Here is a 144,179-nt window from a genome sequence, read left to right as displayed (position 1 = left end):
CCTTGGGTTTCATCCCTGCTGGGTTCTCCAGTCTACTCCTCCTATATCACCAGCATCTATCAGTATAAGAAGGGAGATTTTTTTCCTACCGTGTTTATGGACAGAACAGTAAGAAACTCCCTACAACCAAGGTTCTGATAGAAAGCTACACTTAAAGTTCTGTTACTTTGGAATTAGTGACACTATAAATGGTTAGGGAATTACCATGAAAATTGGAGGGGTCATGCTCTTGGATAGGTAGGATCAACATTGTAAAAATGGCAATCTTGCCAAAAGCAATATACAGATTTAACGAAATCCCCATTAAAATCCCAGCACAATTCTTCACAGACCTTGAAAGAACACTTCTCAACTTTATATCGAAAAACAAAGGACCCAGGATAGTCAAAACAACCCTGTTCAACAAGGCAACATCCAGAGACATAACAATTCCTGACTTTAAGCTGTATTACAGAGCTATCATCCTGAAAACAGCTTGATATTGGCACAAAAAGACAGATAGACCAATGGAATCAAATTTAACACCCCCACATTAACCCATACACATATGAACACCTGATATTTGACAAAGAAGCTAAAATTATACAACGGAAAAAAGAAAGCATCTTCAACAGATGGTGCTTTCATAACTGGAGGCTGACATGTAGAAGACTGCAGAAAAATCCATGTCTATTGCCATGCACAAAACTTAAATCCAAATAGATCAAAGACCTCAACATAAATCCAGCCACACTGAACCTGTTAGAAGAGAAGGAGGGAAGTGCCCTTGAATGAATTAGTACAGGAGGCCACTTCCTGAACATAACTCCAGTAGCACAGACACTAAGATCAACAATTAATAAATGAGACCTCCTGAAACTGAGAAGCTTTTGTAAAGGAAAGGACATAGTCAACAAGACAAAAAGGCAACCCACAGATTGGGAAAATATATTCACTAATTCCATATCTGACAGAGGGCTGGTTTCCAAAATTTACAAAGAACTCAAGAAGCAAGTCTCCAAAACACCAAAGGATCCAATCGAAAAATGGGGTATAGAACTAAATAGAGAATTCTCAATAGAGGAGTCTAAAATGGCTGAGAGACACTTGAGAAAGTGCTCAACATCCCTAGCCATCTGGGAAATGCAAATCAAAACAACTCTGAGATACCATCTTACTCCTGTCAGAATGGCTAAAATCAAAAAACCAATGACAGCTTATGCTGGAGAGGATGTGGAGAAACGGGAACACTCTTCCACTAGCTAACTTGTACAGCCACTTTGAAAATTAGTATGGAGATTCCTCAGGAAAATTGGAATCAGTCTACTACAAGATCCAGCAATTCCACTCTTAGCCATATACCCCAAAGATGTGCATTCATACAACAAGGATGCCTGTTCCACTATGTTCAAAGCAGCATTATTTGTAATAGCCAGAACCTGGAAGCAACCTAGATGCCCCTCAACTGAAGATTGGATAGAGAAAATGTGGTACATTTACACATTGAAGTACTACTCAGTGGGAAAAAAAAGTGGAATCTTGAAACTCACAGGCAAATGGATGGCACTAGAAGAAACCATCCTGAGTGAGGTAATGCAGTCCCAAAAAGAGAAACATGGCATGTACTCTCTCATATATGGATTTTAGACATAGATCTGGGGAGTGCCAGCCTACAATCCCACAGCCAGAGAGTCTGGGAAACAGGGAGGACCCTAAGAGAGATATGCATGGTACATCAGAGAAGGGGAATGGGACAGAATCTCCTGAGTGGACTGGGAGCATGGGGGAGGGGACAAGGAGCTAGGGTAAAGTGAGGGGGAGAAGAGAAGGGGCATGTAGGACATGGGGGAGCAGGAAAGTTGAGTCAGGGGAAGAATAGAGGAGAGCAGGATGATAGATATCATAATGGAGGGAGTCATTATAGGTTTGAGGAGAGATCTAGAACTAATGAGATTTCCAGAGATCTACAAGGATGACACCAACTGGCAATCTTAGCCATAGTGGAGAGGCTACCTTAAATGCCCTTCCCTGATAATGAGATTGTCAACTACCTTGTATACCATCCTAGAGTCTTCACCCAGTGACTGATGGAAGCAGAAGCAGACACCCACAGCTAAACACTGAACTAAACTCCTGAAGCCCAGTTAAAGAGAGGGAGAAGTAATGAGTCAAGGGGTCATGACCAGGCAGGTTAAACCCACAGAAACAGCTGATGTGAACAAGGGGGCGCTCATAGACTCCAGACTGATGGCTGAGAGGCCAGCCTGGGACTGATCTAGACCCCCTGAACATGGGTATCAGTGAAGAGGCCTGGAGTACTAGATCATTATTTAGTCCTGGCATCTGAATGGACTTTGGAAGCCCATTCCACCTGGAGGGATGCTCTCTCAGCCTGGACACATGAGGGAGGTCCTAGACCCTGCCCTGGATGATATGACAGGCATTGGAGATCCCCCATGAAGGGCCTCACCCTCCCTAGAGGGAGATCCAGTGGGGACTGGATGGGGGTTGGTGGGGTTAGGGGTGGGGGAGCTGGAATTGACATGTGAAGCAAGCTTGCTTCTAATTTAAATAAAAAAAACACACACAAAAAAAGACAATGTGCTAATCCACACTTGGATCCCCAGGACTGTGAGACTCAAGAAACAGGAGTGGATTGCTGGTATTTACTTTCTGCCAGCCTACAGCCAAATTCAGAGAGAACCTGTCTCAAAGAAATAAAGGAGTGTGGGTGAAATGCATTCCCCTGTTGCCTTCACCTTAAATAGAACTTTCATTTGATGTCATTGTTCCAATGCAAATAACTTACTAAACGTCTTTTCAAAGTTAAAGCCTACATTCTTCATTGTTTTAAATATTCCTCCTAAAAAGTGATGTTTTTAATATGATAATTCTACCATGACAACAGATTTATTTCCATCCAGTTGCATAATGTTGTTTTGGCTTCAAACACATCACCTCATGCAGGGTCAGTATGAAGCATCCCTGGAATTTTAGAATTCAGTCTCCAGAGGCACAGGGATCATTGTGGTATGTCTGTAATTCATGTATATTTTTAGTTATGCAACTTTCATTAGAAATCCACAATCTGTCTTAACCCATTTTTAGACTCCTGTTCTGTCAGAAATGTTCACTTCAGGAGTTTCAATGAACATGTTTTGAAAATAATTGAAAGGAACTACTGGGAGATATGATAGCAATGGTATTTTTCATTTGTTTCTCTTTTGTACAATTAAGAGTCCCTGTATATATTTCATTCTTGTCAAGAAACAATAGCAGACAAGAGGTTCGTTAAAAACAGAGATTATGAGTATGATAGATAAACAACAGCCTCATGAAGCAAAGTGTAAAAATATGTAGAGAAGGAATAACTTACAAAGGACAAGATCTAGTGCTCATTAAGACCCTGGCAGGTCCCAAGGATTTTATCCAATCTTAAATCATAGTACTATTATGTCCAAATGTTGTGTGATATTTACTAATGAGACAACACATACACATGCTCTCTCTCTCTCTCTCTCTCTCTCTCTCTCACACACACACACACACACACACACACACACACACACGCACATACCTAATTAATCCAAGCAGAGGCGTAGGACAGACCAAAGTAATGGATCTACGAACGTCTAGTGTTATGAAATGGAGTTCAGGTGGGGTACTTACAGGAATGTGGGTGAGGAATTAGCCATTGCATCCCCCAAAAGCATATCTCAACTTTGTTTTTTGGGGGGGGTTGTTTGTTTGTTTGTTTTGTTTTTCGAAGCTTTGTATTGCTTTGGAGGTTGTCCTGGAACTTGCTCTGTAGACCAGGCTGGCCTCGAACTCACAGAGATTCCCCCTGCCTCTGCTTCTGGAATGCTGGGATTAAAGGCGTGGGTCAATGTCTGGCCCAACTCATCACTGAGTAATGACTAAGTCTACATCATTGAAGCTCTTTGCATGACTTACAGACAACTCAAGTCTGAGAATCTCCTCCCAGCAGTTTGGCAGGTCTATATCCTTCCCTGGTGACTGTTTATTGCTTCCTCAACCTTGGGGTAGGGCCCTTTGGAATCTTGTTTAAGCTCAGGTTTTCCAGACAGGTGAAGTTTGTTTACTAGCCTCTCTGGAGCCTCCTGACTACTTCCTGGAAAGGATGTGCCAATAGGGAGGAAACTGCTAATGACACTGTTGGAGAGCTGACAGCAGAGAACAAATGGAAAAAACAGGGTAGATGAAACCAAGTTTCTTTTTTGTCTTCTTCTTTTTTTCATTTAATTTTTTTTCATTTCACATGCTAGCTTCAGTTCTCCTCCCTCCACTTCTCCTTCACCCCACCCCAACCCCCAATACCATCCCCATTGACTCCTCAAAGAAGGTAAGACCTCCCTTGGAGATTCAATAAAGTCTAGTATACCAAGTTGAGAAAAGTCCTAGCCCGTCCTCCATGCATCCAGACTGAGCAAGGTATCCCACCACAAGGAATGAGCACCTGAAAGGCCAACACTAGAGGTGAGGGAAACGGTTAGCTTCTTTCCACAGCAGAAGGCCTTATAAAATTATGTGGTAATTGGTGCAGACACAGGAAGAGGTGAAGACTACAATTTATTCCCGTGAGTTAGATCATATTTTCATTCAGGGCATACATGATAGCACACAAGGCAGGAAAAATCATGTATGCCCTGAATGAAGGTATGATCTAACTCATGGTGGTAAATTACAGTCTTCGCCTCCTCCTGTGCCTGTATCATTTACGACAAAATTTCATAAGGCTTCTACTGTGGAATGAGGTTAGGCTTTTCTCTCACCTCTAGTGTTGGCCAGATCACTTGATTTAGCCAGCAGGATTTTGATGAATATAATAGATGCCAAGATTTGAACAACATTCATATGACTGGTGTCAGCCTTTTGCACCTCCACAAAGTGTTATTGCAAAGATACACCAATGCACAGGGGGAAATGAGAGGCATGAATCAAATCCACCCAACCTGGATCAAGTAAACCCAGCTAACTGAGATGCTTGGGTGAATGTAACCAAAACTGCCTGTATTGTGCAGATAGCTATATTATTTGGCCATTCTCGCTCATTCAACACCTCTGAAAAAGCAAAAGTACACTGAGTTTGGAGAGTCACTTCCATGCAAAAATTTAACCAAAATTAATGACTAAATAATAAACTATGAAAATACAAATTCTTCAACCTGTAGAAAAATCACGCTTCATAGAAATTGACTCAAGGGCTAGAAGTAGGGCTCAGGGACAGAGCACTTGCCTGCATGCATGATGCGCTATGTTTAATTGCTGGCATCACACACACACACACACAAACAAAAACTCATTTTAAAAGGTATTTTGACTTGTTTGTATCCTTTATTTCCACAGTTATATCATTTTAAAGATTACTTATCTGTATGAAATAAAGAATAGCAACCAATGAGTAAGAAGATCTGTTTTATGTCTTTCTGCTTGCGCTCAGTTAAATATTTCTCATATTCTTTAGAGTCTGAAGTTCATTGATTGCAGCAATAATAGGTTCCTTATTAGTGTCTATAGATTCCACAGTCATAGGCTTTTTGCAGGGGCCCCGTGGGCTCCATGGTCCAAAGACAGATGATTCACGCAAAGCAGAAAAGCAGTTTCATTCAACAGAACTAACTAAGTAGTATTGGTTTAAACTTCCAGAGTCTGATACCAAGTGGCTTATTTTAGGCATATTGTAAGCACAACACAATTTGGTGAAAACTTATTCTGGTTATAACTAACTTGATTCTGCATTCACGACAATGCTCAATACAGGTCAGACATTGAAATTCTTTGTAAAGACCATAAGAATAGGTTTTATTTATTTACAGAGAAAAACGAATTTATGATATGGGTCTGGGGGACGATCCAGTGTGACCTCTATCTACACAGCGCAAAGGTCACAAGGCTATTAAACACGCATCAGCTCCCAACATTCTGAGTGGATTACGTTATGAATTCCTTTCTTTGAAGGAACAGTCCTATGGATTTAACATTTCAGAATCCCCTAGTGGTTATCTGTAAGCACAAAGACCTCTGCATCCTACAGCCTTTGAACAGATTTACAATACAAGACATACATTCCCTACTGTGGAGTCTGACTCACATTCAATCAGAAAGTGGTTGGCTGCTCCCATAATACCCATTCTACTATCTCACCGGAGGATATATCTTGCCTAACAGTACTGTAGCATTCAGGGTCCACTATTAAGTAACACACTTATTGTCTTTTTCCCCCCAAGCCTTCTGGCACAATAAAAGATAGCCACCCAGGGGGAAGTTTCCCAGTCATTTGGATATTGATTTCTGTATGTCCTGCAACCAAAGTGTGCGGTGTCTTCAGCAATAGGGTCTTAACCACTAGTTATGGGGGAGACAATCAAGAACAATAAAAATAAAAATTTTTAGTACCTCTGGGACCTCTCTAACCAGCAACTCAAAGAAAATATCCCATGCCTGCCATGGGGATTTGTTTAATAACCCGTGGCTTCTGGGACCAGCATTATCCATCTATGCAGGGTTTCTCCATTTACATTTGTTTTGGTTGTTTGTTGTATTCTTTAGTTAGCTTATAAAGAAGTGGGTTCCCACATGACTTTCATAAATCCTTAATTTTTGATATGCCTCCTCTCACTTGTCTTTCTCTCACACGCCCCTCTCATGTCCAGATAAAAATTTCCACTACCAGAAAATGCCCCTTTTCATTTCACATATGTGATATGAATATTGTACCCTTCCCCATCTCAATGCCTCTTCCTCTTCACTCTCTCATGGGCCTTTTCTAATATCTTTAAGTTATCATCACAAATGTATTTCGCCTACTAAGTCGAGTTTATTCTTGGGTTATAATATCTTTTGGGAGATATTTTAAGTGAGTTTTTGTTCTTTGAATTCTATCTTAACATATATATATATATATATGTGTGTGTGTGTGTGTGTGTGTGTGTGTATCTTGGCAAACAATTTGTTGTAGTAATATAGGAAAGACTACTTGTTTTGTATGTTGATTTTGTATTCTTCTACTTTACTGAAAGTGTGTGTCAATTCTAAGACATTAGAATTTTATTTTTCCTGTAGGCTTTAAGATCCTTCAAGTATTGGCTTATTTTGTGTGTAACTTGGGGCAATGTAACTCCTTCCTTCCCTATTTGTATCCTTTTTATTTATTTCTCTTTTCTTAGTTCTCTAAATACAATTGCAGCACTATTGAATAATGGTGAAGATAGCAGACGATCTTGTCTTGGTTCAGATTTAGGAGGAAATGCTCTCATATTTTTCTCATTTAGCAAGTGTAATCTTGACTATAAATTTGTTATATATGCCTGATATCTTCAGTGATCTTCTGCTCATTCAGGAGTGTGTTATTCAATCTCTATAAATTCATTTCTGTAGTATTCCTTGAAGTAGATTCTATCCTATCTTAATTGGGTGCCCAGGGATTATCATTGGACTGGGTCGAAGCTAGAGCCGGAGTCTGCACAGGAAACCATATGTGTGTAATCTATAGGGCCTAGGTTAGCAGATGTTGTCTTTGAGGCTAGGTTTATATGAGACAGTTGAGTCTATCAGAAGTGGGGTGGGCCTGGAACCTGGAACAGGCCAGTAGTCAGTCTGGGATGGCCTGGAGTTTGGTGTCATTCATGGCTCATGTGACACTGGGGTGACCTGCAGACTTGACTCACAAATACTAGTCTAGAACCTGAAGCATGGTTATCAGCCTTGTACTCAATTTCATTGGTGGAAAACTCATGCTGGGGATCCTAGCAGAGTCAGGTGATAAAGTCACTTTTCTTTTTCCAAAAGGAGACTGCCTGCTTCTGTGTCAAGTAGCTGAGGCCTGGGGAAAATTTCACATGGACAATATGAAACTTTCCTTCTTTAATCTTTTCTTTCTTCGGTGACATACCTGAGAACTCTTCACTCTCACATGGATCCTCAGACTATTATTAAGGTGTTTTTCTGCATGGATGGCTTTTAAAATTGGTATTTCTGCAAGGAGATGAGTGCTGGAAATTCTACTGTGCCATCTTGCTGACATCACTTAGGTACATTTTAAAGCTAGACTCTAAATTGTCTTCACTGGAATATAAACTGAGAGGCATCTGGTACGCTGTCCAGTAAAATGGTCTGTGGGCTGACTCAAGTATAGAGGTCTAAAAAGTACATTATTGAAAGAACTACTAAGAGAACATTGGGAGGCTCTCACCTAGGAAATAGAAACTGTTGAGGCTGTCCCCTGCATCTGCAAATCTATCCAGTTATTTCAAGAACTGCCAGTTGGAGGAAAAAGAATTCTCCTAGTATCACTTGTGGATGTACAGCCAAAGATAGGATTTCAAAACCAAAGAAATTATCTCACATTATAGGGTTTTCCAGTAATTTCAGTTAGACCAATCAGCCTGAGTCTCAATGGTAAAGAAATCATTGCTTGCTCAGAATAGGGAGGCACTGCGGGAAGGAAGTAAAATGCTTGTATAGGAACAGGCAAGCCATCCAAGATCCTCTCCCATTTTCATGTTCGGTCCTACATATACACTACCTCAGCCACTAAAGGACTCGTCAGAAAGCTCCAGTCAGGCCTGGTGAGCATCCTGCATGGGGACACAACTGTACGGCAGCAACACAGCCTGTGCAAATGGAGTCAAATGGCCCTGGTGAGAATGGTTAGTTCGGTAGATTAAGTAAACACTGTCTATCTGTCCATATGGTGCTCTGTTAGCACATCATAGAAGTGGCAAGGGAAATATTTAAGTGCCAACTTCAAAACCACAAAACTATCTAAATATTTTATCTTACGAGTGAAATACATTGGCAATTTATACTGTAAATATGGTATACAGACATATTTTAAATATTTTCTCCTTGTATGAGTTTATTTTTATAAGAAAGGGTTTGTAGATGAACTGGACAGTGTTGATATCTTTACTCCAATTTTTTTATTTATCTTAGCATTGCTTTTTGTTATGCAACAATTGTTTTATTCCACCAAAGCATGGAAATATATTCCAAGTGACACAAGTAAGTTCATTAGATTTGACAAAGGGGCTATCCTTATTTATTTAAATTAAAATCAAGTTAATAAAATCCTTATTAATATTAAACATTTAAAGACATATCCACTCATTACAGTGTATGGGCTATACTTGAGTCTTCTTCAAACTTAATCTACACTAGCCTGACACCATTTTAGGCTTACATAAATAGTTTGGACTACATATTCTGAACATGCCATATATTGGCACACAAGAAGAACCTCATACACACACTGTCAGGAATCTAAAGGGTACCACTGCTTTTAAAAACAATCTACTCGCTGACACTCACATTTGGGGGGTCCAGATCAGTCCCATGCTGGCCTCCCATCCAAGAGCTCTCCCCTGTTCAGATCAGCTGTCTCTGCTGGTTTTGCCAGCCCATTCTTTGCCAATTTGCTCATCACTCCTCTCTCTCTGTCACTGGGTTTCTTGGGTTCAGTTCAGTGATTAATTGTGTGTTTACCTCTGCTTCCATCAGTCACAGGATGAAGGCTCCCGGATGGTTATAGACATCAAGTTCATTATCAGGAATGGGCATTCGAGGTGGTCTCTCCACTATTGCTTAGCTTGTCAATTGGTGTTATCCCTTTAGATCACTCGAGGTCGCTCTGGTGCCTGATCTGTATTTGATCCTATGATTCCCTCTTCCCCCTATTCTACCCCCACCCCCTCAACTTCCTTTTCCCCCATGACCAACTCTCTTCCTCTTCACCCCCTCTCTTCTTCCCAGGTCCCACTCCCCCCCACCCCTCGTCAGCGAGAAGACCTGGGCAACCTATGGGGCCCTGAGCTGTGGATCAGTGTCTATCCCTGATATACAAACAGTCTTCGTGTGCCTATAGCACAAAGAGGGATGCTCTCTCAGCCTGGACTCTTAGGGGAGTGCCTGGACCCTACCCAGAGTAAAATGACAGACTCTGATATCCCCTATGTGGAAGGATTTGGCAATAGGGTGGGAGGGTGGGGGGGAAGGGGAGTGCGGGAGGAGGGGAGGGAGAGGGAACTGGGATTGACATGTAAAACAAGCTATTTAAAAAAATGATAAAAAACAACCTAACAGACTTTGTAAAATTAAAGGAATGATCACTGCTTTCATCAGTTAGTTACTGAGTGAAGGTTCTATGATAATAATTAGGGTAGTCTCCAGACTCATTAGAGGAGAAGGCCAGTTCAAGGCATCCTCTCCACTATTGCTGGGAGCCTTAGCTGGGGTCATCCTTGCGGATTCCTGGGAGTTTCCCTGACACCAGATTTCTCCATAGTTCCATAATGGTCCCCTCTGTCAAGATATCTCTTTCTGCAGGCCTAAGTTCAAGGAAGCTCATATGCTTTAGACCCACAGCTAGGGAGCTTGCATGTGAGTGACAGCTATATAACTTGGTCTATTTGTGGAGCCCCTAGCAGTGGGACCAAGATCTGTCACTGGTGCATGAGCTGGCTTTTTGGAACCCATTCCCTAAGGTGGAGATGCCTTTATCAGCTTTGATGAAGTGGGGAGGATCTTGGTCCTGCCTCACCTTGATATGCCATGCATTGTTGGCTTCCATGGAAGGCCTTACCCTTTCTGGGGCATGGGTGGGAGTGTAGAAAGGAGTGGGGGAGAGAACAGGAGGAGAAGAGGGAGGGGAAACTGTGATTGGTATGTAAAATAGATAAATGAATTTAATTGAAATATATAGGGGGGGGGAAGGATGACAACTGTATTCCATCCATAGCTAACTACTCAGGGAAGAAGTGTATGTTCACCACATGTTTACAAAACACTTGTACCTGAATGTTCATAGCAGATAAATACAGTACTAAAAACATCTAAAATGGTCGCCAATAGATAAGTAGACAAAGCAATTATAGGCTCTCCACACAGGAGGAAATGGACAAGGAAATGATCGTTTAAAAAAAAGGACCAATAGAACTAATAGAAGTTATGACCCAATTGGGATAAACAGACATCTATAGAATATTTCACCCAAATAAAAAAGAATATACCTTCTCCTCAGTGCCACATGGAACCTTCTCAAAAATCAACCACATAATTGGCAACATAGCAAACCTCAACACGTACAAAAATTTTGGAATAACTCCAAGTAACTTATCAGACCACCATGCATTAGAAATTAGAATTCAACAACAACACAAATTGCAGAAACCCTACAAACTCATGGAAGTTGAATAATGCACAATTGCATCATTGCTGGGTCAAAGAAGAAATAAAAAAAAGAAATTAAAGACTTCCTAGAATTCAATGAGAATGAGAACACAACATATCCAAACTTATGGGACACTTTGAAAGCAGTTCTACGAGGGAAGTTCATAGCACTAAGTGCCCACATGAAAAAAACTGGAGGATAGTTACACTAGAGAATTAACAGCACAGCTGAAAGCTCTAGAACACAAAGAAGCAAACTCACCCAGGAGGAGTAGACGCCGGGAAATAATCAAATTGAGGGCTGAAATCAATGAAGTGGAAACTAGGAAAACAATACAAAGAATAAATGCAACGAAGAGTTGGTTCTTTGAGAAAATCAACAAGATAGACAAACCTTTATCCAAACTTACCTAATGGCAGGGTGTGAACATGCAAATTAACAAAATCAGAAATGAAAAGGGGGACATAACAACGGGCATTGAAGAAATCCAGAGAATCATCAGGTCATACTTTGAAAACCTGGACTCCACAAAATTTGAAAATCTAAATGAAATGGCCATTTTTCGTATAGATATTACTTACCAAAATTAAATCAAGAACAGATAAGCAATTTAAATAGTCCTATAACCCCTAAGGAAATAGAAGCAGTCATCAAAAGTCCCCCAACCAAAAAGAGCTTCAGGGCCAGATGGCCTCAGTGCAGAATTCTACCAGAAACTCAAAGAACAGCTTATACCAATTCTTCTCAAAGTATTCCAGAAGCAGAAGACTCTTTGCCAAACTCTTTCTACGAGGCTTGAATAACCTTGATACCCAAGCCACACAAAGACACAACTAAGAAAGAGAATTTCAGACCAATATACCTCATGAACATTGATGCAAAAATACTCAATAAAATACTGGCAAATTGGATCCAAGAACACATCAGAAAACTCATCCACCATGATCAAGTAGGCTACATCCCAGGCGTGCAGGGTTGGTTTAACATATGAAAATCCATCAACATAATCCACCATATAAACATGCTGAGAAACAAAAATCACATGATCATCTCACTAGATGATGAAAAAGCCTTTGACAAAATCCAACACCCCTTCATGATAAAGGTCTTGGAGAAATCTGGGATAACAGGAACATACCTAAACATAATAAAAGCTATATACAGCAAACCAACAGCCAACATCAAACTAAACGGAGAGAAACTCAAGGTGATTCCACTAAAATCAGGAACAAGAGGAGGCTGTCCACTCTCTCCATACCTCTTCAATATTGTACTTGAAGTTCTAGCTACAGCAATATGACAACAAAAGAAGATCAAGAGGATACAAATTGGAAAGGAAGAGGTCAAACTTTCATTATTTGCAGATGATATGATAGTTTACATAAGTGACCCCCCAAAAATCTACCAGGGAACTCTTGAAGCTGGTAAATACTTTCAGCAAAAAGGCAGGATATAAGATCACCTCAAGAAAACCATTATCACTACTATATACAGACAATAAAAAGGCTGAGAAAGAAATCACAGAAACATTGCCCTTTAGAATAGCCACAAACAGCATAAAATACCTTTGGGTAACACTAACCAAACAGATGAAAGACCTGTATGTCAAGAACTTTGAGTTTTTAAAGAAAGTAATTAAAGAAGACACCAGAAAATAGAAAGCTCTCCCATGCTCTTGGATAGGTAAGATCAACGTGTTAAAAATGGCAATCTTACGGAAAGCAATATATAAATTTAACATAATCCCCATCAAAATTCCAGCACAATTCTTCACAGACATTGAAAGTACAATAATCAACTTTATATGGAAAAATAAATGATCCAGAATAGCCAAAACCGCCATGTTCTTCAAGGCAACATCTAGAGGTATCACCATCCCTGACTTCAAACTCTCTTATAGAGCTATAGTCCTGAAAACAGCTTGGTATTGGCAATAGATAGATAGACCAATGGAATCGAACTGAATACCCTGATATAAACCCATACACCTATGAACACCTAATCTTTGACAAAGAAGCTAAAAATCATACAATAGAAAAAAGAAAGCATCTTCAACAAACGGTGCTGGCATAACTGGATATTGGCATGTAGAAGACTGCAGATAGAATCATGTCTATCGCCATGCACAAAACTTAAGTGCAAATGGATCAAAAACCTCAACATAAATCCAGTCACACTAAACCTGTTAGAAGAGAAAGTGGGAGATACCATTGAATGAATTGGTACAAGAGGCTGCTTCCTGAATTTACGTATTTATACATGGCCTCATCTTACCAGAGAATGCCCGATATATCCCATCTACCTAGTCTCCACATGGTGTCCCCTCATGGTGCCTCTCTGTCTCTCTTCCCAGCATTCTCCTCATCTCTTAGCCTCACCTATCTTCCTGCATCTATAGACCAAGCATGGTTTTATTCATCAACCAATAAGATAGAAATATATACAGAAGGAAATCCCCTATCAGTCTGAGAACTGGAGAGTCTGAACACTACCGTGATGGTTAGCGGCATCCTGGAGCTTAATGCTGTCCTAAAGTATATACATGTGAGTCGTGTCACTCAGACAGAGAATGTTGCATATACATGTTTATGAACACATGTATTTACATATTTATAAATACACATATATACATTTACACAATGGAGTGCTACTCGGTGTAAAAAACAATTACATCTTGAAATTTGTAGGCAAATGGATGGAACTAGAAGAAACCATCCTGAGTCAGGTAACCCAGACACAGACAGACATGGTATGTACTCACTCATAAGTGGATATTAGACATAAAGGAAGGGATTACTAGCCTATAATCCACAACCTCAGAAAAGCTAGGAAGCAAGGAGGACCCTAAGAGAGATATACATGAACCTCCCAAGAAGGGGAAAGGGACAATATACATATTTAATATTTATTAATACACATATTTAATATTTTTGAATACACACATATATGTATATAGTGTATTCTTAAATATATATGTGTATAGGTTTATATATATATTTAAGAACATATATGTGTGTGTAACAATGAAATATGTAACAATGAAAAAGAAATCATGAATTTTAGTGAGAATCTGTTGGGGGATGCGTGAGAGGAGTTGGGGATAGGAGAGAAAAGAGAGGAATAATATAATTATCATCTTAAAAAATTAAAAATTATAAAATGACAAATAAGAAATAATATACTTTTGGAGTATTAAAGAAGACCATGAAATAAAGTTAATTAGAATCTAGCTATTTAGGAAATTGTTATAATTTTCATTTTTCTGTGAATGGCAACAAATGATTTTTTTACATTTACATGTATAAAGATTTTGTTGATTTCATAGAAAATTAGGGAGGGTAGGAGATGATTGATTTATATTAACTTTGTCATTTATTCATCAGCACAATCCAAATAAGTTTTCTTGACTAATGTCTTTTCAGAGAAAGCACATTTAAGCAGATTAGGAAACCCTACATTCTCAGAACAGCCAATTTTCTGTAATTATTCCCCTTTGGGGGGCCTTCTTCTTGCACATTTTCATCAATTCCTCTTTTCCTTAGACCACACAAACACAAAGCAGGTTTGATTCCTGCGAGGCTCTAGAAGCTTGTTAAACAGCAATTCTCAAAGCTGGTGTGTAGTGAGGAATTCAGTATAATTTCTCAATATTTGTTTATGAAGGAGCCTGAATTCAGCTTTCTTAAAAGTTAGGGTGCCCCTCTGGGTGAACAGTAACTCTTTGCTTTTAATTTCATGTGTCTGCTTCAGATTCCCTGTATCACTGGGGAAAATCAACTAGGGCCCTAGACTACAGAAACATGAAGGGATCCATTTAGCTGGCTTTATGATCAACTCCCATGCCAAGTGACCCCTCTAATTTTCTTTCTTTTCTGTTTATTTTCTTCCTTTTTTAAAATTTAAGTTAGAAACAAGCTTGTTTCACATGTCAATCCCATCTCCTTTTCCCTCCCCTGCTCTCCATCCTTCCCCACCAGGCCCTTCAGTCCCCCACCCAATCTCCAGAGCTGTCATTTCATCCAGGGCAGGGCCTAGGCCCTCCCTCAAAAGTCCAGGCTGAGAGAGCATCCCTCATTGTGGGATGGGCACTCAAAGTCTATTTGTATGCAGGGATAAGCACTACCCAAGGCCCCATAGATTGCCTAGGCCTCCTCACTGACATCCACATTCAGGGGGTCTGGGTCAGTCCCATGCTTTCCACACAGCCATCAATCTGGGGTCTAAGAGCTCCCCCCTTGTCCAGGTCAACTGTTTCTGTGGGTTAACCAGCCCAGTCTTAACTCCTTTGCCCATCAGGTCTTTCTTTCTGTCACTGGATTCCAGGAGTTCAGTTTAGTGTTTGTCTGTGGGTGTCTGCCTCTGCTTCTATCAGTCACTGGATGAAGGTTCTGTTTCCCAGACTCTCTGGCAGTGGGATTGTATGTTGACACTCCCATGATTCATGTCTAAAATCCATAAATGAGTGAGTACATACCATGTTTCTCTTTTTGTGACAAGATACAGGGAGTTATTCCAATTTTTTGCATCTGTTGAGGTTTGCTTTATTGCCAAGTATGTGGTCGAATTTAGAGAAGGTTCCATGTGGTGCTGAGAAGAAGGTATTTTTTTTATTTGGATGAAATTTTCTATAGATACCTGTTAAGCCCAATTGGGTCATAACTTATTTAAGTTCCATTGTTTCTTTGTTAAGTTTCTGTCTGGCGTTCTGTCCAGTAGTGTGACTGGGGTGTTGAAGTCTCCCACTACAAGTGTGTGTGGTATGATATGTGATTTGAGTTTTAGCAATGTTTCTTTTATGAATGTGGATGCCTTTGTATTTGGGGCATAGATGTTCAGAATTGAGACTTCATCCGGATGTATTTTTCCTATGATGAATATGAAATGACCTTCTTCATCTCTTTTGTTTAATTTTAGTTTGAAGTCTATTTTATTAGACATTAGGATCGCTATACCCGCTTGCCTCTTACGTCCATTTGATAGAAAAATCTTGTCCGAACCCTTAATCATGAGGTAACATCTGTCTTTGAAATTGAGGTGTGTTTCTTGTATGCAGCAGAATAATAGATTCTGTCTTCATATCCATTCTGTTAGCCTGTGTCTTTTTTATAGGTGAGGTAAGATCATCCATATTCAGGGATGTTAATAACCATCGATTATTGGTTCTTGTTTGCTTTGATCCAGTTTTGGTGGTGGTATTGTGTGTGAGTTTTTCCCCTATTCCTGATTTCCAGTAAAGTAAGATTATCTATTTCCCATGTTATTTTGAATGTAGTTAACTTCCTTGGGTTGGAGTTTTCCTTCTAGAACTTTGTATAGGGCTGGATTTGTGGATACGTATTGTGTAAATCTGGTTTTGTCATGGAATATCTTGTTTTCTCCATCTATAGTGATTGAGAGTTTTGCTGGACCTAGTAGTCTGGGATGGAATCTGTGGTCTCTTAATGTTTGTAGAACATCTCTCCATGACTTCTTGCTTTCAGAGTTTCCATGGATAAGTCAGATGTAATTCTGATAGGTTTGCCTTTATATGTTACTTGGCCTTTTTCCTTAGCTACTCTTAATATTCTTTCTTTATTCTGTATGTTTGGTGTTTTGACTATTATGTGGCTAGGGGACTTTTTTTTTTTTTTGGTCCAGTCTATTTGGTGTTTAGTAAGCTTCTTGTACTTTCATAGGCATCTCCTTCTTCAGGTTGGGAACGTTTTCTTCTATGATTTTGTTAAATATGTTTTCTGAACCATTGAGCTGGGCTTCTTCACGTTTTCCTATACCTATTATTCTTAGGTTTGGTCTTTTCATGGTGTCCCGTATTTCCTGGATATTTTGTGTTAAGGATTTGTTGGAATTAAGACTTTGTTTTGTCGATGAATCTATTTCCTCTAGTTTATGTTTAGTTCCTGAGATTCTCTCTTTCATCTCTTGTATTCTGTTTGTTATGCTTGCATCTGTAGTTCCTGATTGTGTATTTGGCTTTTCTATTTCCAGCATTGCCTCAGTTTGTGCTTTTTTATTGTTTCCATTTAAGTTTTCAGGTCTTAAACTTTTAAAATTGTCTCCTTTATCTGTTTGATTGTTTTTTCTTGGCTTTCCTTGCTTCCTTTAAGAAAGTTGTTGACTTCTTGCAGTTTTTGGTTTGTTTTTTCTTCCACTTCTTTAAGGGATTTTCTCATATCCTCTTTGAGGGCCTCTTTCGTTTTCGTGAGGTTGTTTTGAAGGTCATTCTTTTCTGTTTCATCTGTGTTGGGATGTTCAGGTCTTGCTGGTGTAAAGTGTCTGGACTCTGGTGGCATCATACTGTTTTTTCTGTTGTTGACTATCTTTTTATATTGTTGTCTTCCCATGTCTTCTTTCAGTGGGAGCTCATGGGATCTCTTCCTCTCGTGGTGGGTTTGGGCCTAAGGATCTCTTCCTGTGCATTCAAGTACATCCAATACTCCTTTGGGTCTCATGATTTGTGCAGGTGGTTCTGAGACACTCTCAAGCACAGGGTGGAGACCTGAGGGGAGTGAAGACTCAAGATTAGGGAGGGTCCCTTAGAGGATTGAAGACTCAAGGACAGGGCAGGGGCCTGAGGGGACTGAAGACTGAGGTGTGGCCAGACTCAGGGTGGTCTTTTCTGGTGGGGTGGGTCCACTCTAGGTGCAGAGCACTCCCAGGGAGATGAAAGCAGGGGGATGTTGGGAGTTGGGGCTCATAGCAGAGCCCCCTCTTACCTTAGGCATAGGGCAGGAGCTGGAGTGGACTAAAGCTCATTGGTTTCTTGTTTGTTTGTTTGTTTGTTTGTTTTGTTTTTGGGCCAGTTGACTGAAGAAGCAAGTATAGGGCCTGCAGGGGTCTCCACCAGGTCCTCTGCCAATTATCACTATAGTTTGGTGTTTTGTGGGAGTGAGTGTATCACTTGACTCTTGTCTGTTCTTAGGTTTCTTCCTCCTATTGGGTTGCCTCATCCAGCCTCTATATCAAAGCTCTGTTATCTCCTTTATTTGTGTTTGGTGGTTATCTCTTGGAAGTTTGCTCTTTTCTGAAGAGAAGATAGAGGGTGGGGGAGTGTATTTGGGGGAGATGGGAGGTGTGTGGGAACTGGGAGGAGTGGAGAGAGGGAAAATTGTGGTCAGGATGTATTGTATGAGAAAATAATCTATTTTTTAATTTTTTAATTTAAATTAGAAACATGAATGCTTCACATGTCAATCCCAGCTCCCTCTCTCACCCCTCCTCCCTAATCCCTCCACCAGCCACCCAACCCCCCCCCATCCCCACATCATTCCCCAGGGAGGGTGAGGCCCTCCTTGGGGGTATCTCCAAAGTCTGTCATTTCATCCAGGGTAGGACCTAGGCCCTTACCCATGTGTCCAGGCTGAGAAAGCATCCCTCTATTTGGAATGGGCCTCCAAAAATCATTCATAAACTATGATAAACACTGATCTACTATCCAAGGCCCCAGTGATTTCTGTGGCCTCCTCACTGAGACTACATTCATGGAGTCTGGATCAGTCTCCTGTTGGCCTTTCATGCATCAGTATGGGATTCAAGAGCTCCCCCTTGTCCAGTCTATTTTTAATAAAAAAAGAAACAGAAAGTGTTTCTTAAATATAAACAGATAATTAAGTAAGTCTTGGTATAGGCACAACATAGCCATTATGATCATTTAAAATGCTAATAATATGCTTGTGAATATTTGTCATCTTGTGAATTATAGGTGCTAAGTTATCAGATTGGAATATGGTTAACTATGCTGGAGTAGAGTTCTGGATCTTTCTGGTAGTATCAGACATAGGCCTCTAGTTGCCCAAATAGGAGGAAGTCCACTTGTAAGAGCCAAGGCAAATTTGCTAGAGGCTAACAGCAAGATGGCACAGCAATTATTTTCAAATACCACAGAACCATTTCAATGTTTTATTAACTGAAATCGTTTACTGTGCCTTCTGGCAGAACATCAGCCTGAATGTGAACTCAAAATGACAGGATACAAAACTGCACATGTAACACTATCCCATTAAATTATATTTATACATCGAAACGTTATTGAAGATGATGTTATGTTTTCTTCTTTATTTTTGCCCACAGGGTATGTTATGTGTTCTTTCAGTAGGAAGCTCACTCACTTAACTCCAGAGACACCACAAAAATTATTTTAAGTATTTCCTATTATATTTCCATCTGCCTTTGAAACTTGTCATTAACTTTCACTGCTGATACCCAGTCTCAGCTCTGATAACTTAGTTTTTGTATCTTTCCATCTTTCTTCTTATAGTTGTATGTTATCTCTTTCTGTTCAATCAGGACAGCTCCTAGCATTCTTAGAATCTATTAATTTTTTTAGATGTATATTTATTTATCTTTTGTGCTCATATTGATATAAACAACCCTTTAAATCTGATACCTCTAATTTTATTTTAATTATTCATTTAAAACTTATGAATTATCTTTTCCATTCTAAATTTATTTCTCTATTTACATTCATATATGTTTCATATTTACTACAAAATGTTTGGACCCTGTTCTGAGGATTTTGATCGTATTTTTGATGATATAGTCTGCCATTTTTATGGCAAGATAGTTGTACTCCCTTAATCCCTATTTTGGGTTGTGAATCTCTATTCCCCTAGAGGGCTAGTGACTTTTCTGACAATATATTTTGAGTTTCATGAGAAGGAAACTGAAGAACTACAGGCAGTAGACCCCATCAGATCCGTAATTTGGATTGTTCCTTGTCTTTTATTTGGGCAACATTTTGCTGTTCTCATTTTTTAAAATTTTGTTTTGAGGAGCAGAAACTTCACCAAGTGTCATTTTCATCATATCTTTTCATTAACTTTATGCTTACAAAGTATTTGCTACCCTTAGATAATTCCTACCATTTTCTGTAACTATAATGAAAACTTTGCCTAGTAGCTGATGGAGATGGATAATTGAAGGTTATTTTTAATTGTTGTTCTGTCAAAGCAGCATCAATTATATTTTATTCTTTAATAGTGCATAATTAGAAAAAACACAAATTTAGTGGTGATAAAGATGCATAATTATTGTTTCTTTAGAACATTAAATGTTCTTCTCTGAAAAAAGAGTAAAACCAACCAACAGCCTTTAGTATTTCATATCTTTGTGCTCTCAGGTTGGCACAATAATGACAAAGGTTTCAGTAAAGAATGCAGTGTGGAGGAGAAAAATGGACATGTGACTGTTAATTAAAATCTTTTAGATAAGTTGCATGTGGCAGCACCGACTGAAAAAGGGTACACACATTTTTTTAAACAATCTTATTTTACATAACAGTTCCCCCTCTCTCCTGTCCTCCCATTCCCCCCACCATCTCTCCTCCCCATCTCCCATTCACTCCTTAGAGAGGGTGAGGCCTCCCATGGGGGATCATCAAAGTCTGTCACCATTTGGGGCAGGACCCAGGCCCGCCTCCCTGGAATCTAGGCTGAGCCAGGTATCCCTCCATAGGGAATGGGCTCCAAAGAGCCAATTAATACACTAGGGATAAGTACTTGTTCCACTGCCAGGGCCCCATAAACTGCTCAAGCCCCTGAACTGTCACTCACATTCAGGGGTCCTAGTTTGGTCTTACAAAAGTTCCCACTTGTTCAAGTCAGCAGTTTCTGTGAGTTTCTCCAACACGGTCTTGAGCACACACAATTTAAGTATTAGATTTACATACAAAGTAAGCAGTAAGTGCAGAATGTCTTCTGTGTACCCAGTGCTATCAACTTCCACATTCATGTAGTTTCTTGGCTGCACTTGGAAAACCAGTAACAATATGGCACTGTTCACTGAAGTACTTAATTTATACGAGTTTATTTCTGTGTTTCAGAACTCTTAAGGAGAGTTTAACTGCCTTAAAGTTCCCCTCCGCTCCATTTACTCATCCATCCCTCCCTTCCTGCTCTCAGTCTGCTAGCAATGTTCCACCATTTTACTGTCTGCATAGCTTTATATTTCCCTCCAATGTTGTATTTGCAATTATGCACTGGTGTAGCCTTTTCAGATAGGTCCATTATGCTTATTAATACGCATTTAAAGATGTTCCATGTCATGGCCTGAGGTCATTTGTCTCTACTGGCAACCAATTTTTTTCCATAGGTAGACATTCTACAATTTATCTATTGCAAACACCCTTCTTACTGACAAAATCTGACAATAGCAAGTAAGAGTGGCATAAACATTTGTGTAAAGGTTTTTTTAACTCAATGTAAGTTTTCTTCCCCTTTGGGTAAAATTGGCAGTCAATATTAGCCATCACAGTGAACTAGGAGTTGTGAAAAATTTATTTTAAAGATGCTCAACACTGAAACATTTGTAATGGCCACAGAATGCTTGTCACTTCAATGCTAATGATATAGTAATTTTCAGAGAGGAAGAAATGGGGCCATTATATGTATTCCTTCATGAAAAATGTGGAAAATATGTTAAGTAAAAAAGGCACAAAACAACATAGTACAGAATAACCAAATTTATGTTAAGAAATTATGGGAATTGGAATGAAACTATCTGTGCTAAAGATTTCAAAAGAAATAATTTTAATAAATGTCTTTAGTACTTAAAAATGATTTCCTTTAAACAAGAACATATACATCATTCAAGTTTGGCATTCAGCATTTGCATATACTGAGGTTGCTAGAGCACCACTTATATATATATATATATAATATTTATATTTATTTATATATACATATATATATAATCAGGAATTTAACAGAACTGTCTCTACACAATGAAGGAATTATGCTTCCTGCCATTGTTATTGATAGGATAAATAAAAAAGTCATATGAATTTTGCTTTTCAGTTTTACATGAAACCACCTGAGTCCTAAGACTTTTCCTCTATTGGTAAATTGGTATGGATGTGTTGATTGACTTGGTTTGGGTCATGAGTTAAAGAGAAACATTCCCTGGGCATATAGATTACATGTGAATGAGACATCAGGAAGAACATTTCTCTTGGGGCTTTTCAGATGCTGCTATAGCATAGCCCCATCAAATGGGAGGATTGAAACAACACATTTTTTTCTGACATAGTTCTGAACAGTTCTAGACTTCTGGCACTTTACCAACTAATATTGGTCCTCTTGGCTTGCAGCCTCACTTAGATGTTCATCTCTGTCATCGTAATGTCTTCCACTTCTGCATCTGTGACTCTTAAAAGGACACCAGCTATGTCATCTGCTAATTCAGTGTGGACTGATGTTAACTCTGCCATACCTACAAGGACTCTGTTTCCAATTGTAATCACAAGAGACAGAACTTAGCATACCTTCCTGAGGAAGCATAATTCAATTCATGACCTTCATTCACTTGAAAGAGGATAAGCAAGTACCCTACACATACTGATAAACTAAGATACTTATGATTTATTGTTCCTGAAGAAAAGGGAGGCTGATAAACCTTGTGTGTGTGCAAAAGTATCAGCTTATAGTTACATTACCTATGTGTCCACATCATTTTTCTCTATGCATGTTTATATCTGTGCATATACCATTTATGCTCCATTATTCAAATTACTTAAGGGAAGGCAGATGGTATATGGAAATGAAGAATAAAGTTTTTATGCAATTTTCATATTACAATTTATTATGATACAACTGTTACATTACTGATAAAAATTTTCAGCTATTAAAGAAAGCAAAAATGTTCACTGAAGAATTATCCATGGACCAAGAGCAAGGAAAGCTTTTTACGTTGTTTTAAAGCATCTTCATTCTAACTTGAATAAAGTGGACAAATTATCTGTCATTTCTGACACCTTATTTTTTTAATCTATATAAGCTGCTTGCTACCTGTTCTCTTTCAGTCATACAGATCACTTTAATCTTAAGAATAATTCAAAGACATGGTTACTGGATTTCAGGGAGTGATGTGAATAACATGATCTTACCCTTGAACTTTGTGTGTGTGTGGAGCTTGCCTGTGTGGGAACGAGTTCTTTAAGTTAGAGTGTAGGTGGGCAAGAAATATCTGACAGGTGACATTTAAGTGCCACCTGAGTTTCTGGTCTCCACCATCCCCTACTATTCTTAAGGCTTCTGATTCCTGGCTTCTTTCTTTTGTCTCCTGCTTCTCTCTCCTTTGCTTTCTTCCTTCTTTGTTTGTTCTTTCTATTTAATGTTGCTCCACTCCATTATATTTAAACTTTCTTTTTTTTCTTTTCTTTTTTTTTAAATTTATTTTTCAGTTTAAATTTAGATAAGAAACAAGGTTGCTTCACAAGTCAGTTCCAGGTCCCTCTCCCTTTCCCTCCCCTCCTCCTGTGCCATCCCCCAACCCCCATTATCCCCTCATTTCCCCATAGTCTGTCATTTCATATAGGGCAGGGCCTAGACCCTCCCCGAGAGTTCAGGGTGAGAGTGCACCTCACATTGTTCTATGGCAGTCCAAAGTCCGTGTGTATACTTGGGATGAATACTGATCTACTGCCCAAGGCTCAATAGATTACCTAGGCCTCCTCACTGACACCCCCACTCAGGGGGTCTTGATCAGTCCCATGTTGGATTCTCAGGCTGATACCTGGGATTCAAGAGTTAACCTTTGTCAGGTCAGCTGTTTCTGGGGGTTAAACAAGCCCAGTCTTAATCCCTTTGGTCATTAGTCCTTCCTCTCTGTTACTGGCTTTCTTGAGTTCAGCTCAGTACTAGGGAGTCTGCCTCTTCTTCCATCAACCACTTAATGAAGTTTCTGTTTCCCAGACTCTCTGGCTATGGGATGGTAGGCTGGCACTCCCCAGATCTACGTCTAAAATCCATATATGAGAGAGTACATGCCATGTTTCTCTTTTTGTGACTGGGTTATCTCACTCAGGATGGTTTCTTCTAGTGTCATCCATTTGCCTGCAAATCTCAGGATTCCATTGTTTTTTTTCCTGCTGAATAGTACTCCATTGTGTAAATGTACCACATTTTCTCTATCCACTCTTCGGGTGAGGGACATCTAGGTTGCTTCCAAGTTCTGGCTATTACAAATAATGCTGCTATGAACATAGTGGAACAGACATCCTTGTTGTATGAATGGGCATCTTTTGGATATATGCCTAAGAGTGGAGTTGCTGGATCTTGTGGTAGGATATTCCCATTTTTTCTGAGGAATCTCCATACTGATTTCCAAAGTGGCTGAACAATTTGGCACTCCCACCAGCAATGGAGGAGTGTTCCCTTTCACCACATCCTCTCCAGCATAAATTGTTGTTGGTGTTTTTGATTTTAGCCATTCTGACAGGAGTGAGATGGTATCTCAGAGTTGTTTTGATTTGCATTTCCCTGATGGCAAAGGATGTGCCTCTCAGTCATTTTAGACTCCTCTATTGAAATTCTCTATTTAGTTCTGCAGCCCACTTTTTAATTGGGTCCTTTGCTGTTTTGGAGACTTGCTTCTTGAGTTCTTTGTAAATTTTGGAGATCAACCCTCTGTCAGATGTGGGATTAGTGAATATTTTTTCCCATTCTGTGGGGTGCCTTTTTGTCTTGCTGACTGTGTCCTTTGCCTTACAGAAGCTTCTCAGTTTCAGGAGATCCCATGTATTATTTGTTGACTTCAGTGTCTGTGCTAGTGGTGTTATGTTCAGGAAGCTGTTTCCTGTACCAATTAGTTCAAGGGTACCTCCTACTTTCTCTTCTAAGAGGTTCAGTGTGGCTGGATTTATATTGAGGTCTTTGATCCTTCTGGACTTAAGTTTTGTGCATGGCGATAAACATGGATCGATCTGCATTCTTCTACATGCCAGCCTCCAGTTATGCCAGCACCATTTGTTGAAGATGCTTTCTTTATTCCATTGTATATTTTTAGCTTCTTTGTCAAAGATCAGATGTTCATACTTGCGTGGGTTAATATCCAGGTTTTCAATTCGATTCCATTGGTCTACCTGTCAATTTTTGTGCCAATACCAAGCTGTTTACAGGACTATAGCGCTATAATAGAGCTTGAGGTCAGGGATGGTGATGCCTCCAGACGTTGCCTTGTTGAACAGGGTTGTTTTGGGTATCCTGGGTCTTTTGTTTTTCCATACAAAATTGATTATTGTTCTTTCAAGGTCTGTGAAGAATTGTGCTGGGATTTTAATGGGGATTGCATTGAATCTGTAGATTGCTTTTGGCAGGATTGCCATTTTTACTACATTGATCCTACCTATCCAAGAGCATGGGAGATCTTTCCATTTTCTGAGGGCTTCTTTAATTTCTTTCTTTAAAGATTCAAAGTTCTTGCAATACAGGTCTTTCACTTGTTTGGTTAGTGTTACCCCAAGGTATTTTATGTTGTTTGTGGCAATTGTAAAGGGTGATGTTTCTCTGATTTCTTTTTCAGCACTTTTATCATCTGTATATAGTAGGGCTACTGATTTTCTTGAGTTGATCTTGTAGCCTGCCACTTTGCTGAAGGTGTTAATCAGCTGTAAGAGTTCCCTGGTAGAGTTCTTTGGGTCATTGATGTAAACTATCATATCATCTGCAAACAGTGTAAGTTTGATCTCTTCCTTCCCAATTTGTATCCCCTTGATCCCCCTTTATTGTGGTATGGCAATGACTAGAACTTCAAGTACCATGTTGAAAAGGTATGGAGAGAGTGGACAGCCTTGTTTTGTTCCTTATTTTAGAGGAATTGCGTTGAGTTTCTGTCCATTTAGTTTGATGTTGGCTGTTGGTTTACTGTATATAGCTTTTATTATGTTTAAGCATGTCCCTGTTATCCCAGATCTCTCCAAGACCTTTATCATGAAGGGGTGTTGGATTTTGTCAAAGGCTTTTTCAGCATCTAGTGAGATGATCATGTGATTTTTGTTTTTCAGCTTGTTTATATGGTGGATTACGTTAATGGATTTTCGTACGTTGAACCATCTCTGCATCCCTAGGATGAAACCTACTTGATCGTGGTGAATGATTGTTTTGATGCGTTCTTGGATCTGATTTGCCAGTATTTTATTGAGTATTTTTGCATCAATGTTCATGAGGGATATTGGTCTGAAGTTCTCTTTCTTAGTTGTGTCTTTGTGTGGCTTGGGGACCAAGGTTATTGAAGCCTCATAGAAAGAGTTTAGCAAAGACCCTTCTGCTTCTATTGTGTGGAATACTTTGAGAAGAATTGGTATAAGCTGTTCTTTGAGTTTCTGGTAGAATTCTGCACTGAGGCCATCTGGAATGCATAATATTTTTAAAAGGTGTTCTCAACATGACAGGGAAGTTACAGTCCATGAGATCTCAACATTATGGTTTCTTAAACAAGACCTGCATAATGATCACAGTAACCAACACAAGCAAGAGTGGATGGGAAAAATTTCACAAGGCCAGCATGAGCAGCAGCTTATGACTTTTGGAAGAACGTGGAGCTGTCTTTCAATTTCCTAGAGATTTTGTGAATTGAGGCATAATGTCTGATGCTCTGTAAAGCCTTTTGTGAAGTCTGCATTAGTTAGTAATATTCTCTTGACATGTGGTGATGTGCCTTTTTAAGCTTCATGGTGGGCCTATGACAATAAAAAATTGTCTTCTAGAATTTACTTACTATTAATATCTTTATACATAAAGCATGAATGCAGTGCTCGGCAACGAGGAATGCTTAGTGAATGGGTCTACTACATTTTGTATTCAGCCAATATTGATATTTATCCTTTTGATTTCTTCTGCCATGGTGAGACCTTCTTTATCTTCATGGACTTGTTGTAAGAGAGTCCTCTAGTCGATTTTAGAATTGTTGATTTTTCCTGCCTCAAGCTAGATTCTTCTATTAGGCAAAGAGTTAACTGTCTAATTGAAAATTCAATTATCTTATTTCCTGTTCTAACATAGTTAAGGATTGCTTTCACTGAGCTGAGAATCTGGAGATGTAGTTAAAATAAGAATTCTTCAGGTAGTGGTGGTACATGCCTTTAATCCCATCACTCAGGAGGCAGAGGCAGATAGATCTCTGTGAGTTCGGGGCCAGCCTGGTGTACAGAGTGAGTTCCAGGACAGGATCCAAAGCTACAGAGAAACCCTGTCTCAAAACAAACACACACACCACACACACACACACACACACACACACACACACACACACACACACACACAAAAGGACTCCTGGTTTTTGTATTATCCAAATGAGGCAAATTCATACAACAAGGGCATCTGCTCCACTATGTTCATAGCAGCATTATTTGTAATAGCCAGAACCTGGAAGCAACCTAGATGCCCCTCAACTGAAGAGTGGGTGGAGAAAATGTGGTACATTTACACAATGGAGTATTACTCAGCAGAAAAAAACAATGGAATCTTAAAATTCGCAGGTAAATGGATAGCACTGGAAGAAACCATCCTGAGTGAGGTAACCCAGTCGCAAAAAGACAAACATGGTATGTACTCACTCATATATGGTTTCTAGAGAGTCTGGGAAACAGGAAAGAACCTAAAAGATATGCATATATGCATAGTACCCAAGAGAAGAGGATTGAGACAAGATTCTCTGAATGGATGGGGAACACGGTGAGGGGTAAGGGGGAGTGGGAGCTGGGAAGAAGAGAGGGGGAGAAGAGAAAGAGAGAGTAGGTCATGGGGGAACAGGAAGTTGAGGGGGTGGGGGTAGAATAGGGGAAGAGGGAATCATAGGTTAGCAGATGGATCAGGCACCAGAGTGACCTCTAGTGATCTAAAGGGATAACACCAATTGGCAAGCTAAGTAATAGTGGAGAGACCACCTTGAATGCCCATTCCTGATAATGAACTTGATGTCTATAACCATCTGGGAGCCTTCATCCAGTGGCTGATGGAAGCAGAGGCAAACACACAGTTATACACTGAACTGAACCCAAGGAACCCAGTGGCAGAGAGAGAGGAGTGATGAGCAAATTGGCAAAGAATGGGCTGGCAAAACCAGCAGAGACAGCTGATCTGAACAGGGGAGAGCTCTTGGACCCCAGACTGACAGTGGGGAGGCTAACATGGGACTGATCTGGACCCCCCCAAATGTGAGTGTCAGTGAGAAGGCCTGGGCAACCTAAGGGGCCTTGAGCAGTGGATCAGTGTCTATCCCTGGAATACAAACAGTCATTGTGTGTCCATAGCACAAAGAGGGATGCTCTCTCAGCCTGGACTCTTAGGGGAATGCCTAGACCCTACCCGGAGTGAAATGACAGACTCTAGATATCCCCTATGTGGAAGGATTTGGCAATAGGGTGGGAGGCTGGGGGGGAAGGGGAGTGCGGGAGGAGGGGAGGGAGAGGGAACTGGGATTGACATGTAAAACAAGCTATTTAAAATTAAAATAAAAAATGATAAAAAAGAGATTTAGATTCATTAGACTTAGAATAAGAACAAAGGATATCCCTAACTTCTTATGCACTTGAATTATTTGTGTTTGGTTTTCACAAGCTTTAATAACGTGGAAGATATTTTCCTCTAAGAGCTATAGCCAGATTTTGGTGTATGCCTATCATATTGTCACCGGTAAATACATTATTACTATTGATTAAGTAATATCTCAGGTCAGAATGTCTGTGTAGAACACATTTTGCTGCTTCTCATGGGTCAAGATCTCTGTGTCAGAGTGCATATAAACTTTATCACTAATTAAAGTGTTGGTTTAGCTTTTTGTTGTGGATAAAAGTAGTGGTTTGCTGGTTTAAATTGTGGTGCTGCCTCAGGGCCTCACCCCCCCTGGGGAAATGAGTAGATATGGGGGTTGGTGGGAGGGCGTGGGAGGAGGTGAGGGAAAGGGAAAGGAACCTGGGATCGACATGTGGAGCAACCTTGTTTCTAATTTAAATTTAAATAAAAAAGACAAGGTTCTGGGGAAGGGACTTGTAGGGAGGAGCAAAAGTCGATAGGGACTGAAGGGAAATAAAAGAGGGTAGGAGGAAAGTATAATCAAAATAAACTACATACATGCGAAAAAAACTGTGGTGCTGCCTCATTACCCTATTGGGGGCCATATGGAAGTATGTAAAGTTCACGTGGCACAGGACTAATTAAGGTTATTTTGGTACAGATGATCTTGCTTCCACCTTTGGAGAAATACTAACTTGTATTATAAATTGCACACTGCTTAACTTGACACATTTGTTGTAGCAGTCTAATTACCTTCATTGTCATTTGATTTTTCCTCTATTCTTTAGTAATCTTAAATTACAGACATTGTGGAGATTTTAAGCAGGAATGAAACTGTTCAACTAATGAGCGGGTGGGAATTTTCTGTGATTCCTGAATCTAAAGCTGAAGGTAGAGTTGGCCAATACAATTAACAATGCTCGCGGATGCAGACATGAAACTTTTTAAAAGCCTATTTTATTGATTTAAATTTGTGTATGATGTAAATGTGAGGGCAGGAGTTGTGGATGTCGAAGGCTTTAGATCACCAGGGCTAGAATTACAGGTGGTTGTGAGATGTTCAATGTGGGAGCCACAACTCTGAACTTCTGAAAGAGCAAGGCGTGCTCTTAACCACTGAGCATCTCTCCAGCTCAGATAAGAAATTTAAAGCAGTAAACCTTTAGAAAAAAAGCATTTGTGGCTTGGGATCTGACTACATTAGCACAAACTGGTGAAGGACAGTGGTTTTCATATGGGTGGGAGGAAATGGATGAGAGATGGATGACTCAGAACAGGCAGCCAGACAGTGCAAGTTTTGGCATAAATCGCTTGCCTTAGTTTTCTTGTTTGGGATTTTATTGAGTCTTTATTCAGGTTCTAAGATTCTATTTTAGTAGATCTTGGGTGGCACTTTGGAAACCTTATACTTAAAAAGATTTCCAAATGATTTTCATTATCACCAGACTGTAGTAGTTTGGGTAACTGTCTCTCAAAGTCCCCATGTTGAAGGCTTGTTCCCTACTTTTGGGTGTGATTGACAGTGGGAAGTTTTAAGAGATGGGCTTGACGGGAAACCTTTAGGTTCTTGGAAGATGCTTCCAAGGAGGGGTGGGGGGACTGTGGCTTTGTCTGTTCCCTTTGTTCTTAGCTATGGAATGAGCACATTTTTATCTTCTTAAATAAAATATATTGCATGTTGTGTACACCATCACTTCATCCTATTCTTGCTTTTAAATCTTGATATATTGCTTTTCACAAGCTCAAATACCATGGACCAGCCAATTATGGACTGCAATCTCAAAGAAAACCAAAATAAAAATTTCTGTTATACATCATTTTAGTTATTTGCTAGAGTGGTGGAAAGACAGATTATTGTATTTACAGGAGGGGATCAGCACTTTACTGAATCAGGACTGGTGAGCATCTTCTGATATTTTAACCTGAGGCTCAGAGAAAGAAGATAAAGCTTAAAATTTTTTTCTGCTTTAACTTCTGACTGCTGTGATTCCCTCTAGGGAGTGAGAATCAAGAAAAATGCATAATAAAATTGACATAAGACAGAGAAAGGTGTTAGTTTGAGGATTCTTGCAGCACTGGTCTTGATTCATGGGATCAGTAGAGCCATTTTACCAGGGATGATTTTTGGTCTTCTACTTCGGAAATGGTTCAAAATTAATTTAAAAATTCCATGATCCCACACATATCAAGACGGAGGATTTTTTAGATCTGACAGGTAGAATGGGCAGACCTGGCTCTCCCAAGCACATCTTTTCCTTCCCCAGAATACACTATATTTTGTGGCTAAGGAGACTGTAGATGTGATTAAAGTTTGGAAAAGTATCCTGGATTCTCTGGATAGGTCTAGTACAACTGCACAGGTTCCGGTGAGACCAAGTAAGAAAAGACAAGTAGACAGATGCAGAGGTTGGATGAAAAAGACCCACAGGGCTCAGGAGAGGGCTCAGCCATTTAAAGTTAGGCTCAAAACCAAAAAAATAATAGACCCATGAGTCAAGAAGTGGGGATGGCTTCTGAATGGTAGCAATGGCAGGGAAAGAGCCCAAGAAAAGACACAAGAAACAGATATAGATGGAGAGGCCTACTCCTTCATATTCAGAATTACCTACAAAACACTAAACTGGAAGCCATCACGCTTGCACAAAGGACCTGTAGGGTAAAAAGAGAAAACGTTTAACAATATATATAAAAAGAAAAGAACCATGACACGACATTCTGAGACTAGGAACCTCCAAAGATGTTATTGAGTTTGTTTCCAGTTGATCATGTTTAGTGGGGCATGCAGTCTACCCTTAAGAGCAGTTTGTTTCTCCAGTGAGACTCTCTCGCAGAAAATTAAGCTTTCAATTGGAGACAGTGTCTTGGTTAGGGATGGAGACATGTGTCCACTCCTCCTTTCAGCTCTAAGACCCAATTTAGTGCAGGCTCTGTGCATGCTGCCTCAGTCTCTGTGAGTTCCTATGCGCATCGATCCTGTTGATTTAGAGCAACAGTGTTCTCTATCCCTTCTGGGTCTTACACACTTTCTGCCTCCCTGTCTACAGGGATCCTTGAGCTCTAAGGGGAGTGATTTGATGCAGACATTCCTTTTATGGCTGAGTGGCCCAGGTCTAACTCTACCCAGTTTACTGGGTGCCTACCAACTTCTCAATAATTACACAAACAGGTGCTGTGATCTACAACTGTGATTATTTCTTGCAGCTGCAAAGCCATTTTTTCCAGATAGAAAATGAATACATATTAAAATATATACTATATTCTGTATAAAATCACAGTGCTTTAGTGACTCTTGTCTGTTATTCTTAGACAGAAAAACCTTATTTTCCTATGATTATGTTCTTTCCAGAAGAATAGTAGTGCATAACAATGGAATTATGTGGTCTGTACAAACTGGCTTAGCAGAAATTGGATATTGGTTCAGGTTGTTAGTTGTGGTTATGCACAGATATGGCATTGCATTCATGTTACGATGGAAAAGCTATGGATTACCTTTTTAACTTGTTACTTTCTAAACTACAAAAAAAAATAATTAGAATAGTTCTATGTAAGATTGATTCACATTTATCAGTTCTCTGTTTCTCTTCATTTTTCATGTGTGTGTTTGTGTGCTTGGAATTACATACACATGGAAACTTTTTGTATTATATTTACATATTTTATATTTTTCTCTGATCCACTTGGGCCTGAGTGTGGAGAGCTGTGCCACACCGCGCCTTAAAGATGGCGCTGGCTTCCGCATTCCACCATCCCGACGGTGAGTGCGCTCGGTAATAAACAACTCCTTATTTGGCCTGCTCCCATCCCGCCGGGGTCACGCCATCATCATCAGATTGCTTATGCATTCTGGTGAGCCTATGGCTTGCGCACACGTGGCTGTTCAGGGTTGGCTGGCCTCGGCTATTTAGGGAGCAGGAGGGGTTTCTCCCGCGGCTGCCTTTTCGACTGTTCATCAAGGTCCTGAATAAACTGTCTGCAAGAAGGGTTCCTGAGTCGTGTCTTCCTTGCTGGTCGAGGTGGTCGTGACACATGAGATAGACATTCTTTTCATTTTTCTTACACATGGTGGCTGCATTGTATTTATCCTAAGGACAGACACTCCATATAGAACTACTTCTGGCTCTCTATTGTTGTATAAGAAGCCAATTTATACTCACTGGATAAGGAATGTGGGTTGAGAACACCAAAGCAGGTTGCCTCTACTTCACGCAATATAGAGAAAGGCAAAAACATCAGAAGGTGTTTCAAGCACTTGGAAACTGAATTTATCTAGAGCCTTCTTCATTCAAATGTTCGATGTCTGGACCAATATCCAGGCTAAATCATGCCTTTTTGTCAAAGCATGTGGCTTTTCCGTGTGTCTTTGCTTTCCTCATAGTATAGCATCCTTAGGGTCATTGGATTTCTACCATGTCTTTCCGGGCACACAGCACAAGTTTTTCTGTGAATAAGCAAAAACTTTAGTCTTTTTAAAATTGACTTCCTCTGAAGTATTAATATAACTTGTCACACGTAACTTCAATATTAGTTTAAGAACAAGGTATTACTGCTAAGAACACAGTTACTTCTAAATTAAGATATCTTTGTATATAAGTATAAGGAGGAAATTTAATCAATAAAAATAATGAGAAAATTCTTCACAGGTTATTTCCCCTCATCTGAGTCGGGGACGTGCATCCCACACACTAAGCCATATGGGTGGGGAGACTGGACCTTGTTGAGGACTTGAAGTGATTGAGATTAACTCATTGAGTCAAGGACAGAGGCTAGGAATAGTCTCATAAAAACTGGTCTTCAGATGGGGGAATAAATGGGCTTGAGGAAGACAGAGAGTTAGATACTGCCAGCTACTGCATATATATTAGATTTTAAGCTCTACCATGCTTGTTAGAAATTGGAATAAAGACTCCACTCCTACATTGCAGTGAAGGAGTTTCAGAGTTCTTTAGAATTCAGTTTGATAAGCAATCAGTAAAAACTATGCATAGTGAATGATTTGGTAATCAAAAAATAAAAAATGGATCTAATTAACTCTGCAATGTGTGCAAAAACAGTATTTCCAAGATTATTTTTTTCTTTAAATTAGAAACAAGCTTCATTTACAGATCAATCCCAGTTCCCTCTCCTCCCCTCCTCTCCTGCCCCCCACTGACCGCCTATCCCATTCCCCTTCTGTTCCCTAGGGAGGGTGAAGCCTTCCATGGGGGATCTTCAAAGTCTGTCATATCATTTGGAGGAGGCCTAGACCCTCCCCCATATGTTGATCCTGAGAGAGTATCCCTCTATGTGGATGGGCTCCATTCGTATACTAGGGATAAATACTGATCCACTACTAGAGGCCCCATAGCTTAACCAGAGCTCCAAATTGACATCCTCGTTCAGGATATAGTCCTATGTTGGTTTCCCAACTATCATTCTGGGGTCCATGAGCTTCCCCTTGTTCAGGTCAGCTATTTTTGTGTGTTTCTTCAGTCTGGTCTTGACCCCTATGCTCATGACTCACTCCTCCCTCTCTGCAGCTGGGTTCCAGGGTTCAGCTCTGTGTTTAGCTGAGTCTGCTTTTACTTCCATCAGCTACTGGATGAAGGCATATATACTGGATGGCATATAAGATAATTAGTGAATATCTTTTCTCATTCTATTGAATGCCGTTTTGTCTTGCTGACTGTGTCCTTTGCCTTACAAAAGAGTCTCAGTTTCAGGAGGTCCCATTTATTAATTGTCGATCTCAATGTCTGTGCAACTGGTGTTATGTTCAGGAAGCAGTTCCCTGTATTAATTTGCTCAAGTGTACTTCCCACTTTCTCTTCTAAGAGGTTCAGTGTGGCTGGATTTATGTTAATGTCTTTAATCCACTTGGACCTAAGTTTTGTGCATGGTGATAGATATGGATCTATCTTCAGTCTACATGCTAGCATCCAGTTATTCCAGCACCATTTGTTGAAGATGCTTTCTTTTTTCCATTATATAGTTTTAGCTTCTTTGTCAAAGATTGGATGTTCATAGGTGTGTGGGTTAATTTCAGAATGTTCAATTCTATTCCATCAATCTACCTGTCTATTTTTGTGTCAATACCAAGCTGTTTTTAGGACTAGAGCTGTATAGTAGAGCTTGAAGTCAGGAATGGTGATGCCTTCTGACATTCCTTTGTTGAGCAGGGTTGTTTTGGCTATCCTGGGTCTTTTGTTTTTCATATAAAGTTGTTTCTTGTTCTTTCAAGGTCTGTTAAGAATTGTGCTGGGATTTTGATGGGGATTGCATTTGAATCTGTAGGTTGCTTTGGGTAAGATTGCCATTTATACTATGTTGATCCTACATATTGAAGAGCATGGGTGATCTTTCAATTTTTTGGTGTCTTCTTTAATTTCTTTCTTTAAAGACTCAAAGGTCTTGTGATACAGGTGTTTCACTTGTTTGGTTAGCATTAGCCCAAGGTATTTTATCTTGTGTGTGGCAATTGTAAAGGGTTATATTTCTCTGATTTCTTTCTCAGTCCTTTTATCATCTATATATAGTAGGGCTACTGATTTTTTTGAGTTTATCTTGTATCCTGATGTCACTACCACCTCGACCAGCAAGGAAGATGCAACTCAGGAATCCTTCTCACAAGCAGTTTATTCAGGACCTTGATGAACAATGTGGAGGCAGCCGTGGGAGAAACCCCTCCTGCTTCCTAAAGAGCTGAGGCCAGCCAACCCTGAGCAGCCACGTGTGCGCAAGCCATAGGCTCACCAGCATGCATAAGCAATCTGATGACGATGGCGTGACCCCGGCGGGATAGGAACACACCAAATAAAGAGCTGTTTGTTACTGAGAGCACTCACTGTTGGGATGGTGGAAGGCGGAAGCCGGTGCCATCTTTAAGGCGTGGCGTGGCGCAGATCTCCACAGTTCCCCCTTTTTGTTTAATATATGAATATGGCGGGTGAAGATAGAGGCCCGATCCCTGGTGTGCAAAACTGGGATAATGTATAGGTGACACCTATAGACTCTACGCCTGCGGTGACCCAAACCCATCCCGTACTTATTTTCCCAGGGGAAGGATCTCGGGTACAACCTTCATGTAATCGGGCTTGTCTTTTGAGGGTAGTTTAACTGCTTACAAGCAAACCCTCGTGCAGTGCTTAGCCTTGCACCCCAACCGGAGAAAATTAGTTTTTAAAGGTAGCCAGCCAGGCTGAGGGGGACTGACCTTCTTTAATGGCAGTGAATGCTTGCATGACCATCATTGTATTACAGTGCTGATTAGACTGAACATTACAGAAGCACCACAGGCATACCAGGGAGGCTATGGCCATCAGGCCAAGTAGGGACCCTATTCCCGCCCATTCCTTTAGGTGATCCATGGCAGAGTTTAACCAGGATGTCAGGCCGTTAGTAAGGGACAGGTTAACTCGAGTGGAATTTACATGCACAATAGCCATCCGGAGTTCTCTCATGGTGTTTTTAAAATCAGACGTCCAATTCTGTAGCAAAAACTGAGACAATCTTTTAGACAGGTTAGTTGTATGAGTGAAATTTTTATATTGTACCGATGTAACACATAGTCCAGCCATTCTCCATTCACATCCCAGTTGGGCTAACTGTTCCTGTACTAAATCTATGCGCTGATTAATGATCAGACAGAAATGATCCACTAAGATTACACTTTCTTTCCAGTGTTAACATCTTTGTAACTAAGAGCCATTGTCCTTTTAGAGGACCCAGGTTCAGTTCCAAGCACTATCTGTAACGGAAAACAGTACCTTGGGGGAAGGATATTTGGCTACAGCCCACACCAGCACTGGCCCTGAGGAATCAGAAAATGAGGATGATGGCTACGATGTGCCTAAGCCACCTGTGCCGGCTGTACTGGCTCGCCGAACTCTGTCCGACATCTCTAATGCCAGCTCCTCCTTTGGCTGGTTATCTCTGGATGGTGATCCTACAACAAACTTCAATGAGAGTTCCCAAGTTCCTGAGCGGCCCCCTAAACCATTCCCTTGGAGAATCAACTTTGAACGAAAAGCAAGTAGCTGTCAGCAAGGTGGAGGTGCCACTGCTAACCCTGCTTCCACGGCCCCCTCACCACAGCTCTCGAGTGAGATTGAGCGTCTCATGAGTCAGGGCTACTCCTACCAGGACATTTAGAAAGCTTTGGTCATTGTCCACAACAACATTGAAATGGCCAAAAACATCCTCTGGGAATTTGTTTCTATTTTTTTCCTGTCCACGTAGCTACCTAGCACATCTCTTCCTGTCGTGACTTCAGAGGACCCATGAGCCAGGCTTCCACTCAAGGAGTACCTAGGAAAGCAGTGGCTTCTTTTGGGACATCTACAGTGAGGTCCCACCTTTTCTGTGGGTATCGATCGACACCCATGGTTCCAAGATTTTAAAGCAGTGGAATGACTATGGAGCAGCTAGTGTGTTTACTGTTGTGTTGGTCTTAAGAGTGTGTTTGTAGTCCTTTAGTTCCCATTAGGAAAGAGTGGATTTTTCCTGAGCAATCAAAAAATTTGAAAACACAATAGCATACAGTATCCAGACTTTTTGTGTATTTTTTATATTGTTTCTGGGTCCCATGTAAAATCAAGATCTCTCCCTAACTTCTAAAAATCTTAAATTCTTAGAATGAAGCAGCTCATTCAGAGCCAAAAAAAATTGGGTGCAACTGAGAAGCGCCCATAGCCAAACTAACAATGTTTTTACTTTCGGTTTGCTGCTAGCCAAACTAACAATGATTCTTTTTAGCTTTTACTTTTGGTTCGCTGCTCCACGAACCGTTTGTTCTGCTCTCTCTTTACCTACAGAGAAGAGCAAACCAACAGCTCTTGTTGTAGTCCTTTTTTTACCCTGCTCTTATTGCGGTCCCTTTTTTACCCCACTGTTGTCGCGGTTCCTTTTTTAGTCTAAGATTCTTTGATCGCAGCAACTTGTTGAGTGCCAGAAAAATTGGGTGGGATGTGGAATTACCCATGCTTTAATAAGATTGATTTTCAGATCGATCTGCCCTAGTACAATCCTTGCAACAAAGAGTGAAAAGAAAACCCAAAAAATAAAATTGAATACCACCCAAAGGGCCTAGAAAAAAAATAATCCATACAACCCTTTGTTTCACTTTTACTCCGTCTGCTTTGACGCGGCTCTACTTTCATTTTTATCCCGTCCTCTTTATGCGGCTCTGCTGCTTTGCTTTCCCGTCTGCTTTGACGCGGCTCTGCTGACCGTTCTCCCCTTCTCTACAGGGGAGAATAATAATCCCGCTCTTTTCGCGGATCCCTGCCTTACCTGGGGACTTACCGGTGCACCCCCTGACCGCTGTGAGTTCTGAATTCCTTTCTTCATATGAGAGAGTTCTTCCCTGTACGGGCCACCAATTGTCACGACCACCTCGACCAGCAAGGAAGACACAACTCAGGAATCCTTCTCACAAGCAGTTTATTCAGGACCTTGATGAACAATGTGGAGGCAGCCTTGGGAGAAACCCCTCCTGCTCCCTAAAGAGCCGAGGCCAGCCAACCCTGAGCAGCCACGTGTGCGCAAGCCATAGGCTCACCAGCATGCATAAGCAATCTGATGACGATGGCGTGACCCCGGAGGGATAGGAACACACCAAATAAGGAGTGGTTTGTTACTGAGAGCACTCACTGTCGGGATGGTGGAAGGCGGAAGTGTGGTTTAAGGCACAGCGTGGCGCAGCTCTCCACATCCTGACACTTTGCTGAAGTTGTTTATCAGCTGTAGGAATTCCCTGGTAGAGTTTTTTGGGTCACTCATGTAAACTATCATATCATCTGCAAATAGTGAAAGTTTGACTTCTTTTCCAATTAGTATCACCTTGATCTTCTTTTGTTGTCTTATTGCTCTAGCTGGTACTTCAAGTACAATACTGGAAAGGTATGGAGAGAGGCGCCTTGCCTTATTCTTGATTTTTACAGGAGTCACTTTGAGTTTCTCTCCATTTAGTTTGATGTTGGCAGTTGGTTTGCTGTATATAGCTTTTATTTTGTTAAGGTATGTTCCTGTTATCCCAGATCTCTGGATCTCTCCAAGACCTTTATCATGAAGGGGTGTTGGATTTTGTCAAAGGCTTTTTCAGCATCAAGTGAGATGATCATGTGATTTTTTTGTTCTCAGTTTGTTTACATAATGAATTACATTGATGGATTTTTGTATGTTGTACCATCCCTGCATCCCTGGGATGAAGCCCACTTTATCATGGTGTATGATTTTTCAGATGGATCTGATTTGGCAGTGTTTTATTGAGTATTTTTGCATCAATGTTCATGAGGGATATTGGTCTGTGGTTCTCTTTCTTTGTTGTGTCTTAGTGCTGTTTGGGTACCACAGTTATTGAAGCCTCATGAAAAGAGTTTGGCAATGACCCTTCTGCTTCTATTGTGTGGAATATTTTGAGGAGAATCAGTATTAGTTGTTCTTTGAAGTTCTGGTAGAATTCTGTATTGAGGCCATTTGGCCCTGGGCTTTCTTTTTGGTTGGGAGACTTTTGATGACTGCTTCTATTTCCTTAGGGGTTAGATGTCTGTTTAAATTGCTTATTGGTTCTTGATTTAATTTTGGTGATATCTATCCAGAAAATTATCCATTCCCTTTAAATTTTCGAATTTTGTGGATTAGAGGTTTTCAAAATATGACCTGAAGATTCTCTGGATTTCTTTAGTGTCCGTTGTTATGTCCCCCTTTTCAGTTCTGATTTTGTTAATTTGGATGTTCACTCTCTGCAGTTTGGCAAGTTTGGTTAAAGGTTTGTCTATCTTGTTGATTTTTTTCAAAGAAGCAACTCTTCGATACATTGATTCTTTGTATTGTTTTCCCAGCTTCTACTTTATTGATTTCAGCCCTCAATTATTTCCTGGCATATACTCCTCCTGGATGAGTTTGCTTCTTTTTGTTCTAGAGCTTTTAGATGTGCTGTTAATTCTCTAGTGTGACTATTTTCCAGTTTCTTTATGTGGCCACTTAGTGCTACGAACTTTCCTTGTAGCACTGTTTTCATAATGTCCCATAAATTTGGGTATCATTCTCCTGAATTCTAGGAAGTCTTTAATTTGTTTTTATTGTTGCTTATTTGACCCAGGCATGGTGTAATTGCACAGTATTCATTTTCCATGAGTTTGTAGATTTTCTGAAATTTGTGTTGTTGTTGAATTCTAACTTTCAAGCATGGTGGTCTGATAAGATAGATGGAGATATTCCAACTTTTTTTTGTACCTGTTGAGGTTTGCTATGTTGCCAAGTGTGTGGTCCTTTTTTGAGAAGGTTCCGTGTGGCACTGAGAAGAAGGTATATTCTTTGTGTCATAAGTTCTATTAGTTCCTTTGTTTCTTTGGTAAGTTTCTCTCTGGTATTCCTGTCTAGCGGTGAGAGTGTATGAGGTTTTATGTGTGAATTGAGTTTTAGTAATGTTTATTTACAAACTGTTTTAGAGAAGGTTCCATGTGGCTCTGAAAAGAAGGTATATTCTTTTCTGTTTGGATGGAATGTTCTATAGATGTCTGTTAAACCCAATTGGCTCATAACTTCTATTAGTTGCTTTGCTTCTTTGTTAAGTTTCTGTCTGGTAGTCCTTCCTGTCTAGAGGTGAGAGTGGGTGTTGACGTTTCCCACTATAAGTGTGTGGGGCTTTATATGTGATTTGAGTTTTAGTAATGTTTCTTTTATGAATGTGGGTGCCTTTGTATTTGGGGCATAGATGTTCAGAATTGAGACTTCATCTTGGTGGATTTCTCCTGTGATGAAGATGAAATGACCTCCTTCATTCATTTTGATTGATTTTAGTCTAAAGTCTAATTTATTAGATATTAGGATTGCTACCCCTGCTTGTTTCTTGGGTCCATTCAATTGGAAAACCTTCTCCCAATCCTTAAGTCTGAGGTAACATCTGTCTTTGAAGCTGAGGTTTGTTTTGTGTATGCAGCACAAAGATGGATTCTGTCTTCAAATATATTCTGTTAGCCTGTGTCTTTTTATGGGGAGTTAAGACCATTAATATTGAGGCATATTAATGACCATTGATCGCTCATGATTGTTTGGTTAGGAATTGGTGGTGGTGGTGAAATTGTGTGTGGATTTCTACCCCTTTTTTTTCTTTTGGCTCTTGGTAAAGTGGGATTATCTATTGCCTCTGTTTTTCTGGTTGTAGTTAACTTCCTTGGATTGGAATTTTTCTTCCAGAATTTTCTGTAGGGCTGGAATAGTGGATATATATAGTTTAAATCTGGTTTTGCCATAGAATATCTTGTTTTCTCATTCTATAGAGATTGAAATCTTTGCTGGCTATAGCAGTCTGGGCTGGCATCCATGGTCTCTTAGTGTTGTAGAATATCTATCCAGGACTCTCTGGCTTTCAGTGTTTCCATGGAGAAGTCAGGTGTAATTCTGATAGGTTTGCCTTAATATGTTGCTTCACCTTTTTCCTTAGCTGCTCTTAATATTCTTTTCTTTTTTCTGAATGTTTTGGGTCTTGATTATTATGTGGTGAGGGTACTTTTTTGTGGTCTTCTCTATTTGGTGTTCTTCTTGTACTTTCTTTGGCATGTCTTTCTTTAGGTTGGGATAGCTTTCTTCTATGATTTTGTTGAATATGTTTTCTGCTCCTTTGAGGGGGGTTTCTTCACCTATTGTTCTTAGGTTTGGTCTTTTCACAGTGTCCCATATTTCCTGGATGTTTTGTGTTATGGATTTGTTTGACTTAAGATTTTCTTTGTTCCATGAAACTATTTCTTCTAGTGTATCTTCAATGCCTGAGATTCTTTCTTTCATCTGTTTCATTCTGTTGGTCATACTTACATCTGTAGTGCCTGACCATTTGCCCAACTTTTCTATTTCCAGCATTCCCTCAGACTGTATGTTTTTTAAATTGTCTGTATTTCAGCTTTCAACCCTTGTACTGTTTGAATTGTTTCTTGCATTTTTTTGCTCTGTCTTTTCCTCCATTTCTTGAATTTTTTGGTTCATTTTTTTCTTCCATTACTTTAAGAGATTTTCTTATATCCTCTTTTAGGGCCTCTAACATTCTCATGAAGTTGTTTTTAAGGTCATTCTCTTCTACTTCATCTGCATTGCAATGTTCTGGTCTTGGTGGTATAGAGTCCATAGACTCTTTATGTGTTATATTGGTTTTTCTCTTTTGAATGTATTTTTATATTGTCTTCCTCCCATCTCTTCTTCCAGTGGGTGCAGAAGTGTCTCTTCCACTCCTAGTGGGTAGGGGACCAGGGTTCCCTTTTGGTGGATGCAAGCAGGTCCAATACTGTAGTGGCTGTGCTCTTCCTGTGGATGGAGGAAGTTCTAGTATTAGGGCCTTGACAGTCTCAGGGTGGGCTGTCTTCTGTTGGGTTGGGATCCACAGTCAGTATTCCTCAGGCCTCAGCTGGTTGTGAGCAGGCCACAGGAAGCCGGGTCAGAAACGATCCCAGGCTTACCTAGTTTCATAGATGGAGAAAGGGTCTAGGATGCTGGCAGTCTCTGGGTGGGTTGGCTCTAGCCAGGATGGGAACTACAGTGGCAGTCCCCAGGCATCAGCTGGTTGCAGGCAGTTCACAGAAAGGCAGGCCAGAAACAGTCCCAGGCTTACCTAGTCCTTTGGACAGAGAAAGAGACTAGAATGCTGGCAGTGTCTGGGTTGGTTGGCTCCTGCCAGGATGGGAACCACAATGACAGTCCCCAGGTCTCAATTTGTTCGATGATAAAAGTCATCATTCTTTTATTCTATTTTGATTTCATTTCCCCATTTTCCCTCAAGTGTGCTAATGATTATACGTAGTGTTAAAGAGTGTTGTTACCTATTTTCAGCAAGGCCCAGAGAAGATAAGTATTCTGGAACATAATTTAGGAAAGGGGAAGAGATTGTCTTTTCATGGTGTCAGACTATTTGATAAACTCGTCCTAAAGTCACATAGGTAGGCCAGGTGAAGATATAACAAACCAGTTTGTTGTTGATCATTGTAACTGTTTTTCTTTGTTGTTGTTTGTTTTGGGTTCTTTTCTTTTACTTATTTCACATACCCACAGAAATGCAGCAGAGGGCTGGGACTTGGTTCACATTAGTGGCCCAGGGAAATGGAATGATGGAACACTTGCCATCTCAATGTGATAAAGGATTGGGGAACTGTGGGTGAATCTTCTTGTAAACTCTGTCCAGAAGCTACATAACAACAACAACAACAACAACAACAACACACACACACACACACACACACACGCGCGCACGTGCGCACACACACGCACATGCACACACACACACACACACACACACACACACACACACACGCCAACCAGAAGAAATAGAGTGAGTTGGTCTTTTATCTTACTATTACTACTTTTGTCTGTGGAAACTGGATTTCAGCTATCTTTATTTAAGATTAAATAGCCACTCAGGAGTTGCTATCAATGTTGGGGTTCAGACTTGAGTTTTGTGTGTATATTTGTATGTGTGTAGCTGTGTATGTTTGGGGACGTGTGCATCTGTGTGAAGGCTGGAGGTGGACAATAGATGTCTCCCTGTATTGCTCCCCTCAGGACGTATCACTGAATCTGGAGCTCACTGATTCAGCCAGACTGGATAGCTCCCAAGTTCCAGGAGTCCTTATGTCTGGATTACAAATGTGGCTTCCACCGTGCTTAGCTGTTTGTTTTAAATTTTATTCATTATTATTATTATTATTATTTTCATTCTAACTACTGTTTCCCCACCCTCCTCTTCACCTAGTTCCTCTTCCACACTGCTCCTCTGTACCTCCCCTGTGTTTCTACTCAGAAAAGGTGGGCCTTCCATGGATATCAACCAAACGTGACACCTGTTAATGCTATGAATCTTAGCTGGGGTTACATTTGTAGATTCCTGGGATATTCTTTTGCACAAGGTTTCTACCTGCTCCCAAAATGTTTAAGTATACCATTTTACTTTAGCTGTTAAGTTCATCCGTAATATCTGCATGATTATAAACCTAACTCTTGTGACCTAGAAAGAATTTAGGATATGCTTAGAAATGAATAATATAAGTAGGCTTGCAAATTTGGTTGAAAACTTTAAAACATCCCTCCTACTAATAAGTCCAGAACAGGAAGGTCTGTACTATCCAAGCTATCAATCTGTATACACAACAGAATTAACTATCTGTTTTCACAAGAAGAAGGCAAAAAATGAGTTTTCATGTCCAGTTAAAAAATGCATGCAATTTGGATAAAATATAGCAAAAAAACTAGATCAGAAAAACAGAGGAAAATAAAACTCACTCTACAGTTTTTAATACAATTTTTTTCCAGTCATTATTCTTCCTACCATTATTTTATTTTATTTTATTTTTGTTGTTTTTGAGAAGAGGTCTTATGGGGTCCATCCAGATTGGTCTCAAACTTACTATATAACTGAGGCTGACATTGAACCTCCAATCCTCCTGTGTTCATCTTCCAAGTGATGGGATTACAGGTATGTAGCACAATGCCTGACTGAGAGCCATTTATATATATCCAGAAAATTCAGTCTTGTTTTTTAAGTTTTTACCATGCTTATTAAAATCATTAAAAAAGTGTCGGTGACCTCATACTTTGTTTTTCATCTGCAGTGACCGTAATTTATTATTGGATATTTAAGGTGTGTCATTGTTTGCTATTATAAATAGTGTTGTGATAAACATCCTTCTATATAAATCTCTGTGAGTATGACTTTCAGTGTACCATCTGTCCCCTGGAGCCCCTTGATTAGTGACATCTACCTTCACTAACTGACAGTGGACATGTGGAGCTAAAACTCTGCAGCCAGAACTTGTCAAGAAGACAAATAGGGAAGCAGTGGCCTGTCTCACATGCATAAATAGACTGGGTACAACTATGATTTTGCAAGGCATTTGTTTCCTTAGAAGTAGGATGCCTAATTGATTCCAATGGCAGTGCATTCCAAAAGAACAAAGGTGACCTTAGGGGACACCAGCCATTTGGAATCCAATTAATGGAGTTGTGGGGCAGATTGGCACCCAAGGCCAATTAGAATCATCACACTCCATCAGCATCTCACTGAGGACAGGGATGAGGTGTAGCTTGTGACTGACCCTTTGGAACCAACAAAGAAGCTCAACCTTCAAAGGTAAGCAGCACTGAGTATTGTGGAAGTCTTTTGTAGAAAGGGGGAAAATCCACTTACGATGTTGTGATCTTTACTAAAGAGTGAAAGAAGAACCCTTCAGTTACACTGAAACATCATGTCACTAGACCACTGGAATTTTAAGATCACATTTCCACAACATCCCGGAACTTTGACAAAATCATACAATCCTTTAAACGGAGGAGTTCAGTTATTTTGTCAGCATGTCAGAATCAACAAAATCAAAATCTATATTTAAAAAACCTTATTTAATTATCAGCCACCCAGGCAATACCAGAGAGATGCTCACAACTCATCTTCATTAGCCTTGGAGGATAAACCTCTTACTTTAGTATAGAATTTATTGATTCTTCTAGGACAGAGTTGGAGATTCCCAATCTAAATTCCAGGTATTTAATATGCTCTGGTGCTGCTGCTCTCAGCTTCGTGATGATAATTTTATTACCCGCTCTTAACACCAATTGTACTAAATTGCTGTATTAATATTAATATCAAAGTGTGAAGAATTCAACTGGCAAATGGTATGCAAATTAGCCTAATGCAGACTTTAATGGGTTAGTGCACCAAAAAGTTCTTTGAGAAGAAAGTAAGTGAAGAGGTAAAAGATCAACTAATCATCATTAAAAGGGAAGATTGTTATAAGGAAAAGAAAAACACTTTCAAGCAAGTGTGACTTGTTTTCAGTTAAGAGAATGTTATTGCTGGCGTGACCTTTGATTATCCTATGAACAGCAAACAGGACACTTTGAAAAGATTTGCCCTATCTTTAACGATCCCTACACATGTTGGAGTCAGCATTTACTGGAAGAAGAGATGGACAGGGTTGTGTGGTGATGGAGGCAGTCATGCATTCTTAAATCCAAAATGTTGGAAGCTAGAGGAGGTAAGGAAAGATGTCAGATTTTCAAAGTGAACTGTTCCTTAAGACATCATACTTTAGAGTGCTAGTCTGTAGAACTGTCAGAGAATAGGTGCTTGTTGGTTCTGCAAACCAGTTTGTAGCCCTTGGTTTTGACAGCTCCCACTTTCACTATCTTCTGTCAAATTTATTCCTGCTCCCACTAATATAAGTCTGGAAAAGATCACATAGATTTCTAATCAGTTTTTGTTTTTCAAAGTTAGTTCGGCTTTGGTCTTCTGTCTCATAGCTGATGTTCATTTTATAATGTAACTTCACTTGCGGTCACTGCCTGCCTCTCCTCTTCTTTGATCAGAACCACAATACTTGGCAACTTTCCAGTCCTTTGTGCCTTGGGACTGAGGTACAGAAGGGTTGTTCCTGTCTTACCCCTAGACACATGACTTCACTATTCTCTCCCTCTTTCTCTGAGTGCTGGGCCGTTCTTCTAAGCATCTTTCAGCACTAGACAGGAAGTGCTCTCAGATCATGGAAGGGGGAGGTGTTTCAAAGTGGACCAGCACCTTCAGGACCCTCTTAGAAACCTCATCACCATCGCAGTTCTGACATTCCATGGCAGGCAGCAAGTCCTTACTATTAGGTCACAGAGAAGTGGCTTCCCAAAGTGGCAGTGCTGATGGCAACGGCTCTGCCCCACCTGAGCTTGGTTTTTCAAGGAAACAGAAACCCAAGTCTGAATCCTCCTGTTGACAACAGCTGTCAGTCAGCACTTGAATGCTTCTGACCACAAGGGCAGCATCTCCACTGTCTGAGTCAAACTCCCCTCCCACATAGCGCTCGCCCCTATATAACCAATGCGTGCATGCAGCCTGCTGCTGTTCTCTACCTTCCAAGGCAGTTGGGCAGTTTTCTTTTTTTTATTAAAACTGTTCTATCCATGAAGAATGGCTGTGTTTGTTGAATTTTTACTGTGCATGGCCATAATTATAATTGTGTCTGTCTCCATGGTGGCTAATGACTCCATGGTGTCTTTGGTTATGTGGCTGCTGCTGCTGGTGGTGGTGGTTGTGGTGGTGGTGGTGGTATTTTTTAGCATCCTTTTCACCCAGGAGGGTGGAGGAAGCTAGAACTCCTACTCTGCACACTGCATGCATATGTCTGCAGGACCATCACTCTCCCCAGCTGGGTACCTTTTCCTTCTGAGATCTGTTTCTTAGGGAAGGGTTAAGGGACTCACAAGAGAGCTGGGTGGAACAGAGTTACATCAGCTTTGAAGAAAGTTTCTTGACTCTTGCTGGTGGCCTCTCTTTGGCATGCAGTCCTGTTTAATGCATCTTACTCTTCAGTTGTCTCAGGAATGCTGAAGGCAGGAGGTGCGTTCAGCCTTCACCACTCTCAATGCCTGAATCGGGTGGGTGGCTTGAATGGAGGAGGGTGAATCCTAGGGAGAAGGCCCACTCAACTCTAATGACACCAGAAACATATATTTTTCTCAGGGTTTTTCCTTCTTCATTTTTCTCAGTTTATATCACAAGGTTTTTAGATGTTGTCAACGTTTTAGATGTTGTCAAATGGAGGAAGGTCTGAATTTAACATGCAAAGTTCTGTATGATTTCTGCCAGGTGCTTGTGGCTCATGGCCTCCATCCCTGAAGCAGGACCCCCCCCCCCCGAGTTTGAGATGTAGGAAAGCAGCATCTACACATCCACTTGTGAGGTGAGTAAGAAGTAAGAGACATCAACTATGAAAACAGGGTCAGCTGTGGTTTTCTTAAAATGTGATCCCCTGATGGTTGCCAACAGTACTACCAAGGACGCGTACCAGTACTTTCTGCATTGTGGAAACTGAGAAATTATTTGGGAAATGAATACACGAAGGTTGGGTGTTTAGAATGTGTATTGTGGAGTCCGAAGCTTTCTGCTTATTCGTGCATTGAAAAACGTTACAGGTTTTGTTGTTTTTAATTGTGAGGACAGCGTTTATCACAGGCCTCAGAGGTCCTTAGAAATCCCAGTGTATTCTGTGCAGTGAAGGATGATTTAGCAGATTGATTTGGATGTTTCAACTCAGAAGTAAGACACAGGACAACAAATGCCAGAATTAGATGGGGGTGATCAAATGGCCAATTGGTGGGAGGGTAATGATATAAAGACCACACAAAAGAATTTTTTTCCAGTCATTTATGGCCATGCCAGTTTTCTCTTCATATAATGCTTTTAAAAATTATTTTTAAGGTTATCATACAAAGTAATGGGTTTTTATCATGGCCTACCTGGACATATGTGTCATTATACTTTGTTTGCATCCGTTCACTTCCTGTCCTTGTGGCCATCCCTGCTTTTGGAGGCATTGCTTTTGAACAGTAAATTCATTTATCATTGTGCTAATCTAAACACCTCCCAGGGTTCAGTATTTCCACCTTCCTGTTTGCACACCTCACGGCTCCCACCGTACAGATGTTTACTGTTTTCCCGTGTGTTGAGGATCCCATTTTGACACAGTAGAGTTGGTTTCCATCCTTGGAACACTGTGGGGGTAACAGGCAGATGCACTTGGAAGTGTGGGCTGCAATGAAAGAGATAGTGTGAGTCATCTCAGACAGTCCATTGTGGCTTGGCTTTACTTAAGCCTTTTCCACTGAGCTCCTTTCTGGCAATGAAGAGAAAGCTGAAGCTAGGGTGACATTCCTAAGGGCCCAACAGCTGCTGGATGGCGAGATGAGAATTTGAGACAGCAGAGTGCCTTCCAAAACTAGTAAGATTCCAGAACTGGTCCATTGCTGACCCCTTCTGTGCCCCATGACCTACATTCAGTCAGGATTTGAGCTGTGTCTCTCACTCACTCTATTAAGCCATTAATACAAGGTTTGTGCGCCAAACACTTTACACACTTTATTGGTTCCTTACAACTCTATGACCATCCTGTACCAGTTCTACAGATGATCAAACTGAACTCAGAGTTTGCCTCTCATCAAACAGTTAGTAAATGGAAGGGGCAAGTATTTTGATGAATGACCCCCATGCTCATCTTATATAACTCAATGTCATATTTACTCATTTCACACTAGAACACTACTTGGTTGTACTTGTGCTCTGTATTTTTAATAAGCAGTTAATTTGGGTAATTCTCCTGTGAGAGTCAGTTTTGGAGGTACCTAATCACTGCATACTTCATACAATCTTGTCTCCATGAAATCATCTTCCCTTCTAATGTGCTCGAATGTGTGTGTGTGTGTGTGTGTGTGTGTGTGTGTGTGTGTGTGTGTGTGTAGATGACAGAGGTTGCCATCAGGGATCTTCCTGGATTGCTTGCTATCTACCTTATCTTACAGAGGCAGAGTGTCTTGTTGAACTTGGAACTTGCCCATTTTAGCTGGTCTGCAGCCAACTGGAGAAGGTAAGGGTAATGGGAAAACCTCCTTCATTGTCAGAGGGATGGAGTTGGAGAAATCCAAGGGATTCTTCCACCTTGCCTAAGAAAACTAGTTCCCTCAGTTCTGGGAAAGCTGGTGTCACCATTCTTTTTTTGTGTGTGTCATTATGACTTACATAAACCAAACCTAAGGGTCACTCCCGCCATGTCTAGCAAGGAATCTGTCAACACTCAGTACTCACACTTATGAAATCCAGGTCGGAAGACTAGTCTCTCTCTCTCTTACAGTGCTTATCACACTGCTTTGCGTTAAAATAAGCCAGGCTTGAATTGTTTAATGTAAGTTCTCCAGGGACTGTGAACAGTCTGAGGAGAACAAAGAGTCCCTTATGTTAAGCCCCCTCAGCAGACTATTCAGGAACTTCCATAGGTGGGATGCTAAATGGGTTTTTGCTGAATGACTTTCTCCTTCTTGTTGGCTGGTTTGTTGGTAGTGGTATTTTTGTAATTCAGAAAGAACATTTAATATCCATAAAAACAGGTCCCCTAAGGGAGCCATTTCTCTTCTAAGTTCTGAAAAGAGAACATCTTGCTTCTTTGAGATTCCACTTTAGACTCTTTAATTTTTTTATGATTTCATTTTAAATAGGGAAGGAAATGAGTAGCAAAGAGCCCAGTGCAATCATGAATATAGTTTAAGCAAAATGGACTTCAATTCACCTTAAAAATACTAGAACTACAACTTGCGGTGAGTGGGTTGGGTATAAAATGCGTCTCTAAATTCTCTTTCTTTGTAAATGCATTTGTTCATACTATTTGATGGTGCTATTCCCCATGTTATTCACTGTGATGCGGACATTGGATCATGAGTTAAAGACTGACTGAGACAGAATTGGCTAAATTCTGATTGCATTTGAGGCCTAATCCACAGGAGGTATTTTATGCCTGGTACTCTTAAGACTGGTTAAAAGTCCATAGCTAGGAAGGTCATAGGATCTAGGAGCTGTGTGTGTGTGTGTGTGTGTGTGTGTGTGTGTGTGTGTGTGTGCGTGTGTGTGTGATGTTAAGTGGACATATTGCCAAACTGCCTTCTAAGTATTTTCGTTTATACCCGTAGATTAGTGCTACTCTCAGTGGTTTCCAAGAAGCCTCTTTTGCCATGGGCAGTCAGTCAATGCGGAGACTAATCGCCGGTTAGTGTGCTGAGAATAAGAAACTGTTGCATTCTCAGCCCTCAATAGGGCATTTATATTGCCCCACCCCACCCAGGAACATCAAAGGGGAGAGGATGGAAAGGGCATGAGAACTGGAGGATGGGAGGAGTACTGTGAAATGCTGCTGTCTGGGAACAATGTGGCCATTGCACTCGTGAACCCAGGGCAGCCGTGGGTAACTGCATAAAACCCGCACGAAGCAAGTCGGTGAAAAGGGAGAGGGGACCACGAGATAAGGAGTTATTGGTGATTGACGCCTCTTGGGGGAAAGGGAATCATTCTTCTTCTTGGGTGTGGCTGTTGCTGGGCTGCCATGTGCAAGCGGATGGGCCCACAGCCGTGCAGAGCCAGTGACTGTACTCAGTGGGCTATGGAGGGTGAGGAGGAGGAGGAGAAGGAGAGATGGAGGCAGGAGGGGGAAGTACTCGGAGCACAGCTAAGGGGACTGGGAGAGGGAAGTTTGACTTGGATATGGTGAAGAGACACTGTACTCATGTACAAAGTTATCAAAAATGAATAGAAATATAAAAAACTGTCTGAGGCTGATCATTTTTTTAAAGAAAAAGATGCTTTGAGTTGCTTGACTATGTACAGAACCAAAATTTTTCTTTTAATTATATAAGCAATTATATTATTATTATTATATATAATAATAGCTTTATTACTCCCAAAATATTCTATTAGTTTCAGCAATACTAACAAAGCATTCAAGCTTTTAATATTTCTTTTAAAAATGAATTTGTGTTAGTAGAGTTGGTGGGTACTAGATGAAGCAGATATTTCGTGAAGGGACTCTAGTAAAGCAGATATCTATGGAGTTGTATTGCAGCAATTATTTTCAACTCACACAGATTTGAAAAGAATGATTTATGGAAAAATAGTAAAACAAAATCTTTCTAAAGGAATAATTCTGCAAAGACCTTTCTCATTGCAAGGAAGAAAGCAAGATAATGATAACATCTCCCTAATCTCACCTTACGCAGTAAAGCCAGAGGCCATCTTAAAAAACATCACTCAGGGATTTTGGGAGAGAATCTCATGCTTTAACCCAGCCTGGTCTAGAAATCACCTTGTTGCCCCGATTGGTCTTGAAACTCATCAAATACTCCTGCATTAGACTTAGGATTGCAGGTTTGAGTTCCCATGCCTGGTTCTCTCTTTATTTCTGATAATAATATCCATGTATTACAATGCTCAGTGACAATGGCTGTGCTTACATATAGAAAGGGTTCTGCATAACATTTGCAGTTCTTTTCTACCACAAAACACTCTTTCTGTGAGGCGTGTCAGATGGTGAAAGTTATCAGCCAAACATCTAAAATATGGATCCTAGAGGCTTTATCTATAAAAGAGTTTATGGTGATTAGCGCTGGTGGTGTATGAAGCAGGCCCATGTTTTCTGTCTCTTATGTGGACTTGCCCTGTTCAGAAGTGGCCCAGAGGATAAAGACTTGGGTATTTTATTCTCCTGAGTGAGGTCTAAACCAGATGACCTGTGCTGTGTGAAGCCAGGTCTTCCCTCCTTTATGGGTACATCTTGTGGCCTGCCAAGGAAGATGATTTTTATTAGTTCTAAACTGATCAGAAAGAGTGTGGACTTGAGTAGGACATTTTCTTCTTCTCTCAGATCTGGGATTCTTCTTTCAGGTCTGGGACCTGAAAACTATGCAAGTTTCAGAGACATTTCTTGAAAATTTGTCATAAGGGCAATCTAGATGCCTGTTTGAGTTCTGTTAAACCCCAATCTCTAACCATTTTTTGTAAATTACATGAAACTGCCCGTTTCAGGGGCAGATGTTATCTTGGAAGTCTCTTCTTTCTCTTAGCTCACACAGGTGATGTCAACAGCAATCCACTTAAGGAGAGCGGTAATGAAATGCCATACCTTAAGGATAAATTGGCAGGTTACAATGGAGTAACAACTTCAAGATTTGATGAGGGTATCAGCAGCTGAGCAGCATGTGTGGTAAAGTGGAACATATTATCATAAGAATATTTCTAGAAAGTAGGTTAATGCATTGTATCAGTTAACATCTTATACTTAAAAAATAATATTTAGGGAGAGAATTTCGGAGGATTTTTGGGGAAGAGGAAGAATATGATAAAAGTATATAGTAAAGAATTGTCAATGTATAAATAAAAACATTAAATATTATTTACCCATAAGTTTCATTTTCTAAGGCACATGTTAAAGAATAATTTTAGATTAACAGAACCCTTTGTGATAAATTTATCTGTCATTGCACTGTTTATAATGCCAACAAATCAGGGAAAAGTTTAATTAAACATTGGATAAATAAATCATGGTTAATATTTGCACAGACTTTTGTGGACATAAAAAATTATGTGACAATAATATCAGGACACAGAAAAAGTTATATTTACATCATGCTATATTAAATGAACACATCAATTTATAACATATCTTACATTCCCACTTTATCTTTTATGTATGTGTATTTCATGTAGGGAAACATCTGGGATGTGTGAGGCACCAGGGACAATTTTGTAATGGATTTGGAGTGTCTTTATAAATAGTGATCCAAATGAGAATGTCAGTACAATATTGGTAGTCCAATTTCAAGCAAATAGTCTTTTCTGAATTATTTATTCCCTAGGCTGTGCTCTGAGAATTAGAAGGAACAGAAATGACACGGTATACATGGGTCATGGAGTTTTTTGTGGAGATCTGGTTGACCTTCTAGGTGAGGTGAAGAAGAGAAGCAGTAGAAGAACAAAGGGGGAAAAACAGTGCAGGAGTCCAGTTGGACCTTGAACTTGGGCTCAGAATGTCTGACTGAATAATGCTGCCAGTCCTGCACAGTCCAAGCCACTAGCAGAGGAATTAAAGAAATTTAAGGAAAACATTTCATCATCTGGTATCCATATTGAAACCTAATCTTATCTAGATAACACAGTTGGCTCAACTGAGTCTACACCAACAGGGAAAAATTAGATAATTCTCATGAAGACTCTTCAACTAGGGTATATCTGGGGCCGCCTGATGCTAGACAGCAGAAACATATTCCTCTTGTTGGAATCTAAGGATAGCATGGGCTACATGAGCATGGGAAGACTGGAAAGATACACACCTGCATTAATAAGGTAGTTATTTTTAATTTGTGGCTAGTTAATATTTTGCCTGTTCCATTTAGATTATTAAAATTTCAATAAAAATAAATTTTGATTAAAGTCAAGTTATTCTAGAAATGTGATGCATAAATGTGGATGAAATATACCATGGCAGCCGGGCGGTGGTGGCGCACACCTTTAATCCCAGCACTCGGGAGGCAGAGGCAGGCGGATCTCTGTGAGTTCGAGGCCGGGCTGGACCGATAGCGTCCAAAACAATACAGAGAAACCCTGCCTCGTAAGAACCAAAAAAAAAAAAAAAAAGGAATATACCATGCCATCTGAGTAGAAATCAATTAAGAACATTTCTAGTATATATTTATGACAACATCTTACCTGAGCATTTTTCCCAGTCATAGCAGGTGTCATATCCACAGGACACTCTCTTTGTGCTATTCAATGCGAGTTGTAGCCTCTCAAGACCCCATTCTAACTGTGAACCTTCTTGGCAAGAACCCGCATGTACAAAATGGAACTGGTTGTTGTTTAAACATTTTTCAGCCAAAAAGTTGCAAGCAGATGAAGTAAAGTGTTGTCCGGATCCCACATCAAATATACAGAGATCTTCTGAGTAATTGCTGTACACAGAAGGAAATCAAGGGTTATATGTGAGGGCAGGAAAAATGTATGATATATAGCCAGTTTCATGACTTGACACTCAAGTTTTCCTCACTAGGGTTTTTTTTATATTTCATTGTCAGTTCTTTTCTTCTAGCCTTGCCCCCCAATTTCATCTTGTATTGTTTCTGAGACTCATCTTTTTTGAATTTCCATCTTAATCTTGGCATCGCTTGCAACTTAATTCATGCTTAAGTATGAACAATTCAGTAACTAAGATTTTCTATGATTAACTCCAACCAACTGTCCTGTTTTATTTTCCCATCCCCAAGTCCCTGATTAATATCTTGCAATTATATCAATCAAATATCTAAACCCTTAAGATTCCTTTTTTGTTGTTTGTTTGTTTTTTTGCTATTACCCATCAGCATTGCGTTCTTTCTGTTTGCTGATATCAAATGTAGTTTTGGCTTACCCTGATCAGTGCAGCCCAGGGTCTGTATCTCCTTGGAACTTTAAATAACTAATCTATTGCTGCTGCACAGTATCTTCATCACATGCTTTAAAATGTGTTTGTGCTGTGCTTCAGAGCATGAGGCTTTAAGTCATTCCTTGGCTCACTCATTTCATCTCCATAGATAAGAAAACACATCCTGCTACTACAATGTAATATGAGATCAGCTTTTCTCTTGGCTGAGAGCACAGATCTGTTTGATTACTTCAAATCTGAGTTCTTCCTGTGGTTATTTCTTCAGAGTTAACAGTCAGTGCACCAGTATGCAAAGCTATTTTCAGAAAGGAGGCCTCATGCCCTAGAGGAAAAGGCTACTTTATCTATTCAGAAGAAATAAGCCATGGGCTAGCCACTCTCAACACCTTCACTCCTTATGAGGAGGAATGCTGGGTAGAGGAAGGGCTGAAAGGTGTAGCACAGTTGTGATGGGCTCTCCAGGGGGAGCATATATGCTTAAGATTTGGTGCTGCACAGACACAGAAGAAGCTTCCTCTGTTAAAAGGACAATGTGAATGCTGCTAGTAGTTTCCAGAGTGCATCTTTTGGTGACAGGACCATTTGTGGAAAAAACTGAGGTGAACAAGGCGAACTGCTTTTGAACTCATTTACATTGTGGGATTTAGAGAAGAAGACCCACTGTGCTCTCCTATAGTGGGACTGAGCATTTCCAAATGTTTGTCCACATTTGCACAGGGAAATCTTGGAACTAATGAGTGTTAAAAGTGACACACTCACACTGGTGCCTAGTCTGTTGACATCTTCTGCAACATGGGTTCTGTTACTTTCTCAGGAACTGAAACTAATTTGACTCTGAGTAAATGAGCAAGATGAAGCAAGAGAAGGGTTTTCCAGGAAAAGATAACTAAACATAACAAGAACGTTTCCACTTGTAGTCTTCCTTGTTGCTCTAGCAAAGTAATCTCAGACCATGAAAAATGTCAAAAGGGAGGAGCCTCTGTCTTCCCTGAACAAACACACCCATGCCTTAGTTATTTTTCTACTGCAGAAATAAAGCACCACGAATAACAACTTATAAATGAAGTTCTTAATTTGGGACTAACTGGTCCAGAGGGCTAGAATCCATGACCACCATGGTGGGGAGCATGGCGTCAGGCAGGCAGACACAGTGCTGGAGCAGTTGCGGAGAGCTTACATCTTGATCCACAAGCAGAGAGACAGATAATTGAGAATGGTATGGGTTTTTGAGTTCACAAAGTCCAAATGCAGTGACAAACGTCCCTCAATAAGACCACATTGTTGCCAGAGATTTGTTTGTATTGTTGCTTCCAGACTGGCAAAGGAGTCAGACCCCGCTTCAAGGCTGGAGGTCTGGAGGGTGAAGTTCACATTCAGCAGGTTATAGTGGACCATAGAGTTTTCTGGCTGACTCAGAGGAAGATAGAGGAACACACAGGAGGAATAAGGAGGGGCCTAAAGAGATGCACAACCTGGTCTATTTGGGAAGGTGGAGAGAGGGCCAGGATTGTTTCTTGGTAGACCTCTTAGGTTTATTCCCTAATATTTAGCTCCTGAATTCGATTTTTTAATAAAACAATAAAAGAAGTTGCAATACCACACCTCCTAACCTTTCCCAAACAGTTCCACAAACTGGAACCAAGTTTTCAAATCTATGAGTCCCTCCATTCAAACCATCACACCCACCATGCTTTCCTCTCTTTCTTTGTGTGTGAAATAGAGAAATAAAGCTTTATCAAGAAAATGATGCTTGGGATTTTTCTTGCATTCAGCTGAGATAGGTCCTTAAAAGTAATAAACATTGTTGGCACCCTTGAATTTGTTCAGTAAAGAAAAGGCAGCAGAGAGAAGACAGTACTCACCTGAGAACATCTAGTTTTTCTTTCTGACCAGCATGAAAGAAATAACCAGCAAGTGTGTAGTGGGGTGTGTGTGTGTATGTGTGTGTGTGTGTGTGTGGTATGTGTGTCTGTGTATGGTATGTGTGGTGTGTGTGTGTATGGTATGTGTGCTGTGGTGTGTGTGCATGTGTGGTGTGTGGTATGTGTGCAGTATGTCTGGTGTGTGGTGTGTATGTGTGTGTGTATGGTATATGTGGTGTGTGTGCAGTATGTCTGGTGTGGTGTGTGTGTGTGTGTGGTATGTGGTGTGTCTGTGTGTGTATGGTGTGTGTGGTGTGTGTGTATGGTATGTGTGCTGTGGTGTGTGTGCCTGTGTGGTGTGTGTGGTATGTGTGCAGTATGTCTGGTGTGGTATGTGCGTGTGTGTATGTGTGTGTGTGTGTGTGTGTGGTATGTGGTGTGTGTGTGTGTGTGTGTGTGTGTGTGTGTGTGGTATAGGGTGTAGTCCATACTCAACACTTTCTTTACTCTAACTTAGTGGAGTTACTACCTTAAACTGTATTCAGTAAGGGAGTGAAGCCTATAACGTAGTAGAGCTTGAGAGTTTTACATGGACAGGAATAATTTTTAACACAAAAGTTAGACCGCTTAAATATATAAAAGCAACACAAACTTCAGGAGCCAGGCTGAGACATAATTTAAAAATCTTGCTCCCAGGAGGCATATTGGAGTTAGGAAAGTGAAGGGGGAAATGGCATAATTATATTTTAACCTAAAAAATAAAAGAACTAATTGAAAAGAGCTTGCTCCCCAATAGGAAAAGATGAATTCAGCTCATATGAGTTTCAGTCATGTGAAAATTAATGTTTTGTATTTGTGTGTCAATGTTGGCTTCTCCATCAGACTGACTGTTAGACTGTTTTCCTCTGTTTGCAGACACACCTCAGGGAGTTTCATACCTGCAGTCTTCTTCTGGAGACATACAAATACACGTGGATCCTGATTGTTTTTGTCCTGGCTGACAAAGGCCCTTTGATTTTGTCAGAGTTTTATCTGAAACAGAAGAGAGGAGGGAGAAGGGTGTCTCGAGGGTTTCAAGTGACAAGCTTACATTCAGGAGAGCTGGCAGGGGGTGAAGGGTTCTCATTTATCTCCCAGGTTAGATCACTAGTCGTGGCTACTCTAAATAACTCACCATGAAATATTCCATCTGAAATGTCCTTTCCAGCTCACCTCCTTTGTTATTTTCCAACCTAAAATTGCTCTTGAGCTCAGAAAAGTAAAACAAAAAAATATAGAAAGGAAGAGAGTTTTGCTCATCTGTCTTTCAGATACTTATGGATCATTTGTGATGCCCTCAGCCCTCTGCTAGGGTCTGAGAACGGACTGAGAAACCTGTGCCTCACATCCTGTACTGTGTGGGGACTGATAGATGGTGATCAAAAAAGCAGCGTTATGCATAGAGAATGGCTAACAATATCAGTGACAGTAAAGAGAAAGCATGCACTTAGAAAAACTGATGTTACCAGGAAGGTTAGGAACTGTGAAGTGTGTGTGTATGTGTGTGTGTGTGTGTGTGTGTGTGTGTGTGTGTGTGTGTGTGTGTGCGCGCGTGTGTCTCGAGGCGAGGATGTGGAGACTCTCAGAAGCAGAAAGAACATCACGCATGAAAATGTTCAAAATGAGACAGTGTGTGACTTTCCTGGAACCGAGAGAATGCCAGTGTGGCTGAGTGCAGAAAAACAAAAGAACAAAATAATATGTTGCCTTTGAAGTGGTACGTGATGGAAATTAAGGTGTCTAATCAGGCCATTCCCCCTTTTATTTTCTAAGCAGCACAACTTTGATGACTTTTAAGCAAGGGAATATGTGACAGCAGCAGGTTTGGATTTTGAAAAAGAGATAGGCTCTGACTTTAGTGGAAAAATAGTTTTGGAGAGGTATAGGTCAAGAGAAGAAGGCTGTGGTACATAATCTATGATGTTATTATAGTGATTCAGGTACAAAAGGGATGGCAATTTAGAACAAGGGTCTGGATGTGAAAAAAAAAAAGAGAAGTAGATGAATTATATGTGTGTATCCAGGCCCAGTCAAAGAGTCTAGTCAAAGAGAAGGAGGAGGGATTATATGAGGGGCAGGGATGTCAAGACCACGATGGGGAAATCTATAGAGACAGCTGAACCAAGCTCAAGGGAACTCACCAACTCTATTTCGACAGCAGTTGTGGAGCTTGCATGGGACCAAGCAGGGCCTTCTGCATGTGGGCAACAGTAGTATGGCTTGCTCTGTTTGGAGGAGGGTTCTGGCAGTGGGACCAGGATCTGTTCCTGGTGCATGAGCTGGCATTTTGGAACCCATTCCCTATGGTAGGATGACACACTCAGCCTTGACACACCAGGGAGAGGCTTGCTGCTGCATCGACTTAATGTGCCAGGTTTTGTTAACTCCCCAGGGAGGCTTTACCCTTTTGGAGGGGTGGATAGGGTTAGGTTGGGAGTAGGTGGGGGGAAGAGCAGGGTGGGAGGGGGGGGGAACTGTGGTTGGTATGTAAGATAAGAAAATAGCCTGGCGGTGGTGGCGCACGCCTTTAATCCCAGCACTCGGGAGGCAGAGGCAAGTGGATCTCTGTGAGTTCGAGGCAGGGCTGGACCAATAGCCTCCAAAACAATACAGAAAAACCCTGTCTCGTTAAAACCAAAAAAAAGAAAGAAAATAAAGTAAAAAATTAAAAACGTGGCAAACTAGAATGAAGTAGGTAAACTCTCTCTCTCTCTCTCTCTCTCTCTCTCTGTATGTGTGTGTTAAAATAAATTCTGTCAATATTGTGGTAAGTTATGATGGCACTCAGGCTTAATTATTAGTGTCTAAGGGCAAAGGAGTTAAAACTGGGCTGCTTTAACCCACAGAAACAGTTGACCTGAACAAGGGGGAGCTCTTGGACCCCAGATTTCTGGCTGTGTTGAAAGCATGGGACTGACCCAGCCTCCCTGAAGGTGGGTGTCAGTGAGGAGGCCTAGGTAAACTATGGGGCCTTGGGTAGTATTTATCCCAGGTGTACAAATAGACTTTGACTGCCCATGCCACAATAAGGGATGCTCTCTCAGCCAGGACTCTTGGGGGAGGTCCTAGGCCTTGCCCTGGATGAAATGACAGTCATTGGAGATCCACCATAGAGGGCCTCACCTTCCTTGGGGATAGGAGTGGAGATTGGGTAGGGAACTGGAGGACCTGGTGGAGAGGGCAGGGAAGGAGGGGAAGGAGAGGGAGCTGGGATTGACATGTGAAACAAGCTTGTTTCTAATTTAAATTAAAAAAGAAAAGAAAAAAAGAGAAGAGGCACTGGGTTTTTTTCTGAAAGGGAAAGTATCAGAGGATGGTTGATTTCAGGCATGGAAAGATGACAAATCCGAACTCTTTCCGCCCATGTTGAGTTTGTAGTACTCTTAGGCTAACCAGATAAATAGACTTAGAGGGGTCTGGTTATCCCTATTCAGAGTTCATAGAAAAATCTGTGTTAAGGATTAAATTTATCAAGTCTGTGAGGAAATTGTTAAGCATGCAGATATGACTAAGATTACCCAGTACAAGAGTCCATCATGAGGTGGTGGACAAACCTTAGTCTAAGAAGACTAATGTTTAATGTTCTTGCAGGAACCTGTGAAAAACAAGGCAACAGCTAGGGAGGTAGGAAACTAATGTGGAGAAAGTCAAGACAGTTGAAACCTGCTGGAAGTCTGAAGAAGGCAAGAATAAACATAACATCTTTGAGATCTAGCATTGTGGGTGTTAACTATGAGAATCTTGCAGTTTGGTGTGTGTGTGTGTGTGTGTGTGTGTGTGTGTGTGTGTGTGTGTATAGGGGTGGGAGTGGGGGGTTAATAACTTGAAAGTCCATTTTTTCATGCAGGATGAATGTAGCTGTTGATTCATTTATATATTCTATGCACTTGGATTCTATGGTTAACTAAAAAGGAAAGAAGGAAGGGAAGGAGGAAAAGAGTGAGGGGAAGTTGGAAGGAGTAGAGATATCAATGAAGATAGAGGAAGGAAACAACAGTGGTTTGGTTCTTTGATTAATTTAGAGGGAAGTTTGTTAGCAATTCAGGAGAAAGGTGACAGTAATTGGACCAAGGTACCAGACACAGAACTGGAGAGAATTAGATATGTAGACTTTTTATCTCATGTGCATAAAGTAGTCTAACAGTGAATTTGTAAATGAAAGTAGGGGTAATTCTTTAAAAAGGCAACATGGATTTAGGAGACTGTGTACTGATCTTGGCTGGGAAGCGTAAGGAAAGATTCCAAAAGAAACATGCTTGAACTAGGATGAAGAATTGAATAGAGTCTACATGGAGGAAGGGACCTAAAGTGGGCAGTTGATACTTGGGGTATATTCTCTGTAAGGAAAATCCTTGGTTAGTGTTGTTCCAGAGGGATGTCTAGAATAGCTACATTAGACCTAAAGCTGACAACCCAACCGTGTCGGATGAGCCAAACTTTCCTGAACTGGGTCTGATTCATCTGCATCCACAGGACCAGAATGCCTTTGTGAACAAGTTAACTGTTGAGAGAGTAAGTAAGCAGCCACATGCAGATATATTCTTTAAATTACATAGCAGAACATGGGATCTGGCTCACAGTTTCTTACTCAGCCTATTGTGCACAAGATTTGATGAAATGAGGTTTTTGTTAGAGACCCATCTGAGTACTGAAAACAACCATGGGATTTTCCCAGATAATTCTACTTTCTAATATTATCTTCTTTTGGAGCCTTCACTCCATCTGGTAAAATGTGGCCAAGAACCTAGACAACCTTGGAGAAATGTGATTAGTAGCATGGATGTCAGAAGAGATGAGTGAGGTGGGCTGCAGCTATGCAGATTTGCACTGACATGGATAAGTTACCACTGTTTCTTATAGAATTGCTCTTCTATGCCCTTGTCACACAGGTGGCAGGGAGGTCCAAGCCTCCATTGCTTGCAGTGAGAAGTCAACTTTCAAGTCATGTGGAACACCATCTTATCACTGTCAGTCTGAAGTGCTCAGTGATCACACACGAGCTTTTCATCATCTCTGATTTCTGATTTTTCAGGAGGAAGCTGTTGCTGGAATAGACTAAGTCAGAGGCCACACTCAGTAACATAAAGGGGATACTTCATCATGCTGAGAGATGAAGGACATTCTGAGCTGTTGTCTAAAAGGTTGGTCCTCAAAGGGAGGAAGAAAACAACTATGGAGGAAAGTAGTGGCCATCACCTTGTTTCTTCATGGTGAAAACACCCTTTTACATGGAAAGAGCCAAGAGTCAGTTTTGGCCAAGCAACAGCCTGAAAGTGTCTTCACTTTTACTATTCCATATATTTTCCTTTCTTTGACTATGGTCTTTCTGTTACTGTCATGGTAGACAAAATATATAGGATATTTTATTTCCTTTATCTAGATGTGAGACATCTCATCTCTTTGTCTCCTTGTAATTTAAATTTCCAAAGACAGAGTTGGGTGTGTACATAAGTATGTATGCATACACATCTGCATCTTAGCTTTGGAATCCTGAAATGTCCAAGCCTATCTCTTCTTCTGATGCTCATACTGCTTATCAATAATATGCTCAAGAGCCTGTGATGACACAACATTCCCCTGAAGTTCTAACCAGTTCCCACAGCATCTCTCAAACCTCAGGTTAGTTGAAAGGTTAACTTTCTCCTCTTCCCTCAAATACTGTGAAAGCCCAGAAGAGTACAAAGGAACAGGACAGAAGGCATACAGGGAGTTAGGAGAGCTGATGAATAAGCTTAGTCTAATGTTCCCTCTGTGTGTTTCTGTTCTTTTCAAAAGCAAAATTAGCTTAATATCTTATCTCAGATGCATCCTCAAGAATTCTGATTAAAAGTGAGACATGACTCAAAGGCACAGATACCACATGATTTCTCTCATAAGAAGAGATCTAAGAGGAAGGGTGTGGGTACAAAGGAGGGTAATGGCCAGATGAAAAACAAATAATAATGTGGTTTCTCTCATGTTTAGATTCACCTACGTCTATGAATATGTATTACATATGTGACATGGAAGCAGACTGAGCAATATAAGGGAAGAGGAAGGTGACCACAAGAAGTAGAGAGGAGAGAGAGCATGGAGGTAGGGAAATGGGGAAAAATAAGAGCCAGAAACAACAATGCACATAAATGAAAAGATCATAATGAAAGCCATTATTTTGGAAATAAATAGAATAAGTCACTTTAAGGAAAGCTTACAAGCTTAAGGCTAGGGGCATGCTCAGTTGGTAGAGAGCTTGCCGCACAAACTTGAGGACCTGAGTTTGGATCCCCGGCATGCCTATAAAGAGCTGAATGTGGCAGGGTCTTCTGAATTCACTGGGGAAGTGGAGATGGGCAGAGTCCTGGAACTCTCTGGCCAGTGAGCCTAACCAAGTAGATGGGCTACAGGTTTAATGAGAGCCCCTTTTAGAAGAAAACAAAGTGGAATGTGACCGAGGAAATCATCCATATCAACCTCTGACTTACACATATGTTAGCACACATGTGCATATATACCCACTCACAAACATGCATGCATGTACTCTCTCTCTCTCTCTCTCTCTCTCTCTCTCTCTCTCTCTCTCTCTCCAAAAAGTAGATGTTTGAAAAAAACCAGGTATCCTTGTTATTATATAAGTTGATTCAACATGCAAACTGTCAAAATAATTAAAAGTAGACTTATTTTTAAGACAAAGTCTTTAAATAGTTAAACAATAGTGGCTTTCAAAACCCATTTTTAAATAAGTTATGGATGAGACCATTAGAAAGATTTAGGGAAATCTGAAGATTCAGTTGTGTTCTCTTGTAAGTTGTTTCAAATATATTTCTATATTTTTTTTCTCTTCAAAACAATTGTTCTCAGCTCCAGGGATACAGGATTTGACAGGGAGGATTATTAAAATTTTATATTGACTAAATAAATCCTTTTTTTTTTTTGGTTTTTCAAGACAGGGTTTCTCTGTATTGTTTTGGAGGCTGTCCTGGAACTCGCTCTGTAGACCAGGCTGGCCTCGAACTCACAGAGATTAGCCTGCCTCTGTCTCCCGAGCGCAGGGATTAAAGGCATGTGCCACCAACACCTGGCTTGACTAAAAACTTTTAAAATTGATATATAAAGTGTGTTTCTATTCTTGGTGTTTCATCTGACATTTTAGTACATGCAAAAATTACTGTTCTATTCAAAGTTAACAGATCTGTTTCTTCATAGTAAAAATATTCAAAATCCTCTCTAGCTGGGAGCATTTTAAACAAACACCAGACACTGATTTCTTTCTGTTTCAGTAACATCAATATCAGGAAGATGGGTCTTGGGTAGTTAATTATAAAAAAATGTCACCAATCACTGAAAGACATTGTTGAGAGAAGGTGACAGAGATAAGAGATACAGATGATGAACTAAAAGCCACTAGGAAATTTCAGATATAGGTAATTAATACAATGCCTAATTATGTGTTACCCACTTTTTATTGTCTCTGTGTGAACAAAACCTTTCAGTTGTTATCAATTAATTCAGATCTTGTTAGATGACAGAACTTACACTCCTTGGACTGTCTGTAAATGACAAAAGTTTTTTATTGGAAAGGGAAATTGAGCTCACTCTCTAAAACGTAAAGACATTTACTTGGCTAGTAAGGTGTTATCTCATCTTCAACACGGGGTGAAATGCATGTCCCCTTTCATCCTAAAATCCACTTGAGAAGCATCAATGCTGTGGATGCTGAATTTCTCATCCTGAGGAGCCAAAGCTTATGAGAATCCCAAGTCACGAGTTGCTGCTCACCTTTTTCACAGGTCAGTGAATCTGAGATGGGAGGTGTCCAGGAGTCTCCCTCGCATGTGTACCTTGATGGCCCAGAAACAACAGAGCCTTTGGGGCACGTCAGCTGAATGGATTCACCAATCTTATACACTCTCTGAAATGGGGAGATTGTCAGGACATCCTGAACAACTGGCTTGAGGCACTCCGTCCCTGCAGGGAGAGAAATATCTTAAATGTGTTTAGTGGAGCAGAAGAGTCCACAAGTGTAGGCAGATGATTCGTGACCAAAGAGGCAGTGCTGGTGAGTTTTCCTGTGTTTGTTCAGCTGTGGCACCTCCTTTTAATCACTGAACGTTGGATCCCCCAACTTCTCAGAAACACCACTAAAAAACCCTTTTTCTGACAGCTGAGCTCTATTTGTTGATGAATTATCCCCAGGCACACCTGATTTCTATTACAGCTTTTTAATATTTTTCTTTCAAGAAATAATTTATTTTACTTTTATACTTCTTGTGTTTTCCTTTCTTTTTATAGATGTATTTTATGTTATGTAGATGTGTTTGCATGCTTGTGTGTGCCTAGGGAGTCAGAAGAGGGTGCCAGATCTCCTGGATCTATATACACAGGTGATTGTGAGCTGCTATGGGGTTCTTGGAATCAAACCTGGGTCTTCTGCATGACTAGCAAGTGTTCTTATCTTCCAAACCATCCCACTACCTTCTTTTTGTGTTTTTCTTAAGGCGAGTTGCAACACTGTTGAGGGACAGGTGCAGGACACTGATCTCTGTGTAATGGTTCCATAAGGTGTTTGAGGTCCTGGTTTGAGTCTTGTTTGAATCTCAGTTTTTACCTTCCTACAGCATGGGTAGCCACAAGAAACACCAGTTTATTTGGCCTTTTCCTGTAAAAGGATGTGATTGTACACCCCCTCCCCTCCAAAGAATAGCAGTTTGGACATAAATGGCAACTTGTTCAAAATCCCGAATTGAGTACTACCTTTCTGGGATATATCCATTTGTTTTTACATTACCCAAGGCAGATTCCTGTGGTTAGATAAGTTTTCTGGTTCCATGCATTTCTTTTTTAGAGGCATACTTCATAGTGCTATGTGCACGAGGCTAATATGCAGGGGCAGGAGCGCTGAAATCTAGTATTTTGAAACATGGCTGTAGCAAAGGAGCCCCATTTATTGCTTCACTAAGTCTTTTCAGCACAGTTGCTAGAAAGTATTAAAATGAACTGAACTGTTTTTGCTCTACTTGTATTGGGCACTTTCACTCTGCAGGGGAGTCATGCAAATGCTTGCCCCGCTCTTACGTTGGCATTCAACATCTCCTTGCCTCCAGGTTCTGTCTGGCAAGCATCTGAAGTACTGGTACCCAATAGCTTTGAATCCAGTAAGACATGAAATTTCAACTTCCTCCCCAATGGAGTACAGTTTCTTTGCATTCTAGAATTAAAACCGAAAGCAGAAATCATGAGTGTAATCAATTATTGTTTCTGAAAATCTTAGGGTCTTTCTGGATTCTGCCCATTGCACACTCTTGGTATCTATGCACTCACATTGTCTTCTTAAGAGTCTACTCATACACACAGCCCAAACATTGTTTTTTTCTATTCCTCCTCCTCAACCTCTTTGTTCATAGAAATCCATTTAGCTGTTCATTCTCTGAATTAATTTTTCTGCTGTAAACACATTATAATTTTTGTACTCTAAAAAACCCTGCTCCTTTTGGGCATGATGGTACATGCCTTTAATCCTAGCGCTTGACAGGTAGAGGTAGTAGATCTCTGAAAGTTTAAGTCCAGTCAGGACTCCACAATGGGGCTGGTGTGCAGGCTTTATAGGCTATAGCTGGGTTGCACTTTGAGCCCAAGCTTGAAGATGTGAGCAAGTCTCCTCAGGCTCCTGTCACCATTGACAAAAACAAAAAGAGATGAAAAATATTGCTCTGTGGGGCTTAGTCTGGAAGGTGTTTGCTGTGTAAACATATGGACCTGAGTCTGGATCTTCAGCACCAGTGTAAAATCCAGATGTGGTGACCCAAATCTGTAACTCTAGCATTGGTGGTAGGTAGAGACAGGAGGGTCTCTGGGGCTTGCTGGCCACAAAGTCTAGCCAACTGATGAGCTCCTGGTTGAGTGAGAGATTTTGTCTCAGAAATAATAAAGCAGAAAGCAACAGAGGAAGCTGTTTAAAGTTTACCTCTCATCTCCATGCACATTCATGTACACACGTGCACAAACATGCACACAGACATACAACACACACACTCAACCAAATGAAACTGCATATGTGATGCCTTCTGCTATGGTTTGAACATGCAATATTCCCTGCAGGCTCTTATGTTTGAACACTTGGGCCCCAGAATATGGTACTGTAATGGGAGGTTTGGAACCTTAAAGAAGTAGAGTCTATTGCTGAATAGTACTCCATTGTGTAAATGTACCACATTTTCCCTATCCACTCTTCGGTTGAGGGGCACCTAGGTTGCTTCCAAGTTCTGGCTATTACAAATAATGCTGCTATGAACATAGTGGAACAGACATCCTTGTTGTATGAACGTGCATCTTTTGGGTATATGCCTAAGAGTGGAGTTGCTGGGGTCTTGTGGTAGGTTTATTCCCATTTTTCTGAGGAATCTCCATACTGATTTCCAAAGTGGCTGAACAAGTTGGCACTCCCATCAGCAATGGAGGAGTGTTCCCCTTTTACCACATCCTCTCCAGCATAAATTGTTGTTGGTGTTTTTGATTTTAGCCATTCTGACAGGAGTAAGATGATCTCTCAGAGTTGTTTTGCTTTGCATTTCCCAGATGGCTAAGGATGTTAAGCACTTTCTCAAGTGCCTCTCAGCCATTTTAGTCTCCTCTATTGAAAATTCTCTATTTAGTACTATTCACCAGAAAAAACAATGGAATCCTGAGATTTGCAGGCAAATGGGTGGCACTACAAGAAACCATCCTGAGTGAGGTAACACAGTCACAAAAAGAGAAACATGGCATGTACTCTCTCATATATGGATTTTAGACATAGATCTTGGAAGTGCCAGCCTACAATCCCATGGCCAGAGAGTCTGGGAAACAGAGTGGCTGATGGAAGAAGAGGCAGACTCCCATGGCTAAGCACTGAGCTGAACTCAAGAAAGCCAGTAAGAGAGAGGGAGGACTGATGACCAAAGGGGTAAAGACTGGGCTGGTTTAACCTCCAGAAACAGCTGACCTGACAAGGGTTAGCTTTTGAATCCCAGACTGATGCCTGGGAATCCAGCATGGGACTGATCAAGACCCCCTGAATGTGGGTGTCAGTGAGGAGGCCTAGGTAATGTATTGAGCCTTGGGTAGTAGATCAGTATTTATCCCAGGTATACAAATGGGCTTTGGACTCCCATCCAACAATGAGAGATGCACTCTCACCCTGGACTCTTGGGGGAGGGTCTAGGCCCTGCCCTGGATGAAATGACAGACTATGGATACCCCCATGGAGGGCCTCACCCTCCATGGGGAAATGAGGGGATATTGGGGGGGTTGGGAGAGGGCACGGGAGGAGGGGAGGGAAATGGAGAGTGACCTGGAACTAACTTGTGAAGCAACTTTGTTTCTAATTTAAATTTAAAAATAAATAATTCAAAAAAGAAAAAAAGAAGTAGAGTTAGGGGAAGGAAGTGTGTTCTTGGGGTTCAGGCCTCTAGATTATAGCCAGTTCACACTTTCTCCCTGGGCTGTGTGTGCTCCCTGTGTGCTTCCTAGTCCCTGGAGAGGTGAGCAAGTAGCCTCATCATCTTTTCACCATGGTTGGGAGCCGCTCATGCTGTTGCCTTTTCACTCACAACTTTCCCATCTGAATCCTGAGCAAAAGTACATCCTTCCTCCCCTGAGTTACTTCTGTCAAGTAATCTTTCAAAGATTTATTCATTTTCATTTTTGTCCATATGTATGCTTTCCTGAACATGCGTCACTGCATTGAGAAAAGTCACAAAAATACTTAGTGTTGCGGGAATAGAAAAGGTTTCCGCTTTCAACGTTATGGCTTTACATTGCATGATCATCCTACACTTATAAACATGTGCCATTGTTATTGAGATGAATGGACTGCAAATCAGTTAAAAACTGTTCATTTCCTAGTGACTGATTAGTCATTATATATTTTCCTAGATAATGGATAAAGCATTGCCTTACACAGGCTCAATATAACTTTCTAGATAAAATCAGGTCTTGCACTTCTTACATTAAATTGTTAAACTAACCCATGCAACTGTCCTCACCTCCTGGCATTTCTTTTCACAAAACTTGTGTTCTAAAGAAACAAAACCACCTACCCTTCTTTTATCCTCACAGTCTCTTGTGTTGTCCATGCCCTCATGACATCTTCCATTGGCTGTTCCATCAGTCCTGCCCACCTTCTGTCCGCCTTTCCCTCATGACCCAGCTCATGCAGAACACCTTCTATGCAAACTTCAGCTTCTGAACGTGCACTGAACTGTCAGCTCGGCAGCATCTTGAACAAGGCTTTCTCTAGCTTTTATCACATTTATCTGCTCTGATGCTGAAACAAGTGGCAACTTCACAACATTCCCTCTCATACACACCACATACATACACACACATAGGCATGCACTTATGCACATGCATGTATGCACATACAGGCATGCTCACACATAGTCACACACACACTTGTATGCAATACAAATAAACATGCAGTCACACACACATGCACACACAGGCATGCATATGTGTGCACGTGTGCACACACACAGGTATGTTCACACACATGCACACACATAGACATGCACACTCACACACACACACACACACACACCCTCATAGAAACCTTAGTAGCCTTTGAAACCACGCAAACCATCATCTTCCCTAGGGGAGTGGTAAAGGAACACTCTATTCCTTTTCCAGGATGGAGAATACTAAAGTTGAGAATATGACAGAAGGTGAAAGCTCAGCAATCATCTCTTCTCATGACTTGCTCACACTACATTTTAGGAGAATCTAAATGTCTTTGTTTCCAAGAGCAGTGAATTGTTAAAAATAATGATGATTTGGATTTTGTTATTGACTGCACACTTTAAAAATTATTTGACTAATTACTGGTGTGTGTGTGTGTGTGTGTGTGTGTGTGTGTGTATGCTCGAGCATGTGCTCATGTGATATGCGTATGCATGAGCATGCCACAGCTGCCATGTAGAAGTCGATGAACCACTCTTAGGAGTTGGTTCCCTTCCCCTACCATGGGTTTCATGGACTTTACTTGGCCAGACTTGTACAGTAAGCACTTTTACCCACGGAGCCATCTCACCAGTTAATGGTTGCATTCTTTTTATTCATGCATTCCTCCTGAAATTAGTTATTGCTTTGAACTTCTGTCTCCATTTGTCTAATAAAGCAGCAACAACTTATATGTTGTAATCACTGAACTTACTGCCCAAACTCCACAACTGTCTGCTAAATAACTGTTTTGTACTTGTTTGCTTGGTTTTGTTTTTTGAGACAGGATCTCACTCTATAACCTTGACTGGTCTGTAACTCACTATGTACACCAAGATGGCTTTGAACTTATATAAATATACTTGCCTGTGCCTCCTGAATTGTGGAAATAAAGATGAGCGTCACCACACCAGGTTTAAATAACTCATTTTCTAGTACATATGTTGCTCTAGTGTGTGGGACTTAGTTACAGCAGCAGGGAATAGTAAGAGACATAATCTAATTTTATAAAAGAATCCACAAGCACAATGAATTCCTCTTTAAAGCCTCAGTGGGTTTTTAAAATTAAATAACAAGAACTTTTTAATAGTCCTTGAATGCAGCTGGCATAAATATGTTAAACATTATTTAGGCAGCTAGATCTGACAATACATAATTTTAACATCCGTGTTCTAAAGCAGGAACCAGAAAATATTTTTTCTATAAAGGACCTGTATTAGTTAGTCGCTGGTCATAGGTCCTCTGTTACAGTTATTCATGTTCTAGTACTGCTGGAAGCAGTCAAAGGTAATATGTGAATAAATGAATGTGACTGTTGTAAAATTTAATTTTTTGAAAAATAATAAACTCGAGCCTCCAGGCTGTAGTTGCTCACACCTGTTCTGAAGCATTGGTCTCTACTCCATGATTCCCAACCCAGAAGTATTAGCATTGTATGGGAGCTTGTGGACAGTGCATTTGGGAACCTGTGGTAGTTTGAAAGCAAATGGCCCCCCTAGGCTCACAGGGAGTGGCACTGTCAGGAGGAGTGGCCTTGCTGGAATTGATGTGGCTTTGTTGGAGGAAGTGTGTCACTAGGAACGTGGGCTCTGAGGCCTCAGAAGCTCAAGCTAGGCATAGTGGCTCACTGTCCCTTCCTGCTGCCTACCAATCAAGATGTAGAACTCTGAGCTCCTTCTCCAGCACCATGTCTGCCTGCGTTCCACCATGCTTCCAGCCATGACGACAATGAAACTGTGAGCCAGCCCAACATTAATGTTTTCCTTTATAAGAGTTGAGACCTCTGCTCTGGAATAAGACTGGTTGAAATTATCTCCTTCCAAAATGCCTCCACTTAAGATCACTTAAGATCATTAGATCACTTAATATCATTAGAATATACAATATGAACTATCCACCATGGATATTTGTGAGAGTTGGTTTAGAGATTTGTGTTACTGACTTTTAATAATAAATATACTGCTGGAAAAAGATTAGCGCAAAGGTTTTATTCAGTTTTAAAATGCAAAATGGATGAGAGCATGCCTTGTATGATTAATTTTAACATTTTATATAAATATGCACACACACACACACATATATATATATAATGAAAGTTTCATATCTAAAGCCACAGACCTGTGTGACAGTGAGTGCCCAATTCTTATTAAAGGCATAGAAACATATTATGGTTTAATGAAAAACATGAAATTAAAAAGATATTAATTAGGCCAGGTAGGGGAGGTACACTCCTTTAGTCACCAGAACTTGGAAAGCACAGGTAGGTGGATCCACATGAGTTTGAGGCCATGAGTTCCAGAACAGCCAGGGCAACATAAAGAAACCTGACTTGGAAACCACCCCCAACACACACACACACACACACACACACACACACACACACACACACACAGAGAGAGAGAGACAGAGACAGAGACAGAGACAGAGACAGAGACAGAGAGAGAGAGAGAGAGAGAGAGAGAGAGAGAGAGAGAGAGACTTGTATTGGCTCTCAAGGGAGATGATGGGCACTAGTTTTCTCAGACTCAGGAGTAAACAACCAGGTCTCAGCTGCAGACTCTTCTGATCATTCAAACCAACCCTGTGCTGAAGCTCCAGTCTCTACTCACATAGTCTGCTGCCTTCCATGACCTGAGTGGTACAAAGGAAAACAAGCAGGTATGAAGATATCCCCAGGGAATTCCCGATAAAAGGGCGTTCCAGTGTTTCTGGATATTCTTTTGTGCTTTTGAGACAGCATGTTATTAAAGTAGGAAAATAATTCCATTTCAAGTTCTCTTTTTTAACTTAGTCAAAAGCTACAGTCAGGATATGTACCCAGATAAATCCATTTTCCGGGAGAGCAGGCTGAGGACATCCTGAATCTGCTTCTCTCTCCTCAATGTCTACCTCTTTCATTTCTTCATTGTCACTGATGCATGGTTGTCCACTAAAAGGGAAACATAAGTTTGTGTGTGTGTGTGTGCACACAGAGACATGCATATATTAAAGCAACATGCCCACTCTGCATCTTTATAACATACAGATAGTGATTAATAGACAGAACCCACTGCTTAGTGAGCTAAGGGCAGCTGCAGATTTAGTACTTCATAGTACATTGTGTAGATACATCTAAAATTCTAAGTGTTTTTTAAATTAATAACAACAGATGCTAACCAGTGATCCTTGGTTCCCTGGCACCCGACCTTACTCATTTTCCATTATTGAGAATGTACAGTCTTCCTCTTGCCGCTGCTGGCCCTCACAGCGTCGCCCTCCTCTCTGGGGGGCAGGGTTGTTACACTCCCGAGTTCTTGATCTCCTATAAGCGGCATTGCACTGGCTCCAGGAAGACCAGCAGCTCCAGTTCCCATCCACTGCGTCTGGAACAGAGGAAGACCCATTGCCCTCCTGCTACAAAAAACATTGGGGCTTTGAAACTAGCACAACCTGATTTTCTCACATTTGCTCTGTGACTTGCTTTGTGGGATGTTAACAGTTTTCCAGTGAGGGCTGCAAGAAGTTACGTATGCAAGAAGTTACATATGCAAGAACTCTTCCTGTTCTCAAATTCATAAATAAAATTCAACAACTATGAATCACCTGAATCAATAAATATATCATTAATGTATGCACATGCATGCAAAACACATGCATATGCATATATACCCATATATGTACAAATACTAAAATTTTCTGAACAAAATTGTGGTGGTTTGAATAAGAATGGCCTCCACAGGCTCATATATTTGAATGTTTGGTGATCAGGGAGTGGCACTGCCTAAGAGGGACTAGGGAGTGGACTTGTTGGAGTCAGTGTGACTTTATTGGAGGGAGTACGTCACTGGGGAATGGTCATTGAGGTTTCCAAAGCCCAAGCCAGTTCCCCTGTATTTCCCTGCTGTCTTCAGATTCAGATGTAGAACTCCCAGCTAAGCTGTTTGCCTGTGTGCCATCATGCTTCCTGCCACATTGCTGATGGACTAAACATCGGAAACTGTAAACAAGCCCCAATTACATGCTTCCATCCTAAGAGCTGCAACGGTAGCACCATGGATCTTCACAGCAACAGAACATTGAAGAAGACAGAAGCATATATCCAATTGCAGTTGTATAAGTATTAGAACATATCCTCACTCCTAGGCCTCTTCCCTCCTCTAAAGAAAATCTGAGTTAATGTATTTAACCATGTATGGAAACTTTTCTTGTGGCTTAATTTATCCCTCAATGAGCATCTTGTTTATACATTATAATACACATAATAGTATAAATCTCCAGTAGCAGCATGTGGTGTTTTGAATGATAAATGTGCCCCATAGTTTCTGACATTTGAATATTTGATCCCTAGTTGCTACCCCTGTTTTGGGGAGGCTTAGGAATTGTGGTCTTGCTGGAGGAAGTGTGTTGCTGGGGTTGAACTTTGAAGTTTGAAAAGCTGTGTGCTGTTTTTCAGTGTTTTCTCTCTGCTTCCTGTTTGTGGTTCTAGATGTAAGGTCTCAGGTGCTGCTCTAGCCACCCGCCACCAGATCCTCCACTGCTCCACAGACTCTAACCTTGCGGAGTTGTAAGCCTCAATAAACCCCTTCTTCTGTCAGTTGACGTGTTCATGGTGTTTTGTCACAACAGTAAAAGAGTAACTAAGACATAATATCGTGTAATAATTTTATGATGTCTAATTTATAGTAACTATACTATGAATCCTTTATATGTGTCTTAAAAATGTTTAAACACACACACACTTTAACCCTCAAGTAATAATAGAATTATCCTCATCTTATGGACAAGAAGATTGTAGTTTGGGGAGATTAAATTGCTTTTCCAGTGTCATGCAGTTCATAGGTTACAGCAGAGCCATGCATCGTTTGTCTTTGGAATCTAATTTTTGGAGGCTCTTTTACAAGGTGGAGGTTGCTAGTGAATTTTATTTCGCTTAAATTCATCAGCCTATAATATATTTCTGAGTAGGAGAGGCACCGACCTCACCACCAATCGCTGACACTTACCAGACTTGTAGTCCGGAGACCGCCTCTCACAGTTCTCACCGTAGGTGCCGCTCTGGCACACACACACACATTCGGTGCCCGAGAGTCTGGGACGGCCATTGTTAGGACATGGAGCACACTGACAAGGGTCAAACTTGGCTGCGTATTCTTGAAATGCTTTCCTGAGGTTGTTCCGTTTTGTCACTGCACACGGGATGTTTCTCACCAAGTCGGTGATTGGGGCAAGCTAAGAGCAGGAGACAGAGAGAGCTCTATCACTCCACGTAGGCATTATTTTGCCACCACTTTGAATCGGTGCTTACCAGAGAAACGTCATACTTCCAAGGAATTTTTAGAGAATTTAGTATAGTTATCTGGTTGTTGAGCCAGGAGAGGAAGCCCAGTGCCCGAGGGCAGGTGCAAACTGTGGAGAATTAACTATCAGGGCAGGTACGAAGGGTTGGAAACCCTTATTTGGGCTTGTGTCCTGTTATTTATTAAGTATCAAACATAAGCAGCTAAAGTGCTGACGTAGGTCACCAAGAGTTACTAGTGCTCATTAGTTAGTGCATTAGGTTCTGTTGGAACCTCATTAACTTGGAGTCAGGCAGGGAGATACAGAAAGGACCAGGTGAGGTTTCATTGCTTTCTGTCTAAGGATGTACATTGGCTTTTGTTTGAGCCAGTGCAGACAATGCACCAAAGGAGGAGACAGGTGATGTCCCCATTCATGTGAATGGGAGGATTGTACTAAGAAATAACACAGGTAATGGCAGCAACACGGCTTTCTCTGTCACCTTTTTTAAAAGCCCAAAGAAACCATCTACTGTAGTCTTGGCTTTGTTCCTACCATAATTTGTGGCGCTCTTGTGTTTTTCTGCTTCATGTAAATGATCCCATGTTTATAACGATTCAACTGTTCTATCTCTACTTAAATGAAGAAATGTAATAGTTTTGGGGAGCCTTTAAATATAGTTGTGCCATAGGCAAGCTGACTCTATGTAACATAATATTACACAAAGTATGCCATGAACAGCAAAACTCACTTTTCCGTCTACTTACATCAAACACAAAACTGTAAGATCAAAGACTTTCTTAATGTGCTCACAAAGTGGAGTTGCACAAAATTGAATGCTACTACTCTATTGGGAGATGAAGAGTGCTACTCCCAGGCAAGTGCAAGTAATCTTATTCACTAAATTCCCCTACTCAGTATTTCACACATGCCAACAATTCTAAATAACGTACTAGAATGCTCGTTTGAAATTTAAAAGCAATAGATGTGCATTTTTAACATCTTTTTAAAGAGGCGAATCCTGCCCACATTTAGGGGGAAGAGGGAATCATAGGATCGAATACAGATCAGGCACCAGAGTGACCTTGAGTGATCTAAAGGGATAACACCAATTGGCAAGCTAAGCAATAGTGGAGAGACCACCTCGAATGCCCATTCCTGATAATGAACTTGATGTCTATAACCATCCGGGAGCCTTCATCCTGTGACTGATGGAAGCAGAGGCAAACACACAATTAATCACTGAACTGAACCCAAGGAACCCAGTGACAGAGAGAGAGGAGTGATGAGCAAATTGGCAAAGAATGGGCTGGCAAAACCAGCAGAGACAGCTGATCTGAACAGGGGAGAGCTCTTGGACCCCAGACTGACAGTGGGGAGGCCAGTATGGGACTGATCTGGACCCCCCCAAATGTGAGTGTCAGCGAGAAGGCCTGGGCAACCTATGGGGCCCTGAGCTGTGGATCAGTGTCTATCCCTGGTATACAAACAGTCTTCGTGCGCCTATAGCACAAAGAGGGATGCTCTCTCAGCCTGGACTCTTAGGGGAGTGCCTGGACCCTACCCAGAGTAAAATGACAGACTCTAGATATCCCCTATTTGGAAGGATTTGGCAATAGGGTGGGAGGGAGGGGGGGGGAAGGGGAATGCGGGAGGAGGGGAGGGAGAGGGAACTGGGATTGACATGTAAAACAAGCTATTTAAAATTAAAATAAAAATGATAAAAAAAACAGGCAATTCACTTATTGTCTGAAAAGGAGATGGAAAGAGAATTGTATGACAAACTGCTGTACCCCTCCTACCCTCAATACTCCAGACTCACCTCAAAATCAATCACAGCTGGGTTTTCCTTTACTGATTCTACCCACTCAGAAAAGACTTCCTTCTCTGGGCCAGAGGTCCCCTTCTCCCATGCCAAGGCTGTTGCTTGCTGACTCCTTCCACCCTGGACCAAGGATATGGCTTTCTCTGATCCCTGCAAGAAGGAACCTGCAAGAGAATCAAAAAATAATCTGTTTAAATTTTATTGAAAATTCATACTTTAGAGGCAAGTTAATTTTCTCAGAGAGCAGTGGAGACAGCACTGTCAGGTAGTACCAGAGAGTAAAAGAACACCCCTTATACCTATAGGGGGATAACGATACAGGCTGCAGTGACAGTGTCGATGATGCCATTTAGTCCTCACAGAGCACGTGCCAGACTCATCATATTATCTTACATAATTCTCTCAACAATCTTAAGTAGATATTAGTGTCACTGCAGATACTGAAGCCGAAAGCAGGGGGATGGAAATGCACTCTATTGCTGAGTACTTTGCTCAACTATTTGAAGCCAACTTTCCAACTCTGGATTTATATTCCCCTAAGTTTGGGATCCGTGGAATGACACAAACTATATACTTGCAGAAAGTAAAAACAAGAACGAAATAAAACAAAAACCAACAAAAAACAACCCCTGATGGAATATTTTTAAACTTACAACTTTAAGCATGAGTATGAGGCGAGCAGAGAGAAACAGAGCTGAACGAAATGATAGCCAGTGATAGGGGAAGAATTAGCATCATCACTCTGGTACTTACTCTAGACTGTCAGTAAGGGTTAGCCGTGCCATTACTGTTCAGAAATTCTCAAATGAGATGGTGTAGAATAGGAGAGCTACTCTCAAATGAATAAAGTAGTCCTATCATTTTCAAAGGGAGGACATAATAAAAAATTAGATGCTTTTATGTTTATTTTTGTAGAACAGCATGGTGTGTGTGTGTGTGTGTGTGAGGGGATAAATTAGTACCCTAAATTATGTTGATGTTATCGTACTGATTGACAGGACAGTGATTTGTCATGTAGCTAATATTCGGATTAGTATCATATATTTCTTAAGCAGGTTTATCTCAATAAAAGTTATATATGCTGGGCAAGGGTTCTTAAGGAGTGAAAAATCATTAATAGAGTACTATTAATTAGTTGTAACTAATTTATAATTTAATTTCCACATACCCAGGACCCTCCTTGCTAGGCAAACATTCTACCATGAAGTCATATCCATAGCAACCTTTTACTATATGACACATGGTTATCTACACAGTCAAACTGGCCAATGCAAATTCACTGTTAAATATAAGGCAGATTTTGTTTTTCTCACTTAATGGGGTTCTCAAGATACACACATGAAGTAAGTACTAGCATTTTCATTTCCTGTGTGAGAAATCCTACACAGGGAACGATGAAGCTCTTTGCTGTCAACGATGGAGACCAAGTTTAAATTCAGGCAGTGGGCCCTGCAAGGGTGATATCTATTCAATGTGTTCAGGATATCACAACTAGAAAAATACCCTTTTGACTTTCCTAATTTGACTTTTTAACTTTCCAACCCTTCTGTTTTCCTGCAGAATGCACTGTCCAATTCGAAGTCTATAAATTTCTTGATAATATTTTTTTTCTTTGTTTATTTGGAGTGGGGGAAGCACTGAATACCATGTCAGCTTGCTGGGAATGTCACAGTCTATTTATAGATTTAAGAACTCAGAAAAAAATATCTGTAACTTTGTCACAATTTTCAAGTCTAAAGATAGAATGTGCTTACCCCATCACCTATAAACATCATCCTATTGTAAGTGGGATGTGCGAGTTTTTAGTAGGATTGAATCCAAAACATTTTAGCTGGACATGCAAATACTGTTTAATTCCGAGAAAACCTGTTTTCAAAAGGTAGCTTTATTTTACAAAGTTATGCTTAAGTCAAATTAACATACTGATTGTAAGTTTGTGTATATTCATTCTCTGTCTCTGTGCTTTCATTTCCTGATCTACAAACTGGCTGTTGTAATAGCTGTCTCACAGGGCTGCCAAGGGGATTAAACAATCGAAAAGAGTTCACCCATACAATGAAATAGTACCTGGGATACAGTAAGGACTTGAACGATGCTGGCTTTTCCCTACCTCTCTCTCCCATCCTTTCCCTCCCTCAATTCTCTCTTCCTTTCTGTCCTTCATGTGTTTACTGAAGTACTCTATTAAGCCTTTAGAGTATAGAGAACATAGAGACTATAACAACATCCTAGATTTTCTTAAAAGTTGGTAAAAAAAATTAGAAGGAGGACCAAGCAACCAGAAGCCTGCAGAGAGAGCTGGGTTACTTCTGCCCACACTCAGGGGAGAGGTCAGAGGTGAGCACCATGTCCCCACCTTAGACCTGATTTCCACCCACTGGCCCTCTCTCGGATCCCCTGGCTTGGGGACAGCAGCCAGGTTGAATTCCTCTGAAGGACAACCAAGTGACCAGGAGCCTGCAGAGAGAGCTGCTCCACTTCCACCCAAAACCAGGGCAGAGGGCAGAGGGAAGAGGGCAGAGGGCAGAGGGCAGAGGGCAGAGGGCAGAGGGCAGAGACAGAGAGTATTGGATCTGCTTGCACCCACTTAAAGGGAACCCTGGTCTCCTACCCACCAGGAGAGGAAGAGACTCTTTCTACACCCACTGGAAGAAGTGATGGGGAAAAGGCAATATAAGAACACACTCAGCAACAGAAAAGCAAATATGACACCACCAGAATCTAATTTAGAGATTTTACACCAGTAAGACCTGAACACCCCAATGCAGACGAAAAAGAAGAGAATGACCTTAAAAACAACTTCATGAAAATGATAGAGGCCCTCAAACAGGATGTGAGAAAATCCCTTAAAGAAATGGAAGAAAAAACAACCCCAAAATGCAAGAAATAGAAGAACAAACAAACCAAAAATTCCAAAAAATGGAAGAAAGGGATGAAAACATGAAGCAAAAATGACAAGAAACAATTCAAACAATGCAAGGATTGAAAGCTGACATGGAGACAATAAAAACACAGTCTGAAGGAATTCTGGAAATTGAAAAACTAGGGAAATGGACAGGCACTACAGACGCAAGCATAACCAACAGAATACAAGAGATGAAGAGAGAATCTCAGGTGTTGAAGACACACAAGGAAAAATAGATTCATCAGTCAAAGAAAATCTGAAGTCCAAGAAATCCCTAATACAAAATATCCAGGAAATATGGGACACCATGAAAAGACCAAACCTAAGAATAATAGGTACAGAAGAAGGAGAAGAAACCCACCTCAAAGGGGCAGAAAACGTATTCAACAAAATCATAGAAGAAAACTTTCCCAACCTAAAGAAAGACATGCCAATGAAGGTACAAGAAGCTTACAGGACACCAAATAGAGTGGATCACAAAAAAGTCCCCTCGCCATATAATAATCAAGATCCCAAATATACAGAATAAAGAAAGAATATTAAGAGCAGCTAAGGAAAAAGGTCAAGTAACATATAAAGGCAGACCTATCAGAATTACACCTGACTTCTCCATGGAAACTCTGAAAGCCAGAAGGTCCTGGATAGATATTCTACCAACACTAAGAGACCATGGATGCCAGCACAGGCTACTATACCTGGCAAAGCTCTCAATCACAATAGATGGAGAAAACAAGATATTCCATGACAAAACAGATTTATGTAATACGTATCCACTAACCCAGCCCTACAGAAAGTTCTAGAAGGAAAATTCCAGTCCAAAGACATTAACTACAACCAGAAAAACACAGGAAATAGATAATCCCACTTTACCAATACCCAAAAGAGAAAAGGGGTGGAAATCCACATACAATTCCCCAAGAACAACCATTCCAAAACAAACAGAACCAGCAATCAAAGGTCACTAATATCCTTCAATATTAATGGTCTTAATTCGCCCATAAAAAGGCACAGGCTGACAGAATGGATTCAAAGACAGAACCCATCCTTCTGCTGCATACAAGAAACACACCTCAGCCTCAGAGACAGACATTACCTCACAGTTAAGGGTTGGGAAAAGATTTTCAAATCAAATGGCCCCAAGAAACAAGTAAGGGTAGCAATCCTAATATCTAACAAACTAGACTTTAAACTGAAATCAATCAAAAGAGATAAAGGATGTCATTTCATATTCATCACAGGAAAAATCCACCAAGATGAAGTCTCAATTCTGATCATCTATGCCCCAAATACAAAGGCATCCACATTTGTAAAAGAAACATTACTAAAACTCAAACCACACATAAAACCTCACACACTAATAGTGGGAGATTTCAACACCCCAATGTCACAACTAGACAGGACTACAGGACAGAAACTTAACAATGAAACACAGGAACTAATAGAGGTTATGAGCCAATTGGGTTTGACAGACATCTATAGAACATTCCATCCAAACACAAAAGAATATACCTTCTTCTCAGCACCACATGGATCCTTCTCAAAAATTGACCACATACTTGGCAACATAGCAAACCTCAACAGGTACAAAAAAGTTGGAATAACTCTATGTATTTTATCAGACCACCATGCTTTAAAGTTAGAGTTCAACAACAGCACAAATTGCAGAAACCTACAAACTCATGGAAATTGAATAATGTACAATTGCACCATGCCTGGGTCAAAGAAGAAATAAAAAAAGAAATTAAAGACTTCCTAGAATTCAATGAGAATGAAGACACAACATATCCAAACTTATAGGACACTTTGAAAGCAGTGCTAAGAGGAAAGCTCATAGCTTTAAGTGCCCACATGAAGAAACTGCAGAATAGTTACACTAGAGAACTAACAGCGCAACTGAAAGCTCTAGAACACAATGAAGCAAACTCACCCACGAGGAGTAGACACCAGGAAATAATCAAATTGAGGGCTGAAATCAATAAAGCAGAAACTAGGAAAACAATACAAAGAATCAGTGTAACAAAGAGTTGGTTTTTTGAGAAAATCAACAAGATAGACAAACCTTTATCCAAACTCACCAAATGGCAGAATGTGAACATGCAAATTAAGAAAACCAGAAATGAAAAGGGGGACATAACAACAGACACTGAGGAAATCCAGAGAATCATCAGGTCATACTTGGAAAACCTGTACTCCACAAAATTTGAAAATTTAAAGGAAATGGATGACTTCCTGGAATGACATCACCTGCCAAAATTAAACCAAGAACAGATAAGCAATTTAAATAGACCTATAACACCTAAGGAAATAGAAGCAGTCATCCAAAGTCTTCCAACCAAAAAAAGCCCAGGGCCAGATGGCTTCAGTGCAGAGTTATACCAGAAATTCAAAGAACAGCTTATACAATTCTCCTCAAAGTATTCCATGCAATAGATGTAGAAGGGCCTTTTCCAAACTCTTTTTACGAGGCCTCAATAGCATTGATACCAAAGCCACACAAAGACACAACTAAGAAAGAGAACTTCAGACACATTTCCCTCATGAACATTGGTGCAAAAATACTCAATAAAATACTGGCAAATCAGATCAAAGAACACATCAGAAAACTCATCCACCATGATCAAGTAGGCTTCATTCCAGGGATGCAGGCATGGTTGAACATACAAAAATTCATCAATGTAATCCACCATGTAAATAAACTGAGAAACAAAAATCACATGATCATCTCATTAGATGCTGAAAAAGCCTTTGACAAAATCCAACACCCCTTCATGTTAAAGGTCTGGGAGAGATCTGGGATAACAGGAACGCACCTAGACATGATAAAAGCTATATACAGCAAGCCAACAGCCAACATCAAACTAAATGGACAGAAACTCAAGGCGATTCCACGAAAATCAGAAACAAGCTAAGGCTGTCCCCTCTCCCTATAACTCTTCAATATTGTACTCAAAGTTCTAGCTAGAGCAATAAGACAACAAAAGGAGATGAAGGGGATACAAATTGGCAAGGAAGAGGTCAAATTTTCACTATTTGCCCATGATATGATAGTTTACATAAGTGACCCAAAGAACTCTACCAGGAAACTCTTACAACTGATTAACACCTTCAGCAAAGTCATAGGATACAAGATCAACTCAAGAAAATCAGTAGCCCTACTTTATACAGATGATAAAAGGGCTGAGAAAGAAATCATAGAAACATCACCCTTTACAATTGAGGCACACACATGATAAAATACCCTGGGATAACGCTAACCAAACAAGTGAAAGACCTGTATCACAAGACCTTTGAGTCTTTAAAGAAATTAAAAAAGACACCAGAAAATGGAAAAATCTCCCATGCTCTTGGATAGGTAGGATGAATGTAGTAAAAATGGCAATCCTGCCAAAAGCAATCTACAGACTTAATGTAATCCCCATCAAAATCCCAGCACAATTCTTCACAGACCTTGAAAGAACAATTCTCAACTTTATATGGCAAAACAAAAGACCCAGGATAGCCAAGACAACCTTGCTCAACAAAGGAACATCTGGAGGCATCACCACTCCTGATTTCAAGCTCTATTATAGAGCTGTAGTACTGAAAACAGATAGTATTGGCACAAAAATAGACAGGTAGACCAGTGGAATCAAATTGAACACTCTGAGATTAATCCACAAACCTATGAACAGCTGATTTTTGACAAAGAAGCTAAAATTATACAATGGAAAAAATGTAGCATCTTCAACAAATGGTGTTGGAATAACTGGATATTGGCATGTAGAAGACTGCAGATAAATCCATGTCTATCGCCACGTACAAAACTTAAGTCTAAATGGATCAATGACATCAACATAAATCCAGCCACACTGAATCTGTTAGAAGAGAAAATGGGAAGTTCCCTTGAATGAATTGGTACAGGAGACCGCTTCCTGAACATAACACCAGTAACACAAACACTGAGATCGACAATTAATAAATGGGACCTCCTGAAACTGAGAAGCTTCTCTAAGGCAAAGGACACAGTCAACAAGACAAAAAGACATCCCACGGATTGGGAAATGATATTCACTAACCCCACATCTGACAGAGGGCTGATCTCCAAAATTTACAAAGAACTCAAGAAGCTATTCTCCAAAACACCAAAGGACCCAATAAAAAAGTGGGGCATTGAACTAAATAGAGATTTCTCAATAGAGGAGTCTAAAATGGCTGAGAGACACTTGTGAAAGTGCTCAACATCCTTAGCCATCTGGGAAATGAAAATCAAAACAACCCTGAGATATCACCTTACTCCTGTCAGAATGTCTAAAATAAAAAACACCAATGACAGCTTACGCTGGAGAGGATGTGGAGAAAGGGGACAACTCGTCCATTGCTGATGGGAGTGCAAACTTGTACAGCCACTTTGGAAATCAGTATGGAGATTCTTCAGGAAAATGGGAATCAATCTACCATGCGACTCAGCAATTCCACTCTTAGGCATGTACTCAAAAGATGCCCATTCATACAACAAGGATGTCTGTTCCACTATGTTGATAGCAGCATTATTTGTAATAGCTAGATCCTGGAAGTAACCTAGATGTTCCTCAACTGAAGAGTAGATAAAGAAAATGTGGTACATTTACACAATGGAGTACTACTCAGCGGAAAAACACAACGGAATCTTGAAAGTAGCAGTCAAATGAATGGCACTAGAAGAAACTATTCTGAGTGAGGTAACCCAGTCACAAAATACAAACATGGTATGTACTCTCTCATATATGGATTTTAGACATGGATCAGGGGAGTGTCAGCCTACAATCCCAGTGCCAGTGAGTCTGGGATACAGGGAGGTTCCCAAGAGATACTCGTTATACCCCAGAAAACTTGAAAGAGGCAAGATCTCCTGAGCAGATAGGGAACATGGTGGGAGAGGAGAGGGAACCAGGAAAAAGAGAGGGGGATAAGAGGAGGGTAGAAGAAGACATGGGAGAGCAGGAAGGCTGAGTCAGGGTAAGAATAGAGGAGACCAGGATGAGAGATACCATAATAGTTGGAGTCATTGTAGCTTTGAGGAGAGAGCTGACCCTAGAGAGATTCCCAGTGATGTACAAGGATAACACCAACTGTAAAACTAAGTAATACGGAGAGACTACATTAATAGCCCCTACCTGATAAGGTTGGTGACTACCTTATGTGACATCTTAGAACCTTCATCCTGTGACTGGTGGCAGCAGAGACAGATACTCACAACTAAACACTGAACTGACCCCCTGGATCCCAGTAACAGAGTTGGAGGAGTGATGAGCAAGGTGGTCAAGACCCTGCTGGTGAAACCCACAAAGACAGCTGACTGGACAAGGAGGAGCTTTTGAACCCCAGAGTGATGACTAAGAGGCCAAGAGGGGACTGATCCAGACTCCATGAATGTAGTGTCAGTAAGGAGGCCTTAGAAATCTCTGGGGCTTTAGGTAGTAGACTAGTGTTCACCATGGCATACAAATGAATTTTGGGAGCCCATTCTACATGGAGGGATGCTCTGTCAGCATGGACACATGGGGAAGGGCCTAGGTCCTGCCCTGGATGAAATGACAGACTCTGGAGATCCCCCCAAGGAGGGCCTTACCCTCCCTGGTGAATGATGTGGGGATTGGCCTGGGGGTGGCGGGTAGGGGTGGGGCTGGTGGAGGGAGAAGTGGGGAGCCGGGATTGACATTTGAAGCATGCATGTTTCTAATTTAAATAAAAACATACAAAAAAAGAAAGTTAGAAGGAAACACAATGTAGTAAGACGAATGCTATGATATCATGAATAGTTTGCTGTATGAACCAATAGGAAGGCATCTGATCCTAATTAAATGGATGGAGGTGGGAGTTGGGAAAGGCATCCTAGACCACTTTTCAAAAATTGCCATTTCAGGATTTGGTGGCCTCAAAGTACAAACCACATTGTTAGCATAGTAAACATTTAAATTCAGAAATACTACCCCTTCTTTTTATTCAGTACTTTTACATACTAAATGATCTTGTTCTCATAGTTTCATTGGATCCACTGTCTTCCCTTTTTAGTGCTATACTTGCTTGGTGGGTTAAACTCTTGATATTAATAATTTTGCTTGTGTTCCTAAATTCCATTTTCCCCATTCCTGTCCCCATTAAATCTACATTATGTGCTTTATACACAAACAGCCATGGGTCAGAAAAGAGAGGAAAAAGAGGTAAGATTTGCTTTTTAAACTCTTGAGTCCTTTTAAACTCTGAAGTCCACTTTTGAAAATCTGGTGCAGATCATAGATTGGAAGGTCATAATTTTTACTGTGTAGGACTGGTCTCCTGAGAGAAAAAATTAATTGCCCAGCTCTTAGTATTTGAACTTAAATATCAAAAGCCAAACCCCTATGACTCAGAAGAGGAAATTAAAATATTAATTATAGAATGATAAAAATACAAAATGACTTGGGCCATTTTCCTTTTCAAAAGGAGAAAAAGGTTTTGAGCAGTAGGATGAATGGGCATTTAGATTTGATAAATATCACAGTGGAGAATGAGGATTCTATTATTCTAAGTTGAGTTTTGGAGGGCTTGCTGGTATCAGAGAAATCTGATAGAAACAAATTTGTACCTTATTTGTCTCTAGTACTAGTATGTGAATTAATAGGTTTATCTAACATAACACACAACTTAGTGCTGATTAAAAAACATCAATACTTTTCTTACTTTTCCTTACTTGAACAAAAATTGGTTGAGTGTTCTATACATTTACATAGTAAGTTTTAGTTGTTTTACCTCCCATTGCTCTCCTTCACAACCCTTCTCTGGACCACTGGTTTCCTTCTTCTCAATGTGTTGACCTCTTACTTTAATGTCTTATTTTTGTGTGTGGCACACTAACTTCATTAGAGTCAGTTTCTGAGCATGGCTGGGAAGGTGTTCAGTAGAACCAATTGAGGAAAACAATTCCCAGGCTTGCCTACAGGCCAATCTGGTAGGAATTTTTTTTTGTTTTTTGTTTTTATGAGACAGGGTTTCTCTGTATTGTTTTGGAGGCTGTCGGTCCAGCCTGGCCTCGAACTCACAGAGATCTGCCTGCCTCTGCTTCCCAAGTGCTGGGATTAAAGACGTGTACCACCACCGCCAGGCCGAGAGTTTTCTCATTTGTGGTTTCCTATTTTATGTGACTCTAGCTTGTGGCAAGTTGACATGACAGTATCCTGTTTTAAAATTTATTTTATGAAATTACTTGTCTGCTTTCCACACTATTTTTTCTCCTTCAGTTTTTTTAAGGGGGGTGTGGACTGTGATATAAATGTAGTTGCCAAGTTTATTATTCTCAGTTTTGTTTATGCTTAACACACACATATACCATTGATATGTCCAAATACTATATTTAAAATTGTCTATTAATTATTACAATAAAAATACTTGTATTTATTTCTCATCTGTATTACTCATGAGACTGCAAATTTTAGATTTGGGAGTTTCTGTGATTGTTTGGAGCAGAATGAACAGCAATCAATCAAGGAAGAGAAGAAAAATTTCATAAAAAGTACAAGTTATTTATAGTTCCAAGGCATATGAGAGAGCATGAGTTGTTTAGATGATTGGAAAAGTTTTAGCTCTGCAGAGAAAGAGGTAAGGTCTTTGCCTCAAGTCCAAGTGGGACCATGACTTGCTTGCTTTTAGTTTCAAATGTTTTCAGGCCTATTTTGTTCTCTTTCTTTTGGGTTAAGGCCTTTATGGCCTCTTAAGGGTCCATTTCTTTTCAGCTGGTTCAGTTTGATTTATTTAAGAGCTATGACTGTTGAGATGTGGCATAGGCTTTATTCCTTGTGACAGCCTCTTGGGAGAATGTTCTGAAAAATTGGTCTAACTGATCTTATGCCTTTCTGGAAAAGAAAAAGCAGCCATTTGCTTTCTCCCCCAGTTCTACAGAGAGCAAATGCCCTTTGTATCTCAAACTTAAATTAAAGTTGATATGAAAAGAATTATGGCTTCCGCTGTATTTTCTGTCCCTCTACCTTTGTCCTCATACAATATGGCTCACCATCGAAGGTCACTGGAGTCTCTGTTATCTTGAACACTCTTATTAAAATGTAAGATTCTGTATAACTATCATACTTTTGTGAGACAAAGGAACTAGTATGTAAGAGCCTTTAAAAATCAGTAACCATAAAGCCTGCCAGTCCTACAGCAACAACAACAAAACTCTATAGTTTATATCCAACAAAGCCCCTCTAAATAGTTACCTTGATATCCGCAGAGAAACTTGGCCCTCATTCCACACTAAAGAAGCTTCCTTTTGCAACAGATGGAGGCTATTATATACATCTACAATTGTATAAATGGAAGAGACTAAGTGGTGCTGGGGTGTCCAGCAAGTACATCTAATGCAATCCTATGCTAGGGCCGAGGGAATACAGGGGAGGAAGGGCCAGAAAGGTTGTAAAATGTTCTGTATAACACCTCCTAGATATGTCTGAGAAGCTGAACCCATAAAATTTCAGTATGGTGGCTGACATAAGACCTCGTAATGACAACATGCCAGGTGGGTGGGGCAACTTCACAAGGCTCCATCACTAGATGAAGAACTAATCAGTGACTGTTGAGAGGGGAGAAAGTTTTCTTTAGGGATGAGTGTCTTCCTATGTTATACAGTCCCAAGTAGTTAGCACTAAAGACATGTCCATATGAGCAACACTATAAGGACTCAATAGGCTTTATGTATACACAGACATACACACACACTCACACACAAATAAACATATATGTGTGCAAATGTGTACTAATATTTATAGAAGAAGAGAGATCTTAAATTTGAGAGTGTGGAAGAAGGACATGAAAGGAGTTGGAGAGGGTAAAGAAAGAATAGAAATATTGTAAATAAAATACTCATGTATGAAATTCTAAAAAACCCAAATAATTAAGGCAAAATATAACTTTATAGTTTAAGTATATGAACAGGTGATTTAATTTGTTTCATTATGTCATGAATATAATTTGGATATCCCAACATGAAATCAGATCAAACAAACCAGGTCATATCTCACCTTGGTAATGAGAGAAAATCAAGGTCAGACCCTTGATGATAAAATCAATAATGACTTCAGGAAAAATTATTCAGAGATAAGATTAGAAATTGCCAGAATCAAAATAAGTACACACTGTTCATGCTTATGTAGCTCTCCCACTGAGGAAGTTGAAACAGGAGGATAAGTAGTTATAAGACAGCCTGAGCTTCACAATGACACCCTTTCTCAAAGCCAAAACTGAGAATGGAGTGTTGGTTCCATTTTTCAACAAAGAACTAAGGCTAAGGGTTTTTGGAAACAGTTTTCACACAAGACACTAGCTGAATGCCTTCTAACCTTGGCTCCTATTTGTATTCTGTTTATAATATTTGTTTCAGATATAGAGTTGTTTCAAAAGTGTTCACACTAAGTGTGTGTGTGAGTGTGTGTGTGCGTGTGCGTGTGTACTCCCATGTGCAAAACTATGCTGGAGAATTGCCTCACTGGTAAGGAGCTATGGGGACAATCAGACAGTTTTCACAGTGTCAGAATGCCATCCATTATACATTATGGATTTTATAAATATGAGATAATGGGAGTTAGTGAGGGACAACACCACAAGTGGCACTTTAATATTCTGTGTTATAAAGATGCTTCTGTAAAATGGAATATTATAAAAAGGAATCAGCACACATTTGTTAATGATTGGTGTGTTCTGAGTTAAGCTCCCTATCCTACCTTTCAGTCCAGAGACCCCCGCCTGATTCAGACAAACACTAAACTCTGTGTTCCAAGAGGTGCCTGAGTACAGACAGTCAGGGAATAAGGGAATAGTGCAAAGTAACAGCAGACATCCACTACACGTCTCAGAAATATGGATGACCATCTGACCAGAGGGGTGGGACTGAACTCTGGCATGATTGACAGCTTTTGTACTTGCCGTATCCATTTCCCTCATTCTTACAAACTTTTCAGGTCGGAGACCTAGGACAGTTTTCAAAAACATGCTGATCTTTTTGCCTTTTCTGATCTCAGGTCTGAATAAAGCAAAACTTAAAGATTCAATTCCTGTCTCTGCACCATGTGCCTTTGGGGTTACAGGTGGCATGAATTCCAGCACTCTGATTATAAGTCTATGTTTTTTAGTGGGATGTTTGGTTTTTACTCATGTTTAGTTTTCAATTCCTGACAAGGAGTCTGATAAAGAGTTCTATTAATACACTGTTCATTGAATCGAGCGTCCTATGAGTAAGGAAAAGAACACCTTAGCCATTTCTGTTTTTTGTTTTTGTTTTCAAGATAGGGTTTCTCAATGTGTAGTCCTGGATATCCTGGAACTCACTCTGTAGACCACACTGGTCTGGAACTCACAGAGATCCACATGCTTTTGCCTCCAGAGTGCTGGGATTATAGGTGTGTGCCCCCACCACCACTTGGCTTCCATTTCTATATTTTTTATAAATACATTTTATTTATTGAAAAAATTTTAGGTTTACAGAAAAACTAAGCGGAATACCCAGAAGTTTACCATATACTCCTCAGGTCCACTCACACATGGCCTCCCCATTAGCAGAAGGATCTCAGATAACCTCTCCTACAACCAGAATGGCACAATGGTTGAAGAACCTATATCTATCTACACATATGGATGGCGGACACTTTACCCATTTAGACAACTGATGACATATATCCACCATTATAGTATCATATAGAATAGGTTCATTGCTTAAAATTCCTGTGTTTTGCCATGCATTTCCATAATATTGTTTTTTTATTTTAGAAACACTATTATTTACACATCCATGTCCCGATTCCCTCACCCTCCCATCCTCCCATGCTTCCCACCGCCCCTCCAACCTACCTCTACCCACTCTCCAGGGATAGTGAGCCCCCCCACGGGGGATCATCAAAGTCCATCCCATCATTTGGTGGAGGGCCCAGGCCCTCCTTTCCATATCTGGGCTGCAATAGTATCCCTCCCCATTTCCATTCTTTAAGTAGTGCTAATGATATTTTATGTATACCTTCCCTCACAGCACGTGGCATTTCAAGGCAGTCAATGAAGACGTGCAGTCATGTGCAATATGATTAAATGGTAGGTAGCCTCAGGACACACTGGACAAACTGCCAAGAGAGTGCTGTTACCTTCATATTTTTCAGACAGCTTATTCGTGGTGCACCGGTCTTCTGTGCTTTTGTGTATTGTAAAACCGAACAAACGTTTCTTTGTTTCATACCGAACACAGTTTCGGGTTTCTTCTTCTGTTAAACCTGGATAATGAAACACAAGCAAACTGCTCTGAGAATGCACCATTGAAAATTCAGAAAGTGGACACGTGACTCTGGCCACTGTTGGGACTGGATATTGCCATCAGCTTCTATCCCGTTCAGCTCTCATAGACAGTTTTGCCTTGAGATTCAGCCTCACACAGGCCCCGAGGAAATCCCAAATGGAAGAGGTTCTGTGAGTTCCCCCCTCTTCACTCTTGATTCTGGTCCCGGGAAGCACTTGTGAGGCCACTGTAGACCATTTCATGGGGCTCTGGTCTCTCCCAGCCACCGTTGTTGCAACAGTACACAGCAGACCAAAAGGACTGTGTTTTCTGCTGCGCGATGCTTCAGGGTAATCCTGCACATTATGTCCGTTTCTCAGCGTGACCCACATTGTGGACTCATAGCTGTTTTTGTGAGGTGTGGGTCACTTCACTGTGCACCATCTCAAGGATGAATCTTTGCCTGCTGTCCATCACTCATTGTTCATTTTCACATTTGTTTGGGCTTCCTTCCTATGACTTGGTTACTCATTCTATCCATCCTCCTCAACCCCCTCTTTTTAAATAATTTTTAAAAAATTTAAATGAGAAACAAGCTTGTTTTACATGTCAATCCCAGTTCCCTTTCCCTTCCCTCCTCCACTGACCCCCCCTACTCATCCCCTTTAAGCTCCCCAGGGAGGGTGAGGCCTTCCATGGGGGATCTCTAAAGTCTGTCATAAAATTTGGAGCAGGGCCTAGACCCTCCCACCATGTATCTAGGCTGAAAGAGCATCCCTCTATGTGGAGTGGGCTCCCAAGTCCATTCGTGTATTAGGGATAAATACTGATCTACTACCATAGGCTTCATAAATTAGCTAGACCTGTAAACTGACATCCTCGTTCAGGGGGTATGAAATAGTCCTATGCTGGTTTCCCAGCTATCAGTCTGGAGTCCATGAACTTCCCCTTGTTCAGGTCAGCTGTTTCTGTGGGTTTCTCCAGCCTGGTCTTGACCCCTTTGCTCATCACTCCTCCCTCTCTACAACTGGATTCCAGTGTTCAGCTTAGGCATTTGTTCAACCACGTTCATAGCAGCATTATTTGTAATAGTCAGAACCTGGAAGCAACCTAGATGCCCTTCAACTGAAGAATAGATGGAGAAAATGTGGTACATTTACACAATGGAGTACCATTCAGCAGAAAAAAACCCCAATAGAATCTTGAAATTCCCAGGAAAGTGGATGGAACTAGAAGAAACCATCCTGATCGAAGTAGCACAGTCAGAAAAAGACAAACATGGTATGTACTCACTCATATATGGATGTTAGACACAGAGCAAAAGAGTACCAGCCTGAAATCCACACTGCCAAAGAAGCTAGGAAACAAGGAAGATCATAAGAAAGACATGCATGGTTCCCTGGAGAAGGGGAAAGGGATAAGATCTCCTGAGTTAATTGGGAGCATGGGGTGATGGCAGAGGGAGTTAGAAGAAATAGAAGGGGAGAAGAGGAGGAGAGAGGGGGACAGGAGAGACAGGAAGATCGAGTCAGTGGTAGAATAGAGTATAGCAAGAAATGAGATACCATAATAGAGGGAGCCATTGTAGGTTTAAAGAGAAATCTGGCACTAGGAAAAGATCTAGAGATCTACAATGTTGACTCCAACTAACAATCTAAACCATAGTTGAGAGGCTACCTTAAATGCCCTTCTCCGATAATGATATTGATGACTACCTTATATGGCATCCTAGAACCTTCATCCAGTAGCTAATGGAAGCAGAAGCAGACACCCACACCTAAACACTGAGCTGAACTCTGGAATCCAGTAGCAAACCCCTTTATTATTAGAATGGAAATTCTGAAGTCTTGACTGGTGAACTCTTCAGGTTCTTTCTTGGCTCTTTTGTCTCTTTATCTAAATTCAAATCTATATCGGATGCCATTTTTTTGTTGTCTAAAGGGGGACAGTCTACCTAATTTCTGTACCTTCAGATTTAGAGTTGGTATTAATATCTTTCCATATTGGCTCCATATTGTCTTATATATCATGTAAAATCTCTGATGCTTGGAGGCTGAAGTCATTCCATTAGAAGACCTTAACCGATACCCACCCTTTGCCAATGTCTTAAGATTGATTGTTAAAGCTTTTGACTCTTGAATAACAGAGTTGCTTCCACCACAATGCCTACAATCATGCTCATTGACATGAGAGTCTATCTGTGAGGCCAGAATAGCACACAAAGACAGATCTAGCATCCATAAAAGTAGAGGTGGCACTGCTTATCTGGGATAACATGAAGGCAACTGATACTTCCTATTTTTCCCCGATGTTCCAAGACATCTGACTGTGCATGGGAGATAGGCTGTAACACCAGTTCTTAACCACTTTAAAGCAAATACTCTTTCAGATTCTGGCACTTATGGTTACAGGTTACAATGCACAGTGACAAGTATTGTGAAAGCTCAAGGCATACATCACATCAGTTCTGATGCCAAAGTAAAGACAGGAAAGCATGGATTTTTGAGAGATGGAAGTAGATGTGAATTAGGTTGTCCTTCAATTTTCCTTTACTTTTAGGTTTTAAGTCTGAGTCATTTGAAAGTACATGTTATTTGTCAGGAGTAGGAAAAGAATAGTTTAAACTCTCTGTATTTGCACTCTCTAACACAAAAGATGGCTATTTCATTAAATCTTAAGTAACTATGTATATCTGGTAACACTTTTTTTAAGTCAAAATTTGAAGAAAGGGTGTCAATTTCCTACATCTACAGTTTACAGTTCTTTTTATTATCCTTTCATTTGCTTTTTAAAGTTTATAAATTAGAATTCAATTTTATGTGACTAATCAATAGCACAACAATTTACCTAAGGGCAAAGTTTGTTTCATACACTTGAGGACCATCTATGAATCCTTAAAGAAATGAGAAGTGACTCTGTTTCATGGTGTTGACAATACAGTGACTAAAGAATCAAGGTTTCACTGGAGACTTTCTGTGCATGCCTTTTGGTCCTCATGAGTGCTATATTGCATGGTCTCTATACATATGAACTTGGGGAGTCTCCCTGGTGTTGTGGTACCTGATCTGTCACACATAACTGTCTCCATGCTGTGGCAAAGGGATAAGTGTTTCTGTAGCAATTCAGTTTTTCTAAATGAGCAAGTCAGCAACAGGAGTCAAAACACTATGCTCAAATATTTGTTTTATTAATATACAGTAAAGGCTTTGAAATAATTTAAGAAACAAGCTGAGAAATACTGAGGTGATTATTTTTTCACTTCAAATTCAGAGCAGAAGATGATTTCCTTACAAAAGGACTTAAAATTATCCCCTTGTTTAGAAAATCTCTGCTATTCACAAAATTTACAAGAAGTCAACAAATCTCTTAAAGAAAGCCAAGAAAAAACAAACAAACAGTTCAAGACCTGAGAACTGAAATAGAGACAATAAAAAAACAAACTGAGGGAATGCTGGAAATAGAAAATCTGGGTAAATGATCAGGAACTCAAGCATAACCAGCAGAATACAATAGATGGAAGAGAAAAATCTTAGGCGTTGAAGATATAATAGGAAAAATAGATTTATTGACCAAAGAAAATATTAATTCCAACAAATCCCTAACACAAAATATCCAGGAAATATGGGACACCATGAAAAGACCAAACCTAAGAATAATAAGTATAGAAGAAGGTAAAGAAAACCACCTCAAAGGTGCAGAAAACATATTCGACAAAATCATAGAATAAAGCTTTCCCAACCTAAAGAAAAATATGCTAATGAAAGTACAAGAAGCTTACAGAACACCAAATAGAGTGAACCACAAAAAGTACCCTGGTCATATAATAATCAAAACCCTAAACATACAGAATAAAGAAAGAATATTAAGAACAGATAAGGAAAAAGGCCAAGTAACATATAAAGGCAAACCTATCACAATTACACCTGACTTCTGCAAGGAAAGTTTGAAAGCCAGATATCCTTGCTAGATACTCTACCAACACTAAGAGATCACAGATGACAGCCCAGACTACTATACCCAGCAAAGATTTCTATTACTATAGATTAAGAAAACAGGATATTCCATGACAACCAGATTTAAACAATACATATCTGACAATTCAGCCCTATAGAAAGTTCTGGAAGGAAACCTGCAATCCAAGGAAGTTAAATACAACAAGAAAAACATAGGCAGTAGATAATTCTTCTTTACCAACAGCCAAAAGAAAAATGGTTAGAAATCCACACACAATTTCATCACCACCAACAAATCCAAGGCAAACAAGAATGAAAAATTGATGGTCATCAATATCCTTTAATACGAATGGTCTTAACTCGCCTATAAAAAGACACAGGCTATCAGAACAGATACAAAGACAGAATCTATCTTTCTGCTGCATACAAGAAACACACCTCAACTTCAAAGAAAGATGATACCTTAGAATTAAGTCTTGGGAAAAGATTATCTAATCAAATGGACCTAAGAAACAAGCGGGGGTAGCAATTCTAAGATACAACAAATTAGACTTCAAAATAAAATCAATCAAAAGAGATGAAGGAGGTCACTACATATTCATCACAGGAGAAATCCATCAAGATTTCTGAACATCTATGCCCCAAATAGAAATGCATACACATTTTTGAAAGAAACATTGCTAAAACTGAAATCACACATAAAACCTCACACACTTATAGTGGGAGATTTCAACATCCCACTTTCAAAAGTAGACAGGACCACCAGACAGAAACTTAAAGAAACAAATGAACTAATAGAAGTTATGACCCAACTGGGTTTAACAGACATCTATAGAACATTCCATCCAAACACAAAAGAATATGCCTTCTTTACAGTGCCACATGGAACCTTCCCTAAAATCGAACACATACTTGGCAATATAACAAACCTCAATAGGTACCAAAAAATTGGAATAACTCACTTGTATCTTATCAGACCACCATGCATTAAAGTTAGATTTCAACAACACAAGTTGCAGAAAACCTACAAACTCATGTAAATTGAATAATGCATAATTGCACCACTCCTGGTCAAGGAAGAAATAAAAAAGTAATTAAAGACTTCCTAGAACTCAATAACAATGAAGACGCAATATATCCAAACTTATGTAACACTTTGAAAGTAGTGCTAAGAGGAAAGTTCATAGCACTATGTGCCCACATGAAGAAATGGGAGAACAGTCACACTAGAGAATTAACAGAACACCTGAAAGCTATAGAACAAAGAGAAGCAAATGCACAGAGGAGGAATAGATTCCAGGAAATAATCAAATTGAGGGCTGAAATCAATAAAGAAGAAACTAGCAAAACAGTACAAAGACTCAATGTAACGAAGAGTTGGTTCTTTGAGAAAATCAACAAGATAGACAAACCCTTATCCAAACTTACCAAAAAGCAGAGAATGAACATGCAAATTAACAAAATCAGGAATGAAAAGGGGGACATAACAATGGACACTGAGGAAATTGAGAGAATCTTCAGGTCATACTTTGAAAACCTGTACTCCACAAAATTGGAGAATTTACAGGAAATGGGCAATTTTATGGATAGATATCACTTACCAAAATTAAATCAAGAACAGGTAAGCAATTTAAATAGACCTGTAACCCCTAATGAAATAGAAGCAGCCATCAGAAGTCTCTCAATCAATAAAAGCCTGGGGCCACATGGCTTCAGTTCAGTATTCTACCAGAAATTCAAAGAACAGCTAATACCAATTCTCCTCAAAGTATTCCATGCAATAGAAGCAGAAGGGTCATTGCCAAACTCTTTTATGAGGCTTCAAAAACCTTGGTACCTAAGCCTTACAAAGACACAACTGAGAATGAACTTCAGACCAATATCCCTCATGAACATTAATGCAAAAATACTCAATAAAATACTGGCAAATCAAATCCATTAACACATCAGAAAACTCATCCACCATGATCAAGTAGGCTTCATCCCAGGGATGCAGGCATGTTTGAACATACGAAAATCTATCAATGTAATCCACCATATAAACAAACTGAGAAAGAAAAATCACATGATCATCTCATTAGATACTGAAAAAGCCTTTGGCAAGATCTAGCACCACTTCATGATAAAGGTCTTGGAGAGATCAGGGATAATAGAAACTACATAAACATAATAAAAGTAATATACAGAAAACCAACAGCCAACATCAAACTAAAATTAGGAATAAGGCAAGGCTGTCTACTTTCTCCATACCTCTTCAGTATTTTACTTGAAGTTCTAGCTAGAGCAATGAGAAAACAAAAGGAGATCAAGGGGGTAAAAATTGGAAAAGAAGAAGTCAAATTTTCAGTATTTGAAGATGATTTGATTGTCTACATACGTGACCCAAAAAACTCTACCATGGAATACCTACAGGTGACGAACCTTCAGCAAAATGGCGGATACAAGATTCACTCACAAAATCAGTATCCCTACTGTATACAGAAGATAAAAAGGCTGAGAAAGAAATCAGAGAAAGATCACCCTTTATAATTGCCACAAATAACATGAAATGCCTTGGAGTAATGCAAGCAACAAGTGATAGACTGGTATAGCAATAACTTTGAGTCTTTAAAAAAGAAACTAAATAAGATACCAGAAAATTGAAAGATCTCCCATGTTATTGGATAGGTAGAATCAACATAGTAAAAATGGGAATCTTGCCAAAAGCAATCCACAGATTCAATGCAATCCCCATCAAAATCTCAGCACAATTCTTCACAGACCTTGAAAAAATAATAACCAACTTTATATAGAAAAACAAAGGACCCAGCATAGCCAAAACAACCCTGTACAGTAAAGGGACATGCCCAGGCAGCACCATTCCCAACTTCATGCTCTATTATAGAATTATAGTCCTGAAAATAGCTTGGTACTGGCACAAAAATAGACAGGTCGACCAATGGAATAGAATTGAAAACCCTGGTATGGACCCACATACCTACAAACGCTTGATTTTTGACAAAGAAGCTAAAATTATACAATGGAAAAAAGAAAGCATTTTCAACAAATGGTGCTGGCAAACTGGATGCTGGCATGTGGAAGACTACAGATAGATCCATGTCTATTGCCATGCACAAAACTTAAGTCTAGATGGATCAAAGGCTTCAACTACACTGAATGTCTTAGAAGAGAAAGTGGGAGTTTCTCTTGAACAAATTAATACAATAGACCACGTCCCAAACATAGCACCAGTAGCCCAGAAACTGAGATCTACAATTAACAAATGGGACCTACAATCCATACCACCAGAGAAGATAGCAAACATAAGAAGGACCATAAGAGAGAAATACATGGTCCCCCGGAGAAGGTAAAAGGAGCAAGATCTCCTGAGCTTATTGGGAGCATGGGGGAGGGGAAAGGGAATTAGGAAAAAGAGAAAGGGAGAAGAGTAGGGGAGAGGAGGACATGAGAGAGCAGGAAGATAGAGTCAGGGAAAGAGTAGAGGAGAGCAAGATAAGAGATACCATAATGGACGGAGCCATTATAGCTTTAAAGAGAAATCTGGCATTAGGGAAATGTCCAGAGATCTACAATGTTGACCCCAATTAACAATCTAAGCAATAGTTGAGAGGCTGCCTTAAATTCCCTTCTCAGATAATGAGATTGATGACTACCTTATATACCATCCTAGTGCCTTCATCTAGTAGCTGATGGAAGCCAACACCCACAGCTAAACACTGAGCTGAACTCTGGAATCCAGTTGCAGAGTGGGAGGAGTGATGAGCAAAGGGGTCAAGACTAGACTGGAGAAACCCACAGAAATTTCTTACCTGAACAAGTGGGAGCTCATGGTCTCCAGACCGATAGCTTGGAAACTATTCCAGAAGACCTGAACGAGGATGTTAGTTTGGAGGTCTGTTTAATCTATGGGACTTCTGGTAGTGGATCAGTATTTATCCCTAATACATGAATGGACTTTGGGAGCCCACTCCACATAGAGGGATACTCTCCCAGCCTAGACACACAGTGGAGTGTCTAGGCCCTGATCCAAATTTTATGACATACTTGAAGGCACTCCCTGGGGAGCATAAAGAGAATGGGCTAGGGAGTCAGTGGGGAGTAGGGGAGGAGTGGTGGGAGAGGGAACTGGGCTTGACATGTAAAACAAACTTGTTTTTAATTTAAATAAAAAATCATAGAAACAAAAAATTACAAAAATAAGCAATTCTTAAACCTAAAAAAATCCCAGCTCAATTTAATTGTATTTTCGTGGGTGAAAATACTATGGAATACCCAAGCTATTGAGAATAGTTATGATTCTTAGTACAGAAAGCCTAACAATAAAGAGAGAAAAAGACTTCTCTTTTCATTCAGAGGGGAATGTAGGAAAGCCCACCTTTTGGAGAACTACATTCCATTAGGATTTGTTCTGTCCCAGTGTGCTTCATTTTCATCATAATTAAGATTGCACAGCAATATTACTTTAGCTCAGAAGGTTTCTGAACATAAAAATATTCAAATGATTAGAATATTGAACACAGTGTTATTAGATTTATGGGATATAGCCACACGCATATATATGTAAATACTACATATGTATATGTATATATAATGTCTGTGTTATCTAGTGTATATGTATATGAATATGTATGAGGGCTTATTTTTAGCTTCCTCTCACATCTTAACCCTTGTTTTACCCCATGTGCCTTTGTCAATTTCAACCTCTGTTTATAGAGAAAGAAACTGAAAGTGAGAATGTTTTAGTAGAAAAGCAGAGCCTGTCACTCCTTTGTTTTGGTTACAGGCCTTCAACTACTGAAATATTGGGTGGTTGGTTAAGATTCATACAGTTTTTTGACCTGGTATCTAAGAATTAAGAAGCTTTTCTGTATAAAAACAGACAGGTTGACCAATGCAATCGACTTGAAGACCCTGGCCTTAATCTTTACACCCACGAACACCTGAATTTTTTTTTTACAGTGGGGTCCCAGACACACTGAAATATTAGGCTATTGTCATTGTTTTTGGTGACTATTCAGAAATGAAAGGCAAATACCTATGGCTGAAGATACTGCATATTTCAGACATAGAGTGAAAGGGAATTGATGCTGGCATTGACTTGGAAATTAATACTTATTATCTAAATCTAATACTACTTGAGTTTGGGATACCTGCTACTGGAAGACAATATCAATCTTCATTTTAACCATGCTGTGAACCTGTAATCCACAATAATGACTATCCTGGCAAGATAGGGTACTGGTGCAACCACATCTAAATAAAATTGACTTTATAAGATAACAAGGTGATTTTTTGTACACACACATGCACACACACACACATATATGACACACATATTTGCCAAGCATAAAAGAATTTGTCACAATTGAAATCAAGCAGGAAGGAAAGTGTTTTCCTTCAGGAAGGTCTGCTTACCCCTGCCTCCCCTGCTTTCTGGTACAAACTCAGGTGAGAACATTCTCCTCACTATTGGACAGGATATACTTTTAATTCCCCCATCGAACACCTGATTTTTGACAAAGAAGCCAAACATGTACAATGGAGAAGAGAAAGCATCTTCATGTAGAAGATTGTAAATATATCCATATCTATCACTATGCACAAAACTCAAGTCCAAGTGGATCAAAGACCTCAACATAAATCTAGTTACACTGACTTGACAGGAGAGAAAGTGGGAAGTAGCCTTGAACACATAGTCACAGTAGACCACTTTCTAAATATGACACTAGTAACACAGACACTGAGAGCAACAATCAATAAATGGGTCATCCTGAAATTGAAAAGCTTCTGTAAGGCAAAGGACACAGTAAATAAGACAAGACAGCAGCCTAAGGAACGAGAAAAAATCTTCACCAACCCCACATCTGACAGAGGGTTGATCTCCAAAGTATATAAAGAACTCAAGAAACTAGACACCAAAATACCAAATAATTTTTGACTAATTGGGGGAGATTCATGAGTTATTTTCTGGTGACCATTATTTCTCAGTTTTTATCTCAAGGGACACATGAGAGATCATAACAAGGGCAATTTTTAATTTAACACAAGTGTTTGAAAACAAATCAATCCAATGATTTTATATGTATGATACTAATTATAGCGATAATTAGTATTTGAAATTTTAGATAAAACTCAAGAAACCAAGATGCTTGGTATATATTGCAATGTTCCATATAAACTAAAACATCTGCTCTGTTCCTCAGGATATAACATTTAAAGCTTTCTTAAAATAAAGTACTTTGTGCTTGCAAATTTCAACAGTAATGAATATTTGTCCTACATTAACGTAGCCTCTTGTCAAGTCCCTAATTATTCTTTTGTCTTACACCTTTCACCTTTACTTAAAATAATTAAAAGAGAAGAACTGCTATTGAATTTGTTGTAAATTGTGGGATGATATGTTATTTGTTATAAAGTGTTATAAGTAAATTATATAAAAGCTTGAGGAAGAATTTCATGTTATTGAGATACTGATCATCATCTCCCTTAAGTGACCATGACTGATATTGGGCCACAGAGTTTAAACATACTTATTTCTTCTTCTTCTTCTTCTTCTTCTTCTTCTTCTTCTTCTTCTTCTTCTTCTTCTTCTTCTTCTTCTTCTTCTTCTTCTTCTTCTTCTCTTTTTTGATCCTTATTTACTATTTTTATTTTATTTTGTTCATTTCAGTGTGTTTACTTTTGGTTATTCTTCATCTCAATTTTAGCAACAACAGCAACAACAACAACAACAAAACCTAAATAAAATCAAAGTAGAGTCACTATAAAGAAGGAGTAGGAGAAAAGATGTGTCCCATGCTATTGTCAAGTGAAACCAAAGCCCACACACCTGAGTTCTGAAGCTCCTGAGTGCTGAATTGGTAGAGAAGGTCATACTTGCCCCCCAGAGAGCCTGAGGTGAAGTAGTGTGTCCCGAAGTCATCAAATATCCGGCTGTACAAAGCTGAGTTGTACTCTAAAGGCAGATGGTGAAGGGCTTTGTGAAAGACATTTGACAGCTGCAGGTCTGTCGTTTTCATGGTGAAATTGAAGACTTTTATCACTTTATGGATCCGAACAAAGCTGGAATCCTAAGTAAAAGGGGCAAAAACCATCAGAAAAAAATAAAACTAAGAAATTGGAGATAGATATAATGAAAATATGAGGAATACATTCTTCAAAAGTCATCATCTCCTCATCAACCCATTCCAACCACAGGATGAAAATAATCCCATTCTATTGCATCTGTTCACACACTAGCTGTAGTCTTCATGCGGCACTCCAGTATCTTTTCCTGCAATGTTCAAAGTGCTAAACAGATGAGACTATCTCAATAATGTAAACCATGTGGCTTAGGCATGCATTCTCTCCCAAGCAAGAGATCAATGTTCAGAAATGTTAGTCATTGTCACTGTTGATGCATAACTGTACCACCAGTGAGTTTTTATTTGAATGCCCCTAATGCAAATAGTTAAAAATAAAAAAAATATTACACAAAGATTCAACTTGAAGTGTTGTGGATGATATTCACTAACAAGAAGTATTAAATTCCGTAGACTTTAGCTGTCTATTACCAGATGAAGAAAATACACACCAGATGACATTTCACACTCTCAGTGCCAAAGAACACCACATTTTCTGCCACTATGTAATGAAATTGAACTAATTCTTCCTTTATATTCTATCTCTGCCTCCCATATGCAAAAGTGTGAAGGTGCTTTTTTTAATTGTCATTTTGCAAACACATTTGCTTATTTCTTATTATGTAGGTTAATTTGAGGTTAAACAGTTGATACTGTGTTGTGGTCTCATTCTTTTACATTCTCCCATATAACTACTGACATTTAAGAGTATATTCAGGTACCTGTATTTACAAATCATGCATTTTATCTGATCTCTTAATGCCAACAAATCATGTTTTCTAAGCAATGGTAACAGAATAACGACCATGTTTTAGCAAAAAGATTTTATTGTAACTGTTAATTATAAAACAGCTATTTTCCTGTATGCTATTATTATGACATCAAAAACTGCTAATGCAAAAAACCAGAAACATTGCAAGGATGAAAAGGAGCTATCATTTACTCTTTCTTCCTACTCTTCACTCTCTTCCCTTCATATCTTCTTGCCTTCAATTTAATTTTTTTCAGTTATGTCAGATGCACTTGCTATATAAGTGAGCAAAGCAGAGAAAGATTGCTCCTTTGTTGAGTTCATGTTTCAGTGTGTGCCCGTTGACTCTGTTTATGAACCTTCACACTTGAATTTTGTCAAGCAACCCCCAAACTTGGAGCATCTCTGAGGTTTTGTTAAGAGACAAGTATCCTTAATGTAAGCTTTTGAAAGTTGAATATTTATAGTTTTCTTTACAGAATAAATCATGGGAAACACCTGCTCAACTTTGATAGCTCAACATAGCAGAAGCACAGTCCTGATGCACCATAACTGTATGTGTACTGGAACTGTCTAGTTTAGACCAAGAAATTACATTATACCAGGGTATTAAGGATTATAAACACATTTCATCAATTTGTGAGATCTTCCTGTGCTTGGATTGTATTTTGTGGTTTCAGTTTTGTAAGGTAAATGAGATAATTAAGTAAAGATGAAAGTTTCTGTCTCACTAGGTCCCATTGCCCCTTTGCCCCAAATAAGCATACAGATGCTATATTAAAAACTGTTGTCTGATAGTTTGGGCTTCTTATTGGCCAGCTCTTGATGGCCTCACCCTGACTTCCTTTCCCTAATTTCTCCTGGTCTGGTACCATTGCCTGTGCGGTCTGCCTGGCTATTGGCCAGTTTTATTCATCAACCAATAAGAGAAACATATACAGAAGGACATCCCCCATAAACCAAGCCTTACAGAATTGATTATAGTTTGACTCTGAAGCAATTCTCGGCCCATTGAGTAAGTTTAGTCAGATCTGGGATGGACAAAACAAAACAATAGCACACACTGGGTTGAAAGGAAGAACCTGGAACAATTAACAAGTTTCTGGTATATCTCAGTGTTTGCAGACTAAGAAAGGTCACAGTAGCATTTTCTCCTTAGGTAGACTAGAATAAGGACATGTTTTATTAAGATGGACTCCATCTTCTGTGTCCATCATGATAGTGGGTTGAGGTATGTGAGGGTGATAATTTTAAGGCAGAATGGCTGAAAAGTGACAAATTAATATGCTTTAGCCTATAAATAGGCCCAGATGTTTTTACTTTTGGGAAGACTATTAAGATAAAAGGTAGCTCTTTACCCCAGGAAAGGGGTTTTAATGTGTGCTGTCTAGCATGTTTAAAACATATATATCCAACTATGTGAAGTCTGTCTTAAAGTCTGGACACTACCTACAGGTCACCTGCATTTCTTCAGTTTCCTCATGTCCTCCCCTCTCAGTGATACCCTTTTAGATAATTATGTATAGCTATGGATGCTTTGTCAGGGTGATGTGAGGACTTGAGTGATGTGAGGACTTGATCAAAGACCTGATCCCTAGGCAGTATGAATTAATAGATTAAAAGAAGGGAGTGTATGTGTCCTTAGAAAGCCCAAAACAGATTGCATATAAAAGATAAAGTTATGATTTATAAGAAACATATTCAATTAGTTAAGGCAAGCCTGATGGCCTGAATCTGACCCCTGAGACTCAAGTGATAGGAAGAGAGAATAAACTCCAACAAGTTATGCTCTGATCTCCACACACATACTGCGGGGTGTGTGCATTCACATATGAACACACACACACACACACACACACACACACACATACATACACATACACACATACCATAAATGAATGCATAATATTTTTAAAAGGTATTCTCAACATGACAGGGGAGTTACAGTCCATGAGATCTCAACATTATGGTTTCTTAAACAAGACCTGCATAATGATCACAGTAACCAACACACATAAGAGTGGATGGGATAAATTTCACAAGGCCCTATCCCCTAGATTAAGATCTATAAGTAATCAAGGGCTGCAGAGAGCTCGAGAACCAATTTTCTTCAGGGATGAATTGTCTAATAGTTATAAAAATCTCAAGGTCTTCGCAGACTTTGAAAGAACAATAATCAGCTTTATATGGAAAAACAAAAGACCAAGGATAGCCAAAACAACCCTGTACAATAAAGGAACTTCAGGAGGCATCACCATCCCTGACTTCAAGCTCTATTACAGAGCTGTAGTCCTAAAAACAGCTTGGTATTGGCACAAAAATAGACAGGTCGATCAATGGAATAGATTTGAAAACCCTGATTTTAACCCACACACCTATGAACACTTGATTTTTGACAAATAAGCTAAAATTATACAATGGAATAAAGAAAGCATCTTCAACAAAAGGTGCTGGCATAGCTGCATATTGGCATGCAGAAGACTGCAGATAGATCCATGTCTATCTCCTTGCACAAAACTTAAGTCCAAATGGATCAAAGACCTCAACATAAATCCAGACACACTGAAACACTTTGAAGAGAAAGTGGGAGGTACCCTTGAACGAATTGGTACAGGAGACTGCTTCCTGAACATAACATCAGTAGCACAGACACTGAGATCGACAATTAACAAATGGGACCTCCTGAAACTAAGAAGCTTCTGTAAGGCAAAGGACACATTCAACAAGACAAAAAGGCAGTCCACAGAATGGGAAAACATATTCACTAACCCCTTAAATGACAGAGGGTTGATCTCCAAAATTTACAAAGAACTCAAGAAACAAGTCTCCAAAACACCAAAGGATCCAATAAAAAGGGGGCTACAGAACTAAATAGAGAATTCTAAATAGTGGAGTCTAAAATGGCTGAGAGACACTTGAGAAAATGCTCAACATCCTTAGCCATCAGGGAAATACAAATCAAAACAACTCTGAGATACCATCTTACTCCTGTCAGAATGACAAAAATAAAAAACACCAACGACAATTTATTCTGGAGTGGATGTGGAGAGAGGGGAACACTCCTCCACTGCTGGTGGGAGTGCCAACGCGTACACCCACTTTGGAAATCATCATAGAGATTCCTCAGGAAAATGAGAATCAATCTACCACAAGACCCATCAATTGCACTCTTAGACATATATCCAAAAGATGCACATTTATACAACAAGGACATCTGTTCTACTGTGTTCATAGCTGCATTATTTGTAATAGCCAGAACCTAGAAACAACCTAGATGCTCCTCAACTGAAGAGTGGATAGAGAAAATGTGGTACATTTACACAATGGAGTACTACTCAGCAGAAAAAAACAAAGGAATATTGAAATTTCCAGGCAAGTGGATGGTACTAGAAGAAACCATCCTGAATGATGTTACCCAGTCAAAAAAAAGACAAACATGATATGTACTTACTCATATATCATTTTAGACATTGATCAGGGGAGTGCCAGTCTGCAATTCCACTGACAGAGTCTGGGAAACAGGAAAGAACCTAAGAGCAATATGCATTCTACCCCAGAGAAGAGGAATGAAGCAAGATCTCCTGAACAGATTCGGAACATGGCGGGGGGTGGGGGAGAGTGGGAGCTGGGAAGAAGAGAGAGGGAGACAAGGAGGAGAGAGTAGGTCATGGGGGAACAGGAAGGTTGAGTAGGGGATAGAATAGGGGGGAGAACAGCATGAGAAATACAATAATAGAAGGAGTCATAGGTTTGAAGAGAGATCTGGCACCAGTGAGACCTCTAGCAATCTACACAGATGACACCAACTGGCAAGCTAAGCAATAGTGGAGCGACTACCCTAAACGCCCATTCGTGATAATGAACTTGACGATTACCTTATTTGTCATCCTAGAACCTTCATCCAGTGACTGATGGAAGCAGAGGCAAACACCCACAGCAAAACACTGAACTGAACGCATGGAACCCAGTGACAGAGAAAGTGGAGTGATGAGCAAATGGGCAAAGAATGGGCTGGAGAAGCCATCAGGGACGGCTGACCTGTACAAGGGGGAGTTCTTGGACCCTGGACTGACAGCTGGGAGGCCAGCATGGGACTGATTCGGACCCCCTGAGTGTGAGAGTCAGTGGGGAGGCCTGGGCAACCTGTGGGGCCCTGGGCAGTGGATCAGTGTTTGTTCCTGGCATACAGATGGACTTCGTGTGTCCATGGCATGGGGCGGGATCCTCTCTCAGCCTGGACTCTTGAGGGAGGGCCTGGACCCTGCCCTGAGCGAGGTGACCGACTCTGGATATACCCTGTTGTGGAGAAAGGTGGGTATGGGGTGGGATGGTGAGGAGTGCGGGAGTAGGGGAGGGATAGGGAGCTGGGATTCACATGTTAAGCAATTTCTTTTATAAAAAAATGTAATTAAAAAAGTTGTTTGCTATTAAAAAATATCAAGGTATCAGCTCTGAACACATGAACATGTGAGCAACATTAAATGAACTCAGTAGGTTAAAGACTGTGTGTGTGTGTGTGTGTGTGTGTGTGTGTGTGTGTAAAACGATAATAACTAAGGAAGATAATGTCTTGAATTTGAGAAGGAGTGGAACAGCAGGGAGGAGTTATAGGGGGAAAGAAGGTTGGAAATGATATAAATATAATACTCATACATAAAAGTCTCAAAAGACTTTTAAAAATGAAGAAAATACATTAAAATCACAGGCCCTCTAATAAATAGCCCCAATCACTGACCACATCATCAAGAAACTAAATCTTTTACTTTATATAATTTACAGATGTTTAAAAAAATAGCCCTCTCAGGGGGTAGAGAAATGTCTCAGCAGTTAAGAGAACTGGCTGGTTTTTCAGAGAACCTGAGTTTGGTTCCAGAACCCACATCCAGTAGCTCACAATTGTTTGTAACTCCTGTTCAAGGGGTTCCCACACCCCCTTCAGACCACTGTGGGTATTTACATACATGTGGCAAAAACTCATTCACACATACATACTTGTAAATAAAAATTAAATAAAAGATCCTTAAACTTTATTGACAATAATCCATATTGACCACAACATGGAACAGAAAACTGAAAATAAAACAAACACAACTCCCATAGCCTAGGTCATAGATGGGAAGATTCCTATTGCAGCACACTTTTAAGTTCTAAAGTGAGAGTTAAAAAAAGCGAATCTACCACAGCCAAGTACTGGATTGAGTTCCTAGAGTTCAGTTGAAGAGAGGGAGGAGGGATGATATATGAACAAGGGTGGGGGTCAAGATCATGATGGGAAAAACCACAGAGACATCTGACCAAAGCTCGTGGCAGTTTACGAACTGTGGACTGACAGCTGGGGAACCTGCATGGGAACAAACTAGACCCTCTGAATGTGGGTGACAGTTATGTGATTTGATCTGTTTGGAGGGGGTGCCAGTGGCACCAGGACCTATCCCAGTTACATCAATTGATTTTTTGGAGCCCATTCCCCATTCCCTTGCTGAGCCTTGATACATGGGGTAGGGGCTTGGTCCTGACTCAATTTGGTATGCTAGACTTTGGACTCCCCAAGGAAGGCCTTGTCCCCTTTGAGGGTGAATGGGGATGAGAAGGGAGAGAAGTAGATGTGTGAGAGAAGGGGGTAGAGGGACAACTGGGGTTGATACTTAAAATGAAAAATACATTTTTAAAAATAAATAAACACAAAAAACAAGTCTATTTAAGAATCTCTTAGGAATCCCAAGCATACAGCAATGTTCAGCTTCTTGTTGCTTTAATAGGCATTAATTCTGAAGAAAGAATAAATGATGGGGAACTATTTTCCTTACCTTTTTGTGGGAGGCTTTAACTGCTTCCTTGATGGCTGAGTTACGTTGGGATTCTCTACTTGACTTTGAGGCATAAAATATTGACAAATCAAAAGACTGTTTCTGATCACCCGACAACAAAGCAGCTTCATTTTTATTATTTCCAAGATTAATTAAATCTTTGTAGAAATCTGTTTTGAAGTCATCTTCTACAGTTTGTACCTGTCCAAAAGAATTTATTATATATAATAAAACACTAGTTAGAAAGAGAATCAAGTGTTGTAGATGCAATACTAATAGGATTCCATAGATAAACATAGATCTGGAGAGGCAATATTTTGCGTAACTTGATTAAGAAAAGAACACAGAACTTAGACAAGAAGACAATAAGCTTTGAGATATATAATTATTTTTGTTGAGTATTTGTAAGTTTTACAACATGAACCCTGGATCACACTTTGTTTTCCAGTCCTCTAAGTTCCACTCCTCCACCTTCGTTGACCAAGAATAAGAATGAGAATGAGAATGATGATGATGATGATGAGGATGATGATGATGATGAGCAGCAGCAGCAAACAAGAGTCCAATTTGTAATGTCCACATTCTCACTAGAGTGTGGTCAAATTCCTGGTGGCCAGGCCTTTAAAGAAAACTGAGTCCTTCTCCAACCACACAGCCTGTCCAGAAGCCATCAGTTGTGGAGAGCTACACTACAGTACCCATATCATGATTTTAAGAGTTCTCTTCTATGTCTTCCTGTCTAGGCTGTTACTTTGATGGGGATAGGTGTAAGGGTTGTCACAGAAGCCTTCTATGTTCCCTTTTCTCGACTGCAGTCATCTATACCACTCCAACAGTAGCTTCCTTGTCCTTTACAGTTAGCAGAAGCACGGATCATGGGCTTCTACATGGTGTCTGGTGACAGCACAGACCACAGACATCCTCATGATCTCTGGCAGCAGCATGTGCCATGGACCTCTACATTTTATAACTTTATGTATATGAGTGTTTTGCTTGTTTGTACGTCTCTGCAGTACTTGCATATCTGGTGCCTGCAGAAACTGGTCTTGAGCTATCAAGTAGTGCTGGGAACCAAACTCGACATCCCTGCAAGAGCAGCTAGTGCTCTTAACCACTGAGCCATCTCTTCAGCCCCTGAAGCGGTTATTTTTGCATGCCTTAATTATGTAAAGTGTTTCATTATGATATTGCCAATGATGAGTCTGATTTTTTAAGACTGATTGTGATTTTAGTGTTGTATGGGATTTAATTTAAAGTATACTTCAGAGATCTACTATTGAGACAAAAGAGGGTGGGAGAGATTCTGTATGACCCTGTCTCCACTCTCGTTTGCCTGCAGCCATGTCAGAGGAACAGCAGGTGGCAACTGAGCTTCAGGAGTTTGACTCATGACAATGCAAGACACTAATCTTGCATGGGCAAGGCCCTGAGGACTATGGCTCCAGAATGTCTCTTGTTAGTACTGTGCTTTTACATGTTTGCCACTGCCATTTTTCCTTGGTATCTGGCATGGGATGAATGGATGTGGGGACATCCCCACTACTTTTAATGCAGTGCGATTATCTCATGGAAATGTCCCTTTTCTACTGGGTATTTTTACTTGTGGATTATTATGAAGATGATTTCCTCTTGGGCTGTACTGCCTCACCACAGTAATGATTTAATGCAATAACAGCGTTAGTTCAAGTAGAATTTTGATGATTAAGGATTTTTAACTAATATAGTAAGGAATTATTATAGAGGTTAGTTTAGTGAGAAAACTAATATAGGTAAAGACAGGATATGGTGCTGTGTCAGCATCTGATAAAGCAAGGACTGCAGAATAGAAAATAGAAGCTAGAAAATGCCATGCAGTTAGGATTTGTTAGTTTCTATTGAGGAGTTGTATAGACAACTCTTGAGGAGTGGTTTAGGTTAATGATTAGGGAAAACAATTGAGTCCTAGGAGCTCAAGTTCTTTTTGATACTGGGAAATGTGTTCACGGGTTTTGGTGTGCATCGTAGCTAAAACAAAGCTTTAAGCAGTTGACTTCTTGTAACTAGGAAACAAAGAATTGGATAGTTAGTTAAGATACTTCAACAGGACGCTAAAATATGAAAAGTGAAATAAGTAACCTGTTTTTCTGGCAGTTGGAAAAACTATTGCCTATGTAAACAATTATGGCTAAAAGATTCCTGACCTACAAGAAGCCTAAAAGGTAACTGTTTAACTGCATGTGGGTTCTTGGGGATAATTTGTTTTCTACATGTAATATGCAAAATCTCCTCTAAGAACTTAGCTTATAACCATAATCAGTGTTGGAGCGGATACCACACTACACCGCCATACCTCGAAGTTGACAGTTTCCAGATTGGCTGGAACACGGTATGGATTACTTGCTCGACTGCTTTTGACAGTTTTACATATTCCTCCAGTGAAAGAGTTATCAAGGACATCCCCTCTGGGCTCCCCTGCCAGAAAATGAAACCTGGAAACAAAGCAATTTTCAAGAATTCAATAGATGTAGAGCACTCTTCAAAATTTACCTTACTTATATGAAAGAAATTCTTTTTCCTAGACATTCTTGACTTCTGACAAATGACTCCAAGGGAAGGTTCCCTTATTCTTCTCTATGATGAGCCATCCATAAAAAGTGAATGTCCCCTACTCAGCCCTATTAACTCAGAAAGGGCTGGGATTTCAATATGAAATAATTTGAGCTTATAATTTTTACCATTTGTAAAGTTGACACAGACATTGGAAGCATATTATGATAAGGTAAAATTATTGGTAGAAAGTAAATTATGAAATAGTAATATGAAAATTTAATAGTGTTGTAATAATAGTTCTATATTGTGGTACAATTAAACTTAAAATGTCTTTTATTCATCAAATGCTTATATATAATTTATTAACCTCCTATAAACTAAGCAATAGTAAGTGCTTTATAAACATTAAGCAGTTTAACATTTATACATTATAGATAAAGTTTTATATTTTATAGATAGAATTATATTTTATAGGTAGCCTTATTTATACTTATTTTACAAATAAAGAAATTTCAGCACATAGAGATTAGTTGAGTTAAAATCATGTGTTCAAAAATTATTAGCAGCTTGAGGAAATTTTTTCATTCATCTCATAGTCTTTCAGTTTCTTAGAGACTGTAATACATATTCTCTGAGAAGAGTGGTTTTTGATCAAAAGTTTGGCAATGTTCCATTATATAAATGATAATTTTCTTTATAAAATCATGCTAGAGTCTTTAAAAATACAAATGGTCAGTCTCTATTGTGCTTGATCAGGTAGCCTTGTGTTCCATAGGATACAAAATATGGTTCTAGAGACTAACATTGGGAAATTCAATGTAGTAGAGGAAGTGCTCTCTACCCTGTCTCACTAGGGATAGATACACATGTGCACTTTTCAGTTCTGATAGTGGCGTGTGCTCAAGTGGACACTGCATCCTCCAGAAGGTAATGCACCACAAACAATGAGTAAATGGCTTCACCTTTCTCAGAGGCTGCATTACTGACTTCCTGCTTATGCAAGAAAAGACAAATAGATTCATTTATTTGGGAAGGCATCAAGAAACAGTTCAACATGTGGATTTGGGTCCTCTGTTGTAATGCATTTGGATTTAGATTATATAATTAATTATTCAGACATTTAATTCTAACCAGTTGGCACAATGTCCTCAGAGCAAGGTGAGTGATGGAAGGTGGAACAAAGAGGGTAAACTGGGTAGGATGAGGGTTGAGGAGGTGAATATTAGCACAGCACAATACAGCCATATGAAAATGCCACTACAAGAATGCCTGAGAAAGGTAAGAGAGGAACATGCAAAATGAAGTTAGAACATTACAAACAAAATATTGGCTAATACAAAAAAGTTGTGATGTTTCTACCACGCATTTCAAAGCATCTGCAATTTTTTTCTTCCTTTAAAAAATGGAGGTAGCAATTGCTACCTCCAGGTAGTTTGGGGAGTTAACAATGGTTGACACATGATTGCTAGCCTGCCCTACATGCATAATAGTATATTTTAGTTTCCCTAGTTTTCCAGCGGAGAAAATGGACTTTAATATCATTAAATGAGTTGCACATTGACTTCAAGAGTGATTGCTTGAAGTATTTAACACCAACAGACAAAAGTCAACCGTGCATATAATGCAAACCAGAACTATAATAAGAAATTATCTTACTTTAGTTAAAATGCCAATTACTCAAAAGATAAACAATAAGAGATATAGGTAGAGAAACAACAAAACAAAAAGGGGGACAGAGGGTGTATTAACCAGTACAGTCACTATGGAATACAGTATAGAGAATCGCGAAATACACTAGAAATGTCCCACAATACAGCATCCCTACTATTGATATGTATTCAAAGGAGTAGTCATTGTATATATCAAAGAAACATCTTTACTCACTTTACTGCAACACTATAATAGTCAAGATATGAAATTAACCTAGATGTACAGTGAAAGATGAGTACTCAATGAAGTGTCTGGATAACAGATGTGTCCATTTCCCTGATCTGATAGTTAGACACTGTACATATGTATTCAAAAGCTACATTGTACCTCATAGATAATCATGACTACAACATGCTGGTTAAAATGTATTTAAAATGTTGACTATTACAAATAAAATTCATTTGTACTCAAGAACAACATTTCCATTTATAATGGAATTTAAAAGAAATGTCTTGCTGTCTTCCAGAGCCTGGGGATTGCTACAGAGCCTCTCCTCCTGGCAGGAGTCACATACCCCAGATACCTGGTCTTCTCTTCCACCAATGGGACCAGGGGACCAGGTAAACCAGGCCCTGTATCTGGGCCTGCCTTCCAGTGCCTGGGAATTTCTGGGGACTGCTATAGAGCAGCCTTCTCGTCTACCAACAGGACCAGGGGATCAGTGCCTACAGACCACCAGTGGGAGCCTACCCACCCCAGATTCCCTGTCTTCTTCTCCACCCACAGGACCAGGACTAGGCACCAAGAAGAGGAGAACTACCAGAGTATTGGACTTGCTTTCACCCACCAAAAGGTAACTCTGGTCCCCTAACCACCAGACCAGTAAGGGGCTCTTTCTACACCCACCATAAGAAGAGATGGGAAAGAGACAATACAAAAACACACTCAGCAACAGAAAAACAAATATGACGCTGCCAGATTCTAGAGACTCCACAACAGCAAGACTCCAACATTCCAATGCAAATGAATCAGAAGAGAATGACCTTAAAACCACCTTTATGAAAATGATAGAGGTCCTAAAAGAGGATATAGGAAAATCCCTCAAAGAAATGGAAGAAAAAACAAACCAAAAATGCAAGAAATGGAAGAAGAAACAAACCAAAAAATGCAAGAAAAGGAAGAAAAAACAAACCAAAAAAGGCAGGAAATGGAAGAAAAAGAAAACCAAAAAATGCAAGAAATTGAAGAAAGAACAAACCAAAAAATTCATAAAATGTGACAAATGGACATAAAGATGACCCGAAAATTACAAGAAACAATGAAAACAGTGAAAGGGTTGAAAACTGAAATAGAGATAATAAAAAAACATAATCTGAAGAAAGGCTGGAAATAGAAAAGCTGGGCAAATGGTCAGGTACTACCGATAGAAGAATTACCAACAGAATACAAGAGATGGAAGAGAGAATCTCAGGTGTTGAAGATACACTAGGAGAAATGGATTCATCAACCAAAGAAAATCTAAGTCCAACAAATCCTTACCACAAAACATCCAGGAAATATGGGGCACCATGAAAACACCAAACCTAAGAATAATAGGTATAGAAGAAGGTGAAGAAAACCACATCAAAGGGGCAGAAAACATATTCAACAAAATCATAGAAGAAAACTTACCCAACCTAAAGGAAGACATGCCAATGAAGGTACAAGAAGGTTACAGAACACCAAATAGAGTGGATCACAAAAATGTCCCCTCACCACATAATAATCAAGACCCCAAATATACAGCAAAAAGAAAGAATACTAAGAGCAGCTAAGTAAAAAGGCCAAGTAACATATAAACACAAACCTATCAGAATTACATCTGACTTCTCCATGGAAACTCTGAAAGCCAGAAGGTCCTGGATATTCTACCAACACTAAGAGACCATGGATGCCAGCTCAGACTACTATACCTAGTGAAGCTTTCAATCACTGTAGATGGAGAAAACAAGATATTCCATGACAAAACTAGATTCAAGCAATACATATCCACTAGCCCAGCCCTACAGAAAGTTTTGGAAGGAAAACTCCAACCCAAGGAATTCAATTACAACTAGAAAAACATAGGCATTAGATAATCCCACCTTACCAACAGCCAAAAGAAAAAAAGGGTGGAATTCCACACATAATTACACCACCAACAACCATTCCAAATTAAAGAAGAATGAGCAATAAGTTTGTCATTAATATCACTCAGTATTAATGGTATTAAGTTGCCCATAAAAAGACACAGGCTAACAGAATTGACTCAAAGACAGAATCCATTCTTCTGCTGCATACAAGAAAAACACATCAGCCTCAAAGACAGACATTACCCCTGAGTTAAAGGTTGGGAAAGGATTTTCCAATCAAATGGACCCAAGAAACAAGCAGGGGTAGCAATGTTAATATCTAACAAATTAGACTTTAAAATAAATCAATCAAAAGACATGAAGAAGGTCATCATATACTCATCACAGGAGAAATCCACCAAGATGAAGTTTCAATTCTGAACATCTATGCCCCAAATACAAAGGCACCCATGTTCATAAAAGAAACATTACTAAAACTCAAATCACACATAAAGCCCCACACACTTATAGTGGGAGAGTTCAGCACCCCACTCTCACCACTAGTCAGGAATACCAGACAGAAACTCAACAAAGAGGCAAAGGGTCTAATAGAAGTAATGACCCAACTGGGATTAACAGACATCTATAGAACATTCAATCCAAACACAAAAGAATACACCTTCTTCTCAGCACCACATGGAACCTCCTCAGAAATTGACCACATACATGGCAGCATATCAAACCTCAACAGGTACAAAAAAATTGGATTAACTCCACGCATCTTATCAGACCACCATGTGTTGAAATTAGAATTCAACAACAACACAAATTACATAAACCTATAAACTCATGGAAATTGAATAATGCACAATTGCACCATTCCTGCGTCAAAGGAGAAATAAAAAAAGAAACTAAAGACTTCCTAGAATTTAATGGGAATGAAGATACAACATGCCCAAACCTATGGGACACTTTGAAAGCAGTTCTACGAGCGAAGTTCACAGCACTAAGTGCCCACATGAAGAAACTGGAGAATAGTTACACTAGATTATTAACAGCACAGCTGAAAGTTCTAGAACACAAAGAAACAAACTCCCCCAGGAGGAGTAGATGCCAGGAAATAATCAAACTGAGGGCTGAAATCAATAAAGTAGAAACTAGGAAAACAATACAACGAAGAGTTGGTTCTTTGATAAAATCAACAAGATAGACCAACCATTGTCCACACTTACCAAACAGCAGAGTGTAACAAGCAAATTAACAAAATCAGAAACGAAAAGGGGGACATAACAATGGACTCAGGAAATTCAGAGAATCATCAGGTCATACTTTGAAAACCTGTACTCCACAAAATTAGAAAATTTAAAGGAAATGGACAATTTTCTGGATAGCTATCACTCGCCAAATCAAGAACAGAAAAGCAATTTAAACAGACTTATAAACCTTAGGGATATAGAAGCAGTCATCAAAAGTCTCCCAACCAAAAAAAAAGCCCAGGTCCAGATGGCCTTAGTGCAGAATTATACCAGAAATTCAAAGAACAGCTTATACCAATTCTTCTCAAAGTATTTCCTGCAATAGAAGCAGAGTCTTTGCTAAACTCTATGAGTCTTCAATGACCTTGATCCCCAAGCCTCACAAAGACACAACTAAGAAAGAGAACTTCAGACCAATATCCCTCATGAACATTGATGTAAAAATACTCAATAAAATACTGGCAAATCTGATCCAAGAACACATCAAAACAATCATTCACCATGATCAAGTAGGTTTCATCCCAGGGATGCAGGGATGACTCAACATATGAAAATCCATCAATGTAATCCACCATATAAACAAGCTGAGAAACAAAAATCACATGATCATCTCACTAGATACAGAAAAAGCCTCTGACAAAATCCAACACCCCTTCATGATAAAGGTCTTGGAGTGATCTGGGATAACAGGAACATACCTAAACATAATAAGAGTTATATACAGCAAACCAAAAGCCAACATCAAAGTAAATGGACAGAAACTCAAGGTGATTCCACTAAAATCAGGAACAAGACAAGGCTGTCCACGCTCTCCATATCTTTTCAATATTGTACTTGAATTTCTAGCTAGAGCAATATGACAACAAAAGGAGATCATGGGGATACAAATTGGAAAGGAAGAGGTCAAACTTTCACTGTTTGCAGATGTTATGATAGTTTGCATAAGTGATCCAAAAAACTACCAGGGAACTTCTACATCTGATAAATACGTTCAGCAAAGTGGCAGGATACAAGATCAACTTAAGAAAATTAGTAGTCCTAATATATACAGACAATAAAAGGCCTGAGAAAAAAATCAGAGAAACATCACCCTGTACAATTGCCAGAAACATCATAAAATACCTTGGGGTAATGCTAACCAAACAAGCAAAAGACCTGTATCGCAAGAACTTTGAGTCTTTAAAGACAGAAATTAAAGAAGACATCAGAAAATGGAAAGATCTCCCATGCATTTAGATAGGTAGGATCAATGTAGTAAAAATGGCAATCCTGCTAAAAGTAATCTACAGATTCAATGCAATCCCCATTAATATACCAGCAAAATTCTTCACAGACCTTGAAAGAACTATAATCAATTTTTTGTGGAAAAACAGAAGACCAAGGATAGCCAAAACAACCTTACTCAACAAAGCAACATCTGGATGCATCACCATCCCTGACTTCAAGCTCTATTATAGAGCTGTAGTCCTGAAAACAGCTTGGTATTGGCACAAAAATAGACATGTAGACCAATGGAATTGAACCGAACACCCTGATATTAACCCATACATGTATGAACATCTCTCATTTTCGACAAGAAGCTAAAAATACACAATGGAAAAAGAAAGTAACTTCAACAAATGGTGGTGGCATTACTGGATGCTGGCATGTAGAAGAATGTGGATAGATCCATGTCTATTGCCATACACAAGTCTTAAGTCCAAATGGATCAAAGACCTCAACATAAATCAAGCTACACTGAACCTCTTAGAAGAGAAAGTTGGTGGTACCTTTGAACAAATTGGTTCAGGAGACTGCTTCCTGAACGTAACACCAATAGCACAGATACTGAGGTCAACAATTAATGCATGGGACCTCCTGAAGCTGAGAAGTTTCTGTAAGGCAAAGGACACAGTCAGCAAGACAAAAAGGCAGTCCACAGATTGGGAAAAGATATTCACTAACCCCATATCTGACAGAGGGCTGATCTCCAAAATTTACAAAGAACTCATGAAGCAATTCTCCCATACACCAAAGAATCCGAATAAAAAGCTACAGAACTAGAGAATTCTCAATAGTGGAGCCTAAAATAGCTGAGAGAGAGCTCAACATCCCTAGCCATCAGGGAAATGCAAATGAAAACAACTCTGAGATACCATCCTACTCCTGTCAGCGTGACTAAATCAAAAACACCAATGACAGTTTATGCTGTAGAGTTTGTGGAGAAAGGGGAACACTCCTCCACTGCTGGAGGGAGTGCCAGCTTGTACTGCCACTTTTGAAATCATTATGGAGATTCCTCAGAAAAATGGGAATAAACCTACCACAAGACCCAGCAATTCCACTCTTAGTCCTATATCCAAAAGATGCACATATATAAAACAAGGATATCTGTTCCACTATATTCATAGAAGCATTATTTGTAATAGCCAGAACTTGGAAGCAACCTAGATGCCCCTCAACTGAAGAGTGGATAGAGAAAATGTGGTACATTTACACAATGGCATACTACTCAGCAGAAAAAACAATGGAATATTGAAATTTGCAGGCAATTGGTTGGCACTAGAAGAATCCATCCTGAGTGAGGTAACCCTCTCACAAAAAGAGAACCATGATGTGTACTCTCTCATATATGGATTTTAGATAAAGATCTGGGGAGTGCCAGCCTACAATCCTACTGCCAGAGAGTCTGGAAAACAGAACTTTCATTCAATGCCTGATGGAAGCAGATGCAGACTCCTACAGCTAAACACTGAGCTAAACTTAAGGAACCCTGTGACAGAGAGGGAGGACTGATGAACAAAAGGGTTAAGACTGGGCTGGTTTAACCCCCAGAAACAGCTGATCTGACAAGGGTTAGCTCTCGAACCCCTGACTGATGGCTGGGAACTCGTCATGAGACTGATCAAGAACCCCTGCATGTGGGCATCAGTGAGGAGACCTAGGCAATCTATTGGGCCTTGGGTAGTAGATCAGTATTTATCCTTTCCATACAAATGGACTTTGAGTGCCCATCCCACAGTGAGTGATACACTCTCACCCTGGCCTTTTGGGTGATGGTCTAGGCTTGCCCTGGATGAAATGACAGACTGTGGACATCCCATGTTGGGCCTCACCCTTCTGGGGAAATGAGGGGGTGCTGGGGGGTTGGTGGGAGGGCGTGGGAGGAGGGAAGGAAAAGGGAGAGGGACCTGGGATTGACATGTGAAGCAACATTGTGTCTAATTTAAATTTAAAATTAAAAAAGAAATGTCTCAGATATATACTGAAAAAATAAAAGAGTTCCTAACACCTAAAAAGTATAAAAATTGTTGGAGCAGTCAACAAGGGCTCAATAAGTAGAAAGATACCCCACATTTATGAACTGGAAGAACTTTTATTATCAACATGTCAGTGCTTCCCAAATTGATATCTGAATGTGGACAGCCCAATCTAGATCTGTTACAGTCTGCATGAGAAGTGTCCTCCTAGAAGGCTCATGTGTACCTAGTTGTAGCACTGCTTTTAGAGGTTCCCTAAGGGGAAAGAGACTAGCAGGATGAAGGTTAGTTGAGCTTGTTCTTGTAGCTGAGTCTTTTCAGTGTTCCTCAGTCTCTCTCTATCTCCCAGCTATGAGTTGAGTGGCTTCTTTCATATGCCCAGAACAATATGATGATCTGTCTCATCATTGGCTTGGGATAAACAGTCAAAGACTCTAGACTGAATTTTCTGAGACTATGGGAAAGATCTGAAAACAAATCTTCCTTTAGTTGTTTCTATAAGATATTTTGTTACAACAATGAAAAGTGCAATATAAAATCTAAGCTGACTTTTCATCATAAAAATTGGAAAACTGATTTGAAAATAGTCAAAAGAATCTTGAGAAACAGGAACAACATCAGAAGAATCACATTTTCTATTATAAATTATACTTAAAGAATCCAAGTGATGAAGATGGTGTGAAACTAGGAAAGACAGACGCATAGATCAATGGGATAGAAACAACCTCAATGATCTCTTGTTTCTTCCAGTTTCAAGTTCAGGGTGTAATATTCATCACCTATAAGGTGACCCCATAAATTAGCAACTGCTCTGTTTGCTGAACACGGAAGCTATGAAACACAGGAAATTGAAGTTTAATTGGGAAAAAACTAAATGATAGAAAAAACTTTAATACAATAACCAGTTTTTAATTTACTAATGACTAGTATTTATTAATGATAATTTATAAATATTTACTAAGTGAATAACCTAATAAACTGTGTAACAAAAGAGATATTGTCAATGAAGTAAAAAAGAATACATAAATAAATTCATATATCTGTGGTCAGTTGATTTTTGGTTAGAATGTCAAGACAATCCCACAAGGGGAAATTAAAGGTTTTTTTTTTACATTTTTAACCAATGGTTATTTTTGTGATAATTTGATAGTCATGTGAAAGTGTGTGAATTCTGAACAATTTTTCATATGATAAAAAAATTAGCTCAAAGTGGATCACATATTAAAATTCAAAAGCTAAAATTCTACAGAAATTCAAAGGAAAACTGTAAAACTAAATCTTTGTGATTTTATATATAGGCAAAGTCTTCTTAGATGATATGCTAAAATCATACACAACAGAATAAGTAGATATATTAGAGTTTATCAGAATGAAAAATTTATACTTCAGGGCAGGAGACATAGCTTATTCTTTAAGATTGTCTGCACTTCCACTGACAGAGAGTCTGGGAAACAGGAAAGAACCTAAGAGAGATATGCATTGTACCCCAGAGAAGAGGAATGAGGCACAATCTCCTGAACAGATTGGGAACATGGAGAGAGGTGGGGGGAGGAGTGGGAGCTGGGAAGAAGAGAAGGGGAGAAGAGGAAGAGAGAGTAGGTCATGGGGGAACAGGAAGTTTGAATGGGGAGTAGAATAGGGGGAGAACAGGATGAGAAACACCATAATAGAGGGAATCATAGGTTAGAAGACAGATCAGGCACCAGAGTGACCTCGAGTGATCTAAAGGGATGACACCAACTGGCAAGCTGAGCAATAGTGGAGAGATCACCTCGAATGCCCATTCCTGATAATGAACTTGATGTCTATAACCATCCTGGAGCCTTCATCCAGTGACTGATAGAAGCAGAGGCAAACACCTACAGTTAAACACTGAACTGAACACATGGAACCCAGCGATAGAGAGAGAGGAGCGATGAGCAAATTGGCAAAGAATGGGCTGGCAAAACAAGCAGAGACAGCTGATCTGAACAAGGGGAGAGCTCTTGGACCCCAGACTGACAGCTGGGAGGCCAGCATGGGACTGATTCAGACCCCCTGAATGTGAGAGTCAGTGAGGAGGCCTGGGCAACCTATGGGGCCCTGAGCTGTGGATCAGTGTTTATCCCTGGCATACAAATGGACTTCGTGTGTCCATAACAAAAAGAGGGATGCTCTCTCAGCCTGGACTCTTAGGGGAGTGCCTGGACCCTGCCCTGAGTGAAGTGACAGACTCTAGATATCCCCTATGTGGAAGGAAGTGGGGATAGGGTGGGAGGCTAGGGTAGATGGTGGGAGGGAGAGGGAACTAGGGAACTAGGGAACTGGGATTGACATGTGAAGCAAGCTATTTAAAATTAAAGTAATAAAAAAGTTAAAGAAAAAGATTGCTTTGTGTTTTTGCAGAGGACCTAGATTTGATTCCCAGTATTTACACATGGCATCTTACAATCACCCATAAACTCCAGTCCTACGAAATGTAATACCCTTTTATGGCCTCCATCAGCTTCCACATATATGTGATGCACATAAACTCATGCACACACACTACTGGCTTTTAAAAAGTTTATATTTAAAATGATACCATCAAAATATCAAAACGGCCCAATTGGAGAAAATATTTACAAATAAATTTTCTATCTGCTGAAGAACCTATACCCAGAATATACAAAGAATGCTTATAACCTAATGGTATAAAGAACATATTAGTTCATGGTGTGCAAGGGATAAAAACACCTGAATTGGTAGTTCTTTAGAGAACAGTTGGAAGCAGCTAACAAACACAGGAAAAGATGTTCAACATTATGAACCACTCAGGAAATAAAAATCAAAACCACAATGAGCTGTCATTTCACACCCACCAGGATAAACAGCTTTAATGAAAGGGGGCATTAAAACAGGGAGATGGCTCAGTGGGTAAAAGTGCTTGCTGAGCAAGCCAGAAGACCTGGGGACCCGACTTTGATCCCTGTAATTCATGTCAAAAGTCATATGAGGTGGTGGACATCTGTAATCCCAGTGTTCTGAAAGTGAGATAGGAAATAAGGATAGGAGAGTTAGCATGAAGCTCGTGGTCCATATAGCCTGCTTGGAGTCTGTGGTGCAGCAGCAGAAGCAATAAGCAAGACACTGCTTCCAAAAAAGGTAAAGCAAGAGAACTAGCTCCAAGAAGGAGCTAGTGGCCTGTGGTTCATGGATGTCCATATTCTCTCTCTCTCTCTCTCCCTGTCTCTCACGCATGCACGCACACACTCACCCACACACACACTCCACACACCCTGACTGAACAAAGAAACCAGGGTAGAAGGATTAGGAAGAGCCATTTTGATTCCCTAGTTCAGCTAAGTTTCTGTTTACTGTAAAACTTAAGTTTCTGGTTCTCAGGATTAGACTGTGCACCACCCCGTGACCACAGAATGTCCTATAATAGATGTTCCAGTACAATTTCCTTAACTGCCTGGTCTGACTTCTGTAACCATGCTTACTTGCAAAATCCCCCACCCACTCTATGATTTTGCCATATAAAAGAGGTAGGAGAAATTGGCTTGGGGGCTGTTCTCTTGAACCCCATTTTAGGCGGAGCCTGAGCTGCTGGCCTGGCTCAGGCATGCACCACATAAAGCTTGCTTTGATTTTACCATTAAAAAAAGAAATGAAGCTGAGTGATCTGGAGGGAGCAAGGCATCAAGCAGCAGCCCTGTTCTGTGATGTCTGCTTCAGTTCCTGCTGTCAGGCTCTTGCCTGTACCTCCCATCCTGGATTCCCTTGGTGATGGACTATGACGTATAAACTAGATTAAACACTTCCTTCTCAAAGTTGCTTTTTGGTCAGAGTTAATCAACCATGCAGAGGGTTCTAGCTCCTATATTTCAGTCTCTTCTGAGATGCTTATATTGACTCCTTACCTTTGTGTTTTAAATACACACCAACAATAACTTTAGTTTTCCCTAAGTGTTGTTTTATCTCATTTGCTTTATAGTTCATTGTTTTTCTGGGCTGGAGGAATTGGAGTCTCACACATGTTGGGAAAGGGGCCTTGCACTAGTTAAAAACACAGAAACTAAAAGATATGCAATGCATATATATATATACATATATATACATATGGTCAAACATATTTGTATGAATGCCTTGGCTGAGCCTGATAAGAAAATGAGCCACATGTTTTTATTGTTTGATTCTTGCTTTGGGTATGAGACTTAGTAATTAATGTTGTGGATATAAATAATGCTAATTTTTTTCTCAGAAGACATAATTTTTAAAAACAGCCAGGCACCTAAGAAGATATCTTTTGTGGGTAGAAAAATATTGGAAGGCAAAGAGAGAGGAGGCTGAGATGCTGGAACCAGCTGATTAGAAATTACAGTAAATTTCAAGACTCTCTCCCTGGGGAGAAAAAGAGAGGACTGGATGTCCTTGAGTATGCAGGCTTTGCTCGTTTCTAAGAATCCTTGGGACAACAATCCTTGGTTGTCAGAAGGTCACACAGTCTGCCTGCCAAAGTACACACAGCATGTAGTTTTTCTCATCTGTAGCTCTGGAGACTGGACCCACAGAATGGGAGATGAGTTGTACTATGACCTTCATCAGTCGGAATGTTACAAACACTTGAAAACCAGAGCATTAGAAACACTGTGGTCATCAGCGGGCATTCGGGCTGTGATTTTTCTTGCAGGAAAAGGATAACAGAGAAGCTATTTCTGCATGCTGATTAAAAAATAAAATGTCAAAGCACTCTTATGGGAGTGAGAAGCAATTAGAAAGTCTAAGGGTAGAAGGACAGATCAGTTTGTAGTCATGCAGGATACACATGGGGAAACCAAAGCCCATGATATTAAATAACTTGTCTGTGATAGCTAATACAGAAATGTGTGTGGAACCCAACCCCCCTTACTTCAGACTAATCTCTTCTGTACTTTACAAGTGCTATTGAGTCTGGTCCAATGGTTACTGGTTTTTATTATAAGCCAAATGAGGCTGTGTTTGAGTTGTTTTTCAGACTTCAAGATTCCATATTATGCAACTGTGACAAAAAAAATCACGCCGAAAACATCAGTGAAGAATCCATTTTTTAAAAATTAAATTTAAAAATTCAAAACTTCATTTTGCATTCACATGTGTGTGTGTGGGTGGGGTGGGGTAGTGGGCACATGAATGTCACAAGTGCATGCTATGTCACACATGTTGGGGTCAGAGGACAATATTTAAGTGTTCATTCTGGCCTTACACTTTGTTTTTGAGGCAGGATATCTCTTGTTTCTGGATTCTGCACTGCAGACCCCGAAGTATCAAGCGTGTGAGCCTCCAACAGTCTCCTGTCCCTGTCTCCACCACTGTAACACAGACTGACAGATATGTACTACCACTCCTGGCTTCTTATGTGGATTCTGGGAAATCAAGCCCAGTGGACCATGCTTGTGGAACAATTGCATCTTCCCACTGAGCCATCTCTCTTGCCCAAAAATCAAATGTTTTAAGATCCCATTGTGAAGTAACAGAACCTGGCAACCAGTTGACTTCCTTCTGACCCCAAGTTAAAGGGAGGGCTTTTCATCATGGGAATGGAGGACATAGGAGAGTATTATATTTTTATCAATTTTTGCTTATGTTACAAACTGAAATTTAGTTCCATTTTTGCTGACTTCTTTTATATTCTCTAAACATTTTGAAAATACAGGCACAACCTAATGAATTTAGACTCCCTTGATAAACTGCTAGTGCCCTCCTCAAATAGCAACATTAGGACTTTTGAGTCTTACCCAACAAGGGCTGCATGGTCTCTAGACTTGTTCAGTGTTTTCTCTAAGAGGTTGCTGCAGTGGAGTTATAGAAACAAATTTGGCTTTGAAATCTGGCCTTGAATTCTGGTTCCACCATTCATGGCTTGACAGACCTAAATAAATCTTCTGAAGTTCAGTTTCTCATTATTAAGGTGAGAGCAGGTGATAACACAAGGCTGGCCGCCTATAAGCCACTGACCAACCCATAAATCACATTTTCTATTGGAGAGGATCCCTAGCCACACTGACATGCATATTATTCTATTTTTTCACTTGGTTGTAATCACTCTGCATTTTTTATGGCTACTTAACTACTTCTCCTTTCTTTTCCCATCTCTTCCTTATTTACTCTTGTTTTTGTTTTGAATACTTTATTATCAGAATTAAATAAACAAACAAAACAATAAGGAGAGGAGGAGGAGGAGATTTTTCTGCCTTAAGACACACAAAAATGAAAGAAGGAAAAAGCCACGAGAGAGAGAGAGAGACAGACAGAGACAGAGACAGAGAGACAGAGACAGAGACAAAGACAGAAACAGAGACAGAGACAAAGACAGAGACAAAGACAGAGACAGAGACAGAGACAAAGACAGAGACAAAGACAGAGACAGAGACAGAGACAGAGACAGAGACAGAGACAGAGGATGCCAGGTGGGAGAGGGCCAGTCAAAGCTGCTAGGAAAACTACAGAGGGCACAGGCTTCCCAGTGGGAGCTCTAACTCTTTGCCACATGGTCAAGCTAGGCCTGGGCATTGATGAAGTTAACGATGAAGTGACAATGGGACAGCCCAGTGATGATCCTGAGTAGATTCTCTCTCTTGAAGGTGATGACTCTCTCTCTCTCTCTCTCTCTCTCTCTCTCTCTCTCTCTCTCTCTCTCTCTCTCTCTCTCTCTCTCCACTCTTTACTGTGTCTTACCCTCTCACACAAAAAGATTGTTTTTCTTGCTGAGATTTTGACTCACAGCATAGCCATTAGTAATATTCTCTTTTTTCCTGATCAATGTATTCAGCCACTCAAACATTACTCAACAGTGTGCTGCTTCTTTTCCATGAGTTTGCGCGGTGTCTGTTGCTCTTGTACCTCTCATTACTTCAGGAACACCTTCTTGTCCCCAAGTGGAAAAAGGATGTTACATACCCAGTGCCCATCAGCTGCACGTTAGGGATGGGATAGTATTTCTGTGGACATACTGCCTTTGTTCTCCCACAATGCCTTTCATCTGAATTGTCTCCGCAGTCGTTTTCTCCATTGCATTCTAACTTGTGGGGAATGCAGCGCCCTGGTCAAGAAAGCACACCACAGAATCACCAGCATGTTATCAGTTAGGAAGGCATTTATTAAGGTGAGGCACAAATGTTTTAAAAATAAAGAGAAACTTGAGGGTAAGGTATAGGAGTGTACGAAATGAAGTGATAAATTGATGTTACCTCTAGGGCTTGAGAGTCTAAGGGTCACCATAGGACAATGTAGTTGCTATTGGGCTATTTTTAAGAATATAATTTTCTTCTCTTCCTTTTTTTGTTTGAGGAATATAATTTTAAAATTACATTATAGTGAGCTTTCAATAGAGATATTGGTCTGAGAAGAGTCGGTAGTAGGTTCAGAACTTTGTTTCGATTTCTATGGCAGAGTCTAGATTATTTTTTGTTTAAAAATCCAAAACTATATACACACAAGCAATCTACTTTTGCAAACAATACATTTCCAAATATCTAACAGTTTATGTTGAGTGGGAAAAGCCAGACACTTAACAGTCAACTCATATACTTCTTATTCAAGATTACAAGCTTGACAACTTTAAGTTGTGACTAGTGTCTCACTTAGAGCCAAGTGTCACTAATTTGACTAAATAAATGCTTGAAGGGGAAACTTGAGTATCTGCTAAATTAAAATTTTTATTGCTACAAAAGACTCTTGAAAAACACTTAATTTCACATCTTTTGGTTAATCACTTTCATTTAGAATGTAGAGTGTATTAAAATGATTCTTTAGATTATTCAAAATATTGTCTTATGTTCAGATATCTATTATTATCATGACTAGCATCATAATCAAACAAAACTAAAAGATGGGGGTGTATTTCTCTTAATTTTAAGATATAATTTAGAAGATGTTACTTTTAGGAAACTGTCTCTCTGGGGTTTTTGTTTTTTGTGTATTTCTAATCTTGTTTTAGGTTATTTAACTTGAAACAAAGAGTTATTTTGACTCATGATATAGTTTTTAAATTCTGTTCTTGGTCCTAATAGATTGAAGAAAAATCCAATTTTCGGATGTAATATGCAAGTCTGGCTTACTCTCAGTCATCCCACCATTTTTTTTATTATCTTCTTGCTTACATTACTTTGTGTTGTGACCTCATCACTGGGGTACATGGTATACCTCCATAGACAACACCTACACTATTTTCTGGGTCAGCATTTAGCATCTATATTTAGAAAAAGCTGGCAAACATGAAGGTTGGAAACAGTGTGTAAGGAAGAGAGAACTTTACTTTTAGGTCTTAAATCAATAATCTATGAAATTTAAAATTAGCTAGTTACTTTTCTGTATACCCAGAGTGTACAGGAGCAATGCGGGGTTCATTCATCTGAAATTTCTTTCTGTTTTCTAAATGCAAGTTGGATATTCACATGGGAGTTCAATGAACTATGTATGGTTCATATACTAAAATTGACCCCCTGTATTCATTTTTGTAAATACAGGTTTCCTGGAACACATCCATGCTCATATGTTCATATAAGGGGTTTGATGATACAGGCCAGTTGAGTGATACCAAGATAAATCACATAGACAATAAAGCTGATATTGGACATTTGGATGTTCACTAAAGCATTTGTTGAAATTGGATCTGAACTGTGCAAAGTGGTAGTAGCTAATGAGCTAGTAATTAACAGATGAGTATCTATAAATAAAGTATTCAAGATTTTACTATATTCTAATATAACTTAAACATCTGTTCTTAGAAATCTCAACACATTATATTTGAATGTTGCTAACATTTAAACCAATATGATATCTTATTATTGTGGGATAGAGATAGCCTTTGGAGCCAATCATGAAAATTTATATTATTTAGGATTCACCTGACATAATATCTCAGTAGTCTTTTCCTGACAATTAAAAATGTATCTTAATCTGTCACTTCTTTTTTAACTTGGTTTCTATATTTATGTATTTGATGTGTGTGTGTGTGTCTGTGTGCGTGCATGCACAAGTACATGTATACTTATGTATTTGATGTGTGTGTGTGTGTGTCTGTGTGCGTGCATGCACAAGTACATGTATATTTATGTATTTGATGTGTGTGTGTGTGTCTGTGTGCGTGCATGCACAAGTACATGTATATTTATGTATTTGATGTGTGTGTGTGTGTCTGTGTGCGTGTATGCACAAGTACATGTATATTTATGTATTTGATGTGTGTGTGTGTCTGTGTGCGTGCATGCACAAGTACATGTATATTTATGTATTTGATGTGTGTGTGTGTCTGTGTGCGTGCATGCACAAGTACATGTATATTTATGTATTTGATGTGTGTGTGTGTGTCTGTGTGCGTGCATGCACAAGTACATGTATATTTATGTATTTGATGTGTGTGTGTGCGTGCATGCACAAGTACATGTATATTTATGTATTTGATGTGTGTGTGTGTGTCTGTGTGCGTGCATGCACAAGTACATGTATATTTATGTATTTGATGTGTGTGTGTGTGTGTCTGTGTGCGTGCATGCACAAGTACATGTATATTTATGTATTTGATGTGTGTGTGTGTGTGTCTGTGTGCGTGCATGCACAAGTACATGTATATTTATGTATTTGATGTGTGTGTGTGTGTCTGTGTGCGTGCATGCACAAGTACATGTATATTTATGTATTTGATGTGTGTGTGTGTGTGTCTGTGTGCGTGCATGCACAAGGACATGTATATTTATGTATTTGATGTGTGTGTGTGTGTGTGTGCGTGCATGCACAAGGACATGTATATTTATGTATTTGATGTGTGTGTGTGTGTGTCTGTGTGCGTGCATGCACAAGTACATGTATATTTATGTATTTGATGTGTGTGTGTGTGTGTCTGTGTGCGTGCATGCACAAGTACATGTATATTTATGTATTTGATGTGTGTGTGTGTGTCTGTGTGCGTGCATGCACAAGGACATGTATATTTATGTATTTGATGTGTGTGTGTGTGTGTGTGTGCGTGCATGCACAAGGACATGTATATTTATGTATTTGATGTGTGTGTGTGTGTCTGTGTGCGTGCATACACAAGTACATGTATATTTATGTATTTGATGTGTGTGTGTGTGTCTGTGTGCGTGCATGCACAAGTACATGTATATTTATGTATTTGATGTGTGTGTGTTTGTGCGTGCATGCACAAGGACATGTATATTTATGTATTTGATGTGTGTGTGTGTGTGTCTGTGTGCGTGCATGCACAAGTACATGTATATTTATGTATTTGATGTGTGTGTATGTCTGTGTGCGTGCATGCACAAGTACATGTATATTTATGTATTTGATGTGTGTGTGTGTGTCTGTGTGCTTGCATGCACAAGTACATGTATATTTATGTATTTGATGTGTGTGTGTGTGTGTCTGTGTGCGTGCATGCACAAGTACATGTATATTTATGTATTTGATGTGTGTGTGTGTGTGTCTGTGTGCGTGCATGCACAAGTACATGTATATTTATGTATTTGATGTGTGTGTGTGTGTGTCTGTGTGCGTGCATGCACAAGTACATGTATATTTATGTATTTGATGTGTGTGTGTGTGTCTGTGTGCGTGCATGCACAAGTACATGTATATTTATGTATTTGATGTGTGTGTGTGTGTCTGTGTGCGTGCATGCACAAGTACATGTATATTTATGTATTTGATGTGTGTGTGTGTGTCTGTGTGCGTGCATGCACAAGTACATGTATATTTATGTATTTGATGTGTGTGTGTGTGTGTCTGTGTGCGTGCATGCACAAGTACATGTATATTTATGTATTTGATGTGTGTGTGTGTGTGTCTGTGTGCGTGCATGCACAAGTACATGTATATTTATGTATTTGATGTGTGTGTGTGTGTGTCTGTGTGCGTGCATGCACAAGTACATGTATATTTATGTATTTGATGTGTGTGTGTGTGTGCTGTGTGCGTGCATGCACAAGTACATGTATATTTATGTATTTGATGTGTGTGTGTGTGCTGTGTGCGTGCATGCACAAGTACATGTATATTTATGTATTTGATGTGTGTGTGTGTGTCTGTGTGCGTGCATGCACAAGTACATGTATATTTATGTATTTGATGTGTGTGTGTGTCTGTGTGCGTGCATGCACAAGTACATGTATATTTATGTATTTGATGTGTGTGTGTGTGTCTGTGTGCGTGCATGCACAAGTACATGTATATTTATGTATTTGATGTGTGTGTGTGTGTGCGTGCATGCACAAGTACATGTATATTTATGTATTTGATGTGTGTGTGTGTGTCTGTGTGCGTGCATGCACAAGTACATGTATATTTATGTATTTGATGTGTGTGTGTGTGCTGTGTGCGTGCATGCACAAGTACATGTATATTTATGTATTTGATGTGTGTGTGTGTCTGTGTGCGTGCATGCACAAGTACATGTATATTTATGTATTTGATGTGTGTGTGTGTGTGTCTGTGTGCGTGCATGCACAAGTACATGTATATTTATGTATTTGATGTGTGTGTGTGTGTGTCTGTGTGCGTGCATGCACAAGTACATGTATATTTATGTATTTGATGTGTGTGTGTGTGTGTCTGTGTGCGTGCATGCACAAGTACATGTATATTTATGTATTTGATGTGTGTGTGTGTGTCTGTGTGCGTGCATGCACAAGTACATGTATATTTATGTATTTGATGTGTGTGTGTGTGTCTGTGTGCGTGCATGCACAAGTACATGTATATTTATGTATTTGATGTGTGTGTGTGTGTCTGTGTGCGTGCATGCACAAGTACATGTATATTTATGTATTTGATGTGTGTGTGTGTCTGTGTGCGTGCATGCACAAGTACATGTATATTTATGTATTTGATGTGTGTGTGTGTGTGTGTGCGTGCATGCACAAGTACATGTATATTTATGTATTTGATGTGTGTGTGTGTGTGTCTGTGTGCGTGCATGCACAAGTACATGTATATTTATGTATTTGATGTGTGTGTGTGTGTCTGTGTGCGTGCATGCACAAGTACATGTATATTTATATATTTGATGTGTGTGTGTGTGTGTCTGTGTGCGTGCATGCACAAGTACATGTATATTTATGTATTTGATGTGTGTGTGTGTGTCTGTGTGCGTGCATGCACAAGTACATGTATATTTATGTATTTGATGTGTGTGTGTGTGTGTGTCTGTGTGCGTGCATGCACAAGTACATGTATATTTATGTATTTGATGTGTGTGTGTGTGTCTGTGTGCGTGCATGCACAAGTACATGTATATTTATGTATTTGATGTGTGTGTGTGTGTGTGCGTGCATGCACAAGTACATGTATATTTATGTATTTGATGTGTGTGTGTGTGTCTGTGTGCGTGCATGCACAAGTACATGTATATTTATGTATTTGATGTGTGTGTGTGTGTGCGTGCATGCACAAGGACATGTATGTTTATGTATTTGATGTGTGTGTGTGTGTCTGTGTGCGTGCATGCACAAGGACATGTATGTTTATGTATTTGATGTGTGTGTGTGTCTGTGTGCGTGCATGCACAAGTACATGTATATTTATGTATTTGATGTGTGTGTGTGTGTGCGTGCATGCACAAGGACATGTATATTTATGTATTTGATGTGTGTGTGTGTGCGTGCATGCACAAGTACATGTATATTTATGTATTTGATGTGTGTGTGTGTGTCTGTGTGCGTGCATGCACAAGTACATGTATATTTATGTATTTGATGTGTGTGTGTGTCTGTGTGCGTGCATGCACAAGTACATGTATGTTTATGTATTTGATGTGTGTGTGTGTCTGTGTGCGTGCATGCACAAGGACATGTATATTTATGTATTTGATGTGTGTGTGTTTGTGCGTGCATGCACAAGGACATGTATATTTATGTATTTGATGTGTGTGTGTGTGTGTGCGTGCATGCACAAGGACATGTATGCGTGCACGCCATATGCACATGCAGAGGCCAGAGCAACTGACAGCAGTCAGTTTTCTCTATTTTAGGGATTCTAGGAATTGAACTCATGTTGTCAGTCCTGGTGAGAAGCACATTTATTCCTGAGACATCCTTATGGTCCTAATCTGTCATTTGTTTTCAGTTATCCTCATAATAGAGTTGTGCTTATTAATACCCATTCATTAAAATACCTGCTTATGTTTTTCCTTTGTCCTCCTCTTTCTCTCTCTACCCCTATAATAAAGTAGGGCTCTGAACACTATTACTTGAGCAAATGAGTCAGGTAACTGGTCAAGATGACTATGTCTGGGAAGCTGTAATGTCACACCTGAATGCCTTGGTAATGTATAGCATAACAATAGTCCCTGTGGTGCTCACAGTGGGGAGGGACATTTTTTTCATAGCTTTTGCTGGCACTCAGTATATTTAGTGGAGACTGAATAGCTTAGCAGAGTATATTACCACTGTCACAGAGGAATTTATTCTTGCAATCAGCCTCTTCAATTTTGCAGAGCTTAGATGGGACACATGGTTGAAAGGTCACCAGAGGTTCTGTGCATGGTTGTCCCCCAAACTGACTGGGGCGCAGGATAGATCTAACTTTAACCTAAAAGAAAAGTAGAGGAGCATGAATAATTTCAAAGCCAGGTCAAGGTAAAAGTGAAAGTTCATTCAAGAATGATTTTTCCAGTCACTGTTATAATCATCCCCATGGTAACAGTTCCTGAATTGTCCTAACACTTTCCCCCAGTTTTATTATAATGCATATATTTGGTAAGTCACCATTTGGCATGCCTTAATTTCCCAACTTGAAAAATGAAAAACTAGGCTAAAAAGCTTCCAAAGCTTTTCCTCACTCTGAAATTACAGGAATCTAAATTACACCAACAGCAAATGAAAAATGTTTGCTGAGACTCCCCTATGTGCAGGCAATAAAGTAGCCCTTTTATATCCCAGACAGTGTGAAGTGATAAATAGGAAAGTATTTTGAGATCCCTTTGCTTAAGAAAGTCACGGTGGAAAGTGGGTTGACATGTTCTTCACACTTTGAAACATTTTGGTGAGGAGTAAGGTGGAGAGAGAGACTAGAAATATGACAGGATTAACCAGTTCAGACTTAAGTTGTAGAAAACCTTGACTTCAAAATACAGTTTCATTATTAATTAGTGGTACATTCTTGTTCAAAATCCTTAGCCCCTAAGAAACTGGAGCAGGCACATCTGTAAACTTATAGACGGACACTGAGTTGTGAAGTTTGTATGGTTTACAGAAGGGACTCAGTGCAGCTCTCAGAGTTTGTTCTCTACAAATGAGTTTCTTTTTCCTCTCTCATGTGTGAATGAGTTTCTTTTTCCTCTCCAGTGTGCGGCTATTGGGAACACAGGACTCTGCCTGAAGTTGACATGAGTCATGTGATGTGGCCCTTACAGGAAAGAGTATGAGATGGGCAAATATTGCAGCTGGGAAAATAAACAAGTTGTGGACCTTTCCCAGGGGTAGACAGAGTTTACCAGAAAAGCAAAGAGCAAGGAGTTTGATTTATTTCCCTTATTTCTGTTTAGTTTTAAGCACTGGATGAAAGCTGAATTTCTTAGCATTTACTTTTGCTTTTAGAAGTCTCAGGAGGCATAGGAAGTGGAATTCAGATACGGCTAAGTATGATATGGTCAGAGGTGGACTTTCCTTTTGGTGTTCATATAGCAAAAGGTCATGTAAAATGAATCCTACCACCACCACCATCACCACCATCACCACCATTATCATACCACTACCACGCCTACACACAGCTAAATGAAAACTAAGGCAGTTTATTCTCAGAAATTAAAGAAGTTCGGCATGTCTGATGTCAAATCTGCTATGGGGTACTGGAACTCAAGTGTGATTCACACTCTGTGGGCATGCTTGTTGTTCCCATACCTGTTTTTCAATACAAGGGTCACAGTCTGACCATGGTCCGTAGTCTCCAAGGACACAGTTGATGGGGCATGTCTGTATATTGCACTCTCTAGTCTCCTGCTTGGTACAAAGCTGGTCACATGAGTTATACAGGTAGTAATCATCCACTTCTATTTGTCTGTAATGGTGAGAAAAGCTACTCGGAATTTGTGTTTTCACAGTGCCTTCAAGTTGACAACAAAATTGGTTTAATAACAAATTGATCATATAGCATTACCTACCAAGAGTAGAAGAAAAGAATGTTTTCATAGAGAAACCAGGAAGGTTGGTTTATATATAAGAGTGCACAACTTAACAGAGATCAGGACCATGATAAAAATTGGAGTCCAAAGGAGAGAATTTTGAGAGAGTGATGACAGATCATTAAACCATGCAGGAAGCCCTTCCAAGTGAACAGGTCTGTGTGACTGTACAGGTTGTACATGAGTTATCCCGTGTTTGAAAGATATTAACACATAAATACAATGATTGAATTGAGTTAGGATGTTGACATAAGGGAGACAAATTCACAAAATTCATATAAACTTCCTAAGTAGAAAAAGGAAGGACATAAGGAGGGACAGTAAAAATTAGAGGTTAAAAAGATCTTGAGTATTAGGGGAAAAGCTTGACTGTGCATGCTGTCTTTGGTAGGCAGCTGAGAACTTCAGAAGAACTCTTGAACAGTGGAGTCTCTTCTCATATTAATGGACAGGTAAATTTAGTGAGATCCACACAAATACTCTTCTAAAGTAATTATCTAAAAGAGCTATCATAGTAAAAAATGTGAAATACACTTTTTTTGCTTAAGTCACATGAGCACTTCCACTGTACAGAACATTCATAGATGCATGTAAGGTAAGCGAGTACTCTGCATTGTGAGAAGACTGGATTATTAAATACTAGCAAGTAAGCATGTAGGCAAGTAAGTTTCCTTTCCAGCTTGATAATGCTAACAATGAAGCAAATGTCTAGCACTGCTGTTCAGCTGAGGTCCTGACAGGCTCTGTTTAATGACTATAAAGTTATCTATAATTAACTCACGAACTATAGAGAAGCAGAGTTATGTACTAACTGAAAAAGAAGCTGAATTAAGTTTCTCTGAAAATCTTTAATTTTGCAAAAAGAGCAAAAGCAGACTTTATTTTAACTTTATGTGGGACAGAACTGAAATTCTGTCTAAAGTCAGTTATCACTTGAGATACAGTGGTCCTTCATTGTGTAGTGAGATCTATTTGATGATCTATTTGAGGTCCTGCAGAACACAAAGAACTCATATCTCATACCCACCTCTGTCTGCTCTGGGTTCCAGAATTGCAGGATTTAGAACAGCTGGACCAGTGAGTCCATGGGTAATGGTTACAAAAACAAGCTTCACTCTTGTCAATCAATATGATTAGTAAAAGCAAGCACAAGGTAAGATGACTGGTCATGCTTCAACAATTCCCAGGCCCTGAAATCAAATGACATTATAGATATCCAGTGATTTTATGGGATAAAACTTTATAAGTAATGCTGAGTTACAGATTCATGTGATGATAGAAAACACTTCCCTTCCTCTACCTTTCATGGGGCAAGTTAATACACGAATTCATATGTTAATTCATATAAGTGTTACTTTTAAAGATTTTAGTATAAAGATTAACAGAATTATAGTCTATTAACTAGTGATAATACACAAGACAAATTATGTTTATTATATATTTATCACAATAACCATTCATTTTATGTTATGTTGTGGCATCGTTGTTTCACACTTTCTGGGGACTGAGGGAAAAGTCTAGGTTATTGGGGAATTTAAAGAGAGTTCACTGCCTCACTCCTCTCAGATGGTTCATAGAAAGTTAGAGATGGAACAGATCTTAGATTCCTCTAGGTCAGGTAATAGAATAGATGGCTATAGATTGGTGTGGAGGGGAGACAGGAATTAAGGTCAAAAAGAGAGGAGAACAGAAGAGGGTGAGGGAGGGATTCTAAGGAGGGAATACTAAGGGCCATTTGAGGGATTGTATAAATATATGTGAGAGGGCCAAAGAGCCAGACCAGAGTCATGACAAGTTTCTAATGGCCCCTGTCAGGAACCAGTCCTTAGTTTCAGTTTATTGGAACTGGCTGGAGCTTAGCAAGCAAGCCTTGGGAAAGTTGCGACTCAGGGGCAGCCAATCAGAGGGTGCAAGCTTAAGAGATCTAAAGATAGCTTCTCTCACCCTGTAGCTGAAAAGCCCTTAACCATTGAGCTATGAAACATTCCTATAGCAATCCATAAACTGTTTTATTTAAAGCCACCAGTCAGCCCCCAGACAAATCTCTCCTCCCTGGAAAGCCCCTAACACAGTTTAAAAAGAGTCTGTGGACTTCTCTTGGGGATGTCATACGCTACCCCAACATGTTGGAATTAATGAAGCACTCTTGTTCATTGCATACTTGACTGTTGATCTTTTATTGGGGGCTTCTCCCAGACACTAACATATGAAGGTGAACTAAATTATATCACCAAATAAAGTGGGAGATGGAGCTCCAGCTGTACATTCCTTGTCACCAAATGAAACTCTAGTACCAGTAATGGAGCCCCCAAACAACCTAGGCCTTTGCCAAGGCTATTGGCGGCTCTCTATAAACTGACAGTAAAGCCCTATTGCTGAAGACAATACCTACACACTCAATAAACATGTAGAAGTAGAGTTAGTACCTTCCTAGAGCCTTCACCTCCATGGACTAGCATTCATGGCACCAGAAGGTACTCTGCAGGCTACCACAGGAGAAATATAAACATGACCCAGCTGCGAACCCTGTGTTCTACAAGATTGACCAGCCTGAAAGATACATTGGTGCAATAGTGGCACTAAACGTTTGGGAGGAACAAAGCAATATCTGATTGAGTTATGGGCCACTCCATGCGATAGAACACATGCCCAACTCGTTTGAGTGGTCAAGAACCTAAAACTAAATAAGACAGAGATCGAAGGGTGAAACTGAATACTAATGTCTACTAAAGCAATGTAACAGTAAAATGAGTCCTATTATAGTTCTGCTCAGCCATCATCTGAGGAAGCTTCCTTCTGTAACAGATGGGAGCAAATATACAGAGCTAAGCCAGTCAATATTCAGAGAGTGAGAAACCTTGGAATACTAAACCCTAAATGGGGTACCATCAAATTCCTCCCCTTAGAGTTCAGAGAATTCTGTAGAACTCAGGGACTGAGGCAGCATGTGCAGGGCATATTTGGAGTTTATAGGTCTTATAATGTTAAGTGAAAGAATTTTTTTCCTTTCTAAGCTATAGGTCCTTTGCATATACACTATGACTTCCAGTTTGGGGTTTTTATGGGATTTCTGACTGTGTGAACATGTGTGTGTGTGTGTGTGTGTGTGTGTGTGTGTGTGTGTGTGTGTGTGTTGTGCTTTTTTTTTTTGGCTCTTTTCCTTTTTTGGTTATTTTCGTCATATTCTGAACTGGTTGTTTTTTATCTACTCTGTTCTATTTGATTTTATTCTGTAGATGGCTATTTGTTTTCTGAGGAGAGACAGAAATGGTGTGGATCTGAATAAGAGAGGGAGTAGGGAGAACTGGGATGAGTGGAGGAAGAGGAGACCATAATCAGGATATATTTTATGAAAACAATCTACTTTAAATTAAAGAAAAAAATAGAAAAGATGAGGAAGAAACCTCCAGGCCATCCATGTCCGCATCATTGGCAGTGAAGTTCCAGGAGGTAAAATGGATTCGGCATGATAAGAACTCCATAGAGACTCTTGATTCTTGGATGAGGAGCATCCTTTAGCCGACATTCTAACAACACCGATTACCAACTCTCTGTTAAGTCATTTTTTAAAGATATAACTTTTAATCTTGCCCAATTATCCTCTTGAATTATAGTTCTTCTAACTGTCTCAGAGGGTTAGTTTCTGATTATATTTTAATGTAATAAGCTTGTATTTCTTAGTGGTGATAAAAGGATATGTCAAGAACGATATGACAAGACTGCTTATTTAACAAATCTTATTTTAAGCCAGTAAAGAGGGGTGAATAGCAGAATTGTTTCTTCAGAAATGAGGACTTCCTGTTCAGAAGTTGCTAAACACTTTTATCTTCCAGATCAGAGGAAAGGGCGGTAGTCAGCAACCAGATCCACTGGGCATGCTGAAGATGTCCTTCAACATAAATGCTAATCTACCCTACCTGCATTTGGGTATCCAATGCTTCTAGGCAGTGAGCATGATACAAATTAATAGAAGCCATTGTCACTGTCTGCAGAGGGTAGGCAGATGTTGAAGTTCCTACTCATACTTTTGCCCAGACTCCATTAATCCAACCCATAAACTTTAGACTTAGCTTATTTCAATAATAAAAATAGGTCTCCCTTATAGACCCCTCTTCTTGCCTACTCATAATTCTGGCTCCCCTGCCACCACTTCCTAGCATTATGAGAGCACAGGATGACAGGTAACAGAAAGAATCTGGGTGGTTATCAGAGTAAATGCTGCAAGCTAAAATAGTCAGTCATTCTAAAATTTCCCTATATATAAAAAAGAAAACAAATTCTTTCTTCTCAATATATTATTTTATTTAAATTAGAAACATGCTTGCTTCTCATGTCGATCCCAGCTCCTTCCCCCACCCCTCCTCCCTTGTCCCTCTACCAGTCCCTCCAACCCCCTGCCCTATCCCCATACCATTCCCCATGGAGCCTGAGGTCCTCCATGGGGGATCTCCAGAGTCTTTCACTTCATCTGGGGCAGGGGTTAGGCCCTTCCTCATGTTCCTAGGCTCAGAGAGACCCCCTCCATATGGAATGGGCTCCCAAATTTCATTCATACTCCATGGTAAACACTGATCTACTACCCAAGGCCCCAGATATTGCTGATGCCCTGGATCAGTCCCATGCTGGCCTCTCAGCCATCAGTCTTGGGTCCAAGAGTATACTCCACAAAATTCAAAAATTTAAAGGAAATTAACAATTTTCTGGATAGATATCATTTATCAAAATTAAATCAAGAAAAGATAGGCAATTTAAAAAGTCTTATAATACCTAAGGAAATAGAAGCAGTCATCAAAAGTCTCCCAACCAATAAAAGCCCAGGTCCAGATGGCCTCAGTGCAGAATTATATCAGAAATTCAAAAAACAGTTCATACCAATTCTTCCCAAAGTATTCCACGCAATAGAAGCAAACTCTTTGCCAAAGTCTTTTTACGAGGCTTCAATAACCTTGATACCCAAGCCTCACAAAGACACAACTAAGAAAGAGAACTTCAGGTCAATATCTCTCATAAACAATGACACAAAAATACTCAATAAAATACTGGCAAATTGGATCGAAGAACACATGAGAAAAATCATCCACCATGATCAAGTAGGTTCCATCCCAGGGATGCAGGGATGGTTCAACATGTGAAAATCCATCAATATAATCCACCATATAAATAAGCTGAGAAACAAAAATCACATGATAATGTCACTAGATGCTGAAAAAGTCTTTGACAAAATCCAACACCCCTTCATGATAAAGGTCTTAGAGATAACAGGAACACATCTAAACATAATAAAAGCTATATACAGCAAACCCACAGCCAGCATCAAACTGAATGGAGAGAAACTCAAGGCATTTCCTCTAAATTGAAGAACAAGGCAAGGCTGTCCCCTCTCCCCATATCTCTTCCATATTGTACTCAAAGTTCTAGCTAGAGCAATAAGACAACAAAAGGAGATCAAGAGGATACAAATTGGAAAGGAAGAGGTAAAACTTTCATTATTTGCAGATGATATGATAGTTTACATAAGTGACCCAAAAAAACTCTATCAGGGAACTCTTACAGCTGATAAAAACCTTCAGCAAAGTGGCAGGATACCAGATTAACTCAAGAAAATCATTAGCCCTACCATATGCAGACGATAAAAGGGCTGAGAAAGAAATCAGAGAAACATCACCTTTTACAATTGCCACAAACAACATAAAATACCTTGGGGTAATGCTAGTCAAATAAATGAAAGACCTGTATTGCAAGAACTTTGACTCATTAAAGAAAGAAATTAAATAAGACACCAGAAAATGAAAAGATCTCTCATGCTCTTGGATAGGTAAGATCAATGTACTAAAAGTGGCAATCCTGCCAAAAACAATCTACAGATTCAAAACAATCACCATAAAAATTCTAGCAAAATGCTTCACAGACCTTGAAAGAACAATTCTCAAATTTATATGGAAAAACAAAAGAACCAGGATAGCCAAGACAACACTCTTCTACAAAGCAACATCCAAAGGCATCACTATCCCTGACTTCAAGCTCTATTATTTGGCTCAAAAATAGGCAGGTAGACCAATGGAATCCGATTGAACACCCTGATATTAACCCACACACCTACTAACACCTGATTTTGAAGCTAAAATTATACAATGGAAAAAAGATAGCATCTTCAACAAATGGTGCTGGCATAACTAGATGCTGGCATGTAGAAAACTGCAGATAGATCCATGTCTATTGCCATGAAAAAACTTAAGTCCAAATGGATCAAAGACCTCAACATAAATCCATCCACACTGAACCTCTTAGAAGAGAAAGTAGGAGGTACCCTTGAACTAATTGGTACAGGAGCCTGCTTCCTGAGCATAACACCAGTAGCACAGACACTGAGATCCACAATTAATAAATGGGACTTCCTGAAACTGAGTAGCTTCTGTAAGGCAAAAGACACAGTCAACAAGACAAAAAGGCAGCCCACAGAATAGGAAAAGATATTCACTACTCCCACATCTGTCAGAGAGCTGATCTCCAAAATTTACAAAGAACTCAAGAAGTAAGTCTCCAAAACACCAAAGTATCCAATTAAAAAGTGGGCTACAGAACTAAATAGAAAATTCTCAATAGAGGACTCTAAGATGACTGAGAGACACTTAAGAAAGTGCTCAACATCCTTAGCCATTAGGGAAATGCAAATCAAAACAACTCTGAGATACCATCTTACTCCTGTCAGAATGGCTAAAATAAAAAACACCAATGACAGCTTTTGCTGGAGAGGATGTGGAGAAAGGGGAACACTCCTCCACTGCTGGTGGGAGTGCTATCTGGTACAGCCACTATGGAAGTCAGTATGGAGATTCCTCAGGAAAATGGGAATGAGTCTACCACAAGACCCAGCAATTCCATTCTTAGGCATATACCCAAAAGATGCACATTCATACATACTCCACAAAATTCGAAAACAAATTCTTAAATCTTTTATATAATTAGCACACAAATGATTGAGATAAGGGAACTGCACAGCATTCTCAGATCTGCTCTCAGCAAAATGTTATCTGCTTTAATTTATAAGTTTGAAATCATAGGTGGGTTTTGCTCTCAATTATCATCAAAACTTCTAGGACAGTGTTCACATAAAACATTCTGAGTTGTTATTTGGTTATAATTTTTCTCGGGGAAATTTGGACAGCAATGAAAAAAGATTGGAGATACAAAAACCTTTTTAATGAGATGGTATTAACATAGCTGGCTGGAAAGAAATTATTTTGATGAAAAATTATTTGGTTTAGGGTGTCAATCAAAGGCACAGCTTTTGACTACTTGCCTGGCATGCATGTGCAAGACCCTGGGTGTGCCCCTCAAGCACTAAAGTAGATAAGTTAGAAATAAAGGTGATTTTATATTAAAAGGACAATTCTTATTCTAATATAGAGAACTATTTCTTAAACTTATTGTTATCATAGCTGAATATATATCATTTCATATTTGTTGATTCTCCATTTCTTTAATACTTTACAGATAGCTAATAATCAATGCAAATATTTGATTCACTGACACATATTGTTATTGAAATATCAAACTGCCAAATGCTCAGTAGGACTAGGAGGGAGGGAGAGACAGAACGAGGGAGGGAGACAGAGACAGAGAGAATTGTTGAGACTAGTTGGGAAACTTCCTCCACTCTAGGGTCATGGAAGAAGAGCAGCTGCTCTATAGGTTCTGGCAATTGCTAGCCCCTCTTGACCTCTCCAAAAGCCAACAATCTGGCTGAGCCTTTGTAGATGGCTTTATAAGCCTTAGAAAATCCTGGTTAAGAAGGGAGTTCATCATACCCTGCCACCTTTGCACACACTTTACTCACGTGAACAACGTATCTGGAGGGCAGTGCCATGAATCTGACCTTGCAAATCACAACAGATGCTATAGTTTAACCTCAGCTGTGCTTCCTTTCCTTTTCATTTGCTTGCAAAGTTCTTGAACCTCTCATTTCTTGCATTTTTTCCCTGACTGTGCCCCAGAGGCTCAAAAAGAGACACGTACACTGCTCATTGTTGGCTGGGAGACCAGACACATAGCTGACCTTTGCTGAAGAGTGTATTTTCTCTACTTTTAACTGTGGTTTAACTCACAGAGCGACTTAATCTCAAATGTCCCCTAAAAGGACATTTCTTCAAAGTATATGAACCTTTGGTTCTTTTGAGATTTAAGCAAAGTAGTTATGTCTTTGTTTAAAAGAAAGACACAGAAATTGTGATAATCTGAAGGATATACACTCACCCGTGGCCTGGGGAGTTTCTTGGAAACCTGATCTATAATTTGAAGTATTAAAATTGAAATAGAAGTGAATATTAGGTCACTTACCTTTAAATGGATTTTTCCTGTTCAGGACTTAAGCTGTTAATGGCTGCAGAAGCAAAAGGAGCACACGATGAGAAGGGGTGTGTGTGATGGTTCAGAAAGGCATTCTTTATATTGCTGGGCAACACCAGACAGTGCAGGCCTGGAGTCCTAACAGTGACTTAGACCGTTGTCAAAATAAACATTGTGTCGAAACTCTAACTTTGGAAATAATTGCTCCCATATGCAAAAGCCCTAAAACTCTAAGCATAGCAGATTATACAAGGTCCTGGATTTGTCAGTGATTTCCACATTCAGGGTTGTTGCAATAGCTATTTTGCTGCAGAGAAATCATTGGAAAGTAGGCATGGTCCTACTTATCCTGTGGAGTGAGTGACTATTATAGGGATGGGGATCAAATGCTTGTCTGAAGGTATGTGTAGGTTTTCTGGGTGTACAATGAATATATATATATATATATATATATATATATATATATATATATATATATACTCTGAAAGGCATATTTGGATATTTGATATGGAAGAAACAAACCTACCAGGGAGCTTACTTTCTGAGCTGCTTCAACCAGCTATGGGGTTTCAAGTGTTGACAGGATCCAAAGAACCTAATCAGATAAAATACCATGTATTTTCATAAAGTGAAAAGTTGTTACATCTAATTAGTAAGACAACTTGTAAAATTAAAGGAAGAAAATGGTAGTGAAGGAGGTTATCGGTTAAGATGAGATAGCCACCCTTTCTATTTCCAGGAGAATATGTTCAGTTTCAAACCATTACTTCACTCTTAATGACAATAGACTCAGAGCTAAAGGATACTTTATGTCAAGAAAACCCCAAATATAAGGCAAGGGACAGTGGAAAGTCTGAGTCTACCTACCAGGATTTTCACCTGTTGTGTTTCCATGTGCCAACTGCTCATTATTGCAGACAAATCCTGCAGGCTCACTCTAAAGAAAATGCTAACCACTACTTCATAAGGCCAGTGAATGTACTTTGCTGGTCAATATGGGAAGTGACAAACTGAACTATTTTGCTTTAGGGAACCACAGGTCAAAACTCTCATACACGGAGGAAATAGAAGTGCCTGGACTGTCATGTGCTTTTTGGGCGTTACTTTAAAATGACCAGAAATAGAGTTTAAATTAATTGCGCTTAGTGTCACCACCTAGCACTTGTACACTTTGCTCTAGGTTATTGACACAATTAGCCTGCATGGCGTTCTGTCAGCGGCTTCCACAAACTTTAAATGATTGGCCAAAGCACACCTTTCCTAATCCACTGTGTTTCCTAGATGTGACACAGCATCTGCATTTCTTTGAACAGTTGAGAAACTACCTTTACCCCCCCATGTGATTCCTTTCCTTAACTACCTGTGCTTTTATCTTCGCCCCACATCCTCCTTCCTTCCTCCTCTCTTTTTATTTCTTTTTGAGATTTCACCCATTTCTTAGATGTATAAATCATGTTTTTTGCTGTTGCACCCTAATTACCAATCTCAGTATTCTAGGGCCCACTTCCAATATCGAAAGGAGACAGCACAACACGTGGCAGCCATTGCTCCCTCTCTAGCCCACCTCTTCTTTCACACGCTGGCTTCTGCAGTCCCTCTTTGGGAGGCTCTGCACTTTTCCCATCTTTTCTAATTCACCTCTACATCTGTGGCTGGATCTTCACCTTCAGTTCCTGTGGACTCACACTTTGGAGTTCACATAATAGCTTACCAATTCTCCACATCTTAAGACTCCTCCTTTAATTCCTTAAGTCTGCCAGACTGCTCATTTTATAACTCATCTAAAACTAGTGCAGCCCTTTGCAAAATTTCACTGCGCGTCTTCTAAGGAAGGTACACAGTAGTAAGAGACTCATCGTGAGTGATGAGCACTTTGTTCTACATCACCTCTTTATTTTCTCTCCTTCATTTGAACACTCTTCCTCCAGCCAAGTTCAACAGCTTCTTTGTTATCATTGCTACAGTTTTTCTTGTAATTGCGTCTCTTCCTTGAATATTTTTATTCCCCAATCCTGTAGTTTAAAACACTAATGTATGATGAATCAATTATTTTAAAATATTTTTACTAACTTTTTGAGAATTTCATATAATGTACTTTGAAACAATTCACCTTCTCCCCAACTCCTTCCATAGCATCCCTCCCATCCTTTCTCATAGAACTTTAGGTTTCTTCAGTTGCTATTTATTTGATTATTTATATACATTGAGTCTAGTCTGTGCCATCCACTAGTCTTCAGAGTGGGACCTGGCCCTGGCATGTGGTTGACTTACCAGGTATCATGTTGTTAAAGAAAAATGACACTCCCAGAAGCTATCAGGTGCCAAAAGCTCCTTGGCTAAAGATGTATTTACTGTCCCCTTTTCACTCTTTTTGTTTGTATTTTGCCTGGCTGAAGTTTGCACAGGTTTTGTATATGCTCTCACAATCATTGTGAGTTCATATTTGCAACTGCCCTGATGTGTCTTGAAAACACTGTTTTCTATGATATCCACCACATTTTGCAATGTTTTCTTCTCCTCCCATGAAGATCCCTCAGCCCTGTGGGGATGAGTGTGAC

At 39.8% G+C, this 144,179-nt stretch overlaps 1 protein-coding gene across 1 annotated transcript; it reads right to left on the bottom strand.

Moving 5' to 3' along the window:
- Window positions 1–47,281: 47,281 nt before the first annotated feature.
- On the bottom strand, window positions 47,282–141,760 carry C6 (complement C6). The gene is made up of 18 exons (XM_040757751.1): window positions 141,613–141,760; window positions 134,303–134,465; window positions 132,995–133,151; window positions 131,540–131,684; window positions 125,055–125,196; window positions 109,720–109,858; window positions 107,391–107,591; window positions 100,541–100,781; window positions 89,631–89,756; window positions 75,609–75,775; window positions 73,513–73,738; window positions 71,721–71,892; window positions 71,348–71,459; window positions 65,132–65,264; window positions 63,836–64,024; window positions 56,980–57,073; window positions 53,468–53,709; window positions 47,282–47,978 (listed from the first exon to the last, which is right to left on the bottom strand). The coding sequence occupies exons 2-18, from the start codon at window positions 134,443–134,445 to the stop codon at window positions 47,797–47,799; spliced, it is 2,811 nt and encodes a 936-aa protein (XP_040613685.1). The 5' UTR covers window positions 134,446–134,465; window positions 141,613–141,760; the 3' UTR covers window positions 47,282–47,796.
- Between the last annotated feature and the right edge of the window lie 2,419 nt (window positions 141,761–144,179).

The sequence above is a fragment of the Mesocricetus auratus genome, unplaced genomic scaffold (genome assembly GCF_017639785.1).
Source record: "Mesocricetus auratus isolate SY011 unplaced genomic scaffold, BCM_Maur_2.0 Super-Scaffold_100015, whole genome shotgun sequence".
In the NCBI taxonomy this organism is placed as follows: domain Eukaryota; kingdom Metazoa; phylum Chordata; class Mammalia; order Rodentia; family Cricetidae; genus Mesocricetus; species Mesocricetus auratus.
The sequence above is the reverse complement of the archived record's forward strand: the minus strand, read 5'-3'. Positions and strand labels throughout refer to the sequence as shown.

Excerpts from the sequence above, each read along its gene's own strand:
- C6 (XM_040757751.1), bottom strand. The coding sequence starts at position 134,445 with ATGACCAGTCATCTTACCTTGTGCTTGCTTTTACTAATCATATTGATT. Across the intron at positions 133,152-134,302 it reads GGAACCCAGAGCAGACAGAG|ACAAATAGAAGTGGATGATT; the intron begins GTGGGTATGAGA and ends TCACCATTACAG. Across the intron at positions 100,782-107,390 it reads TTAAAGCCTCCCACAAAAAG|GATTCCAGCTTTGTTCGGAT; the intron begins GTAAGGAAAATA and ends CCTTTTACTTAG.